A 144,179-nucleotide genomic window follows, 5' to 3' on the forward strand; every position below is an offset into this window, starting at 1 on the left:
CTCCCATCAACCCCACTCTTCATCTAGCTTATACACTTTGACAAATTATCGATCCACGAAACGTTTCCCAATGTATCAATCACATAGAATTGGCCCATATATATAGTAATATCATTATACTCAAAACCGTTATCATCTACAACGGCTAAACTCCTAGCCCCAGATTTTGCAAAGCCTAATTTTCCAGCACCAAAGATAACAAAAACGACAGAGTCATTTACATTAGTTCAAGGCGAATTGGGAAACATAACTACATTATTGGCAGACCTACATTCAATTTGAGTTTATGGTTTGGAACATTAAAAAATCTTATCAGACTAATATGGAATTAAAAAGAGTAGAAGTCAAATGGATAAGAATGATAGTTAGGCTTGTTAGGTTCTAAAGTTTAGGACTTTATGTATTTAGAACTCTAATTTGTATTGTTGGCAAACCATGATCAAAACAATGTATTTAGAAGTTTTTAAAGCTAGCTCAAAGTTGTATGTTGATGTAAAGTTGGAATCGAGTGTTAAGCAGAAAGTAGTGTGGCTTTCGGCCTGGCTCGATCGATCGAAGCTTAGGCTCGACCGATCGAACGTCGGGCAGATTGCTTTTCTGCAGAATTTTCCAACTCAGCCCTAGTTGTTTTAAAACGTTTTTAGGGTTTCTTATTTGTCCTAAGTATAAAAGGCAAACCCTAGCCACGTTTTAGTGTTGCTTATATTGCGGTTTGTGTAAATCTCTTGTGAGATCTAGAGGAGCTTTCCTTTACACAAACTTAGGGTTTTCAAGGAGGAGATATTCTCTACACCTTGATGATCAAAACAGTTGCTGCCATTAAAGCTTAAAGAATACACAAGCGGGGGTGCTTGTAGCTGGTGGGAATCCAAAGAAAGAAGGAGTCCGTGGATTCGGAGCTTGCACGTGGTCGTGTCAGTAAGTTCTACTGGTTGGTAGCATTAGGAAGTCGAGCGGGGGTGCTTGTAAGTCCTTTTGTATGAACTTCGATTCTTTCTGATAGTGGATTCAAGTTTACCTTGAGGATAGCTAGGTCAAATCCTCCCTAGGTTTTTACCGGTTTGGTTTCTTGGGTGATCATATCGTGTGTTATTTATTTTCCGCTGCTTTGCATGATTTGATCTTTTATATTGTGATAACCTAGACTTGTTTAATTGGACTAAGTAACAACTTGGCTAATTACCTAAGTTTAATCAATTGTTTAAGGGGTCTAAAAACTGTCAAGTGGTATCAGAGCAGGTAGCTCTTTTGTTGTTGATCTTTTGATCTAAGAGCTGATCCTTGACCCCTGTTGTCATGGATAATTTGAAGTGTCTTTCTGATCATGTTTCTGCTCATGCTTCTGTTGATTTTATTGATGCCTGTGAAACTCTTCGTAAGGAATTATTGAAATCTATGAAAATTGCTAAGAAATTAAAGGAAGAGTTAAAATTGGCTAATCTTGAAAAAGAGGAATTGGTTGTTAGATTAGATGAATCTAATAAAAAAAATGAATTTTGGAGAAATCAAATTTCCTCTCAAGATGAGAAGATGAAAAGCTTGGAACAAGAGTTAGTTGAATCTAAAGTTAAAATTGAAAATTTGACTAGTACCAAGCCTGTTGCTGATAACAAAAGTATTTCTGTTTCTCTTAAGCCTAAAACTGAGAAAGTTTATATCCCTCCTTTCAAGAGGAATAATAAAGAAAAGGCTTATTTTGCTAGGTTAGACAAAGGTAAAAGTTCTGATGTTGATGCTGATGTTTCTAAACCTATGTCTAAACCTACTATTAGAGAGCATAATAAATTTGTTTTTGTGCCTACTTGTCACCTTTGTGGTGTTGTTGGTCATATTAGACCAAATTGTTCTTTGTTGAGGCAAAAACCAAAATCTGAGACTAGACTTGTTATTAGGAATACTGATGTTCCTAAATTTGTTCCTGTTTGTCACTTTTGTGGTGTCTCCGGTCACATTCGTCCTAATTGTCATAAACTGAAATTTAAGCATTCTGTGTTTCAATCTAGGATTTGTGATGATATTTCTCCTGCCATAAGTCCATATAAATTGTTTAATATTCTTTTGAAAAATTTGAGCTTGTTGGCTTGTGAAAGGAATTTGCAGGATTTTAGTCTTTCTCAGAAGATTGGTGTAATTCCTCAAATACACTCTGCTTCTCATGGATTTTCACCTACAAAGCCAAAGACTCGTGCTATATGGGTGAGAAAAGATTCTCCAAGGTGAGTGTTGTTAACTTGTCCCTAATTTAATTCTTTCAATTGTTTATGAACATGTTTTGTTTTTGTTTTTGTTTTTAGCTGTTTTGTTTTTTTTAGATTGTTTTTTATTAAAAAAAAAAAATCCAAAAACATTGAAAATTTTCAAAAAGACAAAAATATTTTATTTTGTGTCTTGTTTTATTTGTTTTGAGGATTACATGAATTATGATATCTCTCTTGATTTAGAACATGCTTGACATTGTGGAGAAACTTGGATAGTATGTGTTATATAAGTGCTAAGCTATTTTTGATTTTATGTGAGTATGTACTAGTTTGTACATGTACTCAAGGGTTAATTAAGAAATTGATATTTCTTGTTTGTGTACCCTCTATAGCTTAGTTAAGCACTGTCATGCATTGCATTTGCATTGTTTATTTAGCATAATGTGTGCTTTTTGTTTTGGTCATAATTTTTTTTTAAACCAAAAAGATTTTTGTGTTTTGTATTTCACATCTTGGATTTATAATCAAGGATTGGTCATATTATCTTTACATAACAAGTTTATGTACCTTGTTTAGCTTTGATGAGCTTACTTATTGCACTTTACTAGTTGAAGCTTTGTAGTGCATGTTGTGTGGGAAAGATGTTTATGGTTTTGATCACTTTTTCTTGATCTTGAAGTCACATGTCTTTGACTGTAGGACTTGAACCTTTAGAGAAAGGCATAAATAACCATCTCACCACTGTTCACTAGCCAATCATGAACACCTTAGTGCATATCATAAGATTTTGTGTTCGAGAAAGTGTAGCACATGCACAAAAAGAACATAAGGTGAAGCCTCGGTTAAAGTGCTTAATTCTTAAAATCTAATTGGTGTGTACTATTAGGCTTGATGCCAAACTCACATGACTTAAAATTGATGTGTATATTATGAGGCATAAATTCAAGAAACTTACATGATTGCAAGCTTATGATCTAGGAGATGTGAGAGTTATATGATGTAACTCTTTAGGTGATAGTCTCTTTTAAATTCTATGTGATGAATTTTGTAGACTTTGTGATTGATTTCTATTTATATATCACCTCACATGTATCTCAAGCTTTTGCTAGTTGCACACACTACACAAGTTACTCTTTGTTAAACTTGGTACATTATATTGTGTGTGATCTTGTTGTGGCCATCCAAAATTAAAGTTCCTTGATTTTGATGCAAAATGTGCTTAATGTTTGAGTTTTTGAGGACAATTGGTTGAAAAACTTGTTTTTGGAAGATTTGGGTTAAATTCAAGTGTTTTTGAAAAAATTTTAATCTCATACTCATGCATTTCATTCATGAAATATTGTGCTTTGAGAAGTTTCTGCATTAAATTGTTCTGTTTTTCAAAAATTTGATTTTTCCATGCATCATTTATGTTTAGGATTCACATGCATTGCATTGTTTTCTGTATCCATCTTGCAGTTTTGCAGTCATATCTCTCATTGTTTTCACACATAACATGCATACACTTTGCTAAATTGGGTACTCAACTTGATTTAAAAATTGATTGATTAATTTTTGAGTTATGTACTTTCTAGTATATGCTATTTTTATGTGTGAACTGTAGAAAATATTTTTCTTAAGAGATATGATGGATAATCAATGTGCAAATATTTCCTCTACTCATGCAACTGTTTGTGGGTCACATAGTGCCATGTTTGCATTTTATTGAAAGAGAGAATATTTTTTCTTCATGTGTATCCTCAACTTAGTTTTTTTTAAAAACTTGGTTTGTGTCTTTTTATTTATCCCCAACCCCTTTATTTTTCCTCAAAACTGTTTTTCCCAAAAATTGTTTTGTTTTTCCTATTTTTATAAGGGGAGAAGCTTGTTTTTAACCTTTGTTGTTCATAGGGGGAGTTGTCTCTATTTCCTATAGAGTTGAATTATTTTGTGTTCCCTTCTTTCTCTATTTTCTCTTACTCTGTTGCGTATGTTTTCTGTCAACTCTTTGTTTGAGTTGTCTTTGTCAATGCGTGACAAAAAGGGGGAGAGATTTAGAAGAAATGTGTGGAAAATACAAGAATGTTCTGTTTAGGGGGAGTTAACATTGAGTTAACATTGTTTTTGATGTATCTAACTTAGGGGGAGAGTTAGATTGCATATTTGTTGATTTACTGTTTTTGTTTTTCTATCACACATGCGTTTATGCGTTTGTTGAGTGTTTCAGGAAATATACAGGTTGATTCAATTGAGCTGCTGTCTATACTTGCAACTGATGGATAGTAGTTAGGATTGAATTTGGTTTATGAGCATTATTTTGTAAAGGCTTTTCATTTTGTAAACTTTGAGCTTCTAAGTTGTGTTTTATCACGGATTGTCAAAGGGAGAGTTTGTTAAGTTCTAAAGTTTAGGACTTTATGTATTTAGAACTCTAATTTGTATTGTTGGCAAACCATGATCAAAACAATGTGTTTAGAAGTGTTTAAAGCTAGCTCAAAGTTGTATGTCGATGTAAAATGTTAAGCAGAAAGCAATGTGGCTTTCGGCCTGGCTCGATCGATCGAAGCTTAGGCTCGACCGATCGAACGTCGGGCAGATTGCTTTTCTGCAGAATTTTCCAACTCAGCCCTAGTTGTTTTAAAACGTTTTTAGGGTTTCTTATTTGTCCTAAGTATAAAAGGCAAACTCTAGCCACGTTTTAGTGTTGCTCATATTGCGGTTTGTGTAAATCTCTTGTGAGATCTAGAGGAGTTTTCCTTTACACAAACTTAGGGTTTTCAAGGAGGAGATATTCTCTACACCTTGATGATCAAAACAGTTGCTGCCATTAAAGTTTAAAGAATACACAAGCGGGGGTACTTGTAGCTGGTGGGAATCCAAGAAAGAAGGAGTCCGTGGATTCGAAGCTTGCACGTGGTCGTGTCAGTAAGTTCTACTGGTTGGTAGCATTAGGAAGTCGAGCGGGGGTGCTTGTAAGTCCTTTTGTTTGAACTTCGATTCTTTCTGATAGTGGATTCAAGTTTACCTTGAGGATAGTTAGGTCAAATCCTCCCTAGGTTTTTACCAGTTTGGTTTCCTGGGTGATCATATCGTGTGTTATTTATTTTCCGCTGCTTTGCATGATTTGATCTTTTATATTGTGATAACCTAGACTTGTTTAATTGGACTAAGTAACAACTTGGCTAATTACCTAGATTTAATCAATTGTTTAAGGGGTCTAAAAACTGTCAAGGCTGTCCTAACCTGTCAGCTTTGTCCAGTAATGTTTCTTGAGAACACCTGGTGAATGTTATAAATCTATCTAAACAAAGCTAATTCAAACAATAAATACATATTGGATAGAATCTTGATAGAGAACTGCAGCAAATCTGAATTTAAATGAAATGACAGGATAAGAAGGTTTGTTAAAATTACTAAACTTTCAGATTTTAAACAGTTTAAAACAAAAACATATGTTTATTGGAGATTTAATATGATAATTCGTAAACGAAATGCAGTGGTGAGAAGTTTAAGGAAAAAAAACTATTTGAAGTAATAAAAGAGTATGCTGATCTTTGAGGCAAAGCAGCAAATACTCTTCTAAAAAATAAAAATAAAATTTAACAATATAAAGAAATACATAAAGATTCATAGAGTAAGGTAGTATATCCATTTGTTTGTCTTGATTGTAAGAGTATGTTATTTATAAAATAGATTGAAATACATTAGACTTTAGATTTTTTTCTTCTTTGGTGCAATTTGCTTAGTACCCTTTTGATGTTTTTGAAGCATTTGGAGCGGCATTCTTTTATGACCAGATCTTCCATCTTCAATAGTTATAGGAGCAGTTAATTCAGGTCTTTCAACAGATGTTTCTCCTATTTCTATTTTTTGACTGGCTATGTACTTGTCCTTCCTTGATTTTCTTACAATTTCCTCCATTGTGTCCTGCAATAATTTTCATTTTTATGTATCAATTAGATATGTATAGTAAGTTATGTGTAGACTAATGTTTAAATCATATAGTAAGAAAAGTGAAGTAAGTATGCTTCAATTACCTGATGTTCTTCAACTTTACGTGAGTCATTTTGCTTATGTGAAATTTTCGTCTCAAAAATCTTCGAAACCGTGTAATTTTCTTTTCCATACCTCAAATTATATTCATCAAGATGTAGTTGGAACAAATATTCATTGCCAATTATTTTCTGAATCTCTTTCAGTAAAATATTCTCATCTAATTTCAAAATATGTATGAACAAAGTATCATACAATTAGCAAAATAAGTATACATACATGCGTCATGTCTTGGCAATTATTTTTTTTTTTGTAATTTTTTTAAAAACAGAAAATGGTGCATGTATATATGTGTGTGTGTGTATACAACATTGGTAAGAAAGTATTAAAACTTCAATTTTCAGATAATAAAGATATAAGGCTGATATTTATATATGAAATTACCTCTTCTTGCATGTCTGCAAGTTCTTTTGTAGTTTTAGATATAATTTTCTCAGTTCCTTTGTCAAACAATATGTATGTGGTTGAACTGGTCTCATCTTGTACTTGGACTTGTATTCTATAGCTATTTTAGATACAAATTTGTTAGTAGAATATTATATATATATTGTGTGTTTTGTGAATTTACAAATCATTTTTTCTTTCATTACCTTGGGACTGCAAACTTTGGCTCATTTTTACAACGTTCACACCATAGAACTCCTTTGACTTGTTTCACTTTCGTCTTGCATATAAGACATGCAACATAATACCATCCATATTTGTTGTTGATATTAATGATTTTGGCATTGCATGTTACCAGTAAGTCCTATAATACAAAGTTTAGTCAGTTTATAAAATTATGCCTTATAATAAAACACATAAACAATTACCAATTATGATAAATTCATAATGTAAGAGTAGAGTTGATACCTTTGTCTCTGAGTTCCATTCCAATTCCTTTATTTCAACATTTGTTTTTTTATTATGTAAGGCAAGTTCTCCATCTTGTACTTTAGGTAGTCTCTTTGGCAGTATTTCTTTTATGTTTATGTCCATTGTGGTGTTCAATCTATGCATCAACATTAACATTATTTTATATATTTTTTCTAAATACTCAATTTTTTAGCATAGTCGTACAAATTATAAAAAGGAATAGATATAAACAATGTTATATATGTAGAGGTTAGAGGATATATTTCAAGCATGACTCTAATGTTTCATACTATGAATAGATAATTTTTTGAGTTTCAATAATGCACATATAAAAGTATCTAACCAATATTAATGCACATATAGGAGTATTTAACCAAAAATTAGGTACAATTCATTAAAACAATTATAGAACAATTTCTACATATTTAATTATTGATATCTAGTGTTGCGTTCAAAACTTTTTTGCCTCATCATTTTCTATATGTATATATATATATATATATATCTAAACAAACTGAAATAAACATGTCTTTCTTAAAGATACCTATTGGTCTCTCCTTCTTTAACTTCTATAGCATCTATTTTATACAATTTTGTGCTATCTATCATTTAAGAAGTATCACAAAGTAGGTACCCACTTGAAAAGAAAAAGTGTAATAGTAGTTACTTGTTTCTAATTTCTGCAACTTCTGGAATGTCTAAATTGACATACAGCTTTGTTGCAAAAGTGGATGATAGTTGATAGTCACTTACAAAAAAGTTGTAAAAATTTTTAAGCATTATTGATACATAAATGTTATGTATTTGATAAATAATTCTTTCAATTGTTACCTCTGAAAGTTTTCACAATAGTTGAAGTGACTATTACAATGAATGACCCTTTATTTGTTTTGTAGAAATCATCATCTATTTGTTGTGCAGTATTTCCTCACAAAGTTGTTTGAACTAATTTGTTCGAACTAATTTGTTCCTGAAGTTGTTTATATGTAAGTTTGAGTTATTTAAAAATTATAACATATAAGTTTAAAAAAATGTATACATATCTTACTCTTCTAGCAATAGTTGAATGTTTCTAATCTTTGTTGGACGCCCTCTTGTTTTGATCTCCTCAGTGACTCCAATGTAGTCCAATATGCCAATCACATCTGGTAAGAACATTTTTTTTATAGATAAGAGTCAGTATTAAGTCATGAATTGCATTATTTTTTAGCTCTATAAAAGTAGATGCTTGACTTGTAAAACAATTAAAATTATCAGTCAAGTAGTGTCATAGCAACGGGAAGCTATTGTTCCATAATCAACAAATTCAAATTGGGATTGAGGTATTGAATGACCAAATCCACTAAATTTTGAGACTGAAGTTGTTGAATTGAAAAGTATTTTGAGTTTGTTATGTACTGGAAGATAGTTCCCTTTATTTTCTTCAACTAAGAAATTTGTAATTGTATATATGCTCCCTTCATTTAGTTGTGGATGATAACTTTGAGCAAGATTCTTTCTAATGCTTGCATGTATCAATGTTCCCTATGAACATTTCAAATGAATTATCCCTTAATCAATAGGAGCAGTACATAGTAACCAATTTACATTGACTGGCTGCAAATTTTAATAAAATAATATTAGTAAAATTTATTCTAAAAGGAAATCAATTATGAATTTACCTCTTTGTCAACCAATATCATATCATGGTTGATCAAATCATGGTTATTTGCTATATTAATTGCATCCCACATTCGTAAAACTCTAACTTTCACTTTTGAGTTATCTTTGTTCCTCGATATTTGTTTCAAAAATTGTGTACTCCATATTCATTTGAATTTGTATTATCTGCACAATTTAAACATCAGTAAAATTTATATATAATTATGGAATAAAATCTATCATTTGCAACATAAGTGACAATCTAACTTATATTATTGACAGCTTCAAATTAATGAACAGTATGTATTACGTCTGCATAGACCATTCAATATTTCTTTATGTACAATATTAACATGGCAAGTTCAACAATAGAAACAATGTTAACATTTTGTGACCATCTATTTGACCACTGGAAAAAAGGGGAATAAATTAATTAGGACATAATAATTATACATGTCAATTTAATTCAAAATAAAGTTTTGTTGAGGTCCAAAAAAAAATCACAATGTTATACCAAGGCCCAAAACAAAGCAAAGGATTGAAATCTAGAAAAATAAAACATTTGGGCTTCCAATAAAAAAATGGAGAGGTTCAAACCCATTAAGGGTCCATAAGGAGGGACCCAAATCCATGAATGGGCAAGTTTCAGACCCCATGGAACAAGGAAGAAGGAACCCAACCCTCAAAGGCCAGAAAATCATTGGGGAGCCTGGGAAAGGAACTGGGCCAAGATACTTGGGGATTCCCAGGTGCCTGGGATCCTTGGGACATGCAGCAAAGCCAGCTTGGGATTGAGACATTTCAAGGGGGCATACCAAGAAACATAAAGAACAAGAATGGATATGCCCCTATCAACCACATAATGATGAAAAAAAGGGGATCAAAGAGCTTGGGAACCAACAATTCATGAATAAAGGGCTGGTACCTCGGGGAACCCAGAATAAAGAGCCATGAAGGAAGGTAGCTGGGAAACTTTCAGCCTGGCAGAAAAGAATCAACTCACCTAGGGAAAAATGTCAAAAGGGAAAGAAGCCAAAAGGTGGGTTTGGAAAAAGTGGAATCTAGAAGCTTTAGAGAAGGAAAAGAGCAAAAGCTAGCCTTCTAGGACCCCCCCAGAAGGGGAAACTCAGCAAGAGGCTTTTTGAAGAAGGAACCTCAAAAGAAGAAAATAATAAGGAAAGGGAAAGGGATCGGCCACTAATGTTGTTGGCACAACATTGGTTTTGGTACCTAGGGGAGCAAATGAAGGGAATCAACAGTACCTCGGAAACCTTAGGATGGCACTATAAAAGGAGATGCAACCAATAGTGAAAGGCATTCAGCAACAGTGAATTAGAGCAAAAATCCTTGAGAAAACTTTGTCAAAATTCAAAAAGAGAGAAAAATGAGGAAAATACCATCCAGTATCCTCTAACAGCCACTAGAGAACACACTTGGATTCAAAGGGATTCAAACTTTGCAAGCCTTAGGGGCCTGAAAAGCCACCTAAGGTTATGATTTTTGAACTTATTTGGACCTTGTAACACGTCCTAGTGAGCATAGTGTATTACATAATCAAAAAATTAATGAAGTAATTTACGTTATTTTAAGGATCCCTAACGCTTTATTTTATGTTCTTTCTTTATCATTTCATTCCTTTGCTGTTTCTTGCTATTCAATGCATATATTTCTTGTATGTTAGTATGTATGTGTTGTAGGATTCGTGCTTTGTGCACCACCTGGTTCGAAATCAGCCCAATTAGTTGTGGTGAACCAAGTCTAGCCTCTTAAAATAATAAGTATTGAGCCCAGGATCCTTGTCTCTACTTGGGCCTGTGTTCTAAAAACAAAAGGACCCACACATTAAGGTGACTCCGCTGGGGACTGGGTAAAGGAGAGGGAAGAAGCAGTCCCTTCGCAGAGCATGGCCCCAAGACCAAGGAACAGTAAAGGTACCAATATGCCACCTGCGGCGTCTAAACCCGTAGGAGAAAATGAAGTAGTGGTAGAGCAGGAGGTCATCTTAGGACAGAGGCATGGGGGCAGGAGCTAGACCTTGTGGCTCGAATGACAGAAATGATGAAAGATTTGCAATAGGAGATCCACCTCCTCAAAGAGGGAAGGACCCAAGAAATCAAGGATAACGCCCCCCTTATGGTCAACCAAGAGAGAGCCCAACCAGAGGGAGAGTCAACAATAAGAGGGGGAGCTAAACCCCAATATCTCACACTGGCAGATGTTAATGATTTTTTGGAACAAGAAAGGGAAAAGCTCTCAAGGATCCCCCATTCCCACCATAACTCCTTGGCAAGCTTTATCCCAAGGGATATGAATCCCCAAAGTTCCATTCTTTTGATGGAAGAAATGGAAGTGCTGTGGAGTATGTGAGTATGTTCATTCACGCCATAGGTCCTTATGCAGGAGATAAGGAGTTTTGTCTAAGAGAGTTTGCTAAGTCTCTAGTGAACAGAGCATATACATGATACACCACCTTGAGGCTTGGGTCCATCAAGACCTGGGACGAGATGATGGAGAGGTTTTACGCAAAGTATTATCCAGGTAAAGACAAGGTCACCTTCCAAACCCTTCAGATGGTAAGGCAAAGGTCTAGAGAGGATCTTGTCCAGTTCATCAAAAGGTTTGAAGACGTTTCTCTGGACTACTATAGAGACCACAAAGAAAAGGAGCTCGTGGAGACCTGTATATCCAACATGCTCTTTGATTACAGGCTTAATCTCAAAAATCTACATAACTCAGTTTGCCAACCTGCTACAAAGGACTAGAAGGACAGTGTTGACTATGAGAACAAAGAAGGTGCCAGTACCCTAGGCCATGACGGGTTCAGTGGGTGAAAAGAGGAAGAGACCTAAAGGAAAAGTGGCTGAGGTCCACTTGTGATTCCATGTACTATAGAAGAATTGAATCATGTTTTGGATAAATGGATTGGAGATGGAATCGTTAGGCCATTCACTGTATCCAAACCACCTATTGAGGAAGAAAGAAAGAATCATTTGTTTTGCAGAATTCACAACTATGTCAAACACTCTGCTAAGGATTGTTGGACTCTCTGTAGGCTTTTTCACAAGAAGCTTAGGAAGGGGACCCTGAAGCTCACTCAAAATGACCCAGAGGTGCAAAGAAACCCTTTACCCAATCACAAAAGGAAGGGAGTGGTAGTTGTGGTGATCCATGGGAACCCGATGGAAGCAGAAGAGTCTAAAGGATCATTCCATCCAAACACAGTCAGGACACTTCAGAAAAGCCCCAAATTCATATCATTGTTCAATCAGCTAAGGTTTGGGCCAAAATTAAGAAAGATCGCCACAAAGTCCCTCATGAGTATAGCTGCAAACTCAGGAGTGGAATGTTTCACAGTGAAATCTCATGCCAGCCGAGCTTAATTGGAAACAACTAATACAATAACCTTCACGGATGAGGACATGGAAGTCGAACACCCAAACCATCATAGACCCTTTTATTTAATGGCCACCATAAATGGTGTCCAAATCAGAAGAGCATTGGTAGCCATAGGGGCATCACTCCACCTCATAGCCCTAAGTACCCTAGAAACCGTGGGCCTGACTGGCAAGAGGATCCTAGGGACTCCCATGGAAATAACAGGATTTGAAGGATCAACAGAATTAACTAAGGGATATGTGCAACTGGCCTTAAGGGTAGGCCCAATAGTAGCCCTGACCAGATTTCATGTGATTAACTCAGAAGTTTCCTACCATATTCTGTTGGGACGCCTCTGGCTCCATAAGCATCGTTTTATTCCCTCTACGTACCACCAATGTATTAAAGGGAGATTGAATGGGAAGCTCGTAAGGATCCCTGCCAACCTGAACCCTTTCAGCCAAGGAGAAGTGAACTTTGTAGAAACAATGTTTTGTGATGAGTTAGAACTAGATGATGAAAGTCCCACGACAGGGACACCAGGAGCACCTATCTTGGAAGAGGAAGAAAGATGAGGTACCCATGACCTAAGGAACCTCCTAGACCTAAAAAGGCAAAAGAAAGAGACTAGCTCCTCAGGATCTTAGGAATGTGTAGTTGTGTAGGAGCCCGGAGGAGGGCTAATTTATCGTTTATGAAGGTGCGCAGGGCCTAAATGCATCATGCAGGAGGGTCCCAGACTTCCAGATTGTATGATGGCTCAAGAAGAAATCCTAGAGGACCTAGTCAAGGAAGCACAAATCTAGCCCGAGGAGGAATTAGAAGAGGTAAATTTGGGGGCTGAGCTAGGATCCCAGAAGCCTGTTTTTATTAACAGTCAGTTGATAGCACAAGAAAAAGAACAATTAGTAGCATTACTCAGGAGATATATGGATGTGTTCACATGGACATATGATGAGATGTCTGGCCTTGATCCAAGACTAGTAGTCCATTCTCTTAATGTGAACCCGGGAGTCAAGCTAGTGATCCAACCAACCAAGGTCTTTCACACTAATGTAGAGGCTCAAATAACTCAAGAAGTCAAGAAGCTACTCGCAGCTGGGTTCATCAAGCCAATCCATCACCCCAAATGGCTTTCCAACATAGTACTCATGAAGAAAAAGAATGGCCAAATCCGGTGTTGTGTGGATTTCCGCAATCTAAATAAAGCATGCCCAAAAGATGAGCTCCCTTTACCTAATATTGACCTCCTTGTAGATTTAGCTGTCGGAAACTCCATGTTTTCATTTATAGATGGATATAATGGGTATAACCAAATTTGTATAGCTGCCAGAGATGCAGAGAAGACAGCATTCAGGACCTCGATCGGAAATTTTTATTACACTCCTTTGGTCTTAAAAACGCAAGGGCCACATACCAGCGAATCGTGATAGCTATCTTCCATGATATGATACATAGGAAATGGAAGATTATGTGGATGACATTGTGGTAAAGTCAAGAACTAGGGAAAGACACTTCCAGGTACTAGAACAAGTCTTTGAAAGGTGCAGGAAGTACAAACTATGCATGAATCTCGTGAAGTGTGCTTTTGGAGTATCTGTTGGAAAATTTCTTGGGTTCTTAGTACATCACAGAGGCATAAGTGTGGATCCAACTAAGGCCACAACCATCATAACAATGAAAAGGCCTACAGCGGTTAAAGAGCTCAAAATTTTCCTTGGAAGGGTCTCCTACATCAGGAGGTTTGTGCCAAGATTAGCTTCAGTCACAAGTGATTTATCCAAACTGTTGAAAAAGAGGACTGAGTTCACTTAGGGAACTGAATAGCAAGAAGCCTTTAAAAGGATCCCGTAGATTATGAATCATCTGCCTACCTTACAAGCACCAGTACGCGGGCGACCCCTGTTGCTATATCTAGCATTAAACTCCCAAGTTATAGGAGTCCTGTTGGCTCAGGAAGATGATGATGGGAATGAGCAACCCATTTATTATGTGAATAGGACACTAAAAGATATGGAGACCAGGTACCCCCAGGATAGAAAGAGCGTGTCTAGTGGTTATCTACGCATCCCAAAGGCTAAAATGGTACTTCTCAGCCCACCAGATCCTCTTAGTAACCAAGTCACATCCCATAAAAGTGCTCCTTCATCAGCCTCTCCTAATGGGAAGAATAGCACAATGGCTGGTCTTACTCTTTCAATATGACATTGGCCTCAAGATCCCCAAGGCTGTTAAAAGCCAAGTCATAGCAGATCTACTAGCCTAGTTTCCAGGGGAAGAAGAGTGTTCACTAAGTGAGGAGATCCCTAAAGAGGTGGCAGTAGCAGAACTCCCAGGAAAAAAATGGACAATGAGGTTTGATGGGTCAGCAACGACAACTTCAAATGGTTTAGGAATTGTGCTAAGTTGCGAAGATGGGGATACCATGCCATTATCTTTCAACATAAGTGCAAAGAATATGAGGGTTTTAGGAGACTCTAACCTCATGGTCTCCCAAGCAAAGGGTGACTTCGCACTAAGAGAACAAGGTTTGGCAGCTTATAGAATTTGGGCGCAAAAGGTGGAGCAGAAATTCCAGACCTTCATTGGGGAATACGCCCAAAGGAGTGAGTAGGAATATTCCATCATAGGGATCCTCAAAAAGATGTTCCTTAGAGAACCAGAACGGAAAGATTGGAGAGACAAGATAAAAGGACAAATAGAAAATTTGGGGCATAAAGGAAGCATCAAAGAACTAAAAGATTACACTTTAATAGAAGAAAAGCTGTATAGGAGGCTGCTCGGAGGGATCCTGTCTAGATGTATCAACGAGAAAGAAGGAAAGCTGAGATTAAAAGAATTACACAACCAGGTTTGTGGGGTTGCAGAGAAAATCAGCTTATATAGAATGATGCAGCGCATGGGGTACTACTAGCCAAATATGAACAAAGAGGCTGCAACTGTACAAGAGAAATGTCAAAGGTGTCGGCTTTTAGTGCACAAAGAAGAAAGTTATGTTGTGTTTGTGACAAAAGATTGGAGGACCCCATTCATGGAATACTTGGCACAAGGGATCTTGCCAATTGACAGGACACTGGCCCACAACTCAGAAAACTCACCGTTTGATACTTCTTGCAGAATGGAATCTTGTTCAAAAAGGGGTATAGCGAGGATCCTCTAAGATGTCTGGGGCCTAGGAAAGCCAGAGAAGCAGTCAGGGAAATCCACTCCGATGACTGTGAAAGTCACCCAAGAAAAAGAAGGCTCTACAGGCAACTGTTGCAATTGGGATACTATTGGCTTACAATGAAAAAGGACTCCGAGGAGTTGGTTAAAATGTGTCATGCATGCCAAGTACTTGGAGATGCAATCTATACTCATCCAAATATGCTGCAAGATATGACCACACCATGGCCTTTCTATACTTGGGGGCTTGATCTTATAGGACCTATAAACCCTCCTTCTAATGGTCATATATGGATCTTGGTTACCATTGAGTATTTTACAAAATGGGTAGAAGCCATTCCTTTGAAGAAGGCCACTGAAGCAGCCATGACAAACTTCATTTTGGAACATATCATCATACGCTTTGGGATCCCTAGGAGACTGATCAGTGACAATGGTACACCGTTCATAAATAAGGATATGAAGAACCTGACCAAGGCATATCACATCAAGCATGGGAGGTCCACACCATATTATCCACAAGGAAATGGTTAGGCTGAGGCTACCAATAGGGTGATACTCAAAATTCTCAAGAAAATGAAACATGAGTATGGGGGGAAGTGGAGTGCCTACTTGGCAGATGTACTTTGGGCATGCAGGAGTTCCTTAAAGACAGCCACGAGATTTTCACCATTTTCCCTAGTTTATGGAATAGAAGCCATCAGCCTTGTGGAGCTAGTCATCCTTACACCAAGGGTAGTACTGGAAGAAATCTGTGAGAGTGCTTTTTTTCTAGCACTCAGGCCTAAGAATCCTGGGCCAGATAGTTGTAGTTTGGTGGACTGGGCTTTGATTCACCGCAGCTAAAGGGCCGTTTAAAAATCAAGTGGTGCACAGGGCATACTTCCTACAATACACATAAACTAGCAAATAAAGATATTTGTATTGAACAACAATCAAAACAGCAAAAGTAATGCAAAAACAAACAATAAATGCATAAAGTAATGGTTAGGGGTCCTCAAATCAATAAGAAATGTTTTATTGAATTTTCTTCATTATGATTACAGTGTGCTCACTAAGACATAATACAAGGTTCAAGTAAGCTCAAAAATTACAGTCTTAGATGGCTATTCAAACCTCTAAGACTTGCAAAATTTGATTCTTTTTGAATCCGAGTATGTGCTATAGTGGCTGTTTTTGGCATACCGGGAAGTAATTTACTAATTTCTCTAAGTTTTCTTCTCGATAGAACTTTCTCAATGATTTTGTTGTAAATTTTTCCTCCCCCTCTTCGCAATCCTTCCTCCCTTTTTATAGTGTTATTCTGGAGTCCTAAGGAACTATTGATTCCCCTGTTTTACCCCCCTGAGTACCAGAGCCTGTGTTGTGCCCATCACCCAGAAGGTTCAGTTTTCCCTATTCTTTATTCTTTCCTTCCTTTTAGTATTGTTTCTTCGAAAGTCCACGGCTGACTACTTATTTCAGAGTGCGCTGAGGTCACGTTCTTCATGGTTCAGCTTTTGGCCGTCCTTCTTCTTTATCTTTTTTCTCAAATGGGCGGAATCCCACTCTGTTAGTTTGAAAGTCTTTTGCTGCTACTCCCTTTTTTATACCCCTTCATTCTGGTTCCCCGAGGTACCGCCCACTTGCGCTATGAGACGTCACTCCAGGTTTTCTTCTTTTCTTGCTGGATCATTTGGTACTTGAGAAGGACGTGCCCATCCTCTTTTTTCTTGTGTTCTTTTGGCTTTTTCCTTTGAGCTGTCTTAATCCTTTCTTGACTGTCTTACACGCCCCGGGGATCCCGTGCCTTTTGGCAGCCTCTGAGGATTCTGACTCAGCTTTCTTTTTACGCTGGTAATTCTTCAATCTTTTGATCTGGGCGTCTTTTCTTTTTTCTTTCTTCTTTTCTCATAAACTTTCGGGCTTGTCTTTTTTTCTTTATGTTTCTGGGCTTCAAGCCTTTTGAGCTTACCATTTCTTCTATTTTTCCATGGCCCCTTGTGCTTATTTCTTTGGGTTTGGGTGCTGTGATTTTTTAGACCTCAACAAAATCCAAGAAGGCACAGATGGCACAAATAGTGAAAGGAGGTTAGTAGGTCTGGAGGGGTTAAAAGAAGAACGAGAAGTGGCCAGAAGAAAAAGCCAGAGGTACCAGCAGAGGATGGCTAAAGCATACGCACAGACAGTACACCTAAGAAACTTCACAGAAGGGTAGTTGGTATTAAGAGCAGTAGAGTATGTGAGAAAGAATGTCCCAGTACCCTTCAAATTTGCTCCAAAATGGGAAGGGCTCTACATCATCAAGGAAGCCCACGACAGTGGATATTACTACCTCACAAAGGAAGATGGGACTACTTTAACGGACCCTATAAACAGGAAATGGCTGAAACAGTACTATGCATAAAAAGAAAAGAAAGGCTTCAGTACACCAAGAACCTTTTTTGCCACTTTTTAATCTGATAATTGTCCCGTTACTCTTTGTATTTTCTCTTTTGTCATGAACTTTACTTAGTTTTTTTTTTTTTAGGAGCCCATGGTAGAAGGACATTCAATGATCCTTACTATCTTTGTCAATCCTCCTATGTTCCTTAGTATGGTAACTATGTTTATTTCAATGGAATCTTTAAAAAAATTTAAAAAAAAAAAAAAAAAAAATCGAGCTACAGCTAGGATGTACAATTGCATGGTATTACATAGCCCAAATGTGGACAAGTATGGGTGGGGTACCAAGGCCAACGCAAGAGAGAGAGAGAGAGAGAGAGAGAGAGAGAGAGAGAGAAGTAAAGAAGAAGGAAGGTAAAACCTTAGCGCATGACCCAGGACCCACACCACATTTAGTTCAAGTATATGGTCTGGGACCGCGGGTAGGAACGAGTGCCTGGGATACCCAGCCCAGTACTTGTCCCAAAACAGGTCTACCTAATTCATAACTTGGGACTTGGAAAAAAAAAAGTCCAATGTACCCAATTCAGTACCTGCGCAAGAACACAACCATTAGGGTACTTGGTCTAGGACCTACTGCAAATTTGTAGGGACCATGTCCCAGGACTTAGTTCAAAAAAAAGAGAAGCAACAACCAAAAAGGGGAGCATAATACACATTGTAAGTAGATCCACATATTATAATCCAAAGTAGATAGATCCACACATTATCATAATCAAAAGTAGTTTTCAAAAAAAAAGAGAAATAAAAATAAGTTTACAGAACCTCAATTGTCTAGAGGGGGGGGGGGAATAAGCTTATGCAGTTGGAGTTAAAAAAAAAAAAAAGAGGAAAAAGGAACTAAGGTATAAGGTCGGTCAGCAAAGAGCCTCTTAAGGGAATTGCAGGAATAGTTGATGAAGAAAGAACTAGTTGCTTCTTAACCTTCAGATCTTGCAATACCTTGTGAGCACGAGCCAGGGCCTCCTCAATAGCAGCAATCTCAACGTCTAGGTCCTTAGAAACCTTCCTCTGAAACAACATGTGGGCCAAGGACCGCAAGTACTCCGGCAAAAAGGACAAATTAAACTTGGCTTCCAACTTGAAACTTTTTGCACCTAGAATAAATGAACTATTTAGTCATGAATGGGTCACTTGATAAAAAAATTATTAATTTTATAATATGTAACACATATGTTGAGCCACTTAGGGGTAAGAATGATAAATAAGATGTAACTTTTTTTATATTAAAGCAAAAAATTATACCAAATGATTAAAATAAATAATAAATTTTATTTTGAAAATTCTTGAAACTTTTGGAAGTAGAATTTCAATTTGAGTAGCATTTTAAATTTCTATAAATTTAGGTAATAAAGTTTTACTTAAAATACACAATTTTAACAATTAATAAAGCACTTGATATTTTGGTAATAAGGTTTCATCTTAAAGTAATCTATCTTAATAATTAATGAAGCACATGAAAAAAGCTCATTTTGTGTACCATATACATTGCCCAACTACATCCTATAGTATTCAACTTTAATCACATAAAGATATAATATGACATGATATTTTTACTTCTTCATCGCTCTTCAGATGAAAAAAAAAGGTAAATAATTTTTTATTTTGATAGATTACATTTAAAACCCTATAATGTATGCAATGTTCAAAAGTAACTGCAACATGAAATTGTCAAAAAATTACAAACCAAACCCTAATCCTAAGGTTTCAAAAAGTAAGAAATCAAACATCCAACCTATATTAAACCACTTAGATGAGTTGAGGGTTAAGTTTTTACTTTTTGAAATTTATTAGGGCTTGATTTGTAACTTTTGAAATTATTAGGATTTAATTTTTTTTTTTTTTTTTTTTTTTTTACAAATGAAAATTATTTTTTAGGTGTATGGATAGTGTTTTATTTAGTATTTACTTATTTTTCTCAATGCCTACAATTTAGTATTTGCTAATAGTTATCATTGCCATCTTAATGGTTTATAATATTCTTTTTTACCTTTTATTTTGTGGAAAAAAAAAATCCATAGTTGTCAAATTGATTCCTTCTTTACAATTATGTTGTTCATCTATTATATGTATAATCTTTCACTTAATATGTGGATATGTTGTGATAGAAATGAGTATATACTAAATACACAATATTCTCATTACAGATCAGTGAATCGGGCAATACTCTTGCTAATAATTGTACAAATAAGAAACCTAGTAAGAGAAGCTCATTAATCGAATTGCTTTTTTAAGAATTAAGAGACATCTAAGTCATACAAGTAAAGAATTTGTTCATCAATGGAGAAAAATAATACAATCGCATGCTTTACGACATCAGGGCTTCTAGAATTACTTTTTGTAACCTAAATAATAATCCAAATCCAATAATCAAGCTTTAATGCATCGTCATTAATTTATAATCCATTCATGGAGTAAAACAATCATAAATGAAATCCATAATTAATAAAACATGCATTTTTCATTGAAATTTGATTGCAGATTCTATCTTTGCATTAAAAAAGAAAAAGAAAAAGAAAAAGGAAGTACTCATTCCAGAGTTGTAGAAGTCAATAGGACACTTAATGTTGTCAATCTTTCAACCTTCTAATAGAAGTACTTTTTTTGTATCCAATGTCTGTCTCTTCAGTAGTTTGTAGTTTGTGCTAGCCAACTACAGTAATTTACATTCTTATTATAAAAGCACAAAAAGCAGGACTTGGTAGTGAAATACTCAAAACCTCTGTTTTGTTTTTGTGGTTCTTCTTTGGCTTATATATGTTTTTTGGGGTTTGTTTCTGTTTCTTGTTAAGGATGTAATAAATAGAAAAGCTTAATTATGTTGGTTTTAATAGTGTTTCTTCCTGTTGTCTATCATTGTTGAGATGAGAAAATTGTACACTTGTATTTGTTTATTTCTTTTGGTAGTCCTTGAAATATTGATATTTATTTTGGAATATATTTATTTATATACACCACTTAATTTACTACATGTAATAATAAAACGAAAAATACCCTTTGGACTAGAATATACAAACAGAGGTGTCAATATTTAAATTTATATTTGATTTGAAAAAAAAAAAAAAAGTGGAAGCGGAGGAGGAGGGCAGGTCTAAGAAATAAATGGTAAAGACTGGGGATAAAATACGGAAGTTGAAAAAAAAGTTACCGTTACAAACTTGATGAACTCAAAGACAGAGATACACACAACTCCCCATCCCACTCTCTCAACTAGTCATTACTTCTAGTTATTTATTTATTTAGGTTTATGGGAAAGAATCTAAATTTAGACTTACTTTTAGGCAATGTGACTGAGAGCCACTGCCCTCAGCCCCATGATCATAATATATATACGTTGATCTACAATGATTACTTTTCTTTCTTCTCACGCACGCACGCACTCACTCACTCACTCCACTCCTACTGCTTTGCTTTACATACCCACACCTAATTGTGCCTCTCTCATTTTAACACTCATATTTCATTCAACAAACCCTCTCTCTCTCTCTCTGCTTTCTGTCTCATTACTTTGTGAATCAAATTCCTTTCTCACTCTCTTTGGAGATGTAGCAAAAAGAAATTTTGGTCTCTGAAATTTTGCTCCGAATTCCATTCCTCCACTCACATTGCCATTTCAGATCTGGGTATTGTTTCAAACCCATTTGGGGTGACCACAGAAGAAGATCAAAATTTGCTAATTCTAAACCCCAATCCCATCCCCATATTCCAATTTTGAATCTCAAGAGGAAGAGGGATTATGGGCTTTTGCCAAAACTTCCTGCTAACGCTAAACCCCATTTGGACGTGGGTTCTGATCTTGATGAAAATCCAAAGCCCCACAAGACCAAATGACTGAAAATAATCCCACCCAAAAAGCCACCTAACTCCTGCTCTGTTACTCCCATTTGGTTCTCTTTTGACGCCTTGGTTGAGGTTGCATCTCTAGAAATAGAAAAATTTGACAAGTTTGCAAGATTGATACAAGAGAAGGCTCTCAAGAAGCCAATCTTTATCCAAGAAAAGGTCAAGAGCTCTGCTGTTCAAAAGAGACCAAGATTTGGACATGATGATGATCAAGATTGGAGTTTGGAATTGGAAACCAAGAAATAGAGGGCAATGGTTGTGCAAGAAAAGGTCATGGGCTCTGCCTTTGTTATTCAAGATTGGGGTTTGGAGGCCAAGAAAAAGAAGCAATGCTCGATGCCAATCAAGAAAGCGATTGCAAGTCCACACCCACCACCCATCCTGCCTCCAAAGTTCAAGGATGTGATCAATACATTGAATGGGCATGATGAACTGCTGGTGGTATAGAAAAAAGCTATTCAAGACTGACATAACAAAGGGTAACAACTGGTTTTCAATACCTTTGAGACAAATAATGAGGGAGGATTTCTTGTCTGAGCAAGAGAAAGAGGAACTTAGAGCACGGCAAGAAATCCCAGCAAGACTCATCGATCCCAAGCTTCAGATTTTTAATGATATAGTTTTGATTCAATGGGACATGCCTAAGATTACAGGAAATACAAGTTCAACATATGCATTGAGGACCGGTTGGAACAATGTTCAGAAGTCGAATGATCTCAAGGAAGGTGATTTAGTGCAACTTTGGTCATTACGGGTGTTGGCCAACAAGCTTGTGAAGATGCCTCTTCGTCTTCTGCTATAAACAAAGGACAGCTCTGTTTTGCCCTTGTGTTGCTTTAGAGAACATAAAACAAATTCATGAAGTTGTGAATTGTGATAGTTTTTTATTATTCTTTTTTTTATATTTAATTTTTGTTCAAATTTTTTAGCGTCTAGATTTCAGTTATGGTCCTATGGATATTTGTGCATGTGTATGTGGTCAAACTCCCATCGATAATCAGTAGGGCTGTCCAGATTCATCCGAGTATCCGACCCACCCGAAGAACCGACCAAATCCGACCCGAAACCGGCTAACCCGATTACTCCGGCGGGTTAGCGACAGGTCTTCATCACTAGAAACCGATTCCGGCAGGTCAGGTTTTGGTTTTCCTCCCTTAAAACCCGAACCGACTGAAAGATTTCTAGATTCCAACCAAAATTTTCCAAAATCCGGTGAAAAAACCTAGATTCTGGTGATATTTTTCCAGATTCAGGTGCTATTTCCCTTAGATCCAGTGATATTTTGACCGGATCTAGCGAAATCTCATAGAATCCGGTGAGATTTTCACTGGATCTGTGTTTTTTCCACGGTTTTCTCTCCATCCCGAATCCAACCGACCCGCCCGCCACCCGTTGATGTTCTAAACCACCCGACCCGATTACTCCAACGAGTGCCTTTTTTCGCCACCCGATTCTGGCAGGTCGGTTTCGGGTTGGACACAAACCCGACCCGTGGACAGCCCTAATAATCAGTATATATACAAGTAGATTTCAGTTACGATATTAGACTTTCAGTGGATATATTAATTATGGGTAATTGTGTATTAATTATCTATTTTAAAGGAATTTTTATTATTTTTTATAAATTTTATATAAGAAACTATTTTAATTTGGAATAATAATAGATTCAGAATCTAACATTCTTCCTTGTATTTAGTTGCTTTAACAACATTTAACAAGAAAGCCATCAAAAATGAAATATTGTGAAATTCACAAAAATGAATCTTAACAATTTAGATTTCTTTATATCTATACATACATACATACATACATACATATATATATATATATATATATATATATATATATATCACTTTAAATAATATTACACCGAGTGTAACTTTAAATAATATTACACCAACTAATATTTATTCTTATTAGATTAATATTTCAAAAAACCCACCATTGAATTACAAATTCTTTATGTTCTTAACATTTATGCCAAATTAATATTTGGATGTTTATGCAACTATATTTTATACTTTAAGGATTAATTATAATTGAAATTATATTTTTTTGTTTATGCATTATTATTTTATATATTTCTTATATAAAAGTTGTGAAAATATACCTAAAAATTATTTGATTCTCTAGATTTTTTAATCAAGATCGCCCATTTATACAAATTTGTTCCATTGTATTTATTTTAATTATTTAACTATTAATGATGTTTGGTTAAACCTTAGTTCAACCTTAAAACCTTGAACCTCTCTTATCTCCAATTCTCCATTTCTTTGAACATGCAGCTCATTTTTTAAAACCATGAAAATTAAGCTTTTAATTCATATAATCCTATTTCATGAGTTTATTAGCTGTAAAAGAAAAAGGCAGGTCTTTTAAATGTATAAGTAATAAACCAGGTGTTTTTTTTTTTTTTTAGTGAGATTTCAGCTAATCCACAAAGAAAATGCCTCTGGAAATTTAAACCATTTAGATGAGAGACACATAAATGCATTGTTTTTTTTTTTTTTTACTAACAAAAGTGAAACCCATCACATGACTCCAAAATCATATATATAATAATGTCTACATTCTTACTTGGAGAAAAAGTAGAGATATCACGCATACATGCATGCATCCTAAGATGACATGCCTATAACACAAAGTATTTGGATCTATCCCCATGTAGATAAATTTTCCCACTGCCATTTGGATAGAGCCCTCATAAGAATAGAATTAGCCTCTAATTGGATTTATCTGTTATTGATAGGCCAATGCTGGTTATTCAGCCACATGAAAAGTAGCAGTCAGCTCTGTTGGATTCCACTTGGCCAAGTTTGATTCTTCACAGGTTTCAGGATAGCTTCAACCTCCAATAGAGTTTCCTCATCTTTCCCAGCAGTTGCGAGCTCCATAGCAGCAGCAACATTCTCCTCAACCTGATTATCAAAATGCCACAAGTTAAACCTACAGTTCAAGAAGCACACTTGTTAAAAGATAACGGAGAATTCGACTCAAATCGTGGAAACCATGGCATTGACCAAAACCATGGGGACATGAAAAAGAGCATGCGAATGGAATCCTGATTTAACCTTGTAGCCAGTGGTTTCATCATATAATTATTACCAAAACCAGGCCCTTAAATAGATTACCGATGTTTTTTTTTTTTGAGCAAAATGTTTCGTAAAAATTCCAGATAGGGAAATAATTAAGGCAAGAATCTAAACCCAGTTGACCAACCTTGAAAGAGGGCTCTTCAGCAGTTATTGACTACACCTGGTGGTTCAAAACTACTAGGTTCAAATATTATTAGCCTCGTACATAATATTGGATAATAAGGCCATTACAATCCAACAGAAGACCCACACAATTTCCATACCTTTGGGTCTGCTATCCAGACTATAGTGAAACTTGACTCTAATTAAGTAACAAAAAAAGGATGGAAGTAAGGGACAAAGGCAGGTGCAGACAGTAGAGACATATGGGGAAAGTATATTTGAAGATTTGATATCCAGGAAAAGTTACTGTGGCAGCTGAAAGTAGGAACTTGGGACAGAGTTGGCCTGATACTGATTGTGCAGATACTGTGGGGAATTGTGGCAATGGATACAAAATGACATTAAGATATGGTCTGATTTAAAGGATAAAATCACATGGTTAACTCATAGCGAATATGGTTGTATTAACATAAGTGCTTGGAGCAATTTTAAAGCAAGTTTTACTCCAGGTTCTTAAGATGCTACAGTTTAGGGTAGTTAGATCATTACAAGGTACAGTTTTAACTTATGTCTGGCAAGAAAACAAATAGTGCGGAGATTCAAAATTTCTTCTTCATAAAAAAGGGAATGCTCAACTTCTTTGTTTGCTTTTTGTTACAAGAGGATTGAAATGTGAAACATCTGATCTTTGAGTGTCAATTCTTGAGAGTTTTTGGCTGTAGTGCAGAAACTCTCTCCCATAGCATTGCTATAACTCCATGTTTTAACAAATTAGCAATCCACATGCCATCTGCACATGATGCTGTATCAATAAGCTGGTTGGAGAAGAACTATACATTGTGGAAGCCCAAAACTATAATTACGGTCTTACAGGTCCTACACTCCTAATCAATTTAGAAGTCCTTTTGTTCCTAACTTTTGGTCCTACAAGTGTCAATGGTAGTCAATAGTCAGCTAATATTTATCAGATTACATTTTTGGCTAATTAAGTTCTTTAGGTACTTTTAATTAGTTTTGTAATGTAGGGCCAGGATTTATCTAATCACAGGGCTGGGGTTTGTATTTCTGTTGGGTTTTGTACAGCATTACAAAAGGGTTGTAATTCTCACGTTTTGACAGTACGGCAGATTATTGAGCACTGAGAGTTCCTAAGCATCTTTCTCTATTGCTCTATTTCTTTCTCCTTCAACATCTACTTGCCCTTTTTTTCTCCACTTCTCTGTTACTGATCTAAAGACTAAGATCAAATCAGATCCTCAAACACCCCTTTAAGCCTATTGAACCCTAAATTCTATTCCCCTATATTTCCTGCTATCAAACTAATTGACCCATCCTTTTTTAACTTTTAATTATAATCCTATTTTCCCTCTAGTGCTAGAGTTTGCAAGATTCAGACCATGTCCTGCATCAATATATCCATGTACTTTAACAATGAAATATATAAAAGGGAAATATGTTTGTAGTAAATTTGATATGAGGCCAAGTAGGTTAAGCATTGCAAGTCATCATCTGAACAGTAGGTCATACCTCCACAATTTAAGTTCTTAGAACATCGAGAATTGTCCACTTTTTTTCTTTTTTTTTTTTTGATGGGTCGGGAATTGTCCACTTTCTAAAACAACAGCTCCCCCTTATTCATTCTTTTAACTGCATCCAATTTTTTTTTTTGGGAACTTCCATTTTTAATGATATCCTACTTTTGACATTTTGTAAGCTAAGGATCACAACGTTGCACAATATAGCATCACATTTACTTACATTAAGCCAGACATAACTCATAAAAAACAATGACACTGAACAACTATTCATAAGTGCACCACACATTTGCAACCTGACTTCACATGGAGTGGAATCAAATGAAACACGTCCAAAACTAAATGTCAAAACAAATGAAAGAACGTGCACCAGTTTCTCATTTGCCGCAAGTACAAAGAATTTGAACCTAGAAATCTTCTTGATGAGTATTAATTATTATATGATGGTAAATTATTCGTACTGAACGTATGTCAGTGGATCATGTAAAGCACAAGGACAAAACAATGCCTTTACATGTGTCTAAATTAAATATTTTATGAAAGAAAACGCCATCAATTATTCAACTTCATTGCAACAGACATGACCCAGGAAATTCATATATTGACTTGAGAGATTGGTCATACATATATTCAACATGGTGAGATAGATCTTTTTGTAAATTAGAAAGTTCTGGTATATTTTAGAAATGTGTAAATTAAGGAAATAATAAATGTTTACCTGTCTAATGGAGTTCATTCCAACCAGCACAGACGAAACGTCCTTATTTGACAGACTATATTGCATAGCTAACTTAGAAATATTCTTCCCCTTTTCTTTACAGTAGGCAGCAGCAGCTTGACATGCAGACTGTTGGAAGTATACAATAGATGTAGCAGTTAAAAATACTTTATATTATATCCTTCAAGCTACAACCAGATTTAAGAAACCATGTAATCTATCTACCTATGAGTAAACAGTAAAAAAATCTTTGAGAACATTTAAGATGTTCAATGGCGAAGGCACAATAGCTAAGAAAATTGACAGAGGTGACTCCTTTATGTATGTAGTTGGAAATCAAAACTTAAAAAGTTAACCAATTAGGTTTATTTCACATATAGATCTTTGTTTACCTTTCATTTTAGTAAGGAAACATGTTGTCCATTCTTACCTTAATCTGGTTAGATAAAAGGAGTCCTACTAAATTCAGTGTGCTCACAAAGAATTTATTTTGAACAACATCCTCTCAGATCTTAACAGTGTAATAAACATTATTAATCCCTTTACAAAAATGTAAAGCTAGTTGCAGCCTTGCAGGTGTCCAAGAAATAACTTAGGTAGGAGAAATTTTCTATTTTCTGTATAATTTTATATTCATAATCAGAACAGATATTCTCATTCTACTATTTTGTCACTATCGCAATCGCAAGGCATAAAATACGCATAACTAGAAGGATCCATAAAATATTTTGTAAACATTCTTGCATGGTGATTTTTTTTATTGGCCTGACACCCAGGCACACATATACAAATACAGATGTGATGTTGGGTAAATGGAATGAAGTTTGAGTTATCCCTGATGCAAGAAAAGCATAAAAATCTACAGTGTTGATTATTTCATAGAGAAAAAGCACACCTTGAGTTCAGGTGAAGCTGGGTGCCAGTGTGGAGGACCACTCTCAGTAAGAAGACCCATTGCAAGTGGAGAAGCACTAATTACACCAACACCTTTGCTCTTTAAGTAAGGTAGTAAATCCTCCAATGTTGAATCATTAATACTGTGGTGGCAATATGACAAAATTACATCCACTGCGCCAGGTGGCACCCTATCGAGTACATAAGTAAAAACTCCCAATGGAAGTCCAGTAATCCCAATAAAACGGATTTTCCCTGCTTCCTTCAGTTTCTGAAGGGCAGGAATTGTCTCATTCACAACCTATTAACAAAAATTAAAGACTCCAAATGTCATTATCACAAGGCGTTTTATTAAGAATCAAATAAATAAACAACATGTGAATACGCTTAGAAATATGCAGAACTAAGAGGATCCATATATAAAGAAGGTGAACAAAGATCAATTAATTTAGCACCTGATCTAGAGATCCAAATTCAATGTCATGGCATTGTAGTATATCAACATAATCCAGCTGCAATCTTGCCAAGCTCTCGTCAATGCTCTTAGTCACTCTATCAGCACTGAAGTCGAAACCCTCAGCGTACCGTCCACATTTTGTGGATACAATGTAATTGTCTCTTGGAACTCCTAGAGCTTTTAACGCCTTACCAAGTACCTTTTCTGACAAAGTCCCTCCATAATATCTAAAAATGATAGAAAATACATATTCAAAATTCCAAATGGATGAATAATCAGAAATAAAGCAAATGATAAGTATGTTGAAACAAGGCAAGTACGAAGCAACTAATGATCTGTGAACAATAAAATTAGGAAGAAGTGCATGACAAGGGTGAAAGCATTCAAATTTACTACAGTCACTAACTCTATTTGAGGTACAAAGAAGAAATGGATGTTAAATTTGAAATCTAATCAAATACATTTTGTTTTTGTTTAAAAAGAATAATAAAAAAGTGCATGATATAGAGCAAACACAAGTTAATCGGTTTTTCATTTGTTAGATTCATATAACAACATATTTAGATTTCAGAACTTTAGTTCAATGCTCCTTACATTTTCTTGGTTACCAAATGGGGATTGTCAGGGTCCCTAATAATTTAAAGTCTACCCGTCAAGTCACAGTGGTGAAGGCCCCCCTTGAGCTTTTGAAATTTCCATTAACAGAGGAAATTAAATCATGAATGACCCTTTAAATTTACTTACACCCCCCCCCCCCTTCCCCAATATTTTGGGAAAAAATAACTCCTCTAAATTCATTTTGGGCTTCCTAATTTGAAAATTGATTTAAAAAAAAAAAAAAAAAAAAAAAAAAAAAAAAAAAAAACCAAAAGAAAATTTTGATACAGCAAATCAAAATTTTGATACACCCCCCCTCCCCCCTTCCCCAATATTTTCATTAAAAAATAAAAAGCATATGCCCATAGACCATCCAAATACATACAGCAAATCAATTTTTTTTTTTTTAATTTCCATATTAAAAACAAATCCCTCCAAAAGCAAATCCCTATGCGACTGTGAGCAGTGGTATTTTTCTCTCAAACTCTCTCCATGCGATTGTGTTTATTGATGATAGTATTAGTATCTACTACTTACTGTTCAGTCTTTTACCTAAGCTATATGATTTGGTTCTGTACTTGTTTCCAGAAGCTAGTAAAAGGTTAAAAAATTATATCTTTTAGGCTAGTAATTTACAACTTGCTCACACTTGGGCTTTTAAAATTTTTTTTTCTTTTAATGTAATAAAGATTTTATTGTTTACCTTTTTGTTAGTTCCATTTCAATTGACCCAAAAAAAAAAGTGAAAGTGTTATTGATAAATAAATAAAAAATTATATAGTGATTTGATATCAATTCTTGTTATTGATAAATAAAGGTAATTATACAGTAATTTTATATCAATTATTTGAGCTAAAGCTAGAATTGGATGTTTTTATCTCAATTTGGTATCATGTGTTTTTTTTTATTTTTTAATAAATTGATCTATTCTTCTCCAAAAAAAAAAAAAAATAAAAATAATTTGTTGATCTAATATAAAATAAAAAATAAATCACTCTATCTGGTGACAAAAAAAAAAAAAAAAAAAGAAGTAATTGACAAAAAGACATAAATTGGAAAGTATTAAAAAATTTAGCTTTTTTTTTACTGAAAGAACTTTATTATATTTAACTTGGCCCATTAAAAAAATTTCTGGCTTCGCCACTGCGTCAAGATATCATTTTCTTCAACCAATTAAGACTTCAAAACTTCAATTCCTTCATTCCCTTACAATTTTCTTTCCACACAAAAAAAATTTTCTCTCCCATTTTTACATTTTTGGGAAACCAAAGGAAGCATTAACGAGTTCCAAAACTCTCATAAAGTAGTATTCTCCGAGAAACAAAACTCTCATATAATTTCTAACAACCAAAGTATAAGATCCAAAAACCACAATTAATTTGTTTTCTAGTCCCACTATGAACACACAGCTTAACTTCAATTTTTGGGCAAAAGTTAGACTAATTAAGCCTAAGCTTTGTCTTTTCATCTAGCATTACGAGAAATACGATAGTTTCTTCCTTTTTCAGCAACCAAACAGATAGGCATCAATTGAGAAACACACAATTCAATTCAATGTTTCAACTTTCCTACATTTTTCTAGGCAAAACCAAACACAGCCTTACACACACAAAAAAGAAAGAAATTGAGTGTAGTTTCAGGAATGGGGAAAAAAAAAGATAGATGGATACGTACGGAGAGGTGTCGAAGAAGTTGATACCGAGACGAAAGGCTTCACGAACGGAGGCATTTGCTTCTTCCTCGGAGACTGTGCCGAAAACGTTGCCGAGAGGCGATGCCCCGAAGCCCACGCAGCTGAGCTTCAGCCCCGTGTTCCCTAGCTCCCGGAGCTCGAGCTTGGCCATTTGATTCTGAGTTATTAGGGTGTTTGGGATGTGAGAAAATTGTTGAAGATGAAAATGAAGAAAGAAAGAAAGAAAGAAAGAAAGAGGTTTTAACGGTCAGGTGATGGAAACTGGATTGGAGTGTACTGGAGGCTTAGATTGGACTCTCAACTCACATCAATATGGGTTTTGTTGATCTCAATGTTCTTTCGTGGAAACTGCACTAGCAGTCTAGCATATAGAGATGTAATGGTAAAAGACAATTTTTTTTTTCTTTTTTTGGTATTGTGTTTTTTCTTTTAAACTGGTGGACTTTACGATGTTGATGATGCTCAAATTGTTTAAATGCTATTTTAGCAACTAAAACACAAAAAAGGAAGCAACGTTGATGGTGCCAAAGTTTAATATATTAGCAACCAAGCTACAGTTTCATCTTTGGCATTTTATTGTAGTTTCAAAGTTATAAAAAAAAAAATAATAATAATAATAAATTATTTTATTCTCTCTCTTCTTCTCTTCCTCTTTTTTTTTTTTTTTTTTTTTTTTTTTTCACCTCCTCTAACTCAAAATTAGGACAATTGAGATCGGTGATGATGTGGGCATGCTATGGAGGCTTAGATTGGCAATAGTGTGGATAGGTGTTGGTGTTTTGGGTTGCTAGGTTTTGTAGTTTTTTTGGGTTGACTGTTGCTGGTGGGTGGTTTGTTACAGGCATTGGTGGGTGGGCGTTAAGGTGGATTCATTGATCCGTGGGTTTGGGTTGAGATTGGTTGTGGGTTGGAATTTGATTTTAGGTTGAAATCAAGTTGTGATTGTGACGGTGGGTTATGGGTTAGGGTGCTGGCACTAGTTATAGGGGTGGTGGAGGTGGGTTATGGGTTCTGGCATAGGTTGTAGTGTTGGTGGTGGTGGGTTGTGGGTGCTAGCAAACTGTTATCTTCTTGTTTTATGCTTTTTTATTTCTATTTTTTTACCAATGGTGGTGGCTGGCATTGGGTGTGGGTTTGCTGGGTGGCTAGCATTGGATGATGGTTGGTGGTGGTTGCTTTTGCTCTTACAAGTCACAAGAATAAAGAAAGATTAAAAAAAGAATAAAGAGTGAATATTTAAATGAAGTGGTAAAAAATTTGAAATCTTTGATGTTAGATTTATTGTAAAATGAGGTGTTAAAATAGATAAAGTAGTTTTTTAAACTACTAAATTTTTTAGCGCCACCACTATAAATACTCTTAAGTGTTAACTAGACTGCGAGGTGGGGGTTGGATTAAGGGTCTCCATCTCATCACGTCTTGTCTTGGGGAGCGGGGATGACAATTCTATTTTGTCATCTATAATGAGGTGATTTCAGTATTGATAAGAAAGAGATAAATGATAAATTATTGATTATCTCAAAAGTTTATTATATTAGAAAATTGTGAATTTAATCAATTCATTTTTTGAGAGAAAATTACAATATACTGTTAACTTCAAAGTTCGAACTCTTTTCCCCTTAGACCCCTAAACACTTTGTGTATGGAGAGGTGCTAATTTAACTATAAGGTCCTTGACTCCATAATTCATCTTAGATACTAAACAAATAGAATTCGATCTTTATTCCTTTCATTTCATTGTCTTTTCTTTTCATATTCTATTTCTTCATTTTCTTTTTTTATTTTGTAAATAAGTTTTTTGCCACATAAAAAGAGGAGCAGGAAAATTTAACTTAAGAGAAGTGCTACGTCCATAACATTTTCAAAACATATCATAGGTAGTTAGTTATTATTGGTCATAATTTAAATTTATCAATAAATTTACTTTTTTGTCCCACCAATAACAACCTATCACTTAAAATTGGTTGTAAAAATATTGTGAACATAGCATTTCTCTTAAATTAATGACCTCCAATTAATGGGGGATCTTTATCCGACTTGCATTTTCATCTTTTAGAAATTGGAATTGACGTTTGTATATATAACTTACTTTATAAAGAGTAATTCAATTTGTAGTTAGTTTTGATCTTTATGCAGAAAGTATTCATTGCTCGTTTACATATTATCTTCCTTCTTTTTTTTTTTTTTTTAAAGAATACATACCTTAGGAGACCTATAGATTAACCTTTTATGATGTAAGAATAATAAATGGGAAAAAAAAATGATATATTTGGTTTACATTAATGTGGTACACTTTTCAAAAGTCTAAGAGGCCTGATAATTAAATTTTTATATACAATTTCTTATGTTCTTATGAAACTGAAAAATGATATATTTTTACATTAATGATATATATCGTTTATTTTACTGAAACTGAAAAATTATTGCTGAAAGTATTGTAAATAAAGATAAAAATTAGTTAAAATAATACAGTGGGGTCCAAGAATAATGCCAAAAACTACAATGAGCCCATGAATAGTAGTAAAAATAAGCTGAATAGTGAAATAATTTTCATTTATAATCTCAATCGAAACGCACGCAGAGTATTTTCAAAAGCCAAGGTAGTCTTACTAGGAGGAGATGGTATTATCCGTCCCCACTGTATAGAATGAGACTCTCACAAGTTGTGGGTCTCACAACATTAGTGTGTGACATATAACATGTGAGGGGCTTGATAGAGCGAATATATGAGATATTTATTGTTGAGAGAAATGAATATCTCATGTATTAGATATACGCATCATTCCACTCACAAGTCACAACGAGAGAAATTATAAACATACCCGAAACATGTATCACAATTAATGCAGACCACAAAACCTACTTAACCTTTTGACAGATCTTATTTTCAGGCATACATGGTGATATCACATGTTTGTATGAGAGACGAAGTTGAAGTTTTGCAATAGAAACTCTACGATGAAGCACGTGTGAAAGTTGAAGGCAGCAATCTTTGGAGGTTGATAATGATATGTACAGCAAAATTTTATTTATTTATTTTATTATTATTATTTTTTTTAAGGAAAGTTTGAACCTATATATAATATCTACTCCTATTAATAGCTCTTTATCATCGGATCAAGACACCAATCAATTTTTTATGTAAGCGAAGATTGAACCTCAAATTTCTTATTTAACTATCAAAAATTTTATCAGTTAAGCTAATTAAAACCTAGATATAGACAGCAAGTTTAGTAGCAAATTTTGCCATGCTTTTTTTTTTTTTTTTTTCCTATGCTAATGCAAGGTTGATATGGACAGTAATCAGTGGTGCATGTCTTAAATAATAATGTCTTAATTTTGAATGCTTCCTCTAGCAGCACATGCATGATGCAACGGTCTGTTGTGCTGTCATGAGTATTATCACACGTATAAGTTATAAGTTTTTTTGATGTCAAATAAAATAATATCTACTTATAATTATCCTATATATATATATTTATTTATATTAATTGAATCGGTATCTATTTTAATGAAAAGACTTCCTAGGCACACCGCACACCCTCTAATCAATCATCAAAAAAATATATGTGACGGTATCTTTTAATTGAATCGGTATCTTACCATTACCATTAGGGGAAGCTTCTTCATTGGGGATCAGTCGTGTTTATCAAAATTTATATCATATATTTCTTAAACAACCAAACAGAGGTTGTCGGAGGCAAGCATATTCTAGATAGATTTGACGAAATATTAACCTTTGCAAATATACATCCGGGTTTGCATAAAAATTGTTATTTTATTATCTAAAAAGTTATTTTTGCCTATTATACCATCTCACTTTATAATACATCTAACATTTAAGTTTATTTTTTAACATCCAACACATTAAAATAAATAATTACACAATAAAATAATATTAAAAAAATGTGAAAAAAAAAAATCATTAAGTAAAGAAAGAGAGAAAGAGGGAGGCAATAAAATAATATATATTATTTTTCAAACTCGGCTACAATAGTTCTTAAATATACAATTTACTGTTCACAGTTACTAAAAAGTATTAGCAATAATAATCCGATTAACGGGCAATATAGGCATGTTTAGATGTAAAATAGCAATTTAGTAGTTTTACACGCTCAATGCTAATGTTCGGGATGTTTTTTTTTTTTTTTTTTGATGGGAATGTTCGGGATGTTTTGTTTTTACCAATAGTGACCGTGCGTTTGTGAATTAAGCAGTTGTGGGCATTTGATATAGTTGGAAAAAGTGTAGGTAGGAAGTTATTAAGTAGTGTAGGAGATAAGATTCTACAAAATACTAGTAACGATTGCAAATAAGTGATTTTCAATCCCTTCTTACGAACGATCTATGCATGGGTTTCCACCGGTAGTGACCGAGCATTTGTGATTTAACTTTTAAGCAGTGGTGAAATTAAGCAATTGTGGACATGCATGAGACGTGCTCATTTATGCTTAACTAAATTTTATCTACTTCTCTCATTCTTCCATTAAAAAACAAAGTTAATATTCCTCTTCACTTCTATTTCAATTGTCCAATTATTCATTAATATCTAATTTTTCTCAATTTTAGTCTCTCACTTTATAAATATTAGTCAATATAGTCCTTTTATCCAAATTTGTTAGCAAACAATATTGTTTGAACATTCTTTTTTCTTTTATGTAAAAAATAATATGAATTTTTTTTTTAAACCATTCTGATGTGTAATTTAATAAATCATTTTTTTAAATAGATATTAGTAATTTTTCTTAAAATAGTTTAAATGGCTTCATCTGTTAACAGTTTTGGATAGAAAGACAAAATTGACTCATCTTAACAAAGTGAAGGATTAAATGGACTGAAATTAAACCTTAAAGACTAACTAGTGTTATTCCGTGTGACGCACAACTGGATGAAAATTCATATTTTTAAGAAATTTTTTTAAAAAATAATTAAAACTGAATTATTAAATAAATAGTAATTGTAAGGACACAATTTGTGACGACTCATAATAGTGTTGGATTCGCTCGTAAAAATGCCCAAACAATATCATTTATAGAGCGTGGATTTGAAAGGCTAGGCCTTAGTCACCAGACGGTGGGTTTTTCGTGGTGTTCATACATAGTTAAATCGTGTTCGCCCTGAGAGTCTTTTTCCTGAAGGCGGGCTGGGAGGCTCTGGTTTCTGGCCATTTTTCCCAGCCCCTGCTCTGGGTTGCTTACTTTTCCTTTTATACTAGCTTGTGTTCCTTATCCTTCGTCCACGTGTAGGATCGACTTTTCCAAGACTGATACTTGTCCCATCAGCCCATATCCTGAGTGGTTGGGGGTGGTTGTGAAAGCTGGAGAGTATGGCTCTGTCAGGTGCAGAGTATTGAATGGCAGTAAGGGCAGCTTTCCCTGGTCGTTATACTTTCTAGCGTACCCTTTTCTATTGACCTAGATATTTTAGATTTTTTCCAAGCTATTTCTATACCGTTTTTGCCCTTCCTTCCAGTGAGTCCTCGGATATGCCGAGGACAGAATCATCCTTGGCTGAGTCTCAAGACAATTTGGACTTTTGTTACCTATCCTCAGCTATAACCTTCCTCGGTTCGGGCCTTGGGCCCCAATGTAAAAATGGGCCAGGGCCACAAATTTATTAGACCCCACAGTAATAATTATTATAAAATAAGTAAATAATTTTAATAAAAAAAATTACTTTAAGTTCTAATTGTTTGGAGTTTAGTCCTTCTAAGTGTTTATCTGTTTTTATATATTAAAATTCTCTTTGTGCTTTGCGTTATCTTAATATGAGATATGGAATGAGTTTGATCTTTCCTATTTGTGTTATGTTTAATTTATGCCCTAGTCAATACAAACAATAATATATAAAATAGTTCTTTAATACTGATTTTTTTTCTAGTGATAGTCTAATTGAAAAAATCAACACACACAAATTAAATACAATAACCAAAACCAAAAATTAAAATATAAACAAAAGAGTTCAAAATTTGAGAATATAAAAAAATAAATAAATAACTTAACTAAGAGAACCAAGAACTTAAATGGGTGTCTATTATTTTGCTACTTTATAATAAACTTTCTTTAGCTTTATATCCTACGCGCAAATTCAGAAGCAAAGAACAATATGTAAAATGAATTTATTAGATTAAAAAATAAGAGTAAGTTGCATTTTGAAAAAAAAAAAAAAAAAAAATATATATATATATATATATATATACACAACAACGTGGAGTGATTGTATTGAAAAACCATGGCTGAATATATATATATATATATATATATATATATATATAAGTTTTGGAAATTTTAATAATAGAATTTAGTTGGAGAAGAGTTTAAATTTCTAAAGTTTTATCTAAATTAAATTTGGACAAAGTTTAGCTACAAAATTATACCTAAAAAAATAGAAATAAATATCTTTTTATTAGATGTGAATTTTGATAAATTCACCATTAATTGGATTACATTTTTTTCTTATATCTTCCATACTTGCAAAATTTCTAGAAAATTAAAAATCAATAGCACTGCCATCAATAAATTGTTTAAATTTCAAGTTTTTTTAGTTTGAATTATACATAAAATATAAGCTTATAGATCATATAGTAAATAATGTCCGATTGACACAAAATTTGATATTTGTATCAAGAACATAAAAAACATGCAATCTAACGGTTTGATTTTCAAAATATGTAGTAATTTTTAAAGAAAGTTTTAGCCTTAGGCTACAATCAATTTTGTAGCTAAACTTTTTCAATTAAATTATTGTTAAATCTTATCCCTTAGTCAAGAGTTTTGTAGCTTAATATCCTAATAAAATATTAATTTAATAAGATACAATGTGGGGGAAAAAAAAAAACAAAACAAAAGTATGGGTATTTAAGTTTAGAAATTTTTTATAATAGACTTTTAGTTTGAATAGAACTTAACTTTTTTTTTAAATTATTGCTTAATCATGAAACTTGAGGGAAAAAAATTAAAAAAAAAAACATGATTATTGTTAAATTTTATCCCTTAGTCAAAACGTGAGTTTTTTTTTTTTTTTTTTTTTTAAAAAAAAAAAAAAAGAAAACATGGGGTTTTGTGTGTGATTTAAGTTTATAAATTTTTAATAGATGACTTTTAGATTGAATAGAATTTAAATTTGTTGAAATTTAAATGATAAAATTTTACCTAATTTAAATAGTTGTTAAATATTATCCCTTAATTGAGGAAATATATCATAACAAAAAATATATAATTAATTTAAGAATTAGTGAAAGTAACCATTTGGCGCAACCATGAAAAGCCATTGCTAAAAATATATAAGTTTTGAAAATTTTGATAATAGACTTTCAATTTGAGTAGAATTTCAATTTCTAAAACTTAGATGATAAATCTTTATCTATATTAAATTATTGTTAAGTCTTATCCTTAGTCAAGAACTTTGTAGCTTAATATACTAATAAAATATTAATTTAATAAGATGCAACTTGAGGAAAAAAAAGTGTGAGTTGTGTGGGATTTAAATTTAGAATTTTTATTTTTATTTTTTTTATAATAGGTCTTTAGTTTGAATAGAATATAAATTTGTTTTAAATTATTAAATCATGCAACTTGAGGAGAAAAAAAGTAAAAACATGGGTTGTGTAGGATTTAAGTTTAGAAAATTTTGATAATAAACTTTTAGTTTGAATAGAATTAAAATTTTTTTTTAATTGTTAAATCTTATCCCTTAGTCAAAACGTGGACAATTTTTATTTTTTTTAATAAAATTAATTTACTAATTAGTGAGAGTAGCCATTTGACCCAACTACGGCTTCTAAGCCTAACTTTGATTATACTTGAGGAAAAAAAAAATTAAAACAAAAACAAAAAACGTAGGTTTTGTAGGATTTAAGTTTAGAAATTTTTGCTAATAGACTTTTAGTTTGAATAGAATTTAAATTTGTTTTAAATTATTGTTAAATCTTTTTTTAAATTATTGTTAAATCTTATCCTTTAGTCAAAATGTGGGATTTTTTAATAAAATTAATTTACTAATTAGTAAGAGTAGCCACTTGGCCCAACCACGACTTCTAGACTTAAATTTAATTATATTTCAGGAAAAAGAACAAAAACAAAAACATGAGTTGTGTGGATTTAAGTTTAGAAATTTTTAATGATAGACTTTTTAGTTTGATTAGAACTTAATTTTTTTTATAAATTATTGTTAAATCTTATCTTTTAGTCAAAATGTGGGGTTTTAAAAAAAATTAATTTACTAATTAGTGAAAGTAGCCACTTGGCGCAACCATGGCTTTTAAGCCAAACTTTTATTATATAGTATATAATTTGGTCATTAATATAAAAAATAAATAGACTAAATTGAATTTTATCCCAAAAAAAAAAAAAGAAAAAAGATTTGTACTCAAGCATTCTTTTGTCACTGATATTTGTTACCTATAAAAGGAAAAATTAGTACAAAATAGGTGGATTCCAGTTGATATTATGTTATTGAAGTTCACGAATCACTTACATTACCCCACACCAGTTTATAAACCTTTTATGGTAAAATTTATAGTATGTTTAATCTTTTCCTAAATAGAAATTAAAGATTATCAAAAACATTTATACTTGGTTATGCTTTAGAGCGTATATGGGCTGGCTCGACCAGTTTGACTAATAACCCAATAAAGTAGTAGTACCTAGACTGGTATGAAATGAGACAATTTTGGTAATTTTCTAGAGTTTAAAACCTGAAAGAAGGGGGAAAAAAGTGACTTGCATTGTAGTGTTTTTTGATGAAAAAAAAAGAAAAAGAAAGTGACTTGCATTGTAGTGTTGTGTCCCTATCTATCTATTTTTGCATCTATGGGACTATATGCTTCTATTTCATTGCAATTACTCACAGGTCCCAATGTACTAATATATAGTCTACAAAGTCCAAAAGGCTAAATTCTTTCAAGAAGATATTCATATGTGGATTTAGAAATTAAATAGTTGTATTTTTAAGGCATGTGATAGGATTTTATTTAGTAAAGATTTGGCTGTAATTTTATGACAATTTTTATTTTATTACACGGTTATGGAATAGCTCATAAAAAAATAAAACGAAAACAAAAAAGATAACAATAACAACACACTCTAAGCCTCCTGACACATAAAATAATAGAAAAAGAAACTCTGATAATGAAAAAAAAAAAAAAATTGTCAAAAGACTTAATATGCGAGTTGTACAATACTGTACATATATGATTATCAAAATATTACATAGTATTTTTAGTCTTTCTTTTGCTTTGGTTTGTCATTGACATACACATTCGGCCATACCTGGAGACAACTTGCAAAAGAAATTAGTAATCTCAAACATGAATAGAGGCATAGAGCTGAAAGGAGATAGCAGTACCACTTCATTCTGATAAGGTGACACCAATGATGGAGTGGAGCATGGGAGAGCTGTGGAGAGTTGTCAAGGGAGTCCTTGGAGAATGGAGGAGGGTGTTTTTGCTTTTGTTTCCCCAATCAATTTGGGTTTTTTGTCTGGTAAAAAATTGGGATATTGTTAATTTGGGAACTTGTTTAGATGGTTCTGCTATAGAATTTGGAGGAGTTTTGGGCTAATGAATGGGCCAGTACTAAAATTTGAGGGAGACCCAAATAAATTTCAAAAGAGAGATTAACAAAACTAGTTGTAATCTTCTGTTTTTTTTCCTCAAAATCCTAGGGGGCCTGGTGGGTATATTTACAACATATTTACAGATATTATATGATTTTTCAGTGCTCTTAATAGAAAACTTGAAAACTCAGGGGCGCTGCCCCCAGCCCCAGCCTCCCTTTAGCAACACCCACACCAAAACCCAAAGCAATCACATAGTCCACATCTGACCTCAACCTCAAAACCATAATCTGCCATCGCTCCAACAAAAAAAAAAAAAAAAAAGCCTTCCTCCTTCGTTATAGCTAACTCATATAGGTTAGGGTTAGAAATGATGACAAAGTTGGAGCTAGGTAGATGTCATTGAAAGATTGAAGATAAATGACATCATTCTTAGTCAGAATGAATTCAAGAGAAGATAACATGAAGGGTTACGAGCTATATAAAAAAGAGTAGAAGTGCAAGAGGCTGGTTTATCTTGAAACATTAAACTAAAGAAAGAAAGAGTCTTACAAACAATCCTTATTCTTTAATAGGAAAAGTTTTGAAACATTGAACTAAAAAAAAGAAAGTTCCTATTTTTTTGTTCTTACCTTGTAGCTTAAGAGTAATTCAATTTTATTTTCAAAGAATGCGTCACATAGTAGAATCCCATGTTTTTTCGTGCAAGGTTTCTACTTTTATATATACTAGTCGTAGACCCGCGCGTTGCGCGTAATAATATTATTGTAGTTATTATTGGTTAATAGTTAGTTTTTCATTTTCTTTCAAGTTAATATATTGACTTTTAAAAAATATACAATCTAATATATTAATTCAACAACAATAATAATAATGTTGAATAAAATAATATGAGAAGAAAAAAAGTAAAAATAAAAGATATAACAATAAACACCAAATTAATTATCTCTAAATAAATACCAAATTATTTAAATCATATTATGTAATATTAAAATATTACATTCTTATTTACTATCTTTAATTCTTTACAATGCAATATGATAAATTTTAACAACCAAAGTGAAAAAAAAAATTAAATCGCATCAACCTAAAGTAGAGTTCTAAAAAATACAAAAATTTCTCAACCTAAAGCAGAGATGCAAAATATATATATATATATATATATATATCACCAAAAATTGAGAGAGAAAGAGAGAGAAATAAATTTTTTTGTGAAGAAAAATTATGCATATAATGGAAAAGAGAATGCCAAATTTATACTAAAAGGATAACAATAAGAAGAAACAAAATAAAGGGAAAGATGAAGAGTGATATTAAGAGAGAGGGTAGTGGGGAGATGAAAATGTAAAGGGAAAGAGAAAGGTTGGAGAAAGTGTAAATGTTAAAAAAAGTGAGTACAATTTAATTTATTTAAATTTAAATAAAATATTATATGTTTAATTAAAAAAAGAAAATATAAATAATTTAATTATATGGAAGATGTGACTGAGTATTGAATAAAATAAGATGAAAAGATTAAAAAAGTAAAAATATAATATATATATATATATATATATAACAATAAACACCAAATTACCCAAATCTTGTTATGTAATAGAATAATATATATTATATTATATATATATATATATATATATATTTTTTAATTTTTTTTATAACGCAATAGTATAATATATAAGAATCAAAGAGAACAAAAAAAAAAACTTAAAACACAAAACTAAATCGTACCAACCCAACGTAGAGTTATAACAAACACAAAAATTTATCAACTTAAGCAGAGATGCAAGAAAAAAAATACTCCAAAAATTATTGTGTGAGAGAGAGAGAGAGAGAGAGAGAGAGAGAGGGGGGGGAGGGAGGGAGGGAGAAAAACTATGCAAAGAATGGAAGAGAGAATAACAAATTTATAGAAGATGGCGTGAATGTGAAGAGACAAAATAAAGGAAGATGAATGGAAAGATGAAAGGTGACATTAAGGTTGAGGGTAGTGAGGAGATGAAAAGGTAAGGGAGAGAAAAATGAAGAGACAAAATAAAGAAAGATGAAAAGCGATATTAAGGTTGAGGTTAGTGGGGGAGATGAAAAGGTAAAGGCATGAGAAAGATCGGAGAAAGTGCAATTATTAAAAAAAAGTAAATGTTAAAATAACAATTATAGGAAATTGGAAAGAAAAAAGATAATGACGTAGATGCTGATGTGGCTCAACGTGAGCACAGTAACATTAAATGTCACGCTTCAGCTTTTAGTAATATATAGATATGGGCACAAACAGTTATGATTGAATTTATTAAACTTTGACTGAATGGGATATAGCGGAAGACATTAATAGTTTCTTTGGATTGCGGTGTTTCGGATTTTGTTTTTTGATGCATACCTGTTTTTTAATAATCCTTAAATAATGTAACGTGCAAGCTTCTGAATCATTAAACTTTATATGTGTTAAAAGTGTAATTGAGCTTTTTCATCTACATGGCAAAATAGTCTTACTTGTATATATGAATTATCTTTCTCTCGGCTTTTGTTATTATATATATATATATATATATATATATATATATATATATTATTTAACTATTTCTATATTTTTTATTATCAAATCCAGCAAATTCTCCAAACCCGCAGAAAAATCGGCATAAATCCTCAAACCCAACACCCTTCACTGCCATAGCCACAATTCCAACGTAAATCCAATGAATCTAACGTCACTCGCTGCCACAAATGGCCACTTACTTGGTCAATCGACCACAATTGGCTTGAATCCAACAAATAGAGTTCTGGTTAATGAAATATAATAAGAAATTTTTTTATGATTGGGTGGCGAGCTCATGGAATCCTAAAAATGAGTATTACTCACTAATTTTGGAAAAGTGAGGTTTGAATAGTTTATTGTGAATGTTCTATTCAGGAATAATTGATTAATCTTAAAGAATCAAGGGTTATATATGAGTCAAGTATTAAGAGATCAGGCTTATTCATTTAATTTTGAAAGTTACCCATTTAGACCTAGGTTTTATGACTTATGTATATTTTAAACTAATAGGTCAAAAAGTTCAAACTAAAAAGATTTATTGAAGAAAAGAAAGATGGAATACATCAACAAGGATTTGAAATATATCAAATACTATAAATATACATTTTTAAAAAACTATAAATATATATTTTTTATAGTACACATATTAGAGTTATAAGTACTTATTTTACATTAAAATAATTGTTTCATAGTTCTCATTTATATTACTATACACGATAAGAACATTATATGTAAAAACAATTGCTAAATTATATCATATATTAACTATATAATAAAAGTTGGGCTAGAAGTTGTGGTTATGCCAAGTGACTCTACCAAATTTCAATAGGTTTTGTTGTGCCAAGTAGTTTCACCAAATTTCAGTAAGTTTTTAGATAAAAGCAACAATTTATTTGTTCTTATTGACTTCTTCTCTATTACTTTATCACTTCTTATCAATTTTTTAGATAAGCACAACAACTTTATTGTTGATATTAACTTTTCTTTTTCCAACTAAAATTCTATTTGAGTTAAGTATTAATCCTAAAAATGAATTTCTATTAGAAGAATTCTAAGATAGCCTTGGTGGATTAGGTTTGAGCTGGGTTCGTTTAATAAATAAGTCTAAACTTGGGTTTGAGCTTGGATTCTTTGTTAAACAAATGAACATAAATAAGTTTTCTTTTTTTTTAGCCGAGTTCGAGTTGTTTATAAATAGCTTAGTTCATTTACTGCCCTAAAAAAAGCTAGCCAAAAATAATTATGTACCCTTGAGCAAGGTAGTTGTCTTGAAGGGCTGAGCACTACTAAAAAGTACAAACAACTCCTTTGGGCTTCACATATTCCAGGACTGAGGAGAAATTGTCTAAACACTTCTCATATTCCCAGACCGAGGGGAGATTGTCTAAACAGATAAGGCATTGGTGGATTTAAAAGTTAAAACAATTGGAAAATTATGTTTTTATGTTCACATTACATTGTAGACTAAACAAATGTGTACAAGTGTACACTTACATTATAAACTAAACAAATATATAAAACATTGTAACATTATACTATTCATGCAAATGTGTACACTTTACATAAATAGTGTATATAAGCTTTAAACATATCATTGTCCCAAGCAATATTCTAGTTCTAAATGGTTGGTTATTAAAAGTGATTATAAAAAAGACCCTGTTTATTAAACACATTGTGTGCAAACTATTGACCAAAAACAACTAAAAACGTGACTTTCATTTCCATTTGGATATAACTTATTTTGCTGAAAATTGAAAACTGAAAACACTATAGCACAATAATTTTTTTAATGTGTGAAAAATTACTGTTCATGCATTTGGCACTGTTTATAAGTCTAAAATCACTATTCATGGACAATGAACAGTACCAGACATGCATCCAGAAAGAGAGAAGGAAAAAAAAAAAAAAAAATTCCATTTCATCTGTATCCAAACCGCACCTAAGTCACGATTCATGTTTTCAGTTGTTTTGAGCAGTGTGTATTTGCGCAAACTGTTTCGAACAGGTTTTTTCCTTTATACAAATGAGTCAAGTCAACTACATTTTCCATACTTTCATACATCTCTAAAAAAACAACACACACGGTTGCTGAGAGGGGGGTCTAGTTACCCATCAGGCCATCACTTAGTATGCAGTTTGCGAGTACTTTCCTAGTCTTATGTTTAAAAACAAATGCCATATTTATATCCTCAAAAGCAGGACAAGTATTTTCCTAGTAGCTAACCAATAATGAGTTATTACAACTTGATGCCAGCAATTAATCCAAGGCCTAAACGTGCTGATCATTATACAATTTACAAGATGTACACCGTGCTCCACTAAACTAATACTGTTGACCTGGGTTGTCTGGTCTGGTACCTATTTTGCATGAAAGAATGGCTTCCAAGCTTGCTAGCCAGACCTCTTTAACTCTCAATAATCAATAATCTAGCTATGCAGGTATGCAAATAGTTTCAATTGTAGACTTGTAGATTATAGACAAATTAAACCGACTTTTTTTTACTAGTATTCTTCACCAATGCTGCCCAAATTAATAAACCCAAGTATTTCTGGTTCTATAATACATGCTCTGTTCTTTGATGTCTAAAAAAATTCGAAACTCATCTATCTTAGAAATTGGAAATGAAAATGTAAGCCATTTCACACTGCCGACTGTGTCTATTGCCAACCCTTCTCTAGTCAAGTGGGTAATGTACAATTGGTATTGGCACCGACACACACCTATAACATAGCAACTATTTGTAACCAGCATTTTCAAACCTGGCCTCGACCATTGATATTCTGGAATCAGCAACCTCAACAACTTTTAGCATACAGTAGTAACTATTTTTGTCATTGACCATTGATTCCGAGTTTCCAGGATTGGTTTCAAAAGAATATATGCCACTGTTCCCTTTTAAACTTTTATTTATTTATTTTTTTTTTATCATATGGTAGTAACTATGTCCAACTTTTCATTAATCTATTGTATCACGGATCATCCGGTTTAATCATGAGCCGACCACTTTATGGGTCGGTTTGGCGGTTCTTAAATTGGGCACATGTCACTAGTATATTGGCTCAAAACAATCGGAAAGTCAAAGAAAAGTTTGGAGTAAAACCAATTATGAATGTGATTTAAGCTTCTCTTATTAGTCCACATATATTAATCATACTTCAATGACATGTCTTAAATTCACATGGGCTTAAACTGTTTTGGTTATTAGTCACAATTCTGTGTTGGATTATTGTAATCTTTTGGCTTTGATTATAAAAGTAAGAGGATAATCTTTTTTTTTTTTTTTGAAGGGTTGGAGTAGGGTTGGTGATTGAGACTTTTTGAGGGGCCACATGTTTAAGATTATTGTGAATCATAAGCAAAAATCTTGAATGAAATTTCAACGGCAAGTTGGTGAAGCTCCCTCCAAAAAGTCCACAAAACAACAAAAGTGACTTGCTTACGAGTACTAATTGTGTCAGCTTCAAGTGACCCACTAGGATACTGTAAGTGATTTTTTTTCCTTTCTATAATCTCAATTAAGTGATTAACAATAAGTAATGTAGTATTAGAAATTTAGAATGTCTAATACTCTATAGCCGTTTTACATTCAATCATTCATTATTAGTTTTATTATTAAAGATGGGGGCCAATTCACATTAACAACCCGTGAGAGAGAAAGTGCAACTGTAACAAGTGAGAGCTATAAATGTTGAGGAAGTAGACAATCTCTATCCTCTAGTGAGAACTTGGAAAAAGGAAACTTTTGGTCATTACTAAAGGGTGAGCTTTCTTATTTGCTATGTACTTTGCCACACTTTTGCATGAAAATTTTTATGAAGACTATACCATCTTTGTCTAAATTGATCACCCAAGTAATCTGTTTTGTTGACCTTTCATGCAGGATCCTCCTCCCTTGAGCTCTTTTGATCAATAAAGGAGTTCTGATGGAGATTTCATCCATAAGAGGGTTATCTGAACTGGTAGGTGGTAATTAATATACTTCAGCAACCATGATTGTCCTCAAGACAAAGATTAGTATATATATTTTGTGGTATTATCTCAGATAGTGATTTATTTTTCTTGATAAGTTACACATGCACCCACTGGGCCTTGAACACACAACCTCACCCTCCACCAAACACTTACAAGAGAGGAGAGATGCAAATTGAGATAGAGTTCACTGACTTTCTAAAACTGTATAAAATCACTAGCACATAATTTTTGAATTTCACACATGGTGATAATTGATAAGAGCATGATGAAATATTAGGACAACTGAAACTGATGAGAGCTTTATGCTGTGAAGAAGGATGTTGTTACTAGATTTTGTTTGGAACAATATCGTTGTTCTTCTTGATTTATGAAATGTATGGTTTGTGATTTGAGCATTTGCTTACATAAGACATTGACAGATGAAACTATCAAAATTGCAGAGTGTGGAGGATCCTAGGCTCATCAATCAATGGCAAATGAACTCTCTTGATGAGCTCGGCACACTGCCAATAGCAGCCACATTTGGAGAGAATTTACAACGCTCTTTCGCACACCCAAACTTCAACTATAAAAATGCCATGGAAACTTCACATAGTGAAATTGATAGACCCATGAAACAGCACAAAGCCAACAGCTGGAGTTCACCATCCAAACTTGATCATGCTTCAACTCTGCAAGTTGCTTCTTCTCCAAACTTTCTATCCTTTGCCAATGCAAACTACATGAATCAAATGAATATTTTAAGGCCTAAAGAGGAGGGAGCATGTCCCCAAAGCATGGATACCATTCCTACTGAAATTTTGACTGCTCAAGGTTCCTTTGGGAACCAAAATTATGTCTATAAGGCCTGCCAGGGAGCTAAGAGGTTAAGCACAAGCACTAGACTTTCTCAAACACAAGATCACATTATAGCAGAAAGGAAGAGGCGAGAGAAGCTCAGCCAGCGGTTCATAGCTTTGTCTGCTATAGTTCCTGGCCTTAAGAAGGTATCAAATTATATTGCAATCACATTTTCTTATTACAGGATCATAAGGCTTTTTGTTTATGATCCGTTATTTTGTTTTTGCCTTAGCTTTCTATAAAAAAAATGAGTACTCTACTAAGCTGAAAATGAACTATACTAGTATACCATCTCTTAAATTGCACCCTCCTCATTATCTTTATTTACTAAATTATTTATGGTCCTTTTTGAAACACTTTTATTATCTTTAATATTTCTTTGTACTAACCTCTCTCACACATTCTTATATTTTTGTTAAATCTTACTAATCCTATTTTTCGCTGGTCTCAGTTTTAATTGTATTTGTGTTCAAGTAATTCATAGTTTATAGAGTATCATGAAAGGTGAAAGACTGGTACATTATTCAAGCATAAGTGTTTTCCGTTAAATAATTTTCAATCTGCAATCATACTTTATGCCATTGACAGATGGACAAGGCTTCTGTTCTTGGAGATGCTATTAAGTACTTGAAACAACTGCAAGAGAGAGTGAAGACACTCGAGGAACAGACTAAAAAGAAAAACATGGAATCAGTGGTCTTCGTAAAGAAATCCCAACTCTTCACTGATGGTGACAACTCTACTTCAGATAAAAACTCCTCCAGTGACCCCCTTGATGAGCCACTGCCAGAAATTGAAGCAAGATTCTGTGACAAAAATGTCCTTATAAGAATTCACTGTGAGAAAAGGAAAGGACTGCTAGAGAAATCAGTCACTGAAATTGAAAAGCTCCACCTAACGGTCATCAATAGCAGTGTCATGACATTTGGGAGTTCTGCTCTTGATATCACTATTATCGCTCAGGTTGTTTCTTTATTTCCTTTATGAAATAAATCTAGGACTTTTGAACCTTGATTGAGAATCTAGAAAGTATATCAGCTTCTCTAAAATGTAAATTCAATACTATTTTTATGTGTGTGACTTGTCCCCTTATGTCTTTTCTATGAAATAATTTTAATAAAAGAAGCCCAACTGACACACATGAACAATATTTTCTTCTTGGGGAATGTATATTTGAAGTTCTTCCTATTAAAGCCTTCTTCATATTGTCAGATGGATGAAGAATTTTGCATGACAGTGAAGGATCTTGTGAGGAATCTACGCTCAGCTTTCAAATTGTTCATGTGAAAAGAAGTCGCAATTTCAGCTCTCTCTATATATAGAAGAATATCTTTCCAAGTTCTATGCTGCTGCTGGAAGCTTCAGAATACTAGGAATAAACCTTCAATATACAATCAGTCCAAGTCTATCTTTTTTCGAAAGTTACTGCTTACAAGGCCTGTTATGCTCTACCATCTTAGATCATCATATTAAGCTTGTTTGCTGTGAGGTCCATTTTACAGGTGGGTTTTTTTAGTCCAATTTTTGCATGGTTAACTTCTTGACCATGTTTGATTCCCAACCTGTTTCAAAATAGTGATCTGACAGCTTGCTTGAGCTTTTTTTGAGTGATGGATGTTGAAGCATTCAACTGAACCAGTGTGATGTCCCTTTCTTTCCTGAAGTATTTGAAGAGGGAATATGCTTTTTTAGGTGTGTAGACAACAGACCTTGTTTTAGTAGTTTCTTTGTCCTGTTTTAGAGGCATCTTGAAAATTCTGGTGCCTCTTTCCCAATGTATTACTATTAAACTTTGCAACAGTTTGCTTGACAATAATTGTAACTTTTCCATATTCTACATGTATTTTTGAAATATGCACTCACTCATGTCACACACAAACTTGCATTAAGTATGCAATAGCCATTATGGAATCAAAATGTACCTGAATCTGGTTTCAAGATTTTACTGCTACCTAGGTTTTTAATGGTCAAATCTGAACTATAATTCACAGGCAACTGCATTCTCCACCTCCTCCTCCTTCAAATTGTTGTATAGTTTTGGGGAGCATTTAAATCTCAGCACTCATTGATGATGATGGTTCATGAAGCTGATATGTGTGACCAGTGACAAATTGTGACAAGGGAATTTCTGACATCTAACTACTTTTAGATTAGGAGTAACTAAGGAAAATAATGTGAAGTAATTAGGAGAAAGCCCATTTCACAATTGAGAGGTACAAGAGCATTGGTTACTAAAAAACTTGAAAAAAATAAAAAGCAATTAATTCAATTAATTTGGTATCAGCCACACCGTATTGTATATTTGGGAAGCAAGGAAATGAGAGTAAGGTTTTTTTTGCTCCACTGTAGCATAAGGACAAAATAAAAATTTTAGAACAATTTTGAGTTTAGTCAAAGTGCCTACAACATAACCTAGGACATTTAAGAATTAAAATAAGTTAGCCCTTGAAATCAAATAATTGACATTCTTGTCCGATATGCTAAAAGATGCCTTCGTGCCAAAATGTCTATGCAATTATTTAATTTTTCACTTGTTTTTCTAATATGGCTGTCGTAGTGTGTACGTTACTCTGGCTAACTCTAAAAAAATGATTAATATTCTAATACTCACAGAGGCAACAGTTGCACCCTACCTTATAGACCAATGCTAATACCACTAATAATCAACTACATTAAATTGAGAACTAGGGTCACAACCGTGTTGAGCAAAAATATAATTGAGTTGGTATTTGATCATGACTAAAATACTTGATAGTCTTGAAAAGATGTAATATCATAAGGGTATGAAAATGAGAGAATTTGGTGTCATTAGAGTTGTTTAATATACAATGTTTAAGCAGTATCAATTGCATTAAGAAAGGCATTTCATATCATCTTAGAGTCCCCACCTAAAGATAACAATCTTTGCTATGACTTTGATATAAGTGGAATTCTCCTCCTTAGTTGGACAACATTGAGATTCTCTTGAAAATAAATACAAAAACAAAAAACATAAAACAAAACATTACAGATAATCAAGTTGGAAAAACTTGATGTTGCTAGCTTGTTCCCTATGAGTGAGAATTTGTTTTTGGACATATAGGGAAACACTAGGACGTACAATGATATAGATTCCTTAACTAGTTGATTTGATGTGGAGGTGTTCATTTGTTACCTAGAAAATTAACGTGTGTTTTAAAGACATTTGTTAATGGATTATTTTATAAAATTTCTAATACTACTTTCAAAGAAAATATAAAATACTATAAAAAAAATCAATTACTTTTTCTTTTTTTATAAAAGTTATATAAAAATATATCATAAACCAATGTCATTTGTTAACTTCTCCCATAAATAAAATAAAATAAAACTTTGACCAATGGGGATTTGCTAGCTTCTTAATAATGCACATAAGCAGTAAGCTGCTATGTTTTTACTGTGTTCATTTTTATATTTATCATCTTCCTAGGATACTTTTTTTCTTTTTAATTCTACAATCTTGGCCGGCTTGTTGCACTAACAGATATCTTCTTTATTAAAATACTAAGGATAATGGTCATTTTAATTTCTATCAAATATTAAAACACAAGTGGACTGGATTGTTTTAGGAATTAATTCAATTTTGTAAGTGCATTGGTGCTTTCTAAATTGATATCCAAGTAAGAGACTTTAGCATTGAAAATATGAAATTCGATGTTGCACCTAAATTACAAGTCATTGGTTCTCAAGATCATTTTCTTTGTTTGACTAATAGCCTGTATAGGGTAAGCAGCAAAAGCTGTCATAACATGAGGACAAAACCAATTAGATGAGTGACAAAAATAGAAGTATTTAAGAGATAATATAGTATAAAATATCTGTCTTTTCAAGTGATTAAACTTTCTTATATCTTTTTCACCCAAAAAAAAAAAAATTTCTTATATCTTCTTTTACTTTTGGGTGGGAAATAACAGTTAAGAAATTGGGTTTTGGTACTTATAATACTATGGGTCATTTTATGGTACACACTTATTATTATTTTTTTAATTATTTTATGTATTCTATACCTGCCAAATCTTATAAGAATAAAGTAATATACTACACAATCTCTTTAAATACAAAGCTGGAAATTGGAAAGATTCTCCAACCCTCATATTTCATTTCTCTCCAAATTCCTTCACTTGTAGAGGGGAATTAAAATATTTAGCTTCGCAAGTGGTCTCAAGACTCAGGAGGACTAAAAATTTACAAAACGGTTATTTTATTTTTTTAACAAACGAGGATGTCCAAATTTTTTGTCGTATTTGACCATTCCTCCGAATGTGTGTAGTCTTTTTGATGCGGGAGATGCAAGAAAATTATTATTTAATATTATTTATATTTACAAGTCAATTGTATTTTTATGTTTTAGGTCCTAGTAGTTTATTAGGCTATTAGTATTTTAATTTGGGAAGCAAAGTTATTTTTGTAATAAGGCAATTAGGGTTTCCTAGCCAATTAGAACTAGTGTTTAGCAATCCTTTATAAGCAACCTATTGTACTCCTTGAGGAGATGGTTGATAATTTGATGAATGAAAAAAATGGTCATTTGGTCTTTCTTGGCCTGGCGTTGACTCCAAGTTTACCCTAGGTGCTAACTCCTAGTAGTTTCCCTGCTTGGTGTTGATTAGTGCCATAGCAATACCTTCTTTAGTAGGCTGTACTTAATAAGTCAAGTTGGCAAAAATCTTTTTGCCTAGTGAGCTATGGTAATATTAGAAGCACCTTATTTTGATGGTTGTGATACTTATCCACGAGATTTTGTCAACTGGATGAATGGGATGGAGCAATTCTTTGAGTAAGCAAATTTTGCAGATAACAAAAAGGTTAGGTATGCCAAGTTGAAGTTAAGAGATAAAGCACAAAGGTTTTGGGAGAATCTTGAATATTTCTACCATATAAGGTATAACTTGCCATCAGTGTATGGGAAGATATGAAAGAAAAGTTTTGTGATGAGTATTTGTCACCATACTATCGAGCTAAGTATCTACCTTAATCTCAGTGTGGTACTTTTCAAGTTGTCATCCCATTTCATGTCCTCAGCACACTTTTGAACAATCTACCAATGAATTATCTACCAAAGAATTAAAGGAAATATCTGTAAAGCTCATGAAAAATGTTCAAGACAGGATTACTCAGATGAAGCAAAAAAAGACTCAAACCGATTCAATTGGGAAACTAAGGATACTAGATCATAATGAACTTATTGCTACCCCAATAGAAGACAACATTGATGATGATATCTTGGTCGTGGAGAATTCTCCAACAACATCAAAGCCTAATGTTGACATAGACATACATGCTTCGACAAGTGTTGTTTTAGCATACGTGCAAGGAAATGAATCTATTGAAGAGCAACAAGGTGAAGAGATGGTGCCTAAAGAGAGTATTATGTTAAAGGGTGCACATGATGTGAAAGTTGAAGTTTTTGAACATGCTTCTGATCAACCCTCCACAGTCCTTGAAGATCTACGTCTTGGTGAAGTCGAAGAGGTTAAAACCGCAGTGCTTTCTATGGTTCATAAGGTTCAAGAAGAGATTATACTGATTTCATACATTGATTTTGTTATTCCAAATGAGTTTGATGTGATCGAATTCAAGGTTCTTCTTTTCCCTGTGCTCCCTAAGATGATTTCAAACTTGAAGCAAGTGTTTTTTGTTAGCATCCTAATCCTTCAATGCTTTAAAACTCGAGGTCGAATTTCCTCCAACCAGAGGAGAATGATGCGGGAGATGCAAGAAGATTATTATTTAAGATTATTTATATTTGCAAGTTAATTGTATTTTTATGTTTTACGTCCTAGTAGTTTATTGGGCTATTAGTATTTTAATTTGGGAAGTAAGGTTATTTTTGTAATGAAGCAATTAGGATTTCCTAGCCAATTAGAATTAGGGTTTAGTAATCTTTTATAAGCAACCTATTGTACTCTTTGAGGAAATAGTTGATATTTTGATGAATGAAAAAAATGGCTGTTTGGTCTTTCTTGGTCTGGTGCTGACTCCAAGTCTACCCTAGATACTGACTCCTAGTGGTTTCCCCGCTTGGTGGTGACTCCTAGGTTATATCCCTTTATTTTATTGTTGTTTCAGTTTTATTCTGGTTGTCCTGCATCACCTTCCATCCCACACACACCAAATTATTACATGGAGGCATCCCTTTCAGGTGGCGCCAAAAAAAATTTTATTTTCAAAACAAAAGAAATGGGTGCCAAATTATTTGAAAATTATTAACAAGCATGTAGAGGACAATTAGAGAGGCTCAAGTAAAGTAGAAATTCAATAATAGTACTGGATAATACATTCAACTAACAAAGAAGAAAGAGAGAAACATTGGCATGGATGCTAGCACCGACTGTAATATTGTAGGGCGGCCATCTAGAAGCTGGGACAAAAAGTTTGGATCCTCTCATTTAAATTATGCTCTTTAGGGTCTCCGTCCACAAGGCCAAAAAAATCAAACAAGCATTCAATAAAATGTGGCTGTACCGTATAAAGCTTTGCAATCATAGATGTGAAATCGTATTGTGGCTTAATTAGTCCGTACCTACACTCTTAATCTCTTTCACATAATAGAGGAGTGAATTACAGCGACTTGGTACACTCTTAATCTCTTTCACATAATTGAGGGTTCTATTTATTAAATTCTTAGTTTAATCTACCATTCACGGGAGAGCATTGCATAACACGTTATTATACTTTGGAAGTACTAAACAAATTTTTATAGTAGAGGGATGAGGGTGGATAGTGGGCTAATCCAATATTGATCACAATTATACATATTATACTAGCATGTAACTCATGCATATGCATAGATGCATTTAAAATTAAACATATTTTTTATCATAAAAATATAAATAATTAATCAAATTATAAATTTTAAAAAATTAAATGTAATTAGTCACATGTTAAAATTCTTATCTAAATTTAATACTACTTATGATCTTCTTCTTTTTTTTTCTTCTAATTTTAATAAAATAGAACGTGTAGTGATATTTGTTTTTTTGGTGATTTTTATTGAGTGGATATGATTGGTTTTTTATTTTTATTTTATAGTTTATTAATATTAGACTCTTAGTATTTTGCACTCATTAACTCACTTAACTCAAAGATTAAAAAATTAAGTGGACACATGGCATAAAATTAGCCCACAATTCTAAAGTCTAATATACATAAATTCTTGTATTTTTTTTTCTGACTTTTAAACATTTTACCATGAACTAGATGATTAGGTCTCCATGTCAATTAAATGTGTTGCAAAGAAAAAATATGACTGTTTTGTGTATATAAAATATTTTAAATAGAGAGAAAAAATTAACCAAATTCATATTATAATAATATTAGAATATATATATATATATATTTCTTGTATTTTGTTTATCCATGCTTTAAATACAAACAAAACATTGAAGAAATTACTTTTTTTTAAGAATCAATATATGAAATTACATAGTTAATATCTTATATCGGTTATTTATTTGTAACATTATACTGGTTGGATTTTGACAATATCTAATGAAATTTTATTATGATGGTGTATGATTCCAAATAATAATAATGATTAAAAAAAAGAAAATATATATATATATAGACACACATTAATCACTGTTTTAATCCTATAATTTTTATTATAACTCCTAATATAACCTTACATATTTCTATTTAGGTCATTTTTTATTTTCATTACTTTTGTAGTCATTATCCAATGTGGGAATACTAATCATATCTTTCACACGTTAATATTCAATCCACTAATGAACACTTGCTATTATAATTTATTGGGGAAATAAAACTTTAGGAAGAATATTATTGAGAGGTTAAAATAATATATAGGAACATTACTTAATGTTAAATTAGGAATGTATAGGCTCAAGTTCAGCAGGTAGAGTGTCACTATAGTCACGCTCAAGTGGAAGACGCCAACCCAAGTCCCCCCTCTAGCATTTTTTTTATTTTTATTTTTTATATTTGACTTAATCCAAAAATTTAAATGTATTGGGTTTAAGTCCAGTTTTGTTAAATTGTAGTTTCTACCCAAAACCAATGCACAAATTAATTTGAAAGAGGGATTAGTAAAAAAATTTACCTCCAATTAGTACTATAAAACCAATATTACTGCACAACGAAGAATTGTAGGAGACTTAAATTAAAAGGTTGTGGAGTAATCTTCTCACACCAAATAGACTGTAGAACTCCAGTGATTTAATTATGTGAAACCATATTCTAAAATTTGGATCTAAAAAAATAAGGAGTAATAGACATAAACATCAATCCCAAGTCTGTCTCATTTTCTCAAAAAAAGGAAAAAAAGAAAAGAAAAGTCTGTCTCACTCCTTCAGTCTTGCATTCAATCGCAAATAAGCTTGAAATTAAATTCCACCACTCACCTATTTTTTTTGACTTTATTTGGCTGCTTGAACTTAATTATCTGGCCATAGTTGTGGTCGGTGATGTAGATTTTTTAGTTTTAATTGATTAAGACTTTAAGAAAGCAAAGTGTGTTGTCAGGTTCAGAATCTTCAATTACTAGCTACCTACCTTTCCAGTTTTCATGGAGTGGAAATTTGACATGTAGAGTGAACCTTAATCAAGGTCTAATTAGTTGACAACAAAGTATTTCTTTATCATCTATTGGATGAATATCAAATAAAAGCCAGTGATTATAAGTGGAGGAAGGCTGGAAATATGTTAAATATTCATGTCTGTATTTAAGGAAACTGTTGGGTTCATCTTCCAAAAAAACAAAGGAAAAAAGAGAAAGATTAAGAGTCTATTTATTTTGCTAAAATTGAAATTTTTTTATTATTGAAAGTACTATAAATAAAAGTAAAAATTAACTAAAATAATACAGTAAAATCTATGAATAGTACCAAAAAGTGTAGTGGAGCTCATGAATAGTAGCAAAAATAAGCTAAATAGTAGCAAAAATAAGCTAAATAGTAAAATAAGCTGACTTTTTAATCTTTACCAAACACATACTAATTGTATTTGTCTTGTTATTTTTTAATTTAGAAGTAAACTATTTGTGTCCTTTCTTCCAAACACAATATTTTCATTCCTTTATAAACTTCCGAACAAAGTGTTGAAGTCTTAATGTTTTTTTATTTATGTTCTCACAATAAACTTTTTTTAATTTTTTGGTTGATCAATAATTTGTTGATGACCAACAGCAAAGATACACTACAATTTGGCTAAAACTTTCGTAAGTAACTTAAGGTTCACTGGTAGCTGTCCATTTCATATGATAATCAAATATGGTTATTGGTTGGCCAACTTTACCTGTTCATTATATTACATTACACTTGCATCACCATGACAGAAATACTCTCGTGATTGGGCTTGTCCCATGCTTTCAGGGAACCAATGACGGTAAAATGTAATAGTGGCTTCTGATTAACCTGTACTAAAAATCACTCAGGACTAGATGAACTTGCACCGGTTTGGTAATGCTAATGCAGGTCCTAAAGTACAATATTTGACCATTGCTTTCTCTTCAAAAGAGTGAATTCTATAGCAATGATGATTATCAAAACTATAAATATCTGGAACCTGAAAATGAAAACTTCTTACATATGAGTAGCAAAAACAAGTAACATAAATCATACACAAAACTAGCAAGATTACAAACAGCACCGCTAATGGCCATCAAGCATATATATGTATATATGGTATGAGCAGGACGTCACGTTAGATACATATACTGTAAGAACACAATTGTGGTCAACCTTGGAAGGCAGAATTGTCAATGTCCTTGCTGGAGTTAGCCACAGGTGAACATATCTGCTGAAAAGTTCATATAAGGAAATGATTCACAGCACTGCATAGCAAGCCACTACAACAAATTTCGGGGCTATAAAATGTTATGGCCTTGTGACAAAATGCACCTAAAGACCCACAAGCTGCACTTCAAGTAATGGTTGTGTCTCCAGCAGCCAGAATTAAAGATTTAATTCTTGCTTTTATGATGATTCTAAGTACAATTAGTTAAGGTTTTGAAAACAATCGTGGAGTGGGGTGAGGCATGGCTACAATGATGGTTGAAAGAAGGGAATAGCTGGCATAGATTCCATTGGCATGCACCAAATACCTGCATATGAAGTTGTCTACAGATTCTACTAAAATTTGCAAATCTTCATACAATTGTAAAATGAATATATAAAACAAAAAAAATTAAAACTATAACGAATAGATTTCTTTCAAACAGTTGAATGTACAAAAAAGTGCTTCAAGCCTTCAAGGAAACTTAAAGTTGTAAACCAAAGCAACTAACGAAAGGGGGCAGCTTTCCCATGTCATTCCCTTAAAGACACATGATAACTTCCTCCTGCTATAGTGCACTGAGCTTTTCCCAAGCTGATCACAAGCTCCACTCTGCAAAATGCTTTGATCCCCACCCAGTTATTTGGATTCCTCCTCTGCCTCATGTGTCTAGATGCGACTCAAGCTTGTTCTCCTAGAACTGGTCATTAGTATGTTTCTATTGTCATTCTCCACCTGGCATTGCTTGATCACTGCCCAACTACCTTACCAGGTCATGCTTTTGTTTCAATCTAAACTAAGGTATGATAGCTACAAGATTTCATTCTTAGTGGGGATTTGATTGATCAGAGTCAGCTGGTGACTCTTTATTTTCCTCCTAGTTTTTTCTTAGTGTTTTAGAGTATGTGCAATGCAAGCATTCATGTGGAATTGTTAAAGAATTGGTAATGCCTAGATGGTGATGGTTAGAGTCTTCATGAGGGACCATGACCCATAAATTATTTTCTTATTTGAGACTATGGTGGAAAAGGATAAGATTAATAAAATCGATGACCTTAGGTTATGTGGATTCTCATTGTGTACCAGTGGTAGAGCTGGTGTGGAGAAGGTGGTCTAGCTTTTTATGGAAAAAGGAAGTTGATTTAAAAGTTGTGGATGCATCTGCCTAGCAAGTAAGTGGTGTAATCTCTTAATCAGGTTGTAGGGATTGGTTGTTTGTACGCAGCTATGGGCTTCCTATTTTGCCAAGAAATAGAGATTCTGGAAGATCATTTCAAGCTCAGTGAATGCATTTAAGGCCCTTGAGTTTGCTGTGGGGATTTCAACTGTCTTGTAAGAGAAGAAAAAGTTTGGATGCAAGGCTGGCTCTTCCTCAAGAAGAGGTCTCAAAGAGTTCATGTAAGAATAAATTTGGGTTTTATTGGAATTAGGCATACTTGGTGTAATAAAAGGGAGAAATTTCCAGCATAAGATAGAGGCTATATAAGGCAGTGTGTTACCAGGGAGGATGATGCTCTTGTCAACCACAAAATGACCACAACCCAATTATACTAAATTCTAATATAAAATTAGGGAGAAGATCAAGACCAGGCTACTTGGTTGAGAGATGAAAGGAGTGATGATGTAATTAGAAGTTTGTGGGATGTGAGTGTCAATGGATCAATATATTTTCAATTTATGAGAAAGTTGGACTAGTTAAGTGTAAATTCATAGGAAGTGGAACAAAGTTGCTTTGGGTGGTGTCAATCTAAAAAACAAGAATTGCTCCGGCTTCTAGAACTCTACCAAGCTAATGATTCTACTCCAGAGAATGAAGTTATGATTGAGAATCAACACAAAAATCTAGAGAACTTTGGCTTCAAGAAGGTGACAGAAATACAAAAAAAATTACATTTATTCACAATTATTCAAAGAAAGTCCGACAACATTGATACAATAAACTTGGATAACTAGTGGATAAATGATCCAAAGAGATTGAGGAATACTTCTTAGCCAATTTTAGAGAGCTATTTACCTCATCCAATCCTTCTTGGCTAGAGGATTTGAAGGTTTCTTTCAGCAGTGCAATGATGAGATTGAGAATGTTGAGCTGACTACTTTCTATTGCAGAAAAGGTGGTCGATAACATCAAGTCCATGCAAACCCTCAGGGTTCCAGGTCTAAATGGCTTCCCTGTCCTTTTTTGTCAGAATGGGAGATTAAGATTATCAACAAGGAGGGAATTAATTATGTGCAACAAAATAAAATAAATAAATATTCAGTAGAGGTAGAGAGTGCTTACTAAGTTAAATCATACTTTTGTTACGCTTATTCCAAAATATGTAGGACCTAAATCTTTTAGCCATTTCAAGCCATAAGTCTCTACAACATCACTTAACAAACTATTTCTAAATTTCTGGCCATTTCAATAGTTCGTTGCAATATGCTTGTCCAAATCTAAACCACAACAAAGCCAAAAAGAAACTAGCACTTAGTTAAGTATAAATAGTAAAAAATTAATAGACATATTTCATTTTTTAAGTAATAGTTTAATACATTTACTCATTCAAGCCCGAGACTATATGGTCCAGATATTGTCACCTATCATAGACATTGAAGCCAAAAGTGTACGAATAAAGCTTCCCCAAGGCCTCAACAGTTATATTACTGCGTGGTTAATATCTTGGAACAATAATTACCAATTTGTTTCTTAAAGCAAGAAAACTATTCCAAAATGCTAACCAAATCATACTTACATTCCTAAATTTATCAGCTGTTAGGAGTTAGAGATGAAAGTAGATTATTTGGAGGTTTATTGAGCAAAGGGAAGGAAAAGTGGGTAAGATCCTCTATGGTTCTATAAACAAAGAATCAACATACAAGTATTGCTTCAGAGTAAAAACCAAAATTTGTAAACATTACGATTGTGCATATGGTTGAAGCTTACAGAAGCAGCCCTTTCTGACTTGAGTCGCTTTCCAATGAAGTTGGTAAGTTTTTTTTGCATAAATTTCTCTGGCATCACTACACAACGAAGTTACAGTATAGACGGGTAAGTCACATTTGAGATATAAAACTAATTGTTTTTGAAGAACCAAGTTCACAACAAAATTATATTACATAACTTAGACAACTGAGTGGATCAAAATCAAATAAACACATCTCAGCATAAAATAAAATGAAACCTAGATTTAGATGGACAGGGGTAGCAGTTATGATGGGCAAAAAGCCAAATAACTAATCAGATGACAGAAGAAGAGAAGGTACACATGAATGGAAGTATATATAATTTAAATTGAATTTGGGGTTAAACAAAACAAGTAACGTAACCATTGGCAATGTCAAGCCATTGTAACAATTCTATACTCAATATTCACCTGAAACATTGAATAAGAAGCATGTCATACGACTTTCTGGGTTCTGAGCAAGCAGCTGACCAATATGACCTTGAGTTTTTTTATGCATTTATGAGTAGCATTTGCCAAATAAGAATCAACCCTAAGACAATCATTATTTTTTTCTTGATAAATAAAATTTTATGCAATTAACAGTTTTTACAAGCCCATTGAATTTTTTTTTTTTAAACTATGGATTGATGTGTTTTTCTTAGGTGCCATTATTGTCACTAACAGTTTATACACACACACACACACACACACATATATATATATATATATATTCATCACCATGAATCATCCAAACCCAACCAATTAATTGCACCAATGAATTTCACTCTACTTTTTATCATCTTTCCATTCATTAACCAAATTTATGTTCTTGAGAAGTTCTCAGTATCAAAGACAGGCTAGATTTCAAACCTCTGGAAATTGTACTGTGCAAAAAAGGCTTTTTGGTAGCCAAAAGACAGATTTCAGCAAATTCATGTACAATCTCAAAATTGCTACAAGATGGGTTTGTGTCCAAGTAGTTCCTAGTGGGAGAGCTAGCATTAAAAAAAAAAAAAAAAGATACCAAACTTAATCCTTGTAATCAATTTTTCCATGAAGAAAAATTTTCTGCAGAACCTGCTGGTCCCACTATAGCAATATCATCAATCTCCGGTTTTCTTGCATGTTCAAGTAGTTCTGACCTGTTTTTCTAGCATTTATGAAAACTTTTTGAAAAAAATAAAAAATAAAAAACAAAAAACAATATTTGTAGTACAGCTACTAAGAATTTCACATCAATGTGAAGTGTGAACAGATGAAAATTAAAAAAACCTGAAAAAATTTAAGGATGTCCAAGATGGAAGACACGATTCCAAAAGCTTTCATTTTCAAAATATGAAGTGTGGAAATTTACTCATGGACAAATTTTTAGAGAACATTAAAGCTAATAATAAAAAGATTATCAACCCACTAATACAAAGATATACCTCAATGCAGTGTCACCCCCAATCCTTACTCTCCAGTCTCCCCATGCCATTGCCGAGTAAGTAAAATTCCAAAATATGAATATTTAATCAAAGATAGTAACTAACTGGAAAGGAAAAAAATGATCTTACATCTAACAAAATAAAATAAAATAAATATTCCGTAGTGGTAGAAAGTGGCTGGCGGTGGCGGGGGTTTGAGGGCAAACTTGTCATTTGCTTTGTGTTGGTAGGTTGAATTGCGTGGCTTTTTTTGGCTGACCAGGGAGGGGCAGGTATGAGAAATAAATGTAAAAAGATAGGGGTAAAATAGGGAACAAAAGAAATCCCAACTAGCCGTTATTTTTGAATGATACAAATACAAACCCCTCCTCTGTTTTGGTCTCTCCGACTCTGAGTCGGAGACTGAGATGGAGAGACCGACTCTGCTTTTATTCTCCCACTCAGAGAAGGATATACTACAATGTTTTTAATTAATATAAATACACTCATTGCCCAAAAAAATAAAAAAATACACTCATATTTCCATACCCAAGAACAAACCCTCTCTCTCTGTTTCTGGTTTTATCTCTGAAACTCACAGAGAATACCCACTTTGTAGCCCACAATTGCTTCCCTTTTCTGAGTGTAGAAACAGAAATTAAGATTCTTGGAGGCCAATTCTACTTAGGAATTGAATTTGGAGTCTCTTTCTCGTCTCTGTTTTTTGCTTGTTGTTCTATCTCTCTGTAACTCACAGAGAATTGATCATCAAAACCATGGTGACTCCCGGTTCACTTTGTGAGTGTGAGTCATTTAATGAACTCAAAAGAGAGTGCACCAGAGATGAACAACTGGACTTGGACTTGCTCACTCTTAGGGTTTTGGAGGACTTGATTCTATTCCACCCTAAAAAACCGTCTCTGCCACTGACTTCAGAAGAGAAGAGACTACAATATCGTTTCAAACCCACCTGGGGCTCCTTCCAAAGAAAAAGATCGAATCTTGCTTCTTCCAAGCCTCATACCCTTTACCAATTGCAAAATTTGAACGTCAAAAGGAAGAGGTTTTCTCAACCCACTGGCATTGCAGATCCGGAATGGAAAGCTTCGCTACCACCAGAGGGTTTTGCTTGTGCTTCCCCCAAGATCATCACACGCCTCAAAATAATCCCACCCAAGAAACCCCATTTGGGAATCTCTGCTGCTTCATCCATTGTTGTTCCCAACTACTCTGAATCTCCCAAACCCACGCCACCCAGAGTATTTGATGGCCTCAACTGTCAGGGTTTGAAGCTTGTTACCCAGAAGCGAAGAAAGGCCACCAAGGAAGACCAGATTGAAGAAAAGCCACCAAAGAAGCCCAAATTGAACCCAACCCTTCCACTGTCAAACCCATCACCAAAACTGCCTCAAACTTTCCAGAATATCATTGACACAATGGGTGGAACCCAACTGGTTTTGGTCATACAGAAACCTCTCACTAAGACTGACCTAAACCGACATAACGCTCGGCTGTCCATGCCTTTAAGCCAAATCAATGGCAGTTTCTTGAGGGAGGCAGAAAGAGAATGTCTGGATCAACAACAAGCAATGGAAGTCCCATTCATGGAGGCCTCCGGTAAGGTAAAACAAATTGTTTTGAGGCAATGGGACATGCCTAAGGAGTCAGGGAAGAAAAGCTCATGCTATATGCTGATAAAATCTTGGAATGAGGTGGTGGAAAAAAATGATCTTGGCAGAAAGCTTAACCAAGTGATCCAAATTTGGTCTTTTAGACTTGGTAATGAAGATCAACTCTGCCTGGCTTTTGTTGTGGTAAACACAGGGGAGAACGATGAAGGAGCAAGTAGCAGCAGGCAAGGAAGAGATATGGATTGATACTAATTTTGGCCTATTCAATTGACCAATTTTCTTGTAATTAGTTATTTTGTTTAGAGTTTATTAGAGAGAATATGTTATGACTCATGACATATTGTTTATTAGTATTTTTTTTTTTTTTAGATAGGGATCTATTGTCAATTAATGTAAAGAGTCTGTTCATTGAAATTTTTGATTAATGAAGTTCCTAGAAATTTTTTGATTAATGAGACTGAGCCACATTTTCATGAGTTTTTGATGCTTTTGTTAATGATAATTATGTAACATTTTGGCTATAAATTGTGACATGGATGGGATACTTGTATAGCTATGATAGGCAGTGCATTGGGTTTATTTGTTTTGTGTTTGGGGGTTTCTGTTGTAGTGGTTTAAATGCGCAGAGAGGTGAGTAAATAAAGCTCCTGCTTTTATTAATGAAAATTATGTAATATTTTGGCTTTTGACTGTGACATGGATACTTTAGAGCTATGATCGAAACTGCATTGGGTTTATTTGTTTTGTTTTGTGTTTTTGGGTTCATGTTGTTGTGGTTTAAAAAAAAAAAAAACACTGTAAAGAAAAATCACCCAATTCCATGGGGAGAACCAATGAGAAACCAAGAAGTTTCTTTTGTGACATTGGTGTGGATGCATGCTTATGTTTATTTTGTTTATTCTTGGTATTGTATGTAATCTTTTTGTTGGTTGGGAAATTGATACCATTTTGTTGAAGAGGTAATCCCCTTTCAAAATAATTAATGTAATACTGTCTCACCTCTAGCAGACATGGGCATGTGTAGCTAATTATTGAAATGTTACTTACCCCTGATTGGTCAATAAGCAGTTGACACTGAGATATCGTGCTGAGCTTGCAAAATTCATGCTAAACTAGAACCTTGGGAAAAGCAACTGATTGAACATAAGGGAAAACTTGAAGTTACATGTACTGAAAGCAAGCTTTTGAGTGAAAAGGTGGGTTTTGGTACTTTGATAGTATCTTTTTAATTAATTCTAAGGGATGAGAGCATTAGCTACTTGTTAGTGTCCACTTATTTTGCTTTCTCACATATAAATGGAAAAATTTGTTTTAAGCACTACATTATTTGTTAAGCAATTCATTTCTTGTGTCGATTGACATTGTGAGAAGTAAAAGGTCCTATAATATGAATTGTGTAGCAGAGATTAAAATAAAGTTGGCTGAAAGTGATGGTTGCTCTTTCAGCATGAAGCTGGTCATGCAGCGTTTAAAGATGCTCAAAAGCAGGTGGATGTCATATTGGGAAAATTAAAAACAAAAACTGCAAGCATTGCAGATATTCAAACTGACATAGATAAGAAGAAGCTTGAAGTATTGAGAGCTCGTAAAGTGGAACAAGTTTGTGTTTTCATCGTAATTAATTTGAATTTCAAGTTCACTTGTTGCTTTGCCATTAGGAAATATGATGATAGTACTTGACCCTTATTGCAGGAATGCATCAAAGAACAAGATGCACTGTTCCTATTGAACAAGCTGCAAGACAGAAGGTTGCAGAACTTAAGTCTATTTTGGATATTGAGAAGAGTCACGGATCAGTTCTGAAAGCAATCTTGCAGGCTAAGGAGTCCAACCGAATTGAGGGAATATATGGAAGAATGGGTGATCTTGGTGCTATTGATGGTAAGTCCCCTGCTTTGTTATTAGTTTACAATCTTTGTTTTCTAGCCATCTTTTCAAGATTAACAATGACAAAAGTCCAATTTTTGTGACTCGTAATTGATGCCTTTTCTTATACCTGATTTTCAACAACAGTTCTTGTCCTAGGTATACAGAACAATACATGTGATTTATATGAGTTTAGATTTGTGTTTGATGTTTGTGAAATTGTGTTCGGCTTTATTACTTTACCAACCCTTTCCAATTATTGCCGAGTTTAATGCATCGATGAACTCATCATTTTCTTTACCAAATAGTATGATATCAAATCCCATATATATTTTTAATTTTCAAATAAAGTTTGTCTATTAACTTTTGTGATTTTCTATCTGCAGCTAAATATGATGTTGCTATATCAACGGCTTGCCCTGGACTTGATTATATTGTAGTGGAAACAACAGGTGTAGCACAAGCATGCGTTGAGCTACTTCGGAGGGAGAATCTTGGTGTTGCAACTTTCATGATATTGGTACCAATTTCACATTACTGTCCAAACAAGCTGCTAAAGTATTCCATCTTATTGAGGGCAAAATAACCAATATTAGTGCAAGTAGAACTTGAAAGTTTATATGGTTTATTGGAGATTTCACATTCATGTTGACTTGGGTCTGGCAAATTTTGAAATAGCTTCTATTTTCCAATTTTCAGGCAACACGTATTGCATACGGTGGAAACAAAGAATTTCGACGTGTGGTAACACTTGACGGTGCTCTTTTTGAAACATCTGGTACAATGAGTAGTGGAGGAAGTAAGCCTCGTGGTGGCAAAAAGGGGACATCTATTCAAGCTTCTAGTGTGTCGGGAGAAGCTGTTGCAAATGCTGAGAAGGAACTGTCTCTAATGGTTGAAAATTTGAATAGCATCCGCCAAAGAATTGCTGAGGCAGTGTGGTGTTACCAAGCATCAGAAAAAGCAATTGCAATCCTGGAGATGGAATTAGCTAAAAGTCAGAAATAGGTAATGCTCAGTCAGGGGTTTTCTAAGGTACCTTTTAGTTGCTAAATTTGAAGGGAATATGATGCACTGGAAACTATTTTTCAACGGATTGACAGTTTGAATTCACAGCATAGTTATATTGAGAAACAACTTGATTCGCTGGAGGCTGCATCACAACCAAGGAAAGATGAGCTTGATAGGTTGGAGGAGCTCAAGAAAATAATTTCTACAGAAGAAAAGGAGATTGTTAAATTTATACAAGGGTCTAAAGAGCTGAAAGAGAAGGTGGGTGATGAACTCTATTATGTTTTGTTGTCCTTGCACGTTGCATGTCAATCATTACATTTACTTACAAAACAGAATTTAGTCCAGTGGCTTCATGGAAGGTGGTTTATGACCTGGCATTCATACTAACCTGCTATTTTGTTTATTCCATATATCTTATATAACATGAACAATATATAACTTTTATTTTAATATCTCAGTTTGATTTATGCTTAATTGTCTCTGCTTTAGGCTTTGGAGCTTCAGAATAATATAGAAAATGCTGGTGGTGAAAGATTGAAAGCACAGAAGTTAAAGGTCAATAATATCCAATCTGTAAGTATATGAAACACTATGAAACAATCAAACATCCAAGTTACTAGCTACAATGAAGTGATGCTACTAATTCATGCTACCAACTGTTAGGATATTGATAAAAATAGCACGGATATCAACCACCATATAGTCCGAATAGAGACTGTCCAAAAAATGATGAAGAAGTTGACTAAAGGGATTGAGGAGTCAAAGGAGGAGAAAGAAAGACTTGTTGACGAAAAGGAAAAATTACGAGACATTTTCAAAGAAATTGAGCAGAAAGCTTTTACCATTCAAGAGAATTATAAAAAGACATAGGAGGATTTTTTTTTTTTTTTTTTCATTATTTATTATTAATAAAAATCCACAAGAAAAAAGATTTTTTCATACCACTATATGATCTAGTTTCTTTCTTCTCCTTGTATTGCTGATTGATGAACATAAAGATGCATTAGACAATGCAAAATCCAATTACGACAAAGTGAAAAAGACTGTGGATGAGCTACGGGCATCAGAGGTACTGTACTAATTCTTGCATCTTTCTCGTTTCCCCTTCTTTTTTTTTTGCTCATGTTTCCTGACATCTTGTTTACAATCTCTGTGATGGCACAGGTTGACACTGAATACAAATTACAAGACATGAAAAAGGCATACAAGGAGTTGGAATTGAAGGCGAAGGGTTACAAAAAAAGGCTTGACGACTTGCAAACTGCTCTTATAAAGCATATGGTATGTCCTTTTTGTGGAACTCTTAAGAAGCAGGGGGTCTTTATCATTTTAAAGCATGCTTAACATTGTGTACTGGTTGCAGAATTCAGAAAGATTTAGTGGACCCTGAAAAGCTTCAGGCGACCTTGACTGATGAAACTCTTAACGAGGCTTGTGACCTAAAGAGGGCTCTTGAAATGGTAGCACTGCTGGAAGCCCAACTGAAGGAGATGAATCCTAATCTTTATTCCATCTCAGAGTATGACTTTCTCTGTTTTTTAAAAATGTTTATCAACTTGAGTTTAATTCTTCAGGGCCCTCTGCTAAATTTTTCATACTATGATTAAAAGATATCAGACAAAGGTATCATTATATAATGAACGAGTTGAGGAACTAAACAAGGTCACTCAACAGCATGATGACATAAAGAGACGGTATGATGAATGGAGGAAGAAGAGGCATGCATATCTATCTTTATTTTTTTGTCTGATTTATGTTCATTTAATCCTTCTACACAATTTTTTTTTTTAGTTTTCACTGAACTGGATATGGTACAATAACAGGTTGGATGAGTTCATGGCAGGATTCAATGCAATATCTTTGAAGCTGAAGGAGATGTATCAGGTTTGTGAATGGATTACTCCCCCACAAGTTTTAACTAGATTATAAATTCTATTGTCCATTTTGACTCTTTGGTGTCTCTAATGTACATTAAACAGTTTGAATTGCAAGAAATATAACTAGTACCATTTGTACCCTGGTGCTAGATCTTCTGCCATTGAAGAACTCCACTTTCGATTAGCAAAATTCTTTTCTATGCTCCTTCATTTGCAATCAGTTGGGGCTTTTCATATTTGATGCTTCTTTTTTCATCTTTCATGCTTCTTTCCTTTTTTTCTTGTATTATATGCATTTACAAGTAATGATTGTACTTTTGCCCTTCTAATGGACTTGCCATAGATGATCACACTTGGAGGTGATGCAGAACTTGCGCTAGTGGACTCTTTGGATCCTTTCCCTGAAGGTGTTGTTTTCAGTGTCCGACCACCAAAGAAGAGCTGGAAGAATATTGCAAATTTATCGGGTGGTGAAAAGGTTATCTTTGAACATTGCTGACTTTAACCCTTCTATAGAATCCATCATCTGAACAATAAGCATGCCTGTCTATAGAATCCCTGAATTATGTTGACAGTTGTGTAACCTATAATGTTGTTCCTTTTACTGCTTTCAGACCTTGAGTTCTTTAGCTCTTGTTTTCGCACTTCATCACTACAAGCCAACCTCCCTTTATGTAATGGATGAAATTGATGCTGCACTGGGTACTTACCTGAATCCTCGATTATAATCCCTACCCCTCTTAAATTGTTTCGTCATCTTTTTCTTTTGATCTTCATTCACTTACATTAGTCCATATGGTGTGCAGACTTCAAAAATGTTTCGATTGTGGGGGGCATTATGTGAAGGACCGAACAAAGGATGCCCAGTTTATAATCATAAGGTAGGTTGATTAATGCTCCCTCGGGTTTATTGCTAGTTACTGATATATTTACTTATACTGATCTTGGTGTTCTTATCTTTTATGCCACCTGCAGTCTTTGAAACAACGTGTTTGAATTGGCCGATTGACTTCTTGGGATCTACAAAACTGATAATTGCACTAAGAGCATTACAATTAATCTAGGTAGTTTTGCAATCTGTGAAAAAACATATGATAAATGAGATGTTGTAAAATGATGTGGTAAAATAATAAAGTAGACTTTTAATGTATCAAAATAACATTTTTTATAGAACATCTGCTGTGGATGCTCTATAATATTATCTCGATTAAAAAAAAAAAGGAAAAAAAAAAAAGTAGAAGAAGATATAGTTATTTAAAATGTAGATAGTATGGGAGCTTGACACTTTACACTAATAACATTAGTGTTTTTTTTTTTTTTTTAATTTCCCAAAAATTGAAAACATTTACACTTGACAACCATGATTGCAACTTGCAACTACAAATTTAAGTATTTCATTAAAAAAAAAAAATTCTAGTTATCAAGAAATAATTTTGCATTTGACATTTTGGCTGACCAAATGAGTACCTTCTTCTCAAAAAAAAGAAAAGAAAAATACCCCTTTAGAAGTGAAGCTCTTTAATATACGTCCACACTCTACACTATATAAGTTATAGCTGTGTTTGTTTCACACTCTTGTCTCTCTGTCTCTCTCTGATCGGAAACGAAAAACAATGGGTTTAACATTCGCACTCCGAAATCGACATGTTCTCGCAAAAGCAAAACGAAAACATCATGTTTTTGATCCAAAATCCTTAAACTTCTGCACTTTCTCACACTCACAGTCACAGACCTCAACAAAACAAAACGAAGACACCGTCAACGAAATCTCGGCCATGCTCAAGCAAATGAACTGGCAGTGCCTCATCGAATCCTCGGACATACCAAAGAAGCTGAACCCAGAAGTTGTTCGCTCCGTTCTTCTTCAGAACAAGGTATCTAACCCCAAACGCCTCCTTCATTTCTTTGATTGGTCCACTTCTCAAATGGGTGGTGGTCCTCAGAATTTGTATTCTTTTTCGATTCTGGCTGTTTCTCTGTGTAATTTGAGGCTTTATGCACATGCTAGTGGCGTTTTAGAGCGAATGGTGATGACCCAGAAGCCAGTTTTGGAAATTCTTGATTCTATTCTTAGGTGTCGTGTAGACTGTGGCGGGTCTAATTGTGATGTTATGGTGATTGAGATTTTGGTTGATGTTTATAGGAAGATGGGTTTTTTGAATGAGGCTGTTACTGTGTTTTTGGAAGCTAAAAATGGTGGATTTCTGCCTCGTTTGTTGTGTTGTAATTCTTTGTTGAAGGATTTAGTTAAGTGTAATGGGATGGAGTTGTTTTGGAAGGTTTATGATGGGATGTTAGAAGCTAAGATAAGTCCTGACGTTTATACTTACTCTAATGTGATCAATGCGCTTTTTAAAGTTAGGAATGTGGAGGGGGCTAAAAGGGTGCTTTTTGAGATGGAGGAGAAGGGCTGTCGTCCTAATGTGGTTACCTACAATGTAGTGATTGGAGGGTTGTGCAGAAGTGGGGCTGTTGACGAAGCTTTTGAGCTGAAGAAGTCGATGGCAGGAAAGGGGTTGTTCCCGGATAAGTATACTTACTCCACACTTGTTGATGGGTTATGCAGACAGAAAAGGTTGGAGGAAGCAAAGTTGGTATTGGAAGAGATGTTCAATGTGGGTCTACGTCCTGATCTTTTTACCTACACTGCTTTGGTTAATGGTTTCATGAAAGAAGGTAAAGTAGAAGAGGCTTTGAGAATCAAGGACGAGATGGTTGCCCATGGAATAAAGTTAAACTTGGTGACATATAATGTGCTTGTTAGTGGGTTCTGTAAGGTTGGTGACGTGGATAAGGCCAGAACTATCTTGAAGGAGATGATTGCAATTGGGATAACACCTGATACCCAGACTTTTACCCCTCTAATTGATAGGTATTATCAAGAGAAAAAATTGGTACAGGTTTATGACCTACTTCTTGAGATGAAGAAGAGGAAATTGGAACCCACTATATCCACTTATGGTGTTATAATAAATGGTCTATGCCGTTGTGGTGATCTGCAACGGGCTAATAGTGTTCTGGAGCAAATGATTGCTGGGGGTTTGAAACCAAATGCGGTTTTGTACTCAACTCTAATTAAAGGTCACGTCCAAGAAAGTAGATTTGATGAGGCAATATGGATATTGAAAGGAATGAGGGAAAATGGAGTTCTGCCTGATGCTTTTTGCTATAATTCTCTTATAATTGGGCTTTGCAAGGCCAAAAGGATGGAAGATGCAAAGACTTTCATAGTCAAAATGATTGAGAGGGGATTGAAGCCTAATGAATATACTTATGGGGCTTTCATCAATGGATATTGTAAGGCGGGGGAAATGCAATTAGCAGACAGGTATTTCAGGGAAATGCTAGATTGTGGAATAGTGCCTAATGATGTAATCTATACAGCCCTGATTGATGGGCACTGTAAAGAGGGTAACATAACAGAAGCCTTTTCAGCATTTAGATGTATGCTTGAACGAGGGGTCATTCCTGATGTCCAAAGTTATAGTGTCCTCATCCATGGTCTCTGTAAGAACGGAAAAACTCAGGAAGCAATGGAGGTTTTCTCTGAACTCCTTGACAAGTCTCTGGTGCCTGATGTTTTTACTTACAGCTCTCTCATTTCCAGCTTCTGTAAGCAAGGTGATTTAGACAGAGCTTTTAAAGTCCATGAAGAGATGTGCCAGAAAGGCATTACTCCAAACATTGTTACTTATAATACCTTGATTAACGGACTTTGCAAGTTGGGTGCTATTGAGAGAGCTAGGGAACTGTTTGATGGAATCTCAGGAAAGGGTTTGGCTCCTAATGGTGTGACCTATGCTACAATTATAGATGGGTACTGCAAATCTGGAAATTTAATGGAGGCGTTTCGATTATTGGATGATATGCCATCAAAGGGGGTTCCACCTGATTGTTTCATCTATTCTGCCCTTGTTAATGGGTGCTGCAAAGCAGGAGACATGGAGAAGGCCCTTTCCTTATCTCATGAGATGGTGCAGAAGGGCTTTGCTTCCACGTCTTCTTTCAATGCTTTGATTGATAGCTTCTGCAAGTCTGGGAAATTGGTGGAAGCTAACCAGTTGTTTGAATACATGATCGATAAGGATGTGACCCCAGATCATGTGACCTACACAATTCTGATTGATTCTTACTGCAAGGCAGGATTAGTGAAGGAAGCTGAGCAGCACTTTCTGGAGATGCAGAAAAAGAATATCATGCCAAATATTGTGACTTACACTTCACTTTTCTGTGGTTACAACAACATGGGGAAAAGAAATAAGATGTTTGCTCTTTTTGAGGAGATGGTAGCAAGGGGAATTGAGCCCAATGAAATGACATATGGCTTGATAGGTGATGCTTACTGCAAGGAAGGTGATTTGATGAAAACCTTAAAGTTGGTAGATGATGTATTAGTCAAGGGTATGATCTTGGACAGTGAAATATATGATGCACTAATAGATTCCCTATGCAAAAAGGAAAATTTTTCTGAAGTGTTGAAGTTACTTGATGGAGCTGGAGAGCAAGGACTTACACTAAATCTTCCTACATGTAGAGCTCTAATCCGTGGTTTTTCCAAGGTGGGAAATATGGACAATGCAGCAAAGGCTCTGGAAAGTATGATTAGATTTGGATGGGTTCCAGCATCCAATATAAGTGGCTTAATCAATGAAGGCCAAAGTGTTGCAAACTCTGAGAAATCTGTTAATATCTCAAAGCAAGAAATATCTGGAGTTGCTTGTCAGGCAGAACCTTAATTACTCAGCAGAGAACTGGAACTTCTGCTCCCAGTGCTTCCTGTCTATGGCTTCATGGTTGCAAATTCAGGTTCTGGCCTTAGCAGGGTGCTAAAGTGAATTAACCCTAAATTGGTATAGTAGTTTGAGGTGACAGCTCTCGGTAGCAACAATGTGCAACTTCTTTTTTCTTAACCAGTTATTGTGGATTCTTCCAACCAAATTTTTGGAATCAACACTTGGAAAGGTAACACTATTTTGCATCCTCTTTTGTTAGATGAAATCCTTCCTGTGATAACAATTTCTTTTATAGAATAGGGCAAGGTTGATGTACCATTCTATATGTTTGCGAAAGCAACTAGGTGGTCAATGTTGTTCACTAGAACCAAACATCCCTATGTTTTTTTCCCCCCTCACTTTGCTTGTTTACTATGTTACTATGTATGTCATCTATATTTGAAATTTCTGGTCCACTTCTCCTGACAACTTGTATATATTGCTAATTTGTTAAAATGGCTGTTGTAGTTGGGACAGACTAAAAGATGAAAAATGAAAAAATGGTGCAGTAGGCTGGTGCCAGCCAAAATCAAGGGCTGAATAATATGTGGCTGAAGAAGTTGCAAGAGTACCAGCAAAAATCAAGGGCTGATTTTCGTTCCTTTTAGTAAGAAAACCTTATTGGACATGCCTGCTGGCCAGTTTAACCATGAGAGACAACTGAAAATTTTTTTATAGGTAAATGAAAGACAACTGAAATTACCATTGATTATTCTTTGTTATGTAGTTTTTTCTGTAACTACGGCTGCTATGGAGTGGCATACTGTTCTCTTTCATTAAATGTACTGAATTCAGCTGGTTTTTATGCTGGTCATTTTAACAGTGAGAGAACTGAAATTACTATCGATTATTCTTCGTTATGTAGTTTTTTCTTGTAACTATTGCTGCTGTGAAGTGGCATACTTTCATTCTCTTTCATTTTATGTACTGGATTGAGCTGGTTTTTCCTTCCTTTTAGCGAAAAAACCTTATTGAACATGCATGCTGATCATTTTAACCATGAGAGAGAACTGAAATTGCTATTGATTTTTCTTTAATATGAAGTTTCTTCTTGTAACTATTGCTGCTATGAAGTGGTATACTGTTGTTCTCTTTCATTTTATGTAGTGAATCTGACAGTCTGCAGGAGTGGTGGTATCTAATTTAACCAGTGCATGCAACAGCCCTTTAGGGCAGGAGTTGATTTTCTCTACATTCAAGGCTAGTGGTATATTTTTTTTGTTCCAGCTCAGCACTCTCATGGTGTCCATTTCTTTTAATCCTTGCCTTCTTCTTTGGCTGAATAAACTATGTCTTTCTGTGTTGAATGAATTGGAATCACTAAAAATATTAGGCACAATACAATGCTCCTAGTTCATACTTTGTTAGTGAAATGATCCAAACTATTGGAGAAACTCTTTTTTTATATTTTGGTTAATAGTTTTTTTTTTTTCTTGTGTTAATGTGTGTGTACATTCTAAGTTTGAAGAATATTCCTCTTGATTCTTGTGTCTTTGCACAGTGGTATACAGTAAGAACTTTTAGTCATCTTTACACCATATTAATCTACAACTACTGTCACCAATCAACATCATTGGTCATGATTCATGATGAAGTTTTAGTGGCTCCCAAACAAAAGAAAAGTTTTATCTTATGATGTTATGACTCAAAGTACCACCTTGCACATTTTCAAGCTACCATGATTGAGATGAATCTCTCTATCCTTGCAAATATATAAAACCTGAACTATATACAAAATAATATAATTTACTGCTATAATATCCAAACTTCCTGACTAGTACAGCCTATATTGGGAGAAATTATTGAGCCCAGCAAACTCCACTGGGCAGATACAGTAATTTCTTCTATATAGCCCTCAACCAGAAAACTGAACTAAATATACACTTGTGAAGGGGAAAGACACATTAAGTTGAGCAGATTTTACTTATGAAGCCAAAAGCTCAGGGACCCCATGATGAAGGTTTTCTTGAATATCTTGAGGATATAATTGGCACCAACAAATATGTCGAAAAATTTGATGAAGCATCTAAGCAGTGAGTACAGTTTGCGTCTTATCTTAGTGAAAGTTTACCCTCTTATTCCTGCTTGCTACATCAATATCCTATTTTTAATGATGCACTTTGTCTATTACTTGTGTTAGTGCTAATGCTGATTGGAGGCATAATTCTTGTTAGTTAGCTGAAAAATTGAAAGTTAAGGATGGAAGGTATAACTTGCAAATGGGCTATTTATGGGGAGCCGGCCTCTAAAATAGCTCAGTGTCCTTCATTAAGATGAGAACATGTATCCTTCCAGCTGATGCTGTCATTACCAATCTGGGGTTTTTTTATTTATTTTTATTATATGAATTTACTTTCCTGTTACTTGCCAAAAAACTTGCTTTCCTATTGCTACATCTTTGATGCTCCCTGCTACCATCAAATATGTTGTCACTTTGTGCTTCACTTTATTGAAATAAATATTTTTTGTTCATTCCCCAAAATAGCATTTTGTCAAATGTTTGACACCTGTTAATGTTCTTTTCCTTGTGTCTAAGGCTAGAATATCTTAAAGAGAGCAGGTTTGATATCTCCAGTTTGTAGATCCTCTAGTTTAAAATTATGATAGTGTAGATTGTTCCCATTGAATCTACTAGCTGGTTTGAAATAGTAAGGAGAGACAATGTAGATAACAAAGCAAATCTTTACATATTGTAGGATCTATGGGGTTGCTCATTTGGGTTTGGGTTGCAAAAGTATTTGGTCAACATTTTGGTCATGTGCAACCAAAACTTGCAGCAGTCAAAAGGGGTTTTGAAATGTTAATATCACAACTCTTTTTTTTTTTTTTTTTAAATTTATTATTATTATTATTATTATTATTATTTTAATGATAGGTAAAATCTGAATTAAGCATTTAATATCACAACTTACTTAACAGGATGGAGGAGTCAATAAATTTAGAAAACGATAATTCAGATTTGGTGGCCACCTTGATATTTAATGCCATACAGTAGTGTGTGTGTGTGTATAAATCTCTTTCCTTCATATATGGTAGACTCCCATTAATTGAAGAGGACTCATAAAACTATGACTACTTTATTTTTTATTTTATAATTTTAAATTCCCCTTGCAAGAGAAGCAAGTTTAATTTTTACCCAAGTTGAAGGAGAAGATAAGCACTCCAGAGGGAGTTCCACATCTTTTGATTTAATTAAAGTTCAGGATGAAAGAATGAAACTTGCTTTCTTTGCAGCACTGGGAAACACTGTTGTAGTTAAGGATCTTGATTGGGCAGTTTCCAGTTTCTTTCTAAATCATTGGATTATTCTTCTGATTCAAAATTGTAAAAAAAAAAATGCAGTGTTAAGTTTCCTCACTTGTTTCTAAAAGCAAGCTGGTGTTTTGATAATTTGGCATTGTGGCTAATAAGTTGGTTTTAGCTGCTTGTGCTTGGTTTATCTGGATTAGTTGCATTGGAGTAACTAAAGTTGTCAGCTTATAACTTTTTAATTTCTTATTGCCTCGTGCGCACTTTCCTAAAGAAAATTTTGCGCAATCTACCTTACCTTGTGACAGAACCTTTTCAACTGGAATCAAAGACAAATGAGAAGGAAATTTTAGATGTTTTACTGCTGATAGAATCTTAAGTGGAATATGTCACAATGTAAGCAAACATATTCTAAGAGATAAGAAATCATTTTTTAAGGCCTTGGGCATCTTAGCCCTGCCATACATTTTATCAGAAACGTAAATCTGTTTATACCAAAAGGAATTATCATTAATGCCTAATTTGCATTGGTCTCATGATGAGGTTAAATCCTCAAGTTCAGTCTGTTGGTGGTTTCCATCTTATTGAGAGTAAAATAACCAATATTGCCATATTGGTGCAAGTAGATCTTGGGTCTGGCAAATTTTTAAATAGCTTCTATTTTTCATTTTCAGGCAACACGTATTGCATACAGTGGAAACAAAGAATTTCGACGTGTGGTAACACTTGATGGTGCTCTTTTTGAAACATCTGGTACAATGAGTGGTGGAGGAAGTAAGCCTCATGGTGGCAAAATGGGAACATCTATTCCAGTTGCCAGTGTGTCGGGAGGAGCTGTAGCAAATGCTGAGAAGGAACTGTCTCTAATGGTTGAAAAATTGAATAGCATCCGCCAAAGAATTGCTGAGGAAGTGCAGTGTTACCAGGCATCAGAAAAAGCAATTGCAATCCTGGAGATGGAACTAGCTAAAAGTCAGAAAGAGGTAATGCTCAGTCAGGGGTTTTCTTAGGTATCTTTTACTTGCTAAATTTGAAGGGAATATGTCTCACCTACTCGAAACTTCAAAGGATGGTTGATTACTTGCGTTTTTATTCATACAGACATACAAACATATATATGAAGCTGCTGCAGCCATGGACTTGTTAGACATTTCAGTGAAATTTCTTATAATAGAATCAAAGGCCTATGATTCTATTATATCATAGGCCTTATTTTTGATCTTGTTCAAGGTTTTGACAACAATTCTCTCGTCTAGGATTTTTAAAGGGTAATGAGATTATTCGGAATTCATAGCTTATAGTTATATTCAGATTGCTTGATATTCTCTCGTCTTCACTGGTTCTGTTATGTCTCTATCTCACTCTCATTATTATTCTAATTTCCCTCTTTAAATCTATTCTCCTTTCATTTTATTTGCTAACCTATTGTTTTCAGTCCTGTCATTTTACACATCAAAATACTGTAAGTTGCAGGGTCCTTCGGTGTCTTTAATAAAATATTATTTTACATTGAGACTCTGAATGAGATTTTGAGCCACACGCATCAAAGTTCCTAATGCCTAGCCTCAGGCTTTAATTTAGAACCAACTACTGTGAACATGAATAAATATTTTCGCAACATTGAATGAGATAATGCTCAATACAAGCCTGGACAGCTTACCTTTGATATTTGTACACCAAGTTTATGATGAACACCAGAGCATTAAATGCACATAAGAATACTGAGGTTCAAGAAATTTTTTTTATTATCAACAACCGATTCAATTTTAAACATGGGAAAGTCTTTTAGTAGAATGATGGATAAGTAACATGATCCACTATTAGGATTGTATAATTTTTCTAAGTTCAGGTGCACCACAATTGGCACTTACAAATCCTTTTGAGCAAATCAATTGGGTTCTCTTTTCTCATACTGCCCTTGTATTGTTGCAAACCTCTAGATTCACGTAAATGATTATTATAGGGGATTTTCTTAGATGTATTTTGATCACAATCAAAATCACTCTGGCTGGTAAAGCAGATGGACCACCGTACATATAATTGGTATATCCATTACAATGACTTTTTTTTTGGATACCATTCAAAAGGGAGATATACACAAAAGTTATACAAGTGCTGGCTGGGTTGTACCAGCAATAGTTCAAAGGCACCTGAGTTGCTATCTTTGCTACAGACCAGACATGTTTGACTATAAAGTGGGGGCACAAAAAGCATGTTACAAAAGAGCCTAGATTGAGCAAGGGTATTAAGATCAGCTAATCTAGTATTGTCTAACCAATCAGTTGATCTTTTCTCTTTAAAAGCTTGGACAACCTTCCTATCATCACCCAAAAACAAAATATACTGAAATCCGTGGTGCTTTGCTCTGATGGCAGTATCCACCATTGCTTCAAACATAGCCCCACCTTTTGATTTGGTTGCACTACAAGCAACTCCGAAAAACACACTAACTCCCTGCATATTTACTACTTCACAGGCAAAAGAGCATCTTTTAGTCCTATTACATCTTGCTCTTGTTATTTTCAAAATGATCTGCCATGGACTTGCTACGGGTTGTTGCACTGGTTTTAGTCTTCCTGAGTTCCTGTTGTAGAGAGATTGGTCATTGAAAGCCTCTTTGTACCTGCAAGATAAAGCTTGTGCTGTTAGTATCACATCCATAGGATTAGGATCTGTTCCTTCATGAACCACCCTGTTTCTATAAGTCCAGATTGACCACAGATATGTAAAAACAGCTTGCAAATATTCCGTTGAGTGTGCTTCCTTCTTTTTATGTCTGAGCAGAAGGGAGGTTAGCCATTGTTGAACTGTTATGCTAGTGAAGTCAGAGGAATGAACAGCCAAACTTGAACCATGCCAGCAAGCTCTTGTGAGAGGACATAAAAGAAAAAGGTGTGTGGTGGACTCACTCTCTTCGTTGCAGAAAGGACATAAATTTAGGGATGAAATCCCTCTATTAAATAAGCTCAGCATGGTTGGCAATCTGTCAAGCATAAGCTTCCACACAAAAGTACTAATTTTCAGCGGGACTTTCACACTCCAAATTAGATTCCACACCCCTTTTTGCTGCAAGGTTGGTCCTTGTGTGACAGGGCAGTCCTTAACCAAAATCTGATAAGCAGATTTGACCTCATAATGCCCTTCATTTGAGTATTTCCAACAAAGCTTGTCTTGGACAGCATCAATTCTGGATAAGGGAATTTGCAAAATTTTCGAAGCTTGAGCAAGGGTATATAAGGATCTTACTAAATCACACTTCCAAGAATGTGAACTATGATCAATTAAATCACCAATAGTTCATGTAGCTAAGCCTGGATGGTTTAACTGTGTGTTTTGTTGGGCAAACCAGTTTTGATGGTTGAGGGGAATATCAAATCCTCTTCCAACCCTCCATTTCCCTTCCCTCAACTTTGGGTTGTTAGATTTGATGATGTTCTTCCAAATTCAGGAGTGGTGAGGCTTAGGACTGCACTCTTGCACTGACCCTCTAGGAAAATACTTAGCTTTGAAAGCTCTAGCTATAAGAGAATTAGAGTTTTGAGTGATTCTCCAATATTGTTTGGCTAACATAGCTTGATTCATTAGACTAAACTTCTTAAGTCCTAAGCCACCATTTCTCTTTGGCTGACAAAGTTGATCTCATTTGATAAGATGAAATTTATGTTCTCCAGGCTCATGCCCCCACTAAAAAGCCCTAACAATGGAATCCATTTTGTTGCATATACTTTCAAGCACCCTAAAACAAGAGAAAGTATAAAGAGGGCGGGATTGTAAAACTGATGAAATGAGGGTTGTTTTGCCTGCTTGAGATAGAAGTTTTGCTTTCCATCCTTGCAATTTAGAGTTGAGTTTATGAATAAGAAACTGGAAATCAGCAACTCTATTCCCTCTTAGCTTGAAATCTAATCCAAGATATTTGCTAGGATTTTGGATAAGATTCACTTGTAGCACTCTAGCTAAGGAATTCTGATCAGACTCATGCATATTGGGAGAACAATGTAGGTCAGATTTAGACAAGTTAATTTTCTGACCCAACAGCTTACAATACCAATCAAGGATTTTCATTATATTTTCTAAGGAGTGCTTGTCCTTCCTAAAGAATAAAAAGGAATCATCAACAAACAACAAGTGAGTAAAAGACACCCCATTCCTCCCTAATTTTACCCCTTTTATCCTATTTAAACTTTCTGCTTGGAGAAAGAAAATGGAAAGGATGTTTGCACACATAAGAAAAAGATAAGGGGACAAAGGGTCCCCCTGCCTCAATCCTTGTGCAGGTATGAAAGGGGTTGTTAGGTTCCCATTTACAAGTAAAGTATATGACACAGAGGACACACATTTCATAATCCAATTAATCCATTTTGAGTCAAACTTCATCACAGATAGCACTGCTTTTAGAAAATTCCAATTTACCCTATCATAGGCTTTACTCATGTCTATCTTTAAAGCACCAAAACTGAATTTTCTTCCTTTTTTTTTTTCCTAAGGACATTCAAAATTTCATGAGCTAAGAGAATATTATCCGAAATATTTCTTCCTTGAATGAAAGCATTTTGATAGGGTGTTATTAGGCCATCCATGATAGGCTTTAGTCTATTGACTAGAAGTTTTGATATGGCTTTATAAATCACATTGCAAAGACTAATAGGCCTGAAATGTGTAACCTCATCAGGGTATGCAACTTTGGGAATCTATTGACTAGAAGTTTAGATATGGCTTTATAAATCACATTGCAAAGACTAATAGGCCTGAAATGTGTAACCTCATCAGGGTATGCAACTTTGGGAATAAGAGTGATAAAAGTATGGTTAAGGGGTTTAAAAAGAGAACCTGAATGGAAGAAGGATTGGACAGTGTTAATGACATCAATCTTGACCTCCAGAATTCCTGAAAGAAAAAAGCAGGAATGCCATCAGGTCCAGGGGCCTTATGAGGCCCTAATTAGAAAACTGTCTCCTCAATTTCTATATTAGAAATTGGCCTATTGAGCATGCTGCATTGTTGCTCAGATAAGGCAAGAATAGGTAGATTTTCAAACTCATGGATGATATCATCTACACTAGTATTGTTATAGTTCTCATAGCTTTTCCTAAAATGAGAAGTGAGGATGTTTTCAATCTCCTCTAGTATGTCAGTAAGAAGGCCTTAATCATTCTTAATTTGAAAGATTCTACTCCTAGCCCTTCTTTGTTTGACCACAATTTGAAAAAATCTAGTATTCCTATCCCTTTGTAGAATCCACTTGGTCCTTGCCTTTTGAGCCCACATAAATTCTTCCCTGTCAAGCAACACCTCAATTTCCTCTCTAAGATTTTTCTCCTTCTGAACATCATCCATAGATTTGATTGAATTTTGAATTTGTTGTAAGATAGTTTGTTTCAACCTGATGTCATTCTCTACCTTTCCAAACACCTCCCTATTCCACTACAAAGCTATCCTTTTCACATTTAGAATATTGTTTCTCAACCTAATAGCCCTAGGGCCATGAGATTGCACATCCCAAGCCTGTTGAACCATTTCTCTGCACCTAGGATGTGTAAGCCACATTTGTTCAAATCTAAAGGGTCTTTTCCTGAATGGGCCTTGAACTTCCAAATCTAGAATGATTGGACCATGATCAGAGCGAATTATAGGAAGATTTCTAAGAGAATATAAAGGGTAACTATTAACCCAGTATACACTAGCAAAAGCCCTGTCAAGTCTTTCCATGACAAAATCCCCATCCTCCCTATTATTCATCCATGTGAACCTTTGTCCAGTAGCTGCAAGATCACATAATTTTAATTCATCTATCACCTACTGGAAAGGGGAGCACCAACAAGACTACCTTGATGAAAAGCAAATTTTTCAACCTGCTTAAGGACTTGGTTAAAGTCCCCAATACAAAGCCAATTCGGATGAGCACAACACTTAAGAGATTTTAGTTGATGCCAAACTGCTTCTCCCTTTGAATGTTCAGGATGGCCATATACAAAAGTAACAGACAAGGGACAACCTTTATTATCTAAAAGATCAGTGTGAATGAGGTGCTCAGAACTATGGATCACCCTAAGATTTTGCTTGGGCATCCATGCCAAAATAAGACCACCACTCAAGCCTACCCTTGGGACTTCCCATCCATCAGAAAAACCACATTTTACCCCCACATTTTCCCCATTATTTATAGCTAACTTAGTTTCCATCAGGAACATAATATCTAGTTTGAGTTCTTGGGCTTTTTTTTTACATTGTAGAACTACAGAGGACTTGCCCAAACCTCTACAGTTCCAACTTAGGATCCTCATAACTGTTAGGGAAGCTGAATAGGGCCAGCTTCCCAACACCCAATTGGATTTTCCAGGAGATTGTTATGATAAAAATTCTCATCCTGTATGCAATAGTAAAGGGAGATTATATTGTTACCTTCCTTTGGACAAAATCCATAGAGTAGCCTTTGTCGTATGTTCCTGCCTAGCCTTCCTAATTCTGATCCAAGCCTCTTCCTTGATGTACTGCATTTAGTCTCTAACCACTCATTGCAATATAAGCTAGGCATATACCCTGGGTCTGAACTTGCTAAGATTGAGGATGGTGGGCCTGGGCCTGGGCCCACAGGTCCAAGGTGATAAAATTATCCAAACCAGTGTCTAGGTTAACAATATGACTTTAGGCTTCTGTCACCAACAAATCTGTGACATGCAAAGCCTTTGACTGACCTTGGCCCACATCTTGTGATCTTTGGAACCTAGGCCTAGAACTAGAGCTGCCCAATTCAAACCTTATTCCATCTCTATTAGAACCATGGACCACAGAATCTCCCATTGAGGCTGTAAAGTCTAGGATTTGTCTTCCATGCCATGCAATGCTACATACCCACTCAGGTCGATCCTCATTTAACTTATCCAGATTGAACATGATGGCGCTGTTTTAGAATAACTTTCTGTGTCCATATCAGGCCTTGTACTATTTCTCAATTCAACTATCGTAAGAAAAGGTCCATGTTCGTCAAGCCATGTCCATTGAAGTGAAGAATTGTCTGTCGCTGCCCCCGAGGGTTGTATGGTGAAAATGGAGGTATCCTCATGCTCCTGAGGATGTATTTGCGAAGCATGCAAATTCTACTCTACAGTCAAAATAGGTCCTGTACCTCTGTTTTGGGGTTGCTTAGTGGATGAGGTAGGGGAGTTAACGAGCATGGGTGGGGTTGGATTGTTCCCTAAAGAGAGGGAGTGGATAGCTGAGTTCAAATTTGTATGATCCAATTCTGGTTGCAGAGTAGAATCAGGAGGTGGGATAAGAGGTTGGCTATTTGGGAGTGGCACATAGGGTGTGGTTGGATCAGAGGATTTAGTGTTCTGCTCATTGTGTGGGAAAGGGGTTGGATGTGTTGCATGATGTCCATCAGTTGGATTATCATGAGAAAAGCATTACAATGACTATAGAAACACAAATTTCTACAAAGTTATTAATAAAAATAATAATAATAATAAAATGAATGTTTACTTTCTCTGGTGTCTAGAGACTCAATAGGAAAGCAATTATGCTAGTTATTTTTTCGATCCAGTCCATTTGGTCCAAATTGTCCAGTGAAAATGATTTGTACTACTTTTTCAAAAAAAATAATATTTTCACCCGATCTATGTAGGAAAGTCTTATTGAGTTTCTATTGATTGAAGAGAGAAATGCATAATTGATGGTGAAAAAAAAAAAAAACATAATATACACTTATCTCTTTTTGAGATAACATAATATAAACTTTGTTTTAGCAAAGCCGATAACATAATGATAATATACATTCCTAATTGTGTGGAAATAACACGAAGAAATAATTTTATTTCAGCCAAAAGAAACAAAAGTGGTGTCGTGGTGTAGTTGGTTATCACGTCAGTCTAACACACTGAAGGTCTCCGGTTCGAACCCGGGCGACGCCATTGATTTTATTTCAATCCAAAACAAAAAGTTTTTTTAAAATTTCTCTTACAAAAATCAAAACTCCAAACGGCGACGTTTTTATTTTTTGTTTTTAAAAATTATTATTTATATCCTATTTTTTCTTCTTCCCTATATTCAAGCACCGAGACCGCATTGACTTGCTTCCACGTCACAAATCTGTTAACGCCAACAAATCCCAACCAATCAAATTCCTCTCCAGATCACTTTCTCCTCTCCCATTGGTCCAAACCCTCCAAGTCACCACTGCCAGAATCTTCCTCCACCACTCATTTTTTCTTTTTACCAAACTTTCCCAAATTAACCTCAACCGCTCTTTTTATAACAGCCCACACATTAAAAACAACCTCATTTATTTTGTATTGTACAAATCAAAATCCATAATCCAAAATCAAAATCAAAATCAAAATCAACCCAATGGCTCTGAAACCTGTCTCTCTGCAATGCAAATCCGTGTTCTTACTATTTTTCCTCATCGCGATCCAAACGTCGTCGTCTACGCCTCTGTTTTCCTCTTCTTCTTCCTCAGATTTCAATCCTCCCTACCCCAAAGCCATCTCTGTAAGTTTCTTACTTATTCTATTGCAAATTCAGTTTTTTTTTTTTTTTTTCCTTAGGGTTTTGGTTTTCCTGTTTGGTTGCTCAGAAAATTAAGAGGAAAATCAAATTTGGGAAAATTATATTTTTTTCTGATTCATGATTAGCGATTTTTTTTTTTTTTTTTCTCGTTAACTAAACGCGGTCAGCATTCGATTCAAAACCTTCATCTAGCAATCAGGGAAGCTTCAAAATCCTGAGTTTGACAATTTTAATGAAATAAGATATTGATTATTGTATTTTTGTTAGCAGAAGAAATTTTGGGAATCAAAATTTCTGGTTCATGATTTGGGGTTTCTAGGGAATGATCTGGTTTCAATTGTTACATTTAAAATTTATTTTTCTTCGTTTTCTCGTTAACCAAACGCTGTTAACTGTGAAGAACTCGATTGAAAACCCAAAAAAAAAAAAAAATCTCAGCTGGCCAACAGGGAAGATTGATTATTGTAAATTTTTAATGTATAGGATCTGAAGGAAGCGATAGTGAAAGGTTTAGGGTTTCAAGCGGATGATTTCAAGGTATCAGGGTTTGATCTGAGGGATGCCCAAGTGGGGCATTCAGTGGCGTATGAATTCGATGTGGAAATCGACAATAAGGTCCTTCCCTTCAAGCTTTTGGAGGATGTTAACCGCTGGGAATATGTGGATTTGCCTATTTTCCGAGTGGACAATGGGTTGGTTGAGAAGGGCAAATCGGATCCCAGCTTGCCGGTTCTAGCTCCGTTTCAGTTGGCTGGACCCATGGAGCTTTGGATTCAGGATGCCAAAGATATGCGCATCTCTCTTCCAGTGAGTTTTTTTTATTTATTTTTTTTTCCTATTATATTTTGTCTCAATCTGTGCATTTGTTGTTTGCTAGAATTAGATGAATCATATTTGGGATGGTTTGTAGGTTTTTGGGGCGTGGAATTTGGTGAATTTTTTGAATCTATATGAAAATTTGGTGTTAAAGGATTCGATATATATATGGCCTTGAGGCAATCCGATGGATTATATAAACATGTGGGTGAAATGGGATAGCAGTAACTAGTAACTAATAAGCTTTATCTTTGTTTAGAGTTTGTGGATAATGTAGAGATTTTGTGTCCACAAATGTAAATCGAATGTTTGCTCAAACTTGTTCAGTTCATATTTTGAGTCTTGCAAGTGGGTTTGATATACCCAAGAAGATGGATTTGAAACAGACTGTTGTGTGTTGGTGTGTAGAAATTCATACCAGTTGTGAGTATTTGCCATATGAATCTAATTTCCATCCAAGATTTTCTGAGTTGCTGGCATGTATATTGTCTAGGGGATTGTAATGTCTATTGTTTGAGATTTTGGATATTAATGATTTCACGGAGCAAAACCTTTGAAATCTTCTAATACTTGGGAAACTGTATATACTGTTTACACACGATATTACAATTTTCAGATGAAAAAAAAAAAAGAATGGAAAAACGATTATCAAAGGGAAAACATACTGGTTTTGAGTTGGTATCTTTAGGTTGACATCCAATTGTTTATATGTGGTTTTCCTTTAACACCATGGTCATAGGGTAACAAACCCACTGCGTGTTCATTTTAAGATCTGATAAGAGGGCCACTGCTGTGATCTTTGAAATTTCGTCATTCATTTTGTTGTTATCTTGATTGTGCAGCATGATGTGGATGCTGGTGTCTTGAAGAAAGTGATGTTAGCAGATGGTGCCGTTGTTACTGTCAAGGGTGCTAGATCAGTTAGCCTACGCCACCCACTTGAATTCCCACTCCCCTTAAACCGATCCCAAAATGGATTTGCATCTGGTCTATTAACCCTGGCTGAACAGCTCCGCCATGCTTCCCGTACTCAAGGTGCTTCACTCCTCTCACTTCGCATTGTTGGTCCTACCTCCCTCACAGCCCCCACCTCATCTTCACCCTCTTCCACCAACAGGCTGAAGCTTAAGCGCCTTGCACCAGGGCTTGTGGAGTTATCCTCAACATCAAAGGCCCTCTCCACTATTGATCTTCAAGAAGATGCCACCACACTCTTGACGCCAAGTCAGTTCACCACAATGTGGCCTCTTCCTTCAGTCAATGGCTCAAACTCAAACTTGCTTGGTTTTGAGACACTGCTCTCTTCGGTGCTGGGTCCTAAGGCTAACAAGAAAGGTTCCTTCAAGTTGTTGAAGGCAGACGTGTCAGCTCAGACATTTCTAAAGATAGGTTTTGGGGTTGAGAAGAAGTTGAAAGAAGGAGATGGGATTGATTTTGAGGGTTTTCCTGCGTGGAGGACAAAGCCAGAGAATGTGAGAATGCATTTTGAAGTTTTGGCAAAGGTTGACGGTGAGAAGATTGTGCCAGAGAGAGTCATGCAAGTTAACCCTGTTATTGTGGAGGATACAGTGGCACCAAATGTGGCTGCGGGGAATGTGACAATGTCTAAGGCCCCTATTATTCACCCTCCCTCCAACCCCCTCACCTTGTAAATTGTTGAAGGGATTTAATTTTGATTAAAGTTACCAGAGCAAAGTGTACCTATCAAAAAAAAAAAAAAAAAAAAAAGGTTACCAGAGCAAAGTGTACAGAAGAAATCCTCGTTTTCTTTTGCCTTTTTTTTTTTTTTTTGGGTTATATTTGATGATTTAAAAAGGGGTGCTATTATTAACTGTACAAATTCGCGTAATAATAAAGACTATCTACTTGCCTTATGATTGTGTGACTTCTCCATATCCTTTTCAGTGAGGATGGCAGAACATCGGCTCTTTTTTCTTGAGAATTATATATCGTTGCAATCTTCATTTTGTTATAGTCCTAATAACACTTCTGTCAATTCATGAAATTAATGCAACAATAAGACGCCGGTAGCATTTGACAACACGACTTAGGAGTAGAGGGAGGACCCAAAAAGAAAAAGAAAAAAGGCAGGTTTAATACGCAATAACGACAGTAATGAACCTTGTTATGGAATAGTTATTTCTTAGGAGTTGTTTAGTTATAAAAATAATACTAGTTATATAAATTTTTTTTTAATTTGTACTTAATATTTTAAGCAAAACTCACTATAAAAGTGTAAATCTATTTTTTATTTTAAAATGGTATTTTAAGAAATTTGACTAAAATATGATGTGATTCCACTATCTTAACATTGATTCAATTTTCTATTCCTGTGTTATTAGTTATTACCAAAAGAATGAATAGAAATAGTTGTCATTCTAGCTCTTTGTATCACTTGTAATACTAATTCTTATTACATTTTTTTTTTTTTTTGAAAACAATTCTTATTACATTTTAATAACTATTACTCCGTATAATATACCAAAAACGTACTCTCTATAATAGAATCCTCTCCATATTATTGAAAATAAAGAGTTGTCCTCACTAACAGAACAATACCTTGTATTGTAATGTCTTCATATTTTTGACAAATGATATTGCTCTTGCTCTGATACTTTATTTGTTTGAGGGTGTTCTGGGAACCACACTCGTAAGGTCTTTTGGATGACTACACATTATATGTTTTCTATACTTTTCTAAAGTAAGCACATTCTAGTTCCGCAAGAAAGATTATCAGATGGAATTGCATTGTTTGCATGTTAAGGCAACCAAATCTATGTAGAGTCCATGAAATGCCCTGAACATCCCTTTGTTAAATTGCTGCAACTCAACCCAAGAGATTGGGGATCGAAAGATAGTTTGAGGGAAATTTCCAACTGGTTCAGGATACAATAGGAGATTACTAAGACTGAGGGAATTTGAGATAGTAAACAAAAATTATACAGAGCCTTTAAGGAGATGATAAGATTGTGATTAGCATCTTCTCAGCAGTTATTTCCAAATAAAGGAAATGCCCTTTTGGATGCTTCCGGCTAACTCTTTCTTTGCTTTCTCCAATCCAACTCTATCAAAAGAATCATGAGGAAAGTAGATTATATTTTGTCTTGCTTTATACTTAGTTTCCAATAGAGAAAATAATCATGTAGTGTTAATAAATGCATATCAGCATACCTCTCATACTCATTTAGAGGTCCCAGTTGGTAAATCTCTTCAGCTCCAGTACGACCAAGTCGTACCTTGGATGCAAAGAAAGGAAGTTCTGTCACCTATTATCAACATTTTGGCAAAAAAAGGCATGCTTTATAAATGAGTTTTGGAATTCAAATAAAAATCCAAGATCGTTAATATAGAAAAAATCAGCTTGAACAAGGCACCTGAGAAGCTACAAAGGCACATTCCACGACACCTGCATCTCCTCTCATACCTCGAAGGCATGCATCTGCAAATTTAACGGCCGCATATGCCTATACAATGTATTTGCTGATATTAGTTTTCCTTATTTGCTTGAATAAATATTTGAAGCTCTATGTCTAGAAGGTCACAAAATGAACAAAATATTACCATTGACAGCGTTGCAGAACCAGCCCCAGCTTTCGCCTACGTAACATGAAAAAACCATATATACTATGATTTAATTAATTGATATTAGCAAATGCAGAAGTAGTGAAAATAGTTTAAAGCATAATTAACCTAGAGAGAGAGAGTACAATTTTCTTGAGAAAATCTGGTATCAGAAAAGTGCAAACTAGGTTGGTTTTTGGTCCTATGTTGCAATTTGTCTAGGCATCTTGCCTCTGGTCAATAGGCGTATCAGTGTATCAGATGACTGAAGCAACTATACCAGCTAACTAGAGAAGGAATTAGATAAAAACATACGTCAAGATTACAGTCTCATTGCTAGCCAAATGAAGAAATATTAATTATTTTGTAGGAAATTGTCCAAAATCTTGTAACCATAACCCATAAAGATATTTTATGGTACAGAAGTTTTGAAGCTTCTAACTCTGTCTGGGTTAAAGTCAAAGATTTCGTCAATTAAGTATAAAAGACAGTCTGCAATAGGTAGCTCTATGAATTCATCACCATTTGCTCTTCCCCCCAAGCCCCAGTTATAAGTATTACCTATTTCCTCTTCCTCTCTGAACTTAATTCACTTAAGAGCAATAAGCTTCCACCAACATTTCAAAACATCCTATTAAAATGTGAGTGATGATTTTGCATATGTATTGCTTGGGCCTGATAAATAACCAAGTTGATAGAGGTACATGCTTGCATGAAATTGTATGCCAAAACTTTGCCTTTCCAGTTGCATTAAAGAAGACATTAGCCAGTGGATACGTGAGCAAGGAATACAAGAAAACATTTGAATCTACAATGATAATCTGATCATATTTCATTTTCCAATTTGATTCGCATTATATGAAAGGCACTGAGTGACATTACCTCAACAACTTCTGTCCCACCATTTTGAATGCGATTTGTAAGGTATTCAGATTCTTCTTTGGTTAAAGTGCAGGGAGGCTTAACCTGAAAATTTTTGTTTACTTTTTTAATTTCACAATTTTGATTACATTATAACATGCATTACTTAGATGGCTGGATTAACAAATCTGAAATTGATGAAGTTGAAAATTCATTTCTATAAGACCTGTGACAGAAGAGGCAAAATTGTCACTCCTGAATGACCTCCAACAACTGGAACATCAACTTCCCTAGGATCAAGCCCCAGCACCTCTGCCTGTAAAAGATCATTGGATGGCATAAAATACTGCTTATTATCCAAAAATAAAGCATAAATCAATTAAACATATATGCTTTTACTTGGCACTCTGTAAGCACTAGTGCACTACCATTATTTATCATGCTCTGGCAGAATTCATCCTTTTTTTTTTCTTTTTTTTTTTTTATATATTTAAATCTCGCAATCCATTGTTGAAGATGTGCATTAAATGATGTGGGGATTTTCTTATGTCATACAATCAATTGCAAATGATTACTAAGGAAATGTATTCTTATGTTATCAATATGAAAATAAAACTATGAGAGTGAATCACAAGAAAGACTGAGAACTCTGATATGATTATTTATGACTGATCATTTAAGAAGAGGTTCTGTACTTGATATTTAAGAATAGAAAATCATGAGCAACGTATTGGAGGATCCACAATTAGAATTTACTCAACATTTCAAAACAAGCACCACAATAATATGGACAATTATCTTGCATGGGAATGCAGAGGTAATGCTATGGATCATCTTGTCACTAGAGGGGACGAAGAAGAGAGAATCAATATTCAATAGCATTGCATATTGGATCCATGATATACTTAACTTATATATTACTTTATGCATATGTGTTGCACATTTGGAGCAGTCTTTTATTTTGTTGGGTGCACTGCACCATGTTCAAGCCCACACTTTGTCTTAGCTCATTAAATGAGCTTGTAGAAAAATTGGCAAGAAGTCAACAAAGCAAATTGAACTTTCTGGAGGAGCTTGTCAGAAAGAGAAGAAATTGGGTTCATCTTTTCCTCTATAATTATGTACAAAAGTCCATCAACATTTATGAAGGGATGTACAAAAGTCAAGCCACATAAATGACTATGTGATGTTAAACTTGTGCCATACACGTTGGAAGGAAGAAAGAAAAGAAAAGAAAGAAGTAAAAGGCATGGTAATTCGGGTATGGCAGAGCTGAAAGGAAAAAGGAAAGAAACAAGCAAGGCCATTCGGCCAATGAGAGCTAAAGAAAGAGATTTTGGTTGAAGCAAAGTCAAAGTAAGTGGCTTGCACTTATTGTGGCTTGATGTGAAGAGTGTGAAAGGAAGAAAAGAAGGAAAAGATGAAGAAATAAATAGAGAGGCCATTCGGCCAGTGCAGAGGTGAAGAAAAGAAGTGAAAGTCCCAAAGTGTGAGGACTAGTGCAGTCTTGAAGAGCTGCGTGAGTGAGAGCAAGCAAGAGAGAAGAGAAAAATAGAGAGAGTAAGAGAAAATACACAGTGAGGAAGAGAGCAGTGAGTGAAAAGAAAAAGAGAGTTTTTTTTTTTTTCTCAAATTGTATCTCTAAGTGTTGTAATCTCTATTTTATATAGTGAAATTATTCGGAGTTTGTCTCGTAGTTTTTCCCTTCAAGGAGAAAGGGTTTCCACGTAAATCTTTGTGTTTTTGTGTGGTTGTGCTTCCGCTGTGCTTGCTAAAATTTATTCACAGTAATATAAAATTTTTCCCAACATATTTGACTACTTCATAAAACTACCTGATGTTTGCCTAATATTTGCAATTGAAGGATATTTATTGTTGGACAATTGTCATTTTTATTAACGAACAACAAATCGAGATATTAAAGTCAAATGAGAATTAACAGAATCCTTACTGTGTAGAGCACAAATAAAAAATACCTAGCTATTGTTACATACCACAAAAGTATTTGCTCGCACAACATCGAGCGTTGTAACTCCCAGAAGTCGCTTTGGGTCGTAAGTGCCAGATTTCTTGAAAACCTCAGCTGCAATTGGAACAGTGGAATTTACTGGATTGCTGATCAAGTTGACAATAGCATTGGGGCAGCACTTTGCAATGCCTTCACAGAGGGTCTTGACAATTCCAGCATTGATGTTGAAAAGGTCATCCCTTGTCATTCCAGGCTTCCTTGGCACACCAGCAGGTACGATTACAAGGTCCATGCCAGTAAGAGCACTCTCAAGCTGTGGCTGTCCTAAGAAACCACGCACCTAGAACCCAGAGATAACATTTACTTTCCAAGACCATATAGATAAACTCTTTCTAGTTCTGCATTTTAAATATGCACCAGATTTTTCATGTGATTGATCCTTGATTGAAAACCCCAACTTAGAAATAGGATTTAAAAAAATGGTTGAAATCTAAATTTCATTGTTTTAATATCAGGTAAATATCAAAGTTTCAAGAAAATAATCAAATTTACTATTGATTGTAACAAAAAGTTGCAGCATAAGAGGGAGGGGAAACAACATAAAAGAAGAAGAATATTTAATAGCAATGATAATGAAATATTACCACAGCACCAGTGTCCATGTGACTAATATCAGCTGTGACACCAGGCGAGTTGACAACATCATAGAGATGAAGCACCGAGACTAGAGGATTTATCTTCATCAACATAGCAAGAGGTTGGCCAATGCCCCCAGCAGCACCCAAGATTGCAACTTTGAACCCAGGTGCCCCACCTTTTGCTCGGCAATTTGCTGCCCTCAAACTAGAATTTTCCTCCATCTTTTGTTATATATAATCCACATGACACATCAATTTCATTTCCAAACATCAGAAGGCATGAAAGGGGCCACAATTTCAATTTTGTTGAAGATTATGCATCATATAGATAACTAGATTTTGATACAGAAAGTACGTAGAAATGAATGCACCATAAATGAGGTCAGCAAGAAGAAAATTATCAGAGATGATTTTCATTATGAGCCATGGTGGCTATCAGTATACACAATAGTAAGGAAGAGCAATTATTTGAATTGAAGGGCTCATTAGATTGAGAGCATTTATATTTAGATATAATTTAATCAATAGAGGCCTCTCGTTTATTATCAAGTACTTGATGCAACCTTGGCATTAGCCAAAATCATAATAACATGGTGGATGAAAAGAATAATCTCATGCAACATTGATGATCACCATGGCTTAGTTACACAAGTAAGACTTCTTTAAGTGTAACACCACCAAGACAGACCTGAAGATTAGAAGGGTGGAGATGAGCTGTGATCCTAGCAATGCGCTGATTAACCTCTGCACTTGCCTCCATCTGTATGCTCTTTTTGAGAGTGTGTGTGTTGAAGTGTATTAGTATGACAAAATACGTGAAAGGTATAAATAAATTTAAGTATAAAAGAAAAGAAAGAGATAAATGAGAAAAAATATGGTACATGGGGAGTGGGAGGCAAGAACTTGACATATATGTCCAAAACTTTTTAAAATTCAGTTTTTTGAGTGGAAACTAATTTTCAGGTTCCTTATCTTATCCAAGACCTCAAATGCTTGTGGCTCACAGAAAATTTTTACAAAGAAATCATCTACATCTCATCTTTGTTTCTTTCCTATGTTGATTGTTAACCAATATGTCTCTTAGTTATGTCAGTGAGATAGTGACATGATATGTGTCAAGGTGGAGAAAGAGACACATTCCCAGCCATTTCTTATTTGTTTCATCTTATAAATTTGGATTTAAGTGATTAAAATCTAAATACTTTGTTTGGATAGTTTAAAGAATCAAAGGACTTAGATTTTAGAAAATTAGATGCCTAATAAAGGATTTGAAATTATATTTCAATAGATTTGAAACTTTATAACTTCAAATCCTTCTATGTATAACTAAGAATCATGTATTTTAATTGACATCTTGTGTATTTTTAATGGAGACATTCAAAGTTTAAATCTCCTGACCACTATTATCAAATTATAAAAAAAAAATTAAATAAATAAATATCCTCATTAGTATAAATTGCATCCAAATAAGGAATTTTCAAATTTAAAGATTTGGAATCAAGGCATTTCAAATTCATTGATTCAAAATCCAAATTCAAGTATCCAAAACCCAACTTGAGTGATTTTGAATTTTTAACCTTTAGAACTTACGAACAAGAATGTCAAGATTAAAAATGTTAAATAAGTAGAGGCTCAACAACAATCGACACTGTGGCCAATTAATTAGGCCTTTTTTTTTTCTTATAAAAAAAAAGTAGGCTTTTCAGTTTTTTCTTATAAAAATAATATATTAGGCCTTTTCTTGCACAGCACCACACCACAATGATCTGGGCTAGGCCTATAAATTTTCTCTTACAAAAATTACAAGCCCAATTTGTTGAAATTTCTTTAGCATTCCAAACCCAGTAATTGGTTCAATTGCAAACCCACTTACACATATACCTCAAATTAGTACTGCAAAAATTTAGCTGAATCCTATGTATGGCCAAAATGGCCCATTAGCATTAATTTTTGAAATATTTAGCAACAGAGCACTGTTTCGGAAATAATTAGGGAAGTACCACTTTTTCCGAAAACGCCGCTATAGGGCCCGAAAACGTCACTATAGGGCTTAAAAAACGCCACTATAGGGCCCCTTGAACCTGTTATGGGAACTTATAAAAAAATTTTGCAGGAAAACGCCGCTATAGGGCCCAAAAACGTCACTATAGGGCTTAAAAAGCCACTATAGGGCCCCTTGAACCTGTTATGGGACTTATAAAAAAATTTTGCAGGAAAACGCCGCTATAGGGCCCGAAAAAGTGGTATTTCCCTAATTATTTCCGAAACAGTGTTCTGTTGCTAAATATTTCAAAAATTAATGCTAATGGGCCATTTTGGCCTCCTATGTATAGTATTTACTCCAAGGCAACAATTGATTTGGTAATTGTTTAAAATATATGATAACAAACTGATGGGCTGGGAGTGAAAATTGATGTTCTCTTTAATTAAATGGGCTGGTCTTAGCCAAGCTGAGCCGAAATTTTAAATTTTAAATATTTTTTGACAAATCAGGTCACCTTTTCTTTTTTTTTTTGAGAAACAAAAAACCAGGTCAGCTAGTACAACTCATTATTGATCTGGGCCAATAAATTTTCTCTTACAAAAATTACAAGCCAATTTGTTGAAATTTCTTTAGAATTCCAAATCCAGTAATTGGCCACTTGCAAACCCACTTAGGCACATGCCTCAGATTAGTATTTACTCCAAGGCAACAATTTACTTGATAATTGTTGAATCCTAATTGTTAAAACTACGGTTTTTAACATACAACACTCATTCATTGTGTATCAAAATGTGGCTCAAGTTATCAAAAAAAAAAAAAAACAACAACAACAACAACAAAAAAACTGTCTCAGTCTCATTAATCAAAATTTCTAGGAATTTCAATAATCAAAATTTCAGTGAACATACTCTTACATTAATTGAAAATAGATCCCTATCCAAAATAAAAGAAATAAAAATTAATAATAAACAATAGGTCATGAGTTATAACATATTGACATGCTCTCTAATAAACTCTAAACAAAATATCTAATTAAAAAAAATGGTCAAATAAAAAAGCCAAAATTAGTGTCATGTTGGTGAGTCTAATAAGGAGTTGATTCCATATCTCTATTTTTTGCATCTCCGACTCTACTACTAGCAATAATGTGTACCCTTTCTCTTCCTTGGTTACTGCTACTTGCTCCTTCATTGTTCTCTCCTTTTTTGACCACAAAAAGAGCCAAGCAGAGTTGATCTTCATTACCAACTCTAAAAGACCAAATTTGGATCACTTGGTTAAGCTTTCTGCCAAGATCATTTTTTTCCACCACCTCATTCCAAGATTTTATCATCATATAGCATGAGCTTTTCTTCCTTGACTCCTTGGGCATGTCCCATTGCCTCAAAACAAATTGATTTACCTTACTAGAGGGCTCCATGAATGGGACTTTCATTGTTTGTTGTTGATCCAGATATTCTCTTTTTGCCTCCCTTAAGAAATTGCCATTGATTTGACTTAAAGGCATGAACAATCGACTGTTATGTCGGTTTAGGTCAGTCTTAGTGAGAGGTTTCTGTATAACCAAGACCAATTGGGTTCCACCCATTGTGTCAATGATAGTTTGGAAATTTTGAGGCAGTTTTGGTGATGGGTTTGAGAGTGGAAGTGTTGGGTTCAATTTGGTCTTCTTTGGTGGCTTTTCTTCACTTCTGGGTAACAAGCTTCAAACCTTGATAGTTGAGGCAATCAATTACTTTGGGTGGTGTGGGTTTGGGAGACTTTTCTATAGATAGCAGCATAGATTCAGAGTGGTTGGGAACAGCAATGGATGAAGTAGTAGAGATTCCCAAATGGGGTTTCTTGGGTGGGATTATTTTGAGGCATGTGATGATCTTAGGTGTTGCACAAGCAAAACCCTTTGGTTCTGGTTCTTGTAGTAGTGACACTTTCAATTCCAAATATGCAATGCTAGTGGGTTGAGAAAACCTCTTCCTTTTGACGTTCAAATTTGGCAATTGGTAATGGTTATGAGGCTTAGAATAACCAAGATTCGATCTTTTTCTTTGGAAGGAGCCCTAAGTGGGTTTGAAATGATATTGGAATTTCTTCTCTTCTGAAGTTAGTGGTAGAGAGGGTTTTATAATGAGGAATAGAATCAAGTCCTTCAAAACCCTTAGAGTGAGCAAGTCCAAGTCCACCACTTGTTCTCCATTCTTTGCGGAATCTTTGGTGCACTCTCTTTTGAGTTCATTGAATGACTCACACTCACAAAGGGAAGGAGGACATGAACTGGGAGTCACCATGGTTTTGATCTTCTTTCTTGATCAATTCTCTGTGAGTTATAGAGATAAAACAACAAGCAAAAAACAGAGACGAGAGAGAGACTCCAAATTCAATTCTTGTTGTTGGGATTAAGTTGAATTGGACTCCAAGATTCTTAATTTTTGTTTCTACGCTCATTCTAAGGAATGCAATTGTGGGCTACAAAGTGGGTTTTCTCTGTGATTTTCAGATATAAAGCACAAAAAAAAAAAAAAAAAAAAAAAAAAAAAAAAAAAAGTTGGAAACACCTACCTGAGAAAGAGAGAATGGCTCAAAATTCAATATTTGTAGTGGGAGTATTCTTAGATGAATTCTTTGTGATTTTCAGAGATAAAACTAGAAACAGAGAGAGAGAGGGTTTGTACTTGGGTATGGAAATATGAGTGTATTTATTTTAATTAAAAAACATTGTAATGTAATGTAATGTATAGGGTTCCTGAGTGGAGAGGAGAGGAAATTAAATCACAAATTGTAAATGCAACGGCTAGTTGAGAGTTGGGGTTGTGTTGTCCTTCTTTGAGTTGGAGAGACCAAAACAGAGCAGATGGATTTTTATTAGTATCATTCAAAACTAACGGCTCTCTGTTACATAATTTTTTTTGTTCCCCATTTTACCCCTATATTTTACATTTATTTCTCAAACATGCCCTTCCTTGACATGTATTCAATAACAATTTATGTTATCTTTGTTAAAGTAATAATCTTCATTGTTTATAAAAATAAAAATAAAATGTAATAATCTTTGTCTTTCAATGCCAAATATCAATACCCAATTTATATATATATATATATATATATATATAAAATATCAAGACCCAATTGGAAAAAGAAAAAAAAAAAAAAAACTTTGAATTTAGAAATGTCATTGATTGTTTAGAAGAAGCTTTTCTTGTGTACAACTGGGGAAAAAAAAACTACATTATTAGTTCCTGAATTTTACTCTGTTTGCACAATTAGTCTCTCAAGTTTCAACTGAGCACAATTGGTCCCTCAAGTTTAAAAATGAGTTATATTAGTCATTTTACTAACTGCCATTAGTGGTGTTAATTACGTGGCTAACGGAACAATGACTTGGCATTATTTTTAATGACGTGACATTTTTTTTAATTAAAAACTTACAATAACTAATTTCCATGTTGTTGGGGGTGTTGTCTCAGTCCAGGGTTTTCTTTGAGCAGTTTCCATTGGAATGCCCCAGAGAAGAGAGGATTCAGCGAATTTTATCTATGGGTTCAACAAAGAGGCATAGTAATGGTAATAATCACAACAACATTCACATCAATGCTAATGCCAATGTGGCTGCTTTGGAAATAGAGAAGCCGCGTAGCAAGCACCAATTCCGCCATAGCCAACATAAAAGTTTGCAGTTTGCTAAGACAACCCCTTTTTCACATCCTTCCAATCCTCCATAAAGCAGGAATACAAGGAAGAGATTCCTAGTGATCATAATGATATTGCTCACATTGAATCATCATCGTTTGATTATCTTGTTTCCCTGGATCGAACGATGGCATTTGAATCATTGGGTCACATGTCTGTCTTATTATCAACGTTGGAGTATGATAATGGGGATGTGATTTCTAGGGATATGGTTGACTTTGTTGAAGATGATTTTTTAATGGATGATTTTTCTTTGTAAGTCTAATAATGATGATTTTTCTTTTGCCATGTCTATCCCAATTGTTTCATGTGATTCATTCATGATTTTTCAATTGGTTTAGTTTGCTTTAGATTTGATCTAACGTGGAAATTAGTTATTGTAATTTTTTAATTAAAAAAATGCCATATCATTAAAAATAATGCCAAGTTATTGTTTTGTTAGCAACATAATTAACACCACTAACAACAGTTAGCAAAATGACTAATACAACTCATTTTTTAAACTTAAGGGACCAATTGTGCTTAGTTGAAACTTGAGGGACCAATTACACACACAGGGTAAACTTTAAGGACTAATAGTGTAGTTTTGCCCAAAAAAAAAAAAAAAAAACCATTGCCTACAAATAAAACACTGTTAAAATTTGGATTTGCTTATTTAAGAAGCTTTTGTACATTGTATACAACTAGAACAGGCCAACAGGGTTTTATTACTCAGCCAAAAAAAAAGGGGGTTTTATTTAGTGGAGACTGTTATTTACTAATTCTGAATAATATAATCAACTGGTATAGCTTTCACTAATTATAATTATGATCTCAAAAGCTAAGATCTAATTGTTCATAGTCACTAGAAACCAATGACAGTTTCAGGAATTTTTTCAGGGTAGTCATTAAAAAATTTAAATTATACAAAATTTAATAGAAAGACAAATTCATATATTAACCAAAAAAAATGCAAATGCGTAAAGTTTTATAGTTTTCTTTTAAGAGTTTCATATTTTGAAATTGTTATATGATAGTCTCATTATCAATGTTGCAAGCTGAAAAAGGGTAAAAATCTAGGCTGACGGATCTCCATGAAGTGGGCGTGACGGATCCAAGTCCAAGGGCCGATAGAGGGCAAGCCCAATTGTGAAAAAATCTGTTATGGACAAATCCTGCATAAAAAGATGCAACAAGAACGTATCAAGCACCCACGTGGCGGCCCGAAAACCTAGATGGAAATACTTACGACACACGCTTAACCACCACAGAATCCTAAGGTGAATAGGAACCCTAGTACCAAGAGGATTCTGGAAGATGCGCGCATTAATTAATATCTTCTCTACAAGGAAATGTCTTGTCCATCACGTTTAGGACTATTCAAGAGGATTCCTATAGGAAAAGACTTCTACACCAAGGAGGAGAAGTCAACCTTCTACTACTATAAAAGCCCCAATACCCTCACAAATCAAGGTACGCATAATTTACCCTTCTCTAGCACTCTAGAGTTGTGGGAATAGTTCTAACTTGACCTTCAGAGGGTATTCGGTTGGCACCACACTGGTGCTCTCTATTAGGTCCTCTCTCTTTTCTGTGCAGGTATCGTTACGAGCGTGTGAAGATCGTGTAGCTCACTGGTGATATTTACGGCATCATTAATTGATGCCTTTTGTGGGAAATACTTCAACTTGTATGCCATATGAACGCTACCCGGACAAAGAGCTGCATGGTACTTACATGCTCGATGGTGACCACCAACAACGTTCAGGAAGATGAGCCACAACCTACTGCCCTAGAGAGACAGGTCCTAACCCTTACAGCGGCAGTGGAACGCCTCACCAGACAAAACCAAACCCTAGAGGAACAGTTGCGACAGAAGAACGCAGTGATAGGAAACCAAGAAGAAGATCAAGAAGGTGCCAGTGCTGATCGCAGGAACCAGGAGAGACTGGAGGGTAGTAACGCCCCAAGCAGACCAGAGCGACAAAACATGAGCCTCCCAACCCTCATAGATATGGCTTCACCACCTATTGTCGCAGAGATGCAGGTGATGAAGGAGCAAATGGAAGTTATGATGAATGCCCTCAAGGGACGAGTATCGAGCGATCTTGACGACCTAGTCAACCGAATCGACTCACCGTTCACTGCCTCTGTCAATTGCTTCCCTCCACTGCATAAATTTCGCATGCCACAAATAGACAATTACGACAAAGTCAAGGACCCTCTAGATTACTTGGAGACCTTCAAGACCTTGATGCACCTTCAAGGAGTTGCAGGCGAAATCATGTGTAGGGCTTTCCCTACAACGCTGAAAGGTGCTGTGAGAATTTGGTTCAATCAGTTGACACCCAACTCTATCAGTACTTTCAAGGAGCTGAGTGCCCAGTTCACTTTGCAATTCATTGGAGGGCACAGATACAAGAAGTCTACTACATGTTTGATGAACATTAAACATCAGGAGGACGAAGCGCTGACGTCCTACATAACCCGTTTAAAAAAGGAGGCCCTCTCAATTGACGAAGCAGATGACAAGATACTCGTAGCAGCATTCACTAATGGGTTACGAAAGGGTAAGTTCCTATTTTCTCTTTACAAGAACGATCCAAAGACCATGTTGGATGTCCTATATTGGGCCACTAAATATATGAACGCGGAAGACGCATTACTGGCATGCGAAGAGAAGCCCAAAAAGAGGGAAAGACAGAAGGACACACGGTAGGATAAGGGGTGAAAGATGGCTAGAATCGGAGAACAACGGGATGATAGTCGCTCGAAACCCCCCACTGGGAGGTTCACCAGTTTCACCCTATTAACTACCCCAATAGATCAGGTCTTAATGCAGATCAAAGACGAAAGGACCCTGACTTTTCCCGACAAGCTGAAGGGAGATCCCAGCAAGAGGCCAAGGAACAAGTACTACTGTTTCCATCGAGACCACGGACACGATATAGCTGACTGCTACGATCTGAAACAGCAGATAGAGGCTCTTATAAGACAGGAAAAGTTACAGAGGTTTGTTAGCAAGGAAAGAATGGATCCACCCTAAGAACAGGCTCAGCGACGAGAGAATGAGTGCCCAAGGCCGCCCATTGGAGACATAAGGATGATCGTAGGGGGCACGACAACTTCTGGGTCGTCCAAAAAAGCTCGGAGGACCTACCTGAGAACGGTCCAGAACGTCCAACTTACGAGCACCATACCCAAGATGGCATGGATCGACAACCCTGTCATTGGATTCTTAAAAGAAGATGCTCGAAGGCTGCACCACTCGCATGACAACGCGCTTGTTGTCAGCCTGTAGGTAGGGGACTACAACATGCACCGGGTTCTGGTCGACGGCAGTTCGGCAGATATCCTGTATTACCCAGCTTTTCAATAGATGAGGATTGATAGAAAATAGTTGGTCTCAGTGAATGCCCCTCTCATTGGTTTCGAAGGGACAAGAGTATTCCCCGTCGGAGCTGTCACGTTGTTGGTAACGGTAGGTGATTACCCCCAGCAAATCAAAAGGACGTAACCTTCCTAGTGGTTGACTGCTCGTCCGCTTACAGTGCCATTCACGGACGACCCACCCCAACTCATGGAAGGCTGTAACTTCAACCTACTATTTAATGATCAAGTTCCCTACAGATTATGGAGTAGGAGAACTGCGTGGGAATCAGGTGGCAGTGCAAGAATGCTATATTGCTATGTTAGAGATGGACGATCATCAGCAAACAATGTGCATAGGAGAACAACGGGTGGTAGTAGAGCCGGTTGAAGAATTAGAAGAAGTTATCCTTGATGACTCAAGGCCAAAACGGATGACTAAAGTGGGTACACTGGCAAGTTGGCCGGTACTCTAGAAGCTCAAGGCATTCCTAAAAGGTAATCAAGACGTGTTCGCCTGGAGTCACGAGGACATGCCAGGAATCGACCCCTCAATTATGGTTCACAAATTAAATGTATCACCCTCATTTTCCCCAATTCGGTAGAAGAAACGAGTATTCGCTCAGGAGCGGGACAAAACCATTGCCGAGGAAGTTCGAAAGTTACTTGAGGCAGATTTCATCCAAGAAGTGTACTACCCCAATTGGTTGGCAAATGTTGTCATGGTTAAAAAGGCCAATGGAAAATGGAGGATGTGCGTAGACTTCACGGACTTCAATAAGGCTTGCCCCAAAGACAGCTATCCACTCCTTCAGATAGATACTTTGGTAGACTCAACCGCAAGACACCAGCTTTTGAGCTTCATGGACGCTTTCTTGGGCTATAACCAGATCAAATTGGAAGAAGCTGATCAAGAGAAGACCTCTTTTGTTACCAGCCAAAAAGACTGTTTTGCTACAAGGTGATGCCATTCGGACTAAAAAATGTTTTGCTACAAGGTGACGCCATTCGAACTAAAAAATGCTAGAGCGACATACCAAAGATTAATGAACAAGATGTTCGTACACCAGATTGAGAGGAATGTACAAGTTTATATTGATGACATGCTGGTGAAAAGCCTGCACGAAGATGATCACCTAGGCGACCTCCGGGAGACCTTTGACACCCTCCGATCATATAACATGAAACTGAATCCAAGCAAGTGCGCGTTCGGAGTGACGGTGGGGAAATTCTTGGGCTTCATGGTATCCCAAAGAGGTATAGAGGTTAACCCAGAGAAGATACGGGCCATAATAGAGTTAGAGTCGCCAAAGACGGCCAAGGAGGTGCAAAGTTTGAGTGGCAAAATCGCAGCCTTGAACAAGTTCGTCTTGAAAGCGATGGACAAATGTCTACCTTTCTTCCGCACTCTAAGAAAATCGTTTGAGTGGACGAACGAATGCCAGGTAGCGTTTGAAAACTCAAAGGCATATCTTTCATCTCCCCCATTGCTCAATCCGTCCAAGCCATGAGAAGAACTCTACCTATACTTAGCTGTTTCACAAGCCGCTGTTAGCACAGCTTTGGTGAGAGAGGAAAATGGATCTCAAAGACCAGTCTACTTTACAAGTCGAGCGCTCCGAGGAGCAAAAGAGAGGTACCCTCAGATGGAGAAGTTGGCCTTCTCGTTGATAACAGTAGCGCGAAAACTCAAGCCGTACTTCCAAGCACATACCATCGTTGTCTTGATGGACAAGCCCCTGAGAAGAGCCATGAGCAGCACCAAGGCCGCAGGACGGATGGCTTTGTGGGCAGTGGAGCTTAGCGAGTTAATATACAGTATAGTCCGCGAACAGCTATAAAAGGGCAAGTAGTTGCTGACTTCATCTCCGAATTCACACTCGGAGATGGCCAGGGGGCAGAGGAGACGCGGCAGTGGAATGTTTATATGGACAGGTTATCCAATAGGCGAATAGGAGAGGCCGGTGTGGTTATCCAAACCCCGGAAGGGGATAAGATCGAGTGTATGATCCGACTTGATTTCCCCACAACCAACAACAAGACTGAATCTGAAGCCTTGGTGGTAGGGCTAGATCTTGCAAAGGCTGTAGGTGCTGAAAACGTGGTCGTACATTGCGATTCATAGGTAGTAACAAGTCAGATTAATGGCAGCTACGAATGCAAGAATGAAAGGATGAAGAGGTATCTAGAAGATGTGAAAAACCAAATCAGTAGCCTCGAAGTCAGATTCGTTCAAATCCCAAGGGGGGAAAATGAATGTGCTGACCACCTAGCAAAAACGGCCTCGGTAGAATTTATGCTCGTCCCTGAACATGTATTGTCATTTGTTCAAATCTCCTCACTAATTGATGACGGAACAAATGTGCAGGAAGTAGATTCTGAGAGCAATTGGACTATGCCATTGATATCATACTTGAAGATTGGCGTATTACCAGACAGTAATGATGCTGCCAGGAAGTTGAAGGTCTAAGCTTCACGATTTGTGCTGATAAAAGATGTCCTATACAAAAGAGGATTCTCTCAACCGTACCTGAGATGTTTAAGCCACGAGGAAGCAGATTACGTAATGAAAGAAGTCCATGAAGGTATCTGCGGAAACCATTCAGGGGCACGGTCATTGGTACACAAGTTGATCCGAGCAGAATACTATTGGCCCACAATGCTGAAAGACGCACAAGTCTATGTCAAGGCCTGCGACAAATATCAAAGGTTTAGTAATCTCATCAGGCAATCGTCTGAAGAGCTGACCCCCATGACAGCCCCTTGGCCCTTCACTCAATGAGGACTAGATATCATGGGCCCCTTCCCAACAACAGTCAGGCAGCTAAAGTTTCTAGTGGTTGGTATCGACTACTTCACCAAGTGGGTGGAAGCAGAAGCCCTAGCCACTATCACGAAGAAGAACATTAGAAGTTTCGTTTGGAGGAATATCATCTACAGGTACGGGATACCCAGAGTGCTTATCTCCGACAATGGAAAACAATTCGACAACAGAGCATTTAGGGACTTCTGTTCGGAGCTAGGTATCAAGAATCATTACTCGTCGCTCGTACACCTACAGGCCAATAGGCAAGTTGAAGTCACGAATCGATCCTTACTTAAGATCATCAAGACCTGGCTCGAGGGGGCAAAGGGTATCTGGCCGGATGAGCTACCAAGCGTTCTATAGGCAGACCGAACTACAGCAAGAACACCCACTGAAGAAACGCCTTACCGACTAGCATACGAAAGTGACGCTGTCATCCCAGCAAAAGTAGGGCTCACAAGCTATCAGGTGGAGAACTACGATGAGGATAAGAACGAAGAGGCCATGCACCTTCAGCTCGACCTGGTGGATGAAGTACAAGTGACAGAGAAGCAAAGGATGGCGCGATATCAGAATCTCATGGCGAAACACTACAACTCCAATGTCAAGCATAAAGACTTTCAGGTTGGAGATCTTGTACTACGGAATGTAATGGGCGCCACTAGAGATCCCTCGCAAGGAAAGCTCGACCCCAACTGGGAAGGACCCTACAAGATCGTATCATGGTAGAGGAAGGGCACCTACCACCTCGAGACGCTAGACGAGTGAAAGCTTCAGCACCCATGGAACGCGGAGCACTTATGGAAATACTACCAGTAGAGATGATATGAAGAGCAACAACACTCCCCAATTTCACAGTTTATTTAGTTTTTCATACTAGTTTTGCTTAGACAATTTTTCCAATTTCCCAGTTTATTTAGTTTTACTACAATTACTAGTTTTACTAAGACAATTTTTGCTACTATTTATGTACCTTTTTAAGCCCAGGGGGGCAGGTACTTTTTCTACAAACGCATTTTTCAAGAGTAAAATATTCAGACACAACTATGTTTTTCTACCTGAATTCTTACAAGCTGGATGGATCATCTCAGAAGGATGAAAATTCTAAGTCCACAAAAGCGAACGGATATAAATAAAGTCCACAAGCTAGACAAATCATCCCAGAAGGATGAAAATTCTAAGTCCACAAAAGTGTACGGATATGAATAAAATCCACAAGATGGACAGATCATCCCAGAAGGATGAAAATTTTAAGTCCACGAAAGTGGACGGATATAAATAGAGTCCACAAAAGGGACGGATCATCCCAGGAGGATGAAAATTCTAAGTCCACAAAAGTGGACGGATATAAATAAAGTCCACAAGCTGGACAGATCATCCAAGGAGAATGAAAGTTCTAAATCCACAAAAGTGGATAGATATAAACAAAGTCCTCAGACTGGACGGACCATCCTAGGAGGATGAAATTTCGAAGTCTACAAAAGTGGGCGGGTATAAACCAAAGTCCATAAACTAGACGAATCATCTCGGGAGGATGAAAATTCCAAATCCAAAAATGGACGGGATAAACTTAAGTCCACAAAGTGGACGGATCACCCATGAAGGATGAAAATACTACCTAGTCCATGAATTGGACGGTTCATCCATACAGGATGTAAATCCTATTCAAGTCCATAAAGAGGACGGTCCCTCTAAACATTAAGACGGATGCAACTTAAATTCCAAAACAATGTGGATAGACTCACTTTGGAAGACGAGTCTTTTAACTCTGGATATAAAATTAAAGGCCTTTAAAGCATATAGTGGACGGATAGAATAAAAACGGATCCTCTACATTCATAGCATCCATGAAACAAGCAATTAAACCAAAATGGGCAGATAGAAATATATAGCCCTTGAAGGGAAATTGTTCGACATAAATAATGTATTGACGGATAAAATTAAAGATTAAAAGATTTTTTTCCCAATTAAAAAAAAAAAAAAAAAAAAAAATCTACTCCTAAGGGTCTACACCTTTCTCCACAATTTGGACTTGACCTTCAACATTCTGTGCCTGGGCTGACTCTCCGTCACCTTTAGTTGCATCCTCAGCAAAAAGGTCGTCAGTGTTCTTTGAGGCGATGGCATGACGGAGGTTTGAGCTTGATCGTCAACTTTAATGTTTGAAACATCCAGGTCAGGGTAGGCCTTCTTAACCTGACGGAGAGTGTCGTCGAAACCCTAAAGAGAAGAATCTTCGAGCTCAGACAGTAAAGCATCGGAGTCACGGTACTCAGGTATCGCCACCTCCTTAGCCTGACGGCGCTGATCCTTCAGGTCCCAGACTTCTTTATTCTTATCCTCAAGGGCTTTCTTCGCTTCCTCCATCTTTTGCTCAAGCTCTTTTCTCACCCTCTCCAAAAGTTCAAACTTCTTCTCCATTTTTGATTTCCAATTTTGGAGCTGGTTCAACTCATCCTCCGTCAACTCTGCCTTTGCCTGTGCACGCTCCAAGGCCATCTCGTGGGTAAGACACCGTCCCATTAGCCCTTTCATCATAACCATGGCTTGAAACACAAGAGAAAGGGAGGTTAGATGGAAAGCCAAGTGGAAAGGACGAACATAAAGTCGACGAGCAAGATTGCCTGAGCGATTGCAAAAAGACCTGTCTCCCTCATGGCCTCTGTGGAGTGATTGCCTAAGTCCTCATAATCCTCCGACGACATGATGGACGATAGTTGCTTCAAGGCATGTTTAGAATCTTCGCGGAGGAGGACGAGCGGCTTCTCCTAATTGGTGGATGGAGCCTTCATAGGGCCTTTGCCAGCCCCGTGCTTCACTGGGGTGACCGTCTTCGCACTCTCAACCATTAGCCCTACAGGGGCTCCAAAGGGACTTTGGGCTTCTTGGCAGGACGGTCCCTTTTGGGCAACTGCTTCCTTTTTGTGGACGAGTTGCTTGAGCCTATCCCCTTAGGAGCCACGTCCCCAGTCTCTTTTTTCTTAGCAGCCTGCACCTTGATCATTGCCCTCCTCTTAACATCGTCCATTTCTATAAAGGTGGACGGATGAGATTAATTACTAAAGATAAAAAAAAGAAAACCGTTCAAATAGAACAAGAATGACGGACTTACGTCTGCGAATTTTGGCGTCGTACTTGATGGCTGCTGGTGTTGGTTCAGGACCGTCACAATACCAATGGATGGTATTAAGTGTAACTAATTTTGCCCAAGTCCTTTCTTCCAGCTTGGTCTTAGCAAAAATTCTCTCAAGGAAGCTGAACTCCTCAAGTTCAACTTATGGACAACATCTAACTGCAAAGAAGAAGACGGTTAAAAATGTTGTAATAAACTGAACAGTAATAAAGAATTCACGCACTAGGACGGGTGCATACTGGTCGAAGGCAATATGCCCCAAGTTGTGTCAACGGGCATATGTTCCGTATCCCTTGGACGACACATCCACTCGTCACCTTCTAGGAAGAAATAATGGCTCTTCCAATCCCTATTAGAGTCTAGGGTTTCAAATATAACCTTCAACAACGGACTCCTAGGCACAAAACTATACATCCCCCTTGATTTGTCTATTTCATCTGGACGGTAGCAGTGAAGGAATTCCCGCACTGTCAACCTTCTCTTACCATTTGACATAGCACCATATATGACCTCCATGGCTATGAAGACCCTCAAGCCGTTTAGGGATACTTGGTTGACGAATAGGCTCACGTATTTGAGAAGCTCACGGTGAAGGGAGCTTAGTAGAAACCTAAGTCCTGCCTTCAGCATCTATTCGTACACCCCGACACCTTCTACCCCTTTATAGTAGCATTTCTCTGACTTATAAGGCAGACGGATGGGGATGTTATCTGAAATTTGGAAATTGGCCCTAAGAGTATTGAAGTGCTTCTCCTTGATTGTGGATACAAAATTATTAACCGTCCACTCTAGTAGCATGATGAACTCCTTAAGTTCATCAGCACCTACGACAGATTTATTTGGTTCCTCAACGTCATCAAAATCCTCTGGGTCAGCCATCTCCATGTCCTCATCTGTTGAGGAAGAGGAAGAGGCTGACGAACTCCTCTCTTCGCTTGGACTCTCTTGGTCTTTATGACCTAACGGGTATACTTCCTCGTAATCTGCCCCGTCACGGACAACTGATTGGTTACTTGACGCACTAGATATTGCCTATACATGACAACAAAACCTAAGACTCTAACAGGTCTAGAAGGGGTGACGGGTGTATAAATTCTAGGAAAATAGAAGAGTATGCACAAAGATAGGGGAGACTTGTGAAAAAGAAAGTACTTACCAAGTTAGTGAGTGAACGGAAGAAGGTCGTTGATGACGGATACTGGAACAGGATGGAGTAGTCTCTGACAGGGATGACGGAAGTGCTCTGATAGTGCATTTCAGCGGAAAGTAGAGAAATGAGAGGAGGAGTGTGATATTTATAGAGGAAGTGCACGGAAGACGAAGCGACGCTTCAATTCGAGATAAAATCCAATGGGATATTGACATGTGTCATGCATCATAAATGGCTTCTGAACAACCTGTCAGGGGTTGACACAGTTCATGGCATCCATATTGAATCCGTCGACCCACAGTCCTTTGAACCGTCATCCCCATAACCTTGAACCGTCACACCACGGGCCTTTCCACTTAAAGATGACGAACCCATAGGGTGAAGGGGCAATTGAAGAGGGTAAAAATCTAGGCTGACAGATCTCCATGAAGTGGGCCTGACGGATCCAAGTCCAAAGGCCGATAGAGGGCAAGCCCAATTATGCAATGGTCTGTTATGGACAGATCCTGCATAAAAAGATGCAATAGGAACGTATCAAGCACCCACGTGGCAGCCTGAAAACCTAGATGGAAATACTTGCGACACACGATTAACCACCACAAAATCCTAAGGTGAATAGGAACCCTAGCACCAAGAGGATTCTGGAAGATGCGCGCATTAATGAATATCTTTTCTACAAGGAAATGCCTTGTCCATCACATTTGGGACTATTCAAGAGGATTTCTATAAGGAAAAGACTTCTAAACTAAGGAGGAGAAATCAACCTTCTACTACTATAAAAGCCCCAATACCCTCACAAATCAAGGTACGCATAATTTACCCTTCTCTAGCACTCTAGAGCTGTGAGAATAGTTCTAACTTAACCTTTGGAGGGTATTCGGCCGGCACCACACCAGTGCTCTCTGTTAGGTCCTCTCTCTTTTCTGTGCAGGTATCATTACGAGTGTGCAAAGATTGTGTAGCTCACTGGTGATATTTATGGCATCATCACAAGTTATATTTCTTTTTCAATGTACACAGCCAAACAATCATTTATTCACTAATCTTCCTTTCATTTGCGTAGTTCATTTTTTATATATTTCATTATTGGAAAACTTCTATATACTGTTGCAGTTGCGATAGGAAGAATCAATACTAACTTCAAAAGCAAATAAACTAATGAATATATAACATGCTTCTGTCTACACAAATTTTTCAACAAGGTCACCAATTTCCTTTAAGCTCTAAAAGTAGGTCATTGTTGTGTTTATTAAAAATATAATTATGAAGTTGACTGTCAAGTGCCGAGAAATCTACCTTAGAAAAATCAAATGGATAGAACTCTATTTGTTGAGCATTTTCTTTTTCTTTGAAAGGGCTTGATATATTGCTAAGGGGACCAAAATTTAATTTTGTTGGGTCTAAAAAAATTTAGGGTGGTCATAGATTTTTTTTCAAGGAGAGACAAATCATAAAGTTTAAAAAAAATATTATATATATATATATATATATATATATTTTTTTTTTTTCATATTAGGGAGGTGTTTTGACGGGTGGTCTTGTGACTACCTTGCCTTTAATGTGGAGCTGACCCTGCTAAAACCTCTTGTAAATCACATGTTACTATTCCAGTTCTTGAGCATTATTGTGGAAGAAAAAAAAAATCCAATGTGGAAAGTTAAGGTAATGACTCATTTAAAATTCAAAGATTTGCATCATATAAAATTGATGAAAATTTATGCTTTAGAAACATTCTCAAGATTGAAATCATGCAAAGAATTTTATTGAGTAATATTCTTGGAGGTTTAACCAATAACCTACCTTTTCACAAGGTTTAGACTTGAAACGTAGTTTTGTATAGCTTTTAAATTTCTTGCTTTAGAAATTTGCTTTTCATTGTCTGATGTTGTGTTGTGCTTTATATAAATATATATATATATATATATATATATATGTAAATTACCATTTTGACTTTTTTTGTCATGTCCAAGCCTAAAATGCTCAAATTCCAACATCAAACGAATGGATAGTAACAATATTGGTTGGTTGGTTATAGTGGTGGAACTAGAATTTCACTTTAGGGGGCAAGATTAAGGATAACATTAAAAATAATTTAAAAATATTAATCGAGAATTTTGGGTTTGGGCAAAACCCAACCTGATTATCTTTTACCCATGATGAATCGGGTAAGACCCAAAACTTCCAGGTCGGATCAGATACCTATTACCTAATGGGTTTGGATAGTATCTTCCAAAATTTTGGGGAGGGGGGGATACTTGGGCTCGGCCCAAACTAAGGAATCTTGTAGATATGATTCAAAATGGAGGTAGAAGGCCTACGTGTCGTGAACTTCTTTATGTGCAATATTCTTTTATACCAAATAGAGATATAAGCGTTGTTTTCTTAATTTCAAAATTATTAAGAAATGTATTCTTATGTTATCAATATGAAAATAAGAACTAAAGAGTAAATTGCAAGGAAGATTTAGAAGTCTAATATGATTATTTATGACTGATAATTCAAGAAGAAATTTTGTACTTGATATTCAAGAATAGAAAACCAAAAACAACTGGAGGTTCCACAATTAGAATTTACTCAACATATTGAAATAAATAGCATAATAATATGAAAATTATATTGCAAATGGACAATTATCTTGCATAGGAATGTAGAGGTAATACCATGTAATTTATTTCTTTAGGAAATTGCTTTTGGTTGACTGATATTGTTTTGTGGTTTTTAAAAAAAAAAAATAATAATAATAATAATGAGTGCAAGCTTTAATATTGCACCTTCTCCCCTTGTAAGAGTAAGATGGAAGGTAAGGTTATTGGTTCAATACCAAACCAGTGGGTGAGTAACTTACCCAAAAAGAAATACAAAATTATCATTTTGACTTTTTTGGTCATGTCCAAACCTAAAATGCTTAGAATCCAACACCGTACGAATGAACACTAACAATATTGGTTGGCTAGTTATAGTGGTGGAGCTAGAATTTCACTTAAGGGGACAAGATTAAAAACAATATTAAAATTAATTTTCAAATATTAATCAAGAATTTTGATTTCGGACAAAATCCAACCCGATTATCTTTCACCCATGATGAATAAGGTAATACCTAGAATTTTCAAGTCGGGTCAAGTACCCATTACCCAATGGATTTGGATAATATCTTCCAAAGCAAAAAAAGATCTCTAAGAGTCTTTTCATGAATCCAAAAGAGAGTACTTGGGCTCGGCATAAACCAAGGAACCCCTTCAATATGATTTAAAATGGAGGTCAAAGGTGGTTGTGAACTCCTTCATATGCATTATTCTTTAGGGAATGGCTTGTGTCCAGTTGCTAGTTCCACTGGACACGTTGCGATGCGGACACATGTCCAATCTTGGACACGTGTCCGTATCCCAATATGTCAAGTAGAATTGGCCACTGGACACAAGCGCCATCCTATTCTTTAATACCAAATAAAGATATAGACGTTAACTTTCTTAAGGACAAAATGGGCTTCTGCCCTTTTTGGGCAAATTAATTAGCCTTTTGCCCTTCTTCTCAAACTAAATAAGGAAATGCCCCTCTTTTAAAAATCGAGTTTTTGAAAATCGATTTAAGCCCTATAGTGACGTTTTCAAAGACCTATAGTGACGTTTATAAAGACCTATAGTGGCGTTTTGTAACTTGATATCCATGAAATCGAGTTATAGGCAATTAAATTGCCTATAACTCGATTTCATGGATATCAAGTTATAAAACATCACTATAGGTTCTTAAAATGTCACTATAGGTCCTTCAAAACGTCACTATAGGGCTCCAGAATTTTTTTTTTTTTTTTAACTCGATTTTGAGAAACTCGATTTTCAAAAGAGGGGCATTTCCCTATTTAGTTTGGGAAGAAGGGCAAAAGACTAATTAATTTTCCCAAAAAGGGTAGAAACCCATTTTGTCCGTCTATCTAAAGCTCAAAACTTTTACAAACAAACAATAACCCATTAATCAGAGTCAATGAAAAAATTAAAATCAGATTTTTTAGAATTTCTAGATCTAGTCAATCGAGTACGACATAAAGTTTTGAGAAAACCGAGTGAAAGTAAATTGAAATCAGATAAACCACAGAATGAATGAGAAATTCAAATTCGGAACCAAGAAATCAAAGAATAAAACTAAGAAGAATTATGAATCAAAGTCCATTTGCCATAAATAAATTTTTAAAAAAAATTAAAAGGAAAGGTGTTAAAAGAGAAAATGAGTCAAACCCAAAAAGAATAAATTAAATTGATAAAATATAATTTCAATTTTTAATGTGTTAAAATAGAAGATCTAAAAGTTGATACATAAAAAGAAGATGTAAAAGGTTTTAATTTTTACAAAGCCAAACTTTTAGATCTTCTTTTCTCTTGATTTTTTTTTAATGTTTTGAGAAAAGAGAGACATAAAAAAATAACAAAAATACAAATTTACCTCTATTTTTAACAAAGATGGGTAACAGGAAACAAACGAAACTAATCTCAGGTTGGTAAAGTGTCAATTTTTAAACCACAGATAAGTAAAATGTTCTTCGAGAAAACCACATGTAGACATAGTATAATTTCCCTTTTTTTTATTTACATGTCTTTGTATCCAATGTCATGTCATGCTTGGGTCCATGCTACTTAGTTTGGGGTAGTGATGGGCTAGGAGTAAAAATTGATGTTCTCTTTAATTAAATGGGCTGGGCATAGCCAAGCTGAGCCGAAATTTTAAATTTTAAATTTTAAATTTTTTTTGACAAACCAGGTCACCTTTTCTTTTTTTGAGAAACAAAAAACCTAGGTTCGCTAGTACAACTCATTACTGGTTTGGGCCTATAAATTTTCTCTTACAAAAATTACAAGCCCAATTTGTTGACATTTTTTTAGCATTTCAAACCCACTTACACATATACCTCAGATTAGTACTACAAAAATTTAGCCAAATCCTATGTATAGTATTTACTCCAAGGCAACAATTGACTTGGTAATTGTTTAAAATATATGATGACAAACTGATGGGTTAGGAGTAAAAATTGATGATCTCTTTAGTTAAATGGGCTGGGTTGGGCCAAGTTGAGCCGAAATTTCAAATTTCAAATTTTAAATTAATTTTTTTTTGACAAACCAGGTCACCTTTTTTTTTTTTTTTAAGAAACAAAAAACAAGGTTAGCTAGTACAACTCATTATTGGTCTGGGCCTATAAATTTTCTCTTACGAAAATTAAAAGCCAATTTGTTGAAATTTCTTTAGAATTCCAAATCTAGTAATTGGTCCAATTGCAAACCCACTTACACACATACCTCAGATTAGTATTTACTCGAAGGCAACAATTTACTTGATAATTGTTGAATCCCTACTTGTTAAAACTATGGTTTTTAACATACAACACTCATTCATTGTGTATCAAAATGTGGCTCAAGTTATCGAAAAAAAAAAGGCTCAGTCTCATTAATCAAAATTTCAATGAACATACTCTTACATTAATTGACAATAGATCCCTATCCAAAAAAAAGGAAAAAAATTAATAATAAACTATAGGTCATGAGTTATAACATATTGACATGTTCTCTAATGAACTCTAAACAAAATATCTAATTAAAAGAAAACTGGTCAAATAAAAAGGCCAAAATTAGTGTCATGTTGATGAGACTCTAATAAGGAGTTGATTCCATATCTCTGTTTTCTTGCTTCTAGACTATATGACATACATAGGACTTCAGGTGCAACATAGTATGCACTTCCAACAATATCATCAAGTCCTTCATCTGCACATAACACCCATATATGGGACAAATAAAATAAAACAAAAGCAAGTGGCACTTTTAGCCTTCTTCAAAAAGTACCCTCTTTTGTCTTGGTGAATGAAGATTGCTGAGACTACAACTACTCCATTACAGTTTTCCATCTCAACTTGATCTGAATTTGAACACAATTCAAACAGACTTGTATCAGTTATATCAAGAAAAAATAGATTTTTTTCTATGAATTGTGTTCCATGAATTGAGCACAATTCAAACAGATTCAACTAATAGGAAAATAAAAATAAAAACAAAACTCATTACCCCAAAACAAAAATTACAATCATTGAATGCAAAAATTCAAGGAAAAAAATGGAGGTTAGGGTAGTACATACCTGTGAAGAAGACATAGGAAGAGCAAGTGGAACGATGGGTTGGGAGGGCATACTTGTGTTCTCCATAGAAAGAAGGGTAAGAAAAGAGAGGTGTAGAGAGCGAGAAAGAGAGTGGTGAAGGTGTAAAACAAAGAAACAGAGGAGCTTTGATTGGAAGAGGAGATGTGTAGACGATGTTACCTTCCCCATAAAGTGATATCTCATCAATTTCCATGCGGTGGTGGAGGGATGGTGGAGCCAAAGCAATTTTCGAATTGGGGATTTAGGGTTTATAAAAATCTAGATTTGTAGAAGAGGCTGCATGCACGAGAGATAGGGAGAGAGATGTGAAAATAATTGGCTTTTTTTTAATTGATTTTGAGGAAGGGTGTTTCGGTCTTTTAAGTTGGTTCCACCTAAGCTCGAAGCATGTGTTTGTCGCATGCAGTAAGAGTCCATTAATCATCATAGCAAAAATAACACCAGGGTGAAAGTGTGGCGAGTGTGATAGTTTAGGGTGCAAAGTATGCGTTCGAATAGTTTAGGGTGCAAAGTGTAATTTGGTGCATAGTTTAGAGTAGCAAAGCGTAATTTCCCCAAAAATATATGATGACAAACTAAACCCCAAATTGCTAAAACTATTGTGGGTTTGGCACAACTATAGTTTTTAACATATGTCTTTTGTCAATCAATAATATTCTTCAGCTTTCAACTCTCATTAATTGTGTATCAAAATGTGGTTCAGTTTCATTCTAGGAACTTCATTAACCAAAATTTCAATGAATAGATTTTTACATTAATTGACAACAGATCCCCATCCAAAAATTAAAAAAAATAAATAAACAATAGGTCATGAGACATAACATATTGACATGCTCTCTAATAAATTCTAAACAAAATATCTAATTTAAAGTAAAATGATCAAATGAAAAGGCAAAAATTAGTGTCATGTTGATGGGACTCTAAGGAGTTGATTTCGTATCTATATTTTTAGCATCTCCAACTCTGCTACTAACAATACTGTATACCCCTTCTCTTCCTTGGCTACTGCTACTTGCTCTATCATTGCCACTGCTACTACATTTATTCCCTCCTTTGTTGACTATAACAAGAGCTAGCTAGAATTGATCTTCATTACCTACTTTTAAAGACCAAATTTGGATCACTTGGTTAAGCTTTCTGCCAAGATTTTTTTTTTCACCACCTTATTCCAAGATTTTATTAGCATATAGCACGGGCTTTTCTTTCCTGACTCCTTGGGCATGTCCCATTTCCTCAAAACGATCTAATTTACCTTACCAGAAGGTTCCATGAAGGGGACTTCCATTGCTTGTTGTTGATCCATATATTCTCTTTCTGCCTCTCTCAAGAAACTGCCATTGATTTGGCTTAAAGGCATGGACAACCGACTATTATGTCAGTTTAGGTCAGTCTTAGTGAGAGGTTTCTGTATGACCAAAACCAATTGGGTTACACCTATTGTGTCAATGATATTTTGGAGATTTTGATGTAGTTTTGGTGATGGGTTTGAGAGTGGATGGGTTGGGTTCAATTTGGGCTTCTTTGGTGGCTTTTCTTTACTTCTGGTTAACAAGCTTCAAACCTGTTAGGATTAGTGCCCTAAAATCCTATTGTATAATGCTATGTATGACATTATGTTATAAGTAATAAGTTGTTTTATCATCTAAAATGATGGCAACATGAATATTTGAACATTATCATATAGTTCTTGAGATGCATAATATGTGATTTAATCATAGAAGATGTAAATCACAAGTACTTTGTAAACTCAGAATCTTAGTTTGTAGTCAGTGATGAAATTGGACATTTCATTTGCAAAGACTATAACATGTCAACTAAGATGATTTCTCTTGATCATGGAAGTGAAGACTTCTAATTGATATGTTGATATGTTTTAAGTGTATAAGACATATTGAACTGGACCGCTGTAAGATTTATTATTCTATTAACGATTGTCAAATGAATAATAAATCTCACGACTTTTATCTATATAAACTCTTAATCCTGAGAGAATAGTGAACCTGATCATGAAATGTAGGTTACTTTGATATATTAGGAGTGAGATCTAATCTAACAGTCAAAATCTCAGTATGTTGGGCAACCACACGTAGTGTTAAAGGAACACATATTCCCAAGATAAAATTCATAATCTCTTTATAGAGATATAAAATATTCACTTGAGATAAGTTTAATGGGTTTGGTTATTCAGAGTATTAGGCCTAACAACTTTAGTAAAGAGTTACTAAAGTTTATATTTTATGACCTTGCTTTTCATAAATATATATGAATAACTTAAAAGATTAAACCGGGTACTCAAGGATCAAGAGGTAGTAACCTTTAAAGTAACAGTTATATATTATGATTTTGTATTACTATAAATATTTTCATGAAAGGGTTAAATGTTTAGATAATAAAGTCTTAAGATATAATTTATTAATAAGGCATAGAGTGAAATTATAATTATATAGTGGTATTAAATATAATTAATGACAACTTTGGGCTTGTCAAGAGTTGACAAATAAGCCTAAAGCGCATTGGAATTAGAGCTTTATTTGTCCATTTTGGTCTCACTTCGAGCCACACACTAAAGCTTAATTGGGCTGGCCCAAAAGGCTAACCCAATTAGATAATTAGTTATTTATTTAATAAGAGTTATTAAATAAAATAATTGTCAAGTGCAATTAAAAGAGATATACGTATGATTAAAAGAGAAGCATAAAGATTTCTCAAGAAACTCTCTTATTCTCTTGAACAAGTACGTATAGAATTGATTGAGAGACCACACACCTTGGGCACATGTGGAATTGGGGTGAAGACTGAAATTCTTCCCAAGTTCAATCTTTGTTTGTTTTGAATTTCACTGCATCAAGGTATGTCTTCCAATTCTTGTTTCTAAAATATAGATGTTCCATGTTATCTCATATGAATGAAGTAGATCTATTTATTTCCACTGTGTGTTTTTGTATGAGATGCAAAACTATGTTCACCAACAAAATCTTGACAATTGAGGCCATCAATTACTCTAGGTTTCGGTTTGGGAGACTTTTTCGTAGATAGAAGCGCAGATTCAGAGTGGTTGGGAATAGCAATGGATGAAGCAGCAGAGATTCCCAAATGGGGTTTCTTGGGTGGGATTATTTTGAGGCATAGGATGATCTTTGGTGTAGTACAACCCTCTGGTTCTGGTTCTTGTAGTGGCGAAGCATTCAATTCTGAATCCACAGTGACAGTGGGTTGAGAAAACCTCTTTCTTTTGACGTTGAAATTTGGCAATTGGGAATGGGAATGAGGCTTAGACAAGCCCAGATTCAATCTTTTTCTATAGGAGGAGCCCTAAGGGGTTCGAAACAATATTGGAGCTTCTTCTCTTCTGAAGGCAGTGGCAGAGAAGATTTTTTAGCGAGGAATTGATTCAAGTCCTTCAAGACATATAGAGTGAGCAAGTCCAAGTCCACCACTTGTTTTCCATTCTCTACTGAATCTTTGGTGCACTCTTTTTTCAATGCATTGAATGACTCACACTCACAAAAGGGTAGGAGGACGTGAACTGGGACTAGTCACTGTGGTTTTGATCTTCTTTCTTGATCACTTCTCTATGAGTTACAGAGATAAAACATCAAACAAAAAGTAGAGATGAGAGAGACCCAAAATATTCAATTCTTGTCATTGGATTAAGTTGAATTGGCCTCTAAGATTTCTTTATTTATGTTTCTACATTCAGAAACAGAAAGCAATTGTGGGCTACAAAGTGGGTTTTTGGTTAGATGAATTCTCTGTGAGTTTAAGAGATAAAACGAGAGAGAGAGAGAGAGAGAGAGAGAGAGAGAGAGAGAGAGAAGGTTTATTGTTGGTTATGGAAATATGAGTGTGATAGTGAAAATTTTATGTAATTATTTTATTTTAATTAAAAACGTTGTAATGTAATGTATAAGATTGTGGGGTGGAGTAGAGTTAGAGTAAATCACAAATTGTTGAGAGATTTGGGGTTGCTTTGGGTTCAAGTAAGCTTCTCCGTCTCTAAGTTTGAGAACAAAAAGAGAGTCGGTCTCTTCGCCTCCGAGTCTGAGAGTGATTCATAATTCAAAACCCAAACACTAAAAGTAACGGCTAGTTGATTTAAGAGAGTTGGGGCTGCATTGGGTTTAAGTCAGTCAAGTCTCTCTATCTCTGAGTTGGAGATAACAAAAACAGAGAGCAGAGCATTCAAAACCCAAACCCTCAAAACTAATGGCTAGTTTGTATTTGGGAAGCACTACAAAAAAAGTTGCCTATAGCAATGTTTTTTTAGTGGCATTCACAAAAAAAAAAAAAAAAAAAAAAAAAAAAAAAAAAAAAAAAAAAATGCCCTTATAGGTACCCTATAATGGTGTTTGAAAAAACAATTCTATAGACATATCTATAACTGCATTCAGGGGGCTCTATAGTGGCGTCTTTGTCTTACAAGGACCTATAGTGGTGTTTGTAAAATGCTCCTATAGCCCAAATCCCAAAAAAAAAATAATTAAGGGACCTATAGCAGTGTTTAATTAATGCCACTATAGGCCCTTGTTGCCATAGCCCATCCCAAAAAAAAAAAAAAAAAAAAAGAATTGAGGGACCTATAGCAGCGTTTACTAAACGCTACTATAGCCCAACACCAAAAAATTTAAGGGACCTATAGCTGCATTTAATAAATGCGACTATAGGCCCTTTTTCTTACAAGGGCCTATAGTGGCGTTTGTAAAACGCTGCTATAGCCCAACCCCAAATATGAGTGTATTTATGTTAATTAAAAAAACATTGTAATGTAATGTATAGGGTTCCTAAGTGGAGAGGAGAGAAAATTAAATCACAAATTGTAAATGCAATGGCTATTTGAGAGTTGGGGTTGTGTTGTCGTCTCTGAGTCGAAGAGACCAAAACAGAGCAGATGAGATTTTTATTAGTATCATTCAAAACTAACGGCTCTCTATTACATAATTTTTTCCCCCATTTTACCCCTATATTTTACATTTATTTCTCAGACGTGCCCTTCCTTGACATGTATTCAATAACAATTTATGTTATCTTCATTAAAGTAATAATCTTCGTTGTTTATAAAAATAAAATTAAAAAGTAATAATCTTTGTCTTTCAATTCCAAATATCAGGACCCAATTTATATATATATATATATATATATATATCAAGATCCAACTGGAAAAAAAAAAAAAAAAGAATTTAGAAATGTCATTGACTGTTTAGAAGAAGCTTTTCTTGTGTACAACTAGGAAAAAAAAAAAGCCTGCATATAAACCACTGTTAAAATTTGGATTTGCTTATTTAAGAAGTTTTTGTACTTTGTATACAACTAGAATAGGCTAGCAGGATTTCATTACTTAGATTAAAAAAAGAAAAGAAAAGAATAGGGTTTTATTTAGTGGAGACTGTTATTTACTAATTCTGAATAATATAATCAAATGGTACAACTTTCACTAATTATAACTATGATCTCAAAAGCTAAGATCTAATTGTTCATAGTCACTCGAAACCAATGATAGTTTCAGGAATTTTTTTCTAGATGGTCCTTAAAAAAATTTTAATTATAAAAAATCTAATAAAAAGACTTATATTAACCCCAAAAAAAAAAAAAAATGCAAATACATAAAGTTTTATAGTTTTCTTTTAAGAGTTTTCATATTTTGAAATTGTTATATGATAGTCTCATTATCAACGTTGCAAGCTATATTTCTTTTTCAATGTACACAGCCAAATAATCATTTATTCACTGATCTTCTATTTGATTGCGCAGTTCATTTTTTATATATTGCATTCTTAGAAAACTTCTTTATGCTGTTGTTATGTCTTCATTTTTATATATTTCCTTAATAGTTTTAATATAGTTTTAGCAGTAAATTGTTATGTCTTTATTATATGATATTTTTAGATGCTTGAGTAATTATTTTAAGCATTTACAAATTTTTTGTATTACTCATATTCCTTATCTCATTTGTGTATTCTTTGATATTATTAAGAAAACAAATTCAATTTTGTGTTTAAATTATTAATTTATCTATTCAGTTTCCATATGTTGGATTAGATGTGTTAGATTAGATTATGATAGTATTAACACAATATTTCTTATTTTTTCAAAAAAATTCCTCTAAAATTCTCCCCTTTGTACTCTTGGTTACAATCATCATATATAAAGTTATGACCAACACTTTTTTTCTTAGGAATAGTGACATATTTCTATTGCTTCACATCAAAACCTTATTAAAATTTTTGAATTTGATTATGCATTGGATATTTGGCTTAATCACATCATGTTTAAAATGTTTTACATATTCGGAAGAAGTAGTTTGACTTTGATGTGATTTTTATTTTTCCCTTTCTTTCTCTCTCTCTCTCTCTCTCTCTCTCTCTCTCTCTCTCTCTCTCTCTCTCTCTCTCCATTAGCAACCTATTATTTTCCAAAATTTGATGATGATTTTTATTGCATTGAATATGTGTTGTAGCATTTTTTTTTTCATTTAATTTTGCTACCCTTAAGTTAGTATATTCAGAACTATTAGTTTCTTTATGTTATATTTCAATGTTGATATCCTCATTATTATTATTAATTTTTTTAATTTAGTGTTTCTCAATCGACATTTGTTTTGTATTACATTTTTCCTTCGATGTATTGGTTTTGAGAATGAATGTGTCTCTAGCATTACTCCACTTTATGAGGACAATTATATTTATTGAATTTAAGTAAAATATTAAAATTTAATTTTTTAAATAAAAAGTAGAGAAAATATAAATAGTTTAATGATATGAAAGATGTAGCTGAATTTAAATGTTGAATAAAATAAGATGAGAAGAAGAAAAGGTGAAAATAGAAGATATAACAATAAACACAAATTTATCCAAATCATGCTATGTAATAAAATATTATTATATTATTATATACTATCTTTAATTCTTTATAATGGAATAGGATAACATTTAACAATCAAAGAAAAAAAATTTAAAAACCCAAAACTAAATAGCATCAACCCAAAGTAGAGTTCTAAAGAACACAAAAATATATCACCCTAAAGCAAAGATGCAAGAAAAATAAAAATAAAAAATCCACCAAAAAATTGAGAGAGAAAGAGAGAGAAATAACTTTTTTTGTGAGATAAAATTATATATAGAATGGAATAGAGAATGACAAATTTATACTAAGATGATGAGATTAAAAAGAAACAAAAAAAAGGAAGATAAAGGAAAAAAGAAAGGGTGATATTAAGGTAGAGGGTAGTGGGGAGATGAAAAGATAAAGGGAAGGAGAAAGGTTGGACAAATTGTAAATGTAAAAAAATAAGTACTATTTTTTTAGGACATTTTAATTTACTTTAAATAAAATATTCTATGTTTTTTTTTTTTTAAAGGAGAGAAAATATACGTAATTTAATGATATGAAAAATATAACTAAAATTTCAATGTTGAACAATATAAAATGAGAAGAAAAAATAAAAGATATAACAATACATAACAAATTCTCTAAATCATGTTATGTAATAGAATAATATTATATTTTTATAACGTAGTAGAATAACATTTAACAATAAAAAAGAACACAAAATTAAATAAATAAATAAAACAACAACAACAACTCAAAACACAAAACTAAATTGCATTAATCCAAAGTAGAGTTCTAAAAATCACAAAAATTTATCAACCTAAAGTAAAAATGCAAGATAAAAAAAATCCACCAAAAAATTGAGAGAGAGAGAGAGAGAAAGAGAGAGAGAAATAACATTTTTTTGTGAGGGAAAATTATGCATATAATGGAAAAGATAGTGACAAATTTATAGTAAGAGATGATGAATAAAAAGAGACAAAATAAAGAAAGATGAAGGGAAAGAGGAAGAATGTTATTAATGTAGAAGGTAGTGGGGAGATGAAAAGGTAAGGGAGGGAGAAAATATAAGTATTAAATAATAATAAAAAGAGTAAATGTTAAAAACAATTATAGGAAAATTGGAAAGAAAAGGATAATGGCATGGATGCTTATATAATTCAATTGGAGCGTAACAACAATAAATATTACGTTTAAACTTTTAGATATAATATATAGATATAGATATAGATTACCAAATCAAAAGTATCCAAATTGCTATTTTGATTGTTTGGTCTCTTTATGATAATGGATTCTTATCATTTTGATCACATTTCATTCATAGGGAAATTAATTAAGGTTTGGAATTATTTTATGGAATGAGATTGGAATTATGGGTTACTTGGATTGAAATAATTCATTTTGGAATTTTTCCATGCAATGTGTCTCCAAGTCACTTGATATGTGATTCTCATGCCCAAGAAAAAATAAAGTGTTTGGAATGTAAAAGTATCAATGTATTTTTTGGAAGATATTTTTGTAACAATTAATTCACTTCATTCTATTAACATTCATTTAGTGATAATCAAACTATAGATTTTTAGATTTTTTTTAGAACTCAAAGGTATAAAAAATATTGTACTCTGCTTATTGTATAGAAAATGATATTTGGCCATTCTTCAAGAGTAGTGAAATTGAAGTAAATGTTTTACGTAGACTTTGTTTGTTTGTCATTTGAGGACTTAGAATATAGTGGAGTTGGGACATACTCCAACTATATAAATGTGAAATACTTGTGAGAGACTGGAACCGGAATTACTATCAAAAGAGGATTCGTGGAATCTCTTTGGGTTGGGTTATTTTGTTGAGTAGTTACTTATTTTTTAATTTCAAAAAAATAAGAAAAATTAAATTAAAATTTTATTTTGTGGGTTATTTTGAAATTCATTGAATTATATTGCATCAAAAAATTTATAATTGATAAAAGATTTATATCGCTTTGGTCCTAAATTCATTCTAATGAAAATATAAAGTTTTGGTCCTAAATACATTCTACCAAAATTAAATAAAAATAAAACAATGATCTTTGAACAAAAATTCTAGATTTGAGTACTAAGTTACAGAGTGAGAAGATGTTAGACACTCACTCTGTCTAGAAAAAATCCAACCTTACATCAATGGCCTATTTAATCAACACATAATAAGTTTGAGAAAATTACCTCCAAGCATGTACGTGATTTACACTAATTTTTTTAACATCATTGAATTTCTTCAAATTGAAAAAAAAAAAATTGTAATACTTAAATAGGGGATATAGTATTTTTTTTTTTAAATAATAATGATTTCTTCTTGGAAGTGGGGTAATATTTGAGAGGTCTTTTTCATTCAGTTAGTTTTCCTCAAAAGTACCAATGTGCAGGAAGTCAAAACCAAAACAAAAGTTTATAGGAAACCAGATGGTGGGAATTAAAAAAACATACAAGTTGCTAAGAAAACCAGATGCTGGGAATTAGGAAAACAAACAAATGCGCTGTTGGTTGGTTTTGCCTCTTGAAAACCAGCGGTACCAAATGGTTTTGCCTCCCGTAGGTACAACCCTTACTGATGATGGCAAATATGAGAGCCCCCTGTGTTCCAAACGCCATAAATATCCTCTCAGAGCATACCCATCTCTCCACAACAAATTCAAGCAATCTGTGTTCTTCAAACATCAAAGTCAAGTAACAGTAGACAAAAAGCCAAAAAGATGTCTTCTTCAAACACTGCTGGTCAAGTCATACGTTGCAAAGGTACACAACACAATACAATACCACTCCACTCTTTTGATTTTTCTTCTTACATTCTTTGTTATGGTTTCTGGGTTTTAGTCAGATGATTGTCTGATGGGTTTCTTTCCACTTCGACTTTTTGTCGTTGTTTAATATATTTTGTTTTGATAATTTCAATTCTGAACGCCTTCCCTTGTTTTGTTGTCACTTTAAAATTTTTTTTTTTAAAAAAAAAACGGGTTCCTTTTATTTGCTAAATATTGAGTTGTTTCTAGTTTTATACTCTATGTGATTTCTGGGAGACAATACAACTAAAATTTTGGACGGGGATGAACTATTTGTGTGCCAAAAGTGTTAATCAATGCAAAAAGATGATTTTCTTTTGATTGTCTCATACAAATTGAACTCTTGTGACTCGTGTGTTTTTCACATTATAATGAGGAAATACACTTGCCATAGGAACAGGGCTACTTAAGAAGTTTGAAGTAGTAACCAGAGTTGACTGAATCTGACCGTTTTCTAATTTATTTTTTTTGCTTGTTTAGGATGATACATTTAGAGTTTGTGAGTAGTGTTTCCTTAGATTTAGCCTTTACATTGCAATTTCTGTATGAAATTTAAACAAGCCTACTTTGTCGAATCTTTAGTAGGAAATTTGAGGGTATTATTTCTTTGTTCTTAGAAGAGTATTGTCTACTCTCCTATAAGAGGAGAGCCATGATTCAAATCTCCTTGTCTCATTGTATAAAGAGAATTCATACTAAGCATTCCCTAAGCAAACAGTATTATGTTTTTAGCTGCTTTAGAGCTATGTCGTATTTATGTTTATGGCTTTTTTTTTTTTTTTTTTGGGTCAATTAATTGATGGATGGAAATGCATTGCAGCTGCTGTGGCATGGGAAGCCGGAAAGCCACTGGTGATAGAAGAAGTGGAAGTGGCACCACCAAAGGCGATGGAGGTTCGTCTCAAGATCCTCTTCACCTCCCTCTGCCACACAGATGTTTACTTTTGGGAAGCCAAGGTAACCACATTTCAATCATATCTATAACTTAAAGCATGTGTATAGAAATGCATTATTCTTGTGAAGACTTATTTTATGTGCTAGATATACTTAAACCAGTTTTTCTTTTTCTTTTTTAAGAAACTAAACCAGTTGGTTTTTGAATATGCAGGGACAGACCCCATTGTTTCCTCGCATATTTGGTCATGAAGCTGGCGGGTATGGACAAATAGCCATTAGTTTTAATTGTGTTTTAGTTCCTTTCATATACAATTGGGTACATTTATCTTACTAAGTAGTCGTCTTTCTGGTCATTTTGGTATTTAGGATTGTTGAGAGCGTCGGTGAGGGTGTGACAGACCTCAAACCTGGTGACCATGTGCTTCCTGTCTTCACTGGGGAATGCAAGGAGTGTCGGCATTGCAAGTCAGAGGAGAGCAACATGTGTGACCTCCTGAGGATAAACACTGACCGAGGCGTGATGCTCAATGATGGCAAATCGAGATTTTCTATTAATGGACAACCCATTTACCATTTTGTTGGGACTTCTACCTTTAGTGAATACACTGTGGTACATGTTGGTTGTGTTGCCAAAATTAATCCAGCTGCTCCTCTGGATAAAGTTTGTGTTCTCAGCTGTGGAATCTCAACAGGTCAGCAAAAGAAGCATTGCAACTACTTTATGTAACATTTTTATGCATTTCATTTTCTTATTAGATCAAATTGAGTTCTGTAGGTCTTGGAGCTACCTTGAATGTTGCAAAACCAAAAAAAGGGTCAACAGTAGCAATTTTTGGATTGGGGGCTGTTGGTCTAGCTGTGAGTCTCTCCTCTCTTGTACAACGTTATCAATTTTTGGATTGAAGCTCTTTTGGTGTACCTTTTTTGGAATTCTCTTTTGCTTGTGCTAATGAGGAGGCTGCTTTTGTTGTTTTACATGATTAGGCTGCTGAAGGGGCTAGAATCGCTGGTGCTTCAAGGATTATTGGGGTTGATCTGAATGCTAAGCGTTTTGATGAAGGTTAGTGAGATCCAAGATTAACATGCAATGTGTTAGTATGGAATGTTGTTTGCTGTTTTTTGTTATATGCTCATTTTACTTGTTCTTGTCAACACAACAGCCAAGAAATTCGGTGTCACTGAGTTTGTGAACCCAAAAGACCATGACAAGCCTGTTCAAGAGGTTTGTTTTCCTTATATATTTTCAAAGTTGGTTCTGTAATGAATAAACAAATATAAATTTCACTATTTTGATAACATTTCTTCTTGTCTTTAGGTGATTGCTGAAATGACTGGTGGGGGAGTTGACCGAAGTGTTGAGTGTACTGGTAGTATCAATGCTATGATATCTGCATTCGAATGTGTTCATGATGTATTCCCTATGAACTTTTTTTCTAGTTATTTGATGAAATTTATGGTAATTATGGTATAATTTAATGCTTCTAAGTTATGACATAATTCTTGTTTCTTTGCAGGGATGGGGTATTGCTGTACTTGTTGGCGTCCCAAACAAAGATGATGCATTCAAAACGCATCCAATGAATATCTTAAATGAGAGGACTCTGAAGGGTACCTTTTTTGGCAATTACAAACCAAGATCTGACCTACCTTCTGTGGTTGAAAGGTACATGAACAAGGTAAGCTGATCTTCCTATTAAAGGATTGAGTATGATTTATTGGATCATTCTTCATACTAATTAATTCATGTAGAAATTCATTTTGGAGTGATAAGTATGATTCCAATAAGCATCACTGCGCACAATATTAAATTGGAAAAGGACATTATAATGACCAGTAGAATGATATGTAACTTTCAACTATGCTTTGTTTATTCCAATCTAACTGTGCTTTGAAGTGGATCTGTTTACACTCTTAAAAAACACCAGCATATTTATTTTTGTTTTAGTCTTTAGATTTTTTTATTTACTCAATTCATCTAAGAGTCACATGCAGAGTACATGACTTGATTTTTGAAGTCAGTATGTAAAGTCAAATTCAAAAAATCCTTTTTTTGGGTTCTGCTCAAAAGGACCCAGTATTTTGTCGACGCTGTAACTCTTACAATTTCTAATTTAAACAGGAGCTTGAGCTGGAGAAGTTCATTACGCATGAAGTCCCTTTCTCAGAGATCAACAAGGCCTTTGAGTTCATGCTAAAAGGTGATGGTCTCCGATGTATCATCCGCATGGATGCATAGAAAATAATTGAGATGATAAGCACTTTTGAGCGTATCTAAAAAAAATAACCTTAGTGCTTCTTGTAGGAAAATTGGTTAATTCTTATGTCCTCTCATTTGCTTTTTGTTTAAAAGAATCAAAATCCCCATTAACTTGTATAATAATGTAATTTCACAATTCTGTAATGAATTTCAGCAAATTTTCTGTTGTTGTCTCTTCATGACTTCATTCATGTTTTCATTAAAATGCAAGATGACTTAATTTTGTGAATATGAATTTGTTTGGTTTATGTACCTCTGGTCTGGATAGATGAAGATTACATAACCATGTACACTTGTTTCAAATGGACCCGGCCATCATTAGAGGACAAACTACATTGCTCTGAACTAGGCAATGTGCCAAAAACCTTGTAGCTGAATTGGCACCTCCCCATGCACATAGTGCTTTGGGGTCTAAGGGGGTAAGGATTCGAGCTGCGAGGTCAGCAACATGTTGTAATTATTTCTAAAAAAAAAAAAAAAAGAACTAGGCAATGTGATCTACTCAGCCAAAAAAATAAAAAAAACTAGGCAATGTGATCTAATGATAGTTAATAAAATAAAAGAGTAATTACTGACAAACTCTCCGTTTTTTAAATACGGATCACATTTTGTTTTCACTTAATCCTAAAAAATTAAAACCACTAATAGCATCTCACTTAATGCATGCACGATATCATGGGGTAAGTGTTCATAAAGCTTGATAGAATTTTATGAGCCAAGCGAAAATTATAACTTCTTTAATCAAATAACAAATCTCTTTTTCCTCAAAAAAAAAAAAAAAAAAACAAAAAACAAAAAACAAATCTTTTAAACAAAGATAATAAAGCATGAACAAGGATTTCCAGCAATGAAAAGGTAGGTGGATCTAAGGGCTGCACACTAGATACCCTCATTGGGATGTCTTGGAAAAGATGCAGGTGCTTTGATAAAAACTTCAAGTGCCTCAAGCAAGCACGAAAACCATAAGTAGAGAGAAATCAAGTTGATCTCCAATATGCACAATATTCTCATTTGATAATAAAAAAAGATGCCGCAAAAGTACATATTCAGCAATTCTATTCAAAATGAGAGATGTCTAGTCCATTGCTCACTTTCCCATACTCACCTGGTTTTCCTCCTCCAATGGTATTGGGAAAAAGAAAATTAGTGTTCTGGGATGTCTACCACCTTCTTCATATGTAATTGAACCTTTGAATTTATGTGTTTTTGTTGCAGTTCTCACAATTGTATACTTTTTTCACTTCTCCAGCAAACAAGTTTGGTTCAATCAACCCACCATAGTCCTCTTATTTACTAAACATAGCTGGTCAAATAAAAAAAATGTTGGCTAAAAAAATATGATGTGAAATTAACAAATAGTTACATAATGTACGACATGATAGGACCCCAGATTTAATTAATGCTTAAAATCACAACATGTAACAAGATGGTCTTTTTATTCATATGACTAAATTTATAAATGAGATTGACTAAGTTTTTTTTTTTTTTTTTTTTTTTTTTTTTGTGGGGGTGGGGGGATCATAAAATATTATAAAACATAACTAAATTGCACTAATTTTATAGTATAATGACTCATAAAAGGTATGCATGAAGTAAACTAACACATTCATCTACTGTCAAAAGAAAAAAAAAAGGGGGGGGGGGGGGGGGGGGGGGAGAGTAGGGGTTGGTCTCTTTGCATGTGTGCTAATAGCACACCCATTAGCTTCTTTGTAACAATACTTGACATGTGATTTTAAAAACCTTGCAGTAATGACCTGCTAATTTAAGGGAAGAGAATGGAATGGAATGGAATAATAATAAGGGAATGGAAAGGAATGGAGTGGAATGAAATGTATTTAAGTAAGGGAAAGGAATGGAAAAGAATGGAATGGAATGAAATTAAGTAACCTTGATTGGATGTTTTAAAATAAAGGAATGGAAAGGAATGAAAATGAATGGAATGTAAGTAAGAATAAGCAACTTGCGCAGAATGAGCTCTAGGGGAACATCTAGGGGCCTCTCCACTGAGGAAGAAGCTGAACTGACCAGAAGTAACAAGAAAGTTAAAGATATAAATCATGCAAACTTTATGGAAGACACTATCAATGCAGAGAAAGTGCATCTATGGAGGAAGGGCCATGGTAGTCATTAAACATCCTTTAAGGATAAACTCATTGGTAAGATACTAGGGGCATATCGACAAGCTTTTGATCTTTTGGGTCAAATGGAAACATCCTCTGGGATTGAACCGGAAAGCTCCTCCTTGAGAAAAGGTCTCATTGCAGTAAGATTATCCGATGAATTAAAGCAAAAAATAAGGGCCCTATGGTCAAGAGCGCTGATTGTGAAGGTTTATGGGAGAACAGTGGGATTAAACTTTCTACAACAAAAAATCGCTGTGCTTTGGAAACCAAAGGGAAGACTTGATTGTGTGGACCTAAGCAGAGACTTTTTCTTAGTCAGATTTTTGGCGGATTTTGATTTAGTTCTAGATAAAGGCCCCTAGTTCATCGGAGAGCATTTCCTCTCTATAAGACCTTGGGTTCCTGATTTTAGACCAAAATTTGTTGATTTTTTGTCCATAGTAGTTTGGGTAAGGCTCAATGAACTTCTCATTGAGTATTACCATGTGGAAGCCTTAAAGGAGATTGGTAGCACCATTGATAAGGTCCTGAGGATTGACACTTATACTGCATTGGAAGCTAGGGGTTGGTATGCCCGAATATGTGTGCAAATTGATGTGGAGAAGCCTCTGATCACTATGCTTCTTATTGGGAATTTTGAACAGCCTGTTATCTATGAAGGAATTCAGAAAATGTGTTTTTCATGTGGTTAGATTGGACACCAGAGGGAAGTTTGTCCTCATACTATCTGACTAGTTCATCTGCCGTCTAGGGAGGAAGCAGAGGAAGTGGATAAGGCTAAGGGGAGTCCATGCGAAAGGCATGCTGCTGAGTTAGCTGAGGACCACCAATTAGGCGCTAGTTCGAACGAGGACAATCTCTATGGTCCTTGGATGGTTGTGACACGTAGAAAAAGTGGGTACAAATCTAGCAGAAATAGCAACATTCCACGTACAAGCCGTTACGTTGAGGAAGGACAAGGACCTCCTGGTGCCACCTTTAATAAGAATGACAACAAGGAGCACATGCATGAAAGTAAAAGGAAGAGCTTAATGTCTCAAACAAGCATTGGGCCTCAGTGGGATAAGGTCGACGGGAAGAGGAATATTAACTCTCTGAGTTTGAATCAACAAGAAGCGAGCCCTTTTAATATGGGCCTAAAATAATTTTGGAGCACCAACCTTCAATGGACAGAAATGTGTGCAAGATTGGGCCATCGAGCTTGGGTAGCTCCAACAAGGCAGATGAGTCCGATTCCATGGGGGTGAGCTCAAATCTCTCTTCTGAGGTTGGTAAAGGAGTAATCAAGAAATTGGGAGTCACTCTCCGAAATTTCGTTAGCCCAGAACCCATGGAAGATATAGTGAGTGAGAAGGGTGATGGGGGCTCAGCACAAGATTTTGTGGGTGCTTCAGTCCAAGTTGGGGACCACGCTACCAGGAAAGGACACAATAAGGTAGTGATGGAGGAAGATAGGATGGATTTTGATGGACGGGGTGAAGCTGCCTCTGCAATTTGATTCGTGACTCCTCCCAACTCAGTTTATTACTTATGAATATCATTATTTGGAATAGTAGGGGTTCTCTGAAACCCAATTTTCAAAGTTATGTTGGTGAACTTGCTCACAACCACAATCCTGTGATTTTGGTGGTAATGGAAACAAAAATAAGTGGTGATCGAGCAAAAGAGATTATTGATAGATTGCCATTTGATAGGGCGATTCATTCTGAGACCATTGGCTATTCTAGGGGCTTGTGGTTGCTTTGGAATTCAGATAGGGTGGAGGTGTCGTTGATTTCGAAGACTGAGCAGGAAATTCATGCCACAGTTAAGGTATGTAACTCTGATCTCTCTTGGTTATTTTTTGCTGTGTATGCTAGTCCTAGGTTTGAAGAAAGGTCCATTCTCTGGAATAATCTCTCTGCTTTGGCTGAGCTTCATGATATGGCTTGGGTTATTGCTGGGGATTTTAATGAACCTTTGGTGGACAATGATAAATTTGGTAGCAGAGTTGTTAGTGTGAACAGATCACTGCAATTCAAAGAAGTTCTTGATAAATGCAACATGGTTGATTTGGGGTTCTCGGGGCCGAGGTTCACCTGGTCTAATGGTAGAGAATTGTTGGCTTTAATTCAGGAGAGAATCGATAGATTTTTCGAGAATCCTGGTTGGTACTCGAAATTTTCAAAGGCAAGAGTCACCCATCTCACATGCTGTCACTCTGATCACTACCCTGTACTTCTAGAATCCACTCCTCACAACCAGCTTCAACTTCCTAGACCTTTCAGGTTCCAAAGTTGCTGGTGGTCTGACCCGTCTTTTCCCTCAGTGGTCTCGACTACCTTGAACCAGGCCCGCTTCTTTCAAGGAGCCACAAATAACTTTGTAATTGAAGTGAAGCGTTGGAATAAGGATCATTTTAGGAATATTTTCAGTAAGAAAAAAAGGATTATGGCCCATCTCAGTGGTATTCAGAAGGCTATTTCTTCAAGACCTTCATCTAATCTCTTGGAGTTAGAGAAGCAACTTCAAAGAAAGCTAGAAACTATTTTAGATCAGGAAAGAGACATTTGGGCTATTAAATCAAGAGTGAACTGGATGATTTTGGGAGATAGGAACACTGCTTTCTATCACATGTCCACTCTAGTTAGAAGAAGTAGGAATTGGATTTCAGCTATTAAGAACAGTGTTGGGGAGTGGCTCTTTGTGGAGAGAGATATTATGGAGCATATTAGAAGGGGTTTTGAGGGTCTTTTCTGCTCTTCCCTAATCTTATCAGAGAGAAATCCCCTGCTTTTGTCTCAGGGGCAAGCCTATCTCTCAGAGGACGAAGGTGAATCCCTTAGTATTGAAGTCACGGAAGAGGAAATAAAAGCTGCTCTTTGGTCGATGAAGCCTTTTAAAGCGCCTAGTCCTTATGGGCTTCATGCAGGGTTTTATCAGCGCTTCTGGGCTGTGGTTGGAAAATCCATGGTTAAGGAAATCAAGGAAATTTTTGCAAGGAAGAAAATTCCAAATTATCTCAACAGAACCCTCATTGCTCTTATTCCTAAGATTCAAGGTCCTGAAACTTTAGGCAACTACCGCCTTATCAGCTTATGTAATATTGTCTATAAAGTCATCACGAAGATTATAGTGGCTCGGATTAGACCATTTTTGGACAAGCTCGTTTCCCTTCTTCAAACTGCTTTTGTGCCAAGAAGAAAGGGTATTTGATAATGCAATTGTCATCCAAGAACTTATTCACTCCATTAGTAAAGCCAAAGGCAATGAGGGATTCATGGCTATAAAGATCGATCTTGAAAAAGCTTATGATAAGTTAGAGTGGGGCTTCATTAGGGAAAGGCTTCTTAGCTTCAACTTCCCTATGAATATGGTGGAGATCATCATGAGCTGTATTTCCACAGTCTCAACCTCTATTTTGTTCAACGGTGGTATGTTGGAGCCTATTAAACCCTCTAGAGGTATCAAACAAGGAGATCCACTGTCCCCTTACATTTTCATTTTGTGTATGGAGTTCCTAGGTCAGCTTATTGATAAGAAGTGCAGTGAAAAATTATGGAATCTAGTTAGAGCTTCCAAAAGTGGTCCGAGCTTCACTTATCTTTTCTTTACAGACGACTTGGTGCTTTTTGCTAAAGCTAATCAAGCAAAATGCATTGCCATCAAAGAGGTGATTGATATCTTCTGTGAAAAATCTGGCCAGAGTGTTAGTCAGTCCAAGTCAAGGGTGTTTTTTTCGCCTAATGTTGATATTGAGAGTAGGGAGGAAATGTGTAGTCTGCTCGAGTTTAGATCTACTTCCTCTATTGGGAAATATTTGGGAATCCCTATTAAGCATCGAGGGTAATCGAATCATGATTTTGATTTTATTTTGGATAGAATAAAGCAAAAACTCTCGGGGTGGAAGGTAAACCTCTTGTCTATGGCGGGCAGAATAGTGCTTATCCAATCTTCCATGTCTACTATTCCTAATTATAACATGCAGTGTGCTTACCTCCCGAGCAAAGTACTAGATGGTATAGATAGGATCAGTAAGAATTTTTTTTAGGGCTCTACGTATACCTCAAAAAAGATGCATTGGGTGGGTTGGCATAAGGTGACAAGGCCTAGGAAGGAGGGTGGCCTGGGATTACAATCTGCAAAAGGAAGGAATACTTCCTTGTTGGCAAAGCTTAATTGGAGGTTTCATTCAGAAAAAGATTCTTTATGGGCCAGAGTTCTTAGGAACAAATACTGCACTCGTCGGAGAACAAGCTTGGCCAACAGCGACAAACTTCCTTGTTCCAGAGTATGGAAAGGTATGAAAAAAGGTCAGGATGTTTTTGTTGCTGGCACAAAATGGGTCATTGGGAGAGACAGCAATCTTCGGTTTTGGGTGGATAATTGGTCTTCTCAAGGTCCTATTAGAAACTTAGTGCAGGGTCCTATGAATAGGCGCGAAAGTAATATGGAAGTCAGGGAAGTGGTATCAGCAAATGGGTGGAATTGGTCAACAATTTCGTTTGAGCTTCCCTTGAATATAAAGCTGGAAATTCAGGCTACTCCCTACGCTATAGCAGCTAGAAGTGAGGGTAGGTTGTCGTGGGCAGCCAACTCCCATGGGAATTTTGATCTAAATAGTGTGTATAAATTGGCAACTTCAAGAAGTGACAACCTTGAGTTTGAGGGGTATTGGATTTGGAAAATTAAAATCCTTCCAAGAATCCAATTCTTTGTTTGGAAATGTTTTCACAATAGTATTGGTGTAAAAGGTTGCCTAGCTTCAAGAGGAGTCAATTCTGACCCTTTTTGCCCTCAGTGCAGAGACGAATTGGAAACTATTATCCACTTGTTGCGGGTTGTGGGGATAGCAAAGATCTTTGGAAGCAATTAGGCATCTTTGAGATGGACAGGAACTTTTTTACATGTGATCTTCATACATGGTTGACCGTGAATGCTAGGAAAGAGCAACTTAATTGTCACAGCAAACCCCCCTGGAATATTGTGTTCCTTTTTGCCATTTGGATGCTACGGAAGCAAAGGAATAGTGTAATTTTTCAGAGTAGAGATCCCAACCCAAGTTTGGCTGCTCATATTATCAGTCAAGTGATTTTTACTGGTGTGCTATAGAGTGGAAGAAAGCCAACATTTTCACTATGAAAAATATTAGGTGGGAGAGGCCAAGTAGTGGTTGGAGGAAGCTAAACATGGATGGCTCCTCTTTGGGCAACTCGGGATTAGTTGTTGGAGGAGGTGTGATTATAGAAGAGGCTGGTAATTGGGTGGTAGGCTTTTCAAGAAAGATTGGTGTTACTTCGAGTTTTGATGCGGAGTTATGGGCGTTAAGGGATGGCCTAACCATCTGTGTGAACAAGAACTTCCAATCTGTTGAAGGAGAGTTGGATGCAAAAGCTATAATAGATGTAATCCCAATTGGACAAATCCCATCTTTTCTCCCTTTCTGGATGACTGCATGCAGTTAGCAGCTCAGATTCCTCGCATTTGTTTCAGCCACTGCTATCGTGAAACTAATAGATGCGCTGACTACCTTGCCAGAAAAGGTGTGAAACAAAATGAAGATTTCTGCACTTTTGATGTTCCTCCAGTGGAGTTACTCCCTGCTCTTAACCATGACCAGTCTGGGTTGTATGTAAGTAGGCGTTGTCCTACTGATCTGTTGCTTTTGTAGTTTCTTTGTTTTTAATCCCATTTACCAAAAAAGAAAAAGAAAAAAGTAAGTAATCTTGTTTAAGAACAACATGGAGGGAATGGAGCGGAATCATTTTATGACAATATTACTATTAGACCCCTATTTTAAAATAAAGAGTTAAATATACAGGGGTATTTTGGGAGTTTTAGTAAAAAAATCATTAAATCTAATTCCATTCCCTTCAGTTCCTCCCAATTTCAGGGGGAATGAAAATTTGAGATTTTAAGGGAATAGAGAGGAATGAGTGTTCTCTCCTATCCATTCCATTCCCTCCTACTTAAACTCCCAAACAAGAGAATGGACTTTCCATTCCCTCCATTAAAACTCCCAAATAAGGGAATGGAAGAATATTCTAAAATGATTCTTTTCATTCCTTTCCATTTCATTCCATTCTCTCCTCCCAAGCAAAGTCTTAATGTCAAAGGGTACTTGTTGCACATCAAGGATTAAGTTAAACGATTAAATTGTTAATTCTAAGGTAGGCAACCATTTAGAGCCTATCATGAAGGTTCGTGCCCAACTGCTATCCTAATGGTATACCCAAGTTCTAAAAGAATTTTAGAACCCAACCCAGTTACATCAACCCACAAAAACCACTCCTAAGTGTTAGGAGAGTTGGGTTTATTGAGTTGGTGAGTTTAATGCACAATCCGTGAGTAATGCCATTTTTTATTAAGAGATTAAAGACCTGGCCTACAAAAGAGTGGAGTCAGAGCTGTGATGAGCCTTTAATAGGGAATCACGATGTGGGCCAATATAATTATTGAATAGATAAGAGGGGAGAGTTTTCAAGACCTATCTCCCAAAAGGCCCAAGCAACATCATTATTTGGGTTGGTGACTTTATGTGAATTTTACTTTGGGCGTGTTTATTTCATACATTGTGTGTAAATACACGAGACCAATGTTTTGGGCAATGTGTGCAATAGATTTTTCTCTTTTTATTTTTATTTGGAGTTGAGCCCAAAGAAATGGCTTGTTGAGGTGGTCTTAAACTTAGACTGTATAAAACATGCATTCCATATATAATGGATGGAAACTGGATGAGGGTGGCTTTGCCAGGGCCAAAAAAGGGCCAATCATACTGACAGGTCACAAACTATTTCCAAAACAAATCTTCTAAAAGCCTGAAGCCAAATTGGCCATGCCGTGGTTTTTTTTCTACTCTTTTTACCATAAACTAGTAAGTTACTTGTGCGATACATGGATAATGTTGTAATATTTTATGTAAGATGGTTTGAGAGAATATTGTATATGTATTATAGCATAATTGTTATAGAATTTTATTAGTAATGAGTTCATCGTAAAAACAATAATTATAAATTACACATACATATCCAATATAATTATTGAATTGAAGTAATGTGAAGAAAAAAAAAAAAAAAAAACTTTGGCGGAATATTATAGAATAAAAGTTGATATTGAATGTGGCTTTCTCTTTCTCCTTAATTCTAAAACAAAATACATATCCCAAACACCCACAGTCAATTACATTATTTATAAAACCCACAAATCCACAATGTCCAACCTTAATATCAAAATCGTAATTGCCATTGTCACTCAATATAAAATGCAAGTCCCCCTTTCTTGGTTGTAGCCAAACTCATACGGGTTAGAATTAAATGAAACAATAATGTTAGAGCTAAATAGGTGTCGTCAAAAAATTGAACATAAATAACATCATTTTTTGTCTGTGTATTTGACATGGAATGACATGAAGAGCTATGGGTAGGTATATATAAAGGGGTAAAAGTGCAAGATGTGAAAATGGTGAATAAAAAAGCAAAGAGTTTTGTGTGTATATATGAGGGATGAAAAGTCTTGAAACATTGAACCAAAGAATACAAAAAATATTTATTTTTAAATTAGAAAAGTCTTGAAATATTGAATCAAATGAAACAAAAAGTCAATATTTAATTTGTTCTTAACTCTGATGTGGCACTTGAGAATATTTCAATTCTCTTCACATAGAACATGCTACTTGGCAAAACTTCTTGCTTTTCCAGGTCTTTGGTTATATATATATATATAATATTGATTTTTGGGAGAACTAATTTTCAGCTTATATCTTTTACACAACCCATGAATGTATGCTCTCCTAAGTTAGGACAAAGTTTAACTATAAAATTGGTTGTAGCCTTACTCAATAAAATAAATATTACTACTTATTTTGAGAATCTAATCGTTGAATTGAATATTTTTTACTCTCTTAATATACGTCAAATTTTGTGCCAATCAAATATTATTTACTATATGATCTATAAGATTATATTTTATGCATAATTTTAAACTACAAAAAGTTACAATTTAAACAATTCACTGATGAGTGATGACATATCTATTAATCTCTAATTTTCTAAAAATTTTGCAAGTATGGAGAATATAAGAAGATGTAATCTAATGATGGGTTTTTCAAAATTCACCTCTAATAAAAAAAAATATATTGAGTAAGGTTGTAGTCTTAAACTACAATCAATTTTGTAACTAAACTTTGTTCATCCCAAAGCATAAAATAATCAGTAACGCAACGAACAAAGTTTAGCTACAAAACTGGTTATAGCCTAAGGTTACAAACTACTCTAATAAACTGATAGGTGTAAAAAATAGTATGTGCGCTGCACATGATTACTTAACTAAATTTAACCCAACAAACCCTAGTTAACCACACCACCTATTAAAAAATAATAATAATAATAATAAATAAATAAATAAAAACCTATACGAATACATATTCTCTCTCTCTCTCTCTCTCTCTCTTTCTCTTATCGACATCTCTGTAAGATTGCAAGTCTGTAATTCAACTCCACCGGTCACCCTCAAACTCTCCTTTGTCTCCACCATCAGTCACCCTCAAACCCTCATCTGTTTGCACCGCTAGCCCACCCTCAAACCCTCCTCTATCTCAAAGAAACTCTTGATTAGACTTTGGTTTTGTCCTTTTGTTCCTTCTAGTTTGTTTTGTCATGTACTAGCTTGAGCTTCATGGGTGGCTCTAGCCTTTGAGGTCTTAATTACCTGGATGTTTTATCCAGGTCTTAGTGTTTTTTCTTGTACCATTGGTTTGGTTTTCGTAAAATAAATTTCTATCTTTGTCAAATGTAAACTAGCTAGTTTGACATCGTTAGGCCCAAAGCTTGCTAAACAAATTTTAGTGATATGGTACACAACAACTGCAGAACAAGTGGTAGCATTTTGAACCACAAACTTTATCACTCACAATAGCTCAAATAAATTCAGCCTAAAGTGTAGACAGAAGAGGGTTTGAGGGTGCAAGCGATGGAGATAGAGGAGGGTTTAAGCCTTTGAGGGTGACTGGTGGTGGAGACAGAAGAGAGTTTTGGGGTGATCGATGGAGGGAGAAGAAAGCTTCGGTCATTGGTAAGGTTGGGTTATTGAGATCTCAATGAGAGAGAGATATACGCTATAGGTTTATTTTTAAATTTTTTTTTTTTAATAGGTGGTGTGGTTAACTAGGGTTTATTGGGTTAAGTTTAGTTAATTAATCTTGTGTAGTGCACATGCTATTTTTTACATGTGTCACTTTATTAGAATAGTTTGTAGCCTTAAGCTACAACTGTTGGTGGTGGTGGTGGAGATAGAGGGGAGTTTTGGGGTGACCGGTGGAGGGAGAAGAGAGCTTGGGTGATTGGTGGGGTTGGGTTACTAAGATCTCAATGAGAGAGAGATATACGCTATAGGTTTTTTTTTTTTTTTTTTAATAGGTGGTGTGGTTAACTAGGGTTTATTGGGTTAAGTTTAGTTAATTAATCATGTGCAGTGCACATGTTATTTTTTACACATTTCACTTTATTAGAATAGTTTGTAACCTTAAGCTACAACTGGTTTTGTAGCTAAATTTTGTCCTTTAACTTAATCCTAAACTTTCAAAATAGTTTGTAATCCATATAGACTTGCAAATTTTATTTATTTATTTTTGGGCTGAATAATCCACATAGATAAGATGATAGATAGACCTACTTTAAAATGATATTATTTAATCTTTAACACTTTTAAACAATGGGGTTTATACCAAGGACAAAATTAGGTGGGGCCCGGCCCTTGTGGGTCCAAATTTTTATAGTTACTATATATTTTATTTTGTAGTTGAACCCTCTTACAAAACTTTAGGCCCATTTTCTTCTCAATAAGTCTAGCTAACCTTACTCAAATAACAATTATCCAACCCAAAAACTTAACAAAAACTATAAAAGCATTCACAATGGTGATTGTATTTTAGCAAAAAAACAGCTATTTTACCACAAAGAACCAAAAATTCATGTATTATTGGACAAGCTAAAGCTAATTTTTTTGCAACTATAGTTGTAAGGACGCGTTTCGTGGCGGACCGTAACAGTGTCGGGTTCGCACGTGAAAAGGCCCCTAACAATATCATTTGTAGAGCGTGGGTTTGGAAGGCTAGGCCTTGGTTGATAGGCGGTGGGTTTTTCACGGTGTTCGTACCAGTTTAAGTTTTCCTACACTCCTGGAGTCTTTCTCTTGGAGGTGGGCTGGGAGGCTCAGGTTTCTGGCCATTTTTCCCAACCACTCTTTTTAGGTTACTTATTTTTCCTTTTATATTTGCCTGCGTTCATTGTCCTTCGTCCACGTATTGGATCAACCTTTCCCAGATTGATACTTGTCCCATCAGCCCATATTCAAAGTCGTTGGGGGTGGTTGTAAAAGCCAAAGAATGCGGCTTTGTCAGGTTCAGAGCATTAAATGATAATAACAGCAGCTTTCCCCGGATATTTTAGATCTTTTTTCCGAGTTTCAGTTTTATACCATTTTTACCCTTCTTGATGAGGGGGAACTTTGGGTCTGCTGAGGACTGAACTACCCTCGGCGGTACCCAAAGTCTATTTCGTTGAACTTGGGCCATAATCCTCCTCGGCTTGGCCCATAAATCATTTACACCCTACAATAGTAATTTTGTATAAATACCAGTTGACTATAGCAAGTTGTTAAAAATAAAATACAATATTTTATTAAGATTATATCTTTTCCTTCAATTAAAAAACTCAAATTCTCTCTCTTATTTTATTATTTTAATGAGTTGTTTATATTATTTTAAATGAAGTGATAAAAAAAAAAAATAGAACATTTGATATTGATTCTATTGTAAAATAAGGCGGTAAAATAAATAAAGTAGCTTTTTAAGGTGAATTTTTAGCAATACCACTATGAATGCTCTAACTTCAAAAAAAAAAAAAAATCCTAGCCAGCCTAGTATTTAAAAAAAAAAATTGTTTTTGTTTTTATTGGTAAATAATTGTATTTTAATTTATTTAGAAACAATTTATAATTTTTTAATACTATATGGACTTATTTGATTTTTTTTTTCTTTTATACTCTGCCACCCACTAGCTTAAAATCCTGCATCTATCTCTAGTTTATACATAATTCTTTAGTACTATTTATTTGTCTAGACTCTTTGACTCAAGAGAAGTACCAATCAGTGCATGTTGTAGTGAAAACTAGACATGACAAAACGAGTGGGTCGGGTTGCAAGTCAAACGGGTTGCAGGTCAATCGGGTCATTTTAAGCGAGTTAAAAAGGGGTTCGGGTCAATCAGGTTGTAGGTCGGGTCGGGTTGACCTATATTTCTCACATGAATTTTATTTTATTTTATTTTTTTAAATTTTAAATTTTTTTTAAGAAAACATGTATTTGTCATTTAGAAAGCCATGCAACAGATTATTTGATGTAAAATGCATTACTTTAAATTTACCACTTATATTAAGAATGAATTACACTTATTAATACTTATTCAATAATTTTAAAATTATAGAAATCCTAACATTGCTATCTAAAAGAAAATAACACAAAGATAAGTAAAAAAAATACACAAATTTTATTTCTACACAATATCAACATCTAAAAATATAAAACAAAATTAGAAATGACTTATTGGATAATTTATTTGACAAAGAATAAAAATATATACAAAATTTACAATCTTGAAAATTAATTTTATAATATATTGTCAATTGTGGTTGACACTTTATTTTAATTTGAGATATATATTAAAGTTTGATTGTTTACTTATTTATACATGGTCTTTTTTATGAATACTATATTATTGTTAAGCAACACAAACTTTAGGAAATATCATAATTTATTTTGAAAAGCTGCTTATTTTGGACATAAATTGTTAAAAAATAGGTATAAGCATTTATAATTTATGTTAATTTGAAACTTTGTCTTCACTATTTTCACATTTGTGACTGTTTTTCATATATGTTTACAATTTTAAATCTATGATTTTAACTGTACTGTCACCAGATTATGTTGGTATGTACTTTACTATTTGATATCTAAAAATATTTACTTATTACAAAATGCTAAATCATTCATCTTTCAATTAATTTGCATATAGTTATATAAATGTCTCAATTATTACCTTAAAATTCACAACAAACAATTAAACCAATATTGTCTTAATTTTTTTTTTTATTTTACAAAAATTATAAAAAATTATTCAGGTCAGGTCGGGTCGGGTCATTGGTCAACCTATTTTTATTTCGGATAAAAAAATCGGGTTCGAGTCCATTATTTTTTGGATCGGGTCGGGTCGGATCGGGTCAGAAAATTCTGACCCGTTTTGCCATGTCTTTTAGAAAACCAGATGCGGCAGATGCTGGGAATCAAGAAAAACCGGATGCTAGAAAGTAATAAACGAGTTTATAAAGAAAAGTAAACAAACAAAGGAGCTGTTGGTTGCTGGCTTTTGAAAACCAGCGGTACCACATCATGGTTTTGAATCCCAGATTTGGAACCTTACTGGAAGGCAAATATGGGAACCCTCTGTGTTCTAAACGCTATATATACCCTCATAGAGCATACCCATATCTCCACAACGAATTCAAAGCAATCTGTGTTAAAAAAAAAAAATCAAAGTCAAGAAAGAGTGAAGAAAAGTAAAAAAACATGTCTTCAACCACTGCTGGTCAAGTCATACGTTGCAAAGGTAGTACCTTTCATTTTTTCTGACATTCTTTGTTGTTGATCTTGTTGTTGTTTCCATGTTTCAGTCATGTGATTGTTCAATGGGTTTCTTTCCATTTCTTTGTTGTTTTAATATACCATTTGTTATGATGATCTCAACTCTTTGTCCCTTGTTGGGTTGTCACTTTTTCTTTGTTTTAAGGGCTCTGTTTAATTGCTAAATCTTGAGCTGTTTCTAGTTTTAGGATGCGCCATGATCTTTTGTCATTCCCAAAAACTAGAATTGTTTGAAATAGGATATACTATTTGTGTACCAAAAATAATAATCAATACAGCAACATGTTTTGCTTTTGATTGTCGCATACAAATTGAACTCCTGTGTGTTTGACACAAGATAATAACAAGGAAAAACGGTTGCCATTAGGAACAGGGCTACTTAAGAAGTTTGAAGCAGGTACCGGAATTGACTGAATGTGAACATCCATTTTCTATTTACGTCTTGTTTAGGATGATACATTTGTAGTTTGTAAATAAAGTTTCTCTAAGTTTAGGATTTACATTGCAATTTCAGTATGAAGTCCAAACAAGCCAGGTTTGTCCAATGTTTTAGTATAAATTTGAGGGCATTCCTTCTTTGTTCTTAACAGTAGTCATACTTTTTAGCTTTCCCCAAGCAGGCAGTTTTATGTTTTAGCAGTGTCAAAGCTGCATCCTATTTATGTTTATGTTGTTTTTTTCTTTGCCAATTAATTATTTGATGAATGTGCATTGCAGCTGCTGTGGCATGGGAAGCTGGAAAGCCACTAGTGATAGAAGAAGTGGAAGTGGCACCACCACAGGCTATGGAGGTTCGTCTCAAGATCCTCTTCACCTCCCTCTGCCACACAGATGTTTACTTCTGGGAAGCCAAGGTAATCACATTTTAATCATATATATTTATGATTTATGCGTGTATATAGAAATGCATTATTCTGGTGAATACTTATTTTCTGTGCTAGATATTCTTAAACCGATTGATTTTTGAAAATGCAGGGACAGACCCCATTGTTTCCTCGCATATTTGGTCATGAAGCTGGCGGGTATGGACATTTCAAGAAATGAAAGATTTAGAACATACTAGTTACAATCAAATAGTTTTAATTGTGTTTCATTTCCTTTCATATACAATTGAATACATTTATCTAACTATATAGTTGTCTTTCTGGTCATTTTGGTATTTTAGGATTGTTGAGAGCGTTGGTGAGGGTGTGACAGACCTCAAACCTGGTGACCATGCTCTTCCTGTCTTCACTGGGGAGTGCAAGGAGTGTCGGCATTGCAAGTCAGAGGAGAGCAACATGTGTGATCTCCTGAGGATAAACACTGACCGAGGCGTGATGCTCAATGACGGCAAGTCGAGATTTTCTATTAATGGACAACCCATTTACCATTTTGTTGGGACTTCTACCTTTAGTGAATACACTGTGCTACATGTTGGTAGTGTTGCCAAAATTAATCCTGCTGCTCCTCTGGACAAAGTTTGTGTTCTCAGCTGTGGAATCTCAACAGGTCGGTTAAAAACCGTTTGAATTTATTTGCATGATAGTTATTTGTTCATTTATCTTATTGTTGAGAATTGTGTTCTGTAGGCCTTGGTGCTACCTTGAATGTTGCAAAACCCAAAAAAGGATCGACAGTGGCTGTTTTTGGACTCGGGGCTGTTGGACTTGCTGTGAGTCTCTCCTATCTTCTAATGCAGATGGCTTATTTGATATATCTCTTTTTTGGAATTACTACTGCAGCATTATTACTGTTTCTAGTAAAGATATATATATATATATATATATATACACACACATGATTTTATGGTTTTATGTGATTAGGCTGCTGAAGGGGCTAGAATTGCGGGTGCTTCAAGGATTATCGGTGTTGATCTGAATGCAAAGAGATTTGATGAAGGTATTGTGATACTTGGTGCTATCAAAATCTGATGATATAGTATGGAATGCTTGTGTTGCTGGATTTTCATTTATTAGTCTTTTATGTTCATTTT

General features: G+C 35.0%; 8 protein-coding genes, 1 long non-coding RNA gene, 1 other non-coding gene and 1 pseudogene across 19 annotated transcripts in view; 8 read left to right on the forward strand and 3 right to left on the reverse strand.

Moving 5' to 3' along the window:
* Window positions 1-24,055: 24,055 nt before the first annotated feature.
* LOC115969021 (L-galactose dehydrogenase) lies at window positions 24,056-31,072 on the reverse strand. The gene is made up of 5 exons (XM_031088580.1): window positions 30,606-31,072; window positions 28,333-28,561; window positions 27,879-28,178; window positions 26,984-27,112; window positions 24,056-24,451 (listed from the first exon to the last, which is right to left on the reverse strand). The coding sequence occupies exons 1-5, from the start codon at window positions 30,773-30,775 to the stop codon at window positions 24,320-24,322; spliced, it is 960 nt and encodes a 319-aa protein (XP_030944440.1). The 5' UTR covers window positions 30,776-31,072; the 3' UTR covers window positions 24,056-24,319.
* A 15,320-nt stretch (window positions 31,073-46,392) lies between these two features.
* Window positions 46,393-49,384, forward strand: LOC115968794 (transcription factor bHLH25-like). 2 transcript variants are annotated; one of them, XM_031088293.1, is made up of 5 exons: window positions 46,393-46,469; window positions 46,591-46,669; window positions 47,102-47,668; window positions 48,111-48,485; window positions 48,735-49,384. In XM_031088293.1, exons 2-5 carry the CDS (start codon window positions 46,634-46,636, stop codon window positions 48,807-48,809), a joined length of 1,053 nt encoding a protein of 350 aa, XP_030944153.1. In that variant the 5' UTR covers window positions 46,393-46,469; window positions 46,591-46,633; the 3' UTR covers window positions 48,810-49,384. The 2 variants fall into 2 exon arrangements, with proteins under 2 accessions (XP_030944153.1, XP_030944154.1); XM_031088294.1 differs by having other exon boundaries at window positions 47,123-47,668.
* An 8,361-nt stretch (window positions 49,385-57,745) lies between these two features.
* LOC115969337 lies at window positions 57,746-61,742 on the reverse strand. Its single transcript, XR_004086928.1, has 3 exons — window positions 61,630-61,742; window positions 60,202-60,278; window positions 57,746-59,711 (listed from the first exon to the last, which is right to left on the reverse strand). It is a non-coding gene; the product is annotated as an uncharacterized LOC115969337 (long non-coding RNA).
* Window positions 61,743-62,037: 295 nt separating this feature from the next.
* LOC115969505 lies at window positions 62,038-63,629 on the forward strand. The gene has a single exon (XM_031089167.1). The coding sequence runs from the start codon at window positions 62,385-62,387 to the stop codon at window positions 63,483-63,485; it is 1,101 nt and encodes a 366-aa protein (XP_030945027.1). The 5' UTR covers window positions 62,038-62,384; the 3' UTR covers window positions 63,486-63,629.
* Window positions 63,630-63,775: 146 nt separating this feature from the next.
* On the forward strand, window positions 63,776-69,098 carry LOC115966640 (annotated as a pseudogene).
* Window positions 69,099-69,533: 435 nt separating this feature from the next.
* LOC115968152 (pentatricopeptide repeat-containing protein At5g61990, mitochondrial-like) lies at window positions 69,534-77,260 on the forward strand. Of its 9 annotated transcripts, none has more exons than XM_031087450.1 (4): window positions 69,534-72,958; window positions 73,237-74,801; window positions 76,692-77,000; window positions 77,119-77,260. In XM_031087450.1, the coding sequence occupies exon 1, from the start codon at window positions 69,610-69,612 to the stop codon at window positions 72,730-72,732; it is 3,123 nt and encodes a 1,040-aa protein (XP_030943310.1). In that variant the 5' UTR covers window positions 69,534-69,609; the 3' UTR covers window positions 72,733-72,958; window positions 73,237-74,801; window positions 76,692-77,000; window positions 77,119-77,260. The 9 variants fall into 9 exon arrangements, with proteins under 9 accessions (XP_030943310.1, XP_030943306.1, XP_030943307.1 ...); XM_031087446.1 differs by having other exon boundaries at window positions 73,237-73,975; window positions 74,661-74,801; window positions 76,692-77,260; XM_031087447.1 differs by having other exon boundaries at window positions 73,237-73,446; window positions 73,888-74,801; window positions 76,692-77,260.
* Window positions 77,261-83,853: 6,593 nt separating this feature from the next.
* TRNAV-AAC lies at window positions 83,854-83,927 on the forward strand. The gene has a single exon. It is a non-coding gene; the product is annotated as a tRNA-Val (tRNA).
* A 342-nt stretch (window positions 83,928-84,269) lies between these two features.
* Window positions 84,270-87,069, forward strand: LOC115969195. Its single transcript, XM_031088784.1, has 3 exons — window positions 84,270-84,507; window positions 85,009-85,332; window positions 86,184-87,069. Exons 1-3 carry the CDS (start codon window positions 84,364-84,366, stop codon window positions 86,991-86,993), a joined length of 1,278 nt encoding a protein of 425 aa, XP_030944644.1. The 5' UTR covers window positions 84,270-84,363; the 3' UTR covers window positions 86,994-87,069.
* Window positions 87,070-88,071: 1,002 nt separating this feature from the next.
* On the reverse strand, window positions 88,072-93,264 carry LOC115968387 (malate dehydrogenase, glyoxysomal). The gene is made up of 9 exons (XM_031087776.1): window positions 93,059-93,264; window positions 92,377-92,592; window positions 91,758-92,072; window positions 89,990-90,079; window positions 89,785-89,868; window positions 88,903-88,938; window positions 88,716-88,805; window positions 88,513-88,607; window positions 88,072-88,405 (listed from the first exon to the last, which is right to left on the reverse strand). The coding sequence occupies exons 1-9, from the start codon at window positions 93,251-93,253 to the stop codon at window positions 88,333-88,335; spliced, it is 1,194 nt and encodes a 397-aa protein (XP_030943636.1). The 5' UTR covers window positions 93,254-93,264; the 3' UTR covers window positions 88,072-88,332.
* Window positions 93,265-123,892: 30,628 nt separating this feature from the next.
* Window positions 123,893-127,579, forward strand: LOC115968034 (alcohol dehydrogenase 1-like). The gene is made up of 10 exons (XM_031087224.1): window positions 123,893-124,207; window positions 125,072-125,208; window positions 125,360-125,406; window positions 125,515-125,840; window positions 125,924-126,006; window positions 126,133-126,208; window positions 126,309-126,370; window positions 126,464-126,559; window positions 126,663-126,824; window positions 127,268-127,579. The coding sequence occupies exons 1-10, from the start codon at window positions 124,165-124,167 to the stop codon at window positions 127,382-127,384; spliced, it is 1,149 nt and encodes a 382-aa protein (XP_030943084.1). The 5' UTR covers window positions 123,893-124,164; the 3' UTR covers window positions 127,385-127,579.
* A 14,296-nt stretch (window positions 127,580-141,875) lies between these two features.
* Window positions 141,876-144,179, forward strand: part of LOC115968035 (alcohol dehydrogenase 1-like) — a 3,665-nt gene continuing 1,361 nt past the window's right edge. The window contains exons 1-6 of the mRNA XM_031087225.1: window positions 141,876-142,169; window positions 142,922-143,058; window positions 143,180-143,226; window positions 143,370-143,695; window positions 143,776-143,858; window positions 144,010-144,085. Of these exons, the coding sequence (XP_030943085.1) occupies window positions 142,130-142,169; window positions 142,922-143,058; window positions 143,180-143,226; window positions 143,370-143,695; window positions 143,776-143,858; window positions 144,010-144,085 (709 nt within the window). The 5' untranslated portion in view covers window positions 141,876-142,129. The remainder of the gene's footprint in view (window positions 142,170-142,921; window positions 143,059-143,179; window positions 143,227-143,369; window positions 143,696-143,775; window positions 143,859-144,009; window positions 144,086-144,179) is intronic.

This window comes from Quercus lobata, chromosome 11 (assembly GCF_001633185.2).
Source record: "Quercus lobata isolate SW786 chromosome 11, ValleyOak3.0 Primary Assembly, whole genome shotgun sequence".
NCBI classification, from domain to species: domain Eukaryota; kingdom Viridiplantae; phylum Streptophyta; class Magnoliopsida; order Fagales; family Fagaceae; genus Quercus; species Quercus lobata.

Excerpts from the sequence above, each read along its gene's own strand:
- LOC115968034 (XM_031087224.1), top strand. The coding sequence starts at position 124,165 with ATGTCTTCTTCAAACACTGCTGGTCAAGTCATACGTTGCAAAG. Across the intron at positions 126,007-126,132 it reads TGGGGGCTGTTGGTCTAGCT|GCTGCTGAAGGGGCTAGAAT; the intron begins GTGAGTCTCTCC and ends TTACATGATTAG. Across the intron at positions 126,371-126,463 it reads ATGACAAGCCTGTTCAAGAG|GTGATTGCTGAAATGACTGG; the intron begins GTTTGTTTTCCT and ends TCTTGTCTTTAG.
- LOC115969505 (XM_031089167.1), top strand. The coding sequence starts at position 62,385 with ATGGTGACTCCCGGTTCACTTTGTGAGTGTGAGTCATTTAATGAACTC.
- LOC115968794 (XM_031088293.1), top strand. The coding sequence starts at position 46,634 with ATGGAGATTTCATCCATAAGAGGGTTATCTGAACTG. Across the intron at positions 46,670-47,101 it reads TAAGAGGGTTATCTGAACTG|ATGAAACTATCAAAATTGCA; the intron begins GTAGGTGGTAAT and ends AGACATTGACAG. Across the intron at positions 47,669-48,110 it reads TAGTTCCTGGCCTTAAGAAG|ATGGACAAGGCTTCTGTTCT; the intron begins GTATCAAATTAT and ends TGCCATTGACAG.
- LOC115969021 (XM_031088580.1), bottom strand. The coding sequence starts at position 30,775 with ATGGCCAAGCTCGAGCTCCGGGAGCTAGGGAACACGGGGCTGAAGCTC. Across the intron at positions 28,562-30,605 it reads AACTTCTTCGACACCTCTCC|ATATTATGGAGGGACTTTGT; the intron begins GTACGTATCCAT and ends TATCATTTTTAG. Across the intron at positions 24,452-26,983 it reads GAATGAACTCCATTAGACAG|GTTGAGGAGAATGTTGCTGC; the intron begins GTAAACATTTAT and ends TTTGATAATCAG.
- LOC115968152 (XM_031087443.1), top strand. The coding sequence starts at position 69,610 with ATGGGTTTAACATTCGCACTCCGAAATCGACATGTTCTCGCAAAAGCA.
- LOC115969195 (XM_031088784.1), top strand. The coding sequence starts at position 84,364 with ATGGCTCTGAAACCTGTCTCTCTGCAATGCAAATCCGTGTTCTTACTA. Across the intron at positions 84,508-85,008 it reads CCTACCCCAAAGCCATCTCT|GATCTGAAGGAAGCGATAGT; the intron begins GTAAGTTTCTTA and ends TTTAATGTATAG. Across the intron at positions 85,333-86,183 it reads ATATGCGCATCTCTCTTCCA|CATGATGTGGATGCTGGTGT; the intron begins GTGAGTTTTTTT and ends TTGATTGTGCAG.
- LOC115968387 (XM_031087776.1), bottom strand. The coding sequence starts at position 93,253 with ATGTACCATATTTTTTCTCATTTATCTCTTTCTTTTCTTTTATACTTA. Across the intron at positions 92,593-93,058 it reads TCCACCCTTCTAATCTTCAG|ATGGAGGAAAATTCTAGTTT; the intron begins GTCTGTCTTGGT and ends ATATAACAAAAG. Across the intron at positions 88,608-88,715 it reads GTGCCTTTGTAGCTTCTCAG|GTGACAGAACTTCCTTTCTT; the intron begins GTGCCTTGTTCA and ends TGTTGATAATAG.